The sequence below is a fragment of the Populus alba genome, chromosome 7 (assembly GCF_005239225.2).
Source record: "Populus alba chromosome 7, ASM523922v2, whole genome shotgun sequence".
NCBI lineage: Eukaryota > Viridiplantae > Streptophyta > Magnoliopsida > Malpighiales > Salicaceae > Populus > Populus alba.
This window is the reverse complement of record NC_133290.1, coordinates 2,220,944-2,344,635: the sequence shown is the minus strand read 5'-3', so window position 1 is coordinate 2,344,635 and position 123,692 is coordinate 2,220,944. Positions and strand designations below refer to the sequence as shown.

General features: G+C 35.5%; 14 protein-coding genes, 1 long non-coding RNA gene, 1 other non-coding gene and 1 pseudogene across 25 annotated transcripts; 9 read left to right on the top strand and 8 right to left on the bottom strand.

Moving 5' to 3' along the window:
• Positions 1-7,725: 7,725 nt before the first annotated feature.
• Positions 7,726-10,472, bottom strand: LOC118050522 (coniferyl alcohol acyltransferase). Its single transcript, XM_035060896.2, has 2 exons — positions 9,764-10,472; positions 7,726-8,820 (listed from the first exon to the last, which is right to left on the bottom strand). The coding sequence occupies exons 1-2, from the start codon at positions 10,238-10,240 to the stop codon at positions 7,810-7,812; spliced, it is 1,488 nt and encodes a 495-aa protein (XP_034916787.1). The 5' UTR covers positions 10,241-10,472; the 3' UTR covers positions 7,726-7,809.
• Positions 10,473-19,904: 9,432 nt separating this feature from the next.
• On the bottom strand, positions 19,905-21,389 carry LOC118050526 (uncharacterized). Its single transcript, XM_035060902.2, has 3 exons — positions 20,490-21,389; positions 20,356-20,400; positions 19,905-20,191 (listed from the first exon to the last, which is right to left on the bottom strand). Exons 1-3 carry the CDS (start codon positions 20,930-20,932, stop codon positions 20,134-20,136), a joined length of 546 nt encoding a protein of 181 aa, XP_034916793.1. The 5' UTR covers positions 20,933-21,389; the 3' UTR covers positions 19,905-20,133.
• Positions 21,390-21,540: 151 nt separating this feature from the next.
• LOC118050525 (protein HIGH CHLOROPHYLL FLUORESCENCE PHENOTYPE 173, chloroplastic) lies at positions 21,541-26,281 on the bottom strand. Of its 2 annotated transcripts, XM_035060901.2 has the most exons (13): positions 25,305-26,281; positions 24,992-25,204; positions 24,706-24,910; positions 24,531-24,606; positions 24,265-24,400; positions 24,056-24,160; positions 23,099-23,179; positions 22,892-22,981; positions 22,751-22,816; positions 22,334-22,390; positions 22,045-22,122; positions 21,930-21,977; positions 21,541-21,805 (listed from the first exon to the last, which is right to left on the bottom strand). In XM_035060901.2, the coding sequence occupies exons 1-13, from the start codon at positions 25,794-25,796 to the stop codon at positions 21,734-21,736; spliced, it is 1,719 nt and encodes a 572-aa protein (XP_034916792.1). In that variant the 5' UTR covers positions 25,797-26,281; the 3' UTR covers positions 21,541-21,733. The 2 variants fall into 2 exon arrangements, with proteins under 2 accessions (XP_034916792.1, XP_073266549.1); XM_073410448.1 differs by lacking the exons at positions 21,541-21,805; positions 21,930-21,977; positions 22,045-22,122 and adding an exon at positions 22,129-22,203.
• A 145-nt stretch (positions 26,282-26,426) lies between these two features.
• Positions 26,427-36,655, bottom strand: LOC118050523 (histone acetyltransferase HAC1). 2 transcript variants are annotated; one of them, XM_035060898.2, is made up of 17 exons: positions 36,189-36,655; positions 35,592-35,866; positions 35,078-35,192; positions 34,482-34,779; positions 33,900-34,391; positions 31,941-33,760; positions 31,089-31,385; positions 30,719-30,997; positions 30,161-30,289; positions 29,857-30,057; positions 29,599-29,741; positions 29,190-29,502; positions 28,874-29,013; positions 28,387-28,465; positions 27,864-28,256; positions 27,097-27,314; positions 26,427-27,008 (listed from the first exon to the last, which is right to left on the bottom strand). In XM_035060898.2, exons 2-17 carry the CDS (start codon positions 35,792-35,794, stop codon positions 26,894-26,896), a joined length of 5,235 nt encoding a protein of 1,744 aa, XP_034916789.1. In that variant the 5' UTR covers positions 35,795-35,866; positions 36,189-36,655; the 3' UTR covers positions 26,427-26,893. The 2 variants fall into 2 exon arrangements, with proteins under 2 accessions (XP_034916789.1, XP_034916790.1); XM_035060899.2 differs by having other exon boundaries at positions 35,592-35,821.
• A 2,218-nt stretch (positions 36,656-38,873) lies between these two features.
• Positions 38,874-42,660, bottom strand: LOC118050527 (uncharacterized). Of its 2 annotated transcripts, none has more exons than XM_035060903.2 (3): positions 41,668-42,660; positions 39,541-41,416; positions 38,874-39,421 (listed from the first exon to the last, which is right to left on the bottom strand). In XM_035060903.2, the coding sequence occupies exons 2-3, from the start codon at positions 41,261-41,263 to the stop codon at positions 39,027-39,029; spliced, it is 2,118 nt and encodes a 705-aa protein (XP_034916794.1). In that variant the 5' UTR covers positions 41,264-41,416; positions 41,668-42,660; the 3' UTR covers positions 38,874-39,026. The 2 variants fall into 2 exon arrangements, with proteins under 2 accessions (XP_034916794.1, XP_034916796.1); XM_035060905.2 differs by having other exon boundaries at positions 39,541-41,362.
• Positions 42,661-43,575: 915 nt separating this feature from the next.
• Positions 43,576-49,083, bottom strand: LOC118050528 (myb family transcription factor PHL6). Of its 2 annotated transcripts, none has more exons than XM_035060906.2 (8): positions 48,852-49,083; positions 46,304-47,323; positions 45,626-45,803; positions 45,372-45,448; positions 45,210-45,249; positions 44,891-44,963; positions 44,720-44,789; positions 43,576-44,087 (listed from the first exon to the last, which is right to left on the bottom strand). In XM_035060906.2, exons 2-8 carry the CDS (start codon positions 46,955-46,957, stop codon positions 43,761-43,763), a joined length of 1,419 nt encoding a protein of 472 aa, XP_034916797.1. In that variant the 5' UTR covers positions 46,958-47,323; positions 48,852-49,083; the 3' UTR covers positions 43,576-43,760. The 2 variants fall into 2 exon arrangements, with proteins under 2 accessions (XP_034916797.1, XP_034916798.1); XM_035060907.2 differs by having other exon boundaries at positions 46,304-47,288.
• A 7,079-nt stretch (positions 49,084-56,162) lies between these two features.
• On the top strand, positions 56,163-61,290 carry LOC118050529 (organic cation/carnitine transporter 7). The gene is made up of 7 exons (XM_035060909.2): positions 56,163-56,575; positions 56,686-56,742; positions 57,378-57,646; positions 58,264-58,501; positions 59,013-59,556; positions 59,663-59,865; positions 60,823-61,290. Exons 1-7 carry the CDS (start codon positions 56,564-56,566, stop codon positions 61,087-61,089), a joined length of 1,590 nt encoding a protein of 529 aa, XP_034916800.1. The 5' UTR covers positions 56,163-56,563; the 3' UTR covers positions 61,090-61,290.
• A 743-nt stretch (positions 61,291-62,033) lies between these two features.
• LOC118050530 (organic cation/carnitine transporter 7-like) lies at positions 62,034-72,415 on the top strand (annotated as a pseudogene).
• LOC118050562 (uncharacterized) lies at positions 71,150-71,961 on the bottom strand. The gene is made up of 3 exons (XM_035060952.1): positions 71,902-71,961; positions 71,563-71,768; positions 71,150-71,450 (listed from the first exon to the last, which is right to left on the bottom strand). Exons 1-3 carry the CDS (start codon positions 71,959-71,961, stop codon positions 71,150-71,152), a joined length of 567 nt encoding a protein of 188 aa, XP_034916843.1.
• A 1,743-nt stretch (positions 72,416-74,158) lies between the features above and the next one.
• Positions 74,159-79,396, top strand: LOC118050531 (YTH domain-containing protein ECT4). 4 transcript variants are annotated; one of them, XM_035060913.2, is made up of 8 exons: positions 74,159-74,395; positions 75,236-75,312; positions 75,460-75,586; positions 75,785-75,861; positions 75,939-76,445; positions 77,071-77,610; positions 78,053-78,265; positions 78,592-79,396. In XM_035060913.2, the coding sequence occupies exons 1-8, from the start codon at positions 74,344-74,346 to the stop codon at positions 78,949-78,951; spliced, it is 1,953 nt and encodes a 650-aa protein (XP_034916804.1). In that variant the 5' UTR covers positions 74,159-74,343; the 3' UTR covers positions 78,952-79,396. The 4 variants fall into 4 exon arrangements, with proteins under 4 accessions (XP_034916804.1, XP_034916806.1, XP_034916802.1 ...); XM_035060915.2 differs by having other exon boundaries at positions 74,160-74,395; positions 75,275-75,312; XM_035060911.2 differs by having other exon boundaries at positions 74,160-74,395; positions 75,412-75,586.
• A 1,730-nt stretch (positions 79,397-81,126) lies between these two features.
• On the top strand, positions 81,127-84,873 carry LOC118050534 (uncharacterized). Of its 2 annotated transcripts, XM_073410615.1 has the most exons (7): positions 81,127-81,591; positions 81,833-81,983; positions 82,238-82,498; positions 82,900-82,981; positions 83,647-83,843; positions 84,175-84,448; positions 84,706-84,873. In XM_073410615.1, the coding sequence occupies exons 1-6, from the start codon at positions 81,323-81,325 to the stop codon at positions 84,445-84,447; spliced, it is 1,233 nt and encodes a 410-aa protein (XP_073266716.1). In that variant the 5' UTR covers positions 81,127-81,322; the 3' UTR covers position 84,448; positions 84,706-84,873. The 2 variants fall into 2 exon arrangements, with proteins under 2 accessions (XP_073266716.1, XP_073266715.1); XM_073410614.1 differs by lacking the exon at positions 84,706-84,873 and having other exon boundaries at positions 81,128-81,591; positions 84,175-84,682.
• Positions 84,874-85,216: 343 nt separating this feature from the next.
• LOC118050533 (protein STRUBBELIG-RECEPTOR FAMILY 5) lies at positions 85,217-90,421 on the top strand. 2 transcript variants are annotated; one of them, XM_035060916.2, is made up of 16 exons: positions 85,217-85,858; positions 86,504-86,636; positions 86,734-86,805; positions 86,912-86,977; positions 87,130-87,201; positions 87,281-87,352; positions 87,446-87,517; positions 87,591-87,656; positions 87,845-87,910; positions 88,011-88,300; positions 88,477-88,751; positions 88,939-89,207; positions 89,362-89,482; positions 89,611-89,747; positions 89,866-90,022; positions 90,139-90,421. In XM_035060916.2, the coding sequence occupies exons 1-16, from the start codon at positions 85,756-85,758 to the stop codon at positions 90,202-90,204; spliced, it is 2,037 nt and encodes a 678-aa protein (XP_034916807.2). In that variant the 5' UTR covers positions 85,217-85,755; the 3' UTR covers positions 90,205-90,421. The 2 variants fall into 2 exon arrangements, with proteins under 2 accessions (XP_034916807.2, XP_073266714.1); XM_073410613.1 differs by having other exon boundaries at positions 86,907-86,977.
• A 2,346-nt stretch (positions 90,422-92,767) lies between these two features.
• Positions 92,768-93,581, top strand: LOC118050535 (uncharacterized). Its single transcript, XR_004687892.2, has 2 exons — positions 92,768-93,059; positions 93,313-93,581. It is a non-coding gene; the product is annotated as an uncharacterized lncRNA (long non-coding RNA).
• Positions 93,582-96,688: 3,107 nt separating this feature from the next.
• On the top strand, positions 96,689-102,320 carry LOC118050536 (beta-amyrin synthase-like). The gene is made up of 17 exons (XM_035060919.2): positions 96,689-96,868; positions 96,991-97,213; positions 98,374-98,559; positions 98,667-98,756; positions 98,841-99,038; positions 99,142-99,226; positions 99,339-99,505; positions 99,605-99,796; positions 99,883-99,996; positions 100,088-100,207; positions 100,347-100,469; positions 100,578-100,676; positions 100,796-100,852; positions 100,948-101,138; positions 101,231-101,489; positions 101,647-101,730; positions 101,937-102,320. Exons 2-17 carry the CDS (start codon positions 97,013-97,015, stop codon positions 102,051-102,053), a joined length of 2,283 nt encoding a protein of 760 aa, XP_034916810.1. The 5' UTR covers positions 96,689-96,868; positions 96,991-97,012; the 3' UTR covers positions 102,054-102,320.
• A 663-nt stretch (positions 102,321-102,983) lies between these two features.
• On the top strand, positions 102,984-107,484 carry LOC118050537 (beta-amyrin 28-monooxygenase-like). Its single transcript, XM_035060921.2, has 4 exons — positions 102,984-104,207; positions 104,288-104,475; positions 104,582-106,837; positions 106,919-107,484. The coding sequence occupies exons 1-3, from the start codon at positions 103,253-103,255 to the stop codon at positions 104,900-104,902; spliced, it is 1,464 nt and encodes a 487-aa protein (XP_034916812.1). The 5' UTR covers positions 102,984-103,252; the 3' UTR covers positions 104,903-106,837; positions 106,919-107,484.
• Positions 107,287-107,482, top strand: LOC118050564 (U2 spliceosomal RNA). Its single transcript, XR_004687893.1, has one exon. It is a non-coding gene; the product is annotated as a U2 spliceosomal RNA (small nuclear RNA).
• An 812-nt stretch (positions 107,485-108,296) lies between the features above and the next one.
• Positions 108,297-115,464, bottom strand: LOC118050538 (cycloartenol synthase-like). Its single transcript, XM_035060922.2, has 18 exons — positions 115,152-115,464; positions 114,882-115,064; positions 114,518-114,607; positions 114,050-114,244; positions 113,873-113,957; positions 112,670-112,836; positions 112,364-112,552; positions 112,067-112,180; positions 111,746-111,868; positions 111,543-111,665; positions 111,366-111,464; positions 110,791-110,847; positions 110,177-110,223; positions 109,935-110,078; positions 109,675-109,852; positions 109,397-109,477; positions 109,050-109,133; positions 108,297-108,646 (listed from the first exon to the last, which is right to left on the bottom strand). The coding sequence occupies exons 1-18, from the start codon at positions 115,368-115,370 to the stop codon at positions 108,533-108,535; spliced, it is 2,292 nt and encodes a 763-aa protein (XP_034916813.1). The 5' UTR covers positions 115,371-115,464; the 3' UTR covers positions 108,297-108,532.
• Positions 115,465-123,692: the final 8,228 nt, after the last annotated feature.

Below are 123,692 nucleotides of genomic sequence, written 5' to 3'. Positions count from 1 at the left end.
GAGATATTTATTATTCACTTATACATTCAACAAATAATATATGTAAGAGAAAAGGAATGAATTTGCACACACACACACCCCTGGCGACAACAGAGACACAAATTCAAGACAGGTTGACTTTTAGTGGCTGCTAGTGTATGATGTGTTGCATTCAATACCATGGCATTGCATTGGGTACTTGTCTGCATCGAAGTTTTGGTTTCAAACTGAAAAGATGTTGTTAACAGAATTGTAGTTGACAAATCATGGAATCCTGGCCTTACATGATAATTCTAGGAAATGTCAACTCCCCATCCGGGGAATAGCAAGCTATTGCCAGCCCTTCCTTGGTTCTAATACTAATGGATTCTACAAGGATTTGGTTTATTTTTCTTAGTTATTTTACTCTTTTTTTTTTAATCTAATTTAGAATCCTATGATTAATGGATTCTATTAATTATGTAACTTTTAATAAAAAAAAATGATTGTTTTATATAAGGATTTAGATTTGCTACTAGTATAAATACAGTTATCTAGTTTAATTTTTAGAAAAATAAAACAAATTAATTATTTGAAATTTATCTAGAATTTTTCAATTAAAAGTTTTCTTTACGATTTAGTTGTACATAAGGTTTGAGATATTCTAGTTCTTTCTTTTGCTATATGCTATGTCAATTGATACTTAGAACAGATAAAGATAACGACAATATCTTCCCACCTCATGTTGAAGGAGCGGAGACTATAAAGAGCATTTTGAGGGCTTAAAAGGTAACATGGAGAATCCTATCATATGAATTTGATTGGTTTGATCTACTTTCAAGAAAAAATCACAAACAATGATCATGATAAGATGAGAGACTTCACAGAAAACTTGTCTCGAAGTGAAACCAAACCTTGAATCCATTCATGCAAACCCTTATGGGCATTGATGTTTACAATAGCGAAACACTGGAGACTTAACTCAGTCATCTTTTTCATAAACATTCTAATTTTTATGAAATAACTTTCTTTGATGAGAATTTTTCAAAGAAAATAATCATCAGATGGTTGGTAGAGTTGGAAGTTTACTTTCAATCAAATAAAATTTCTAGTTATAATAATATAAAATTTCTAGGAAACATACTTATATCGATGAAAATTGATGGTATGATATTTTAGATGATAGAAATTCATGATGTCATGCTTTACTTCCATCATGATAGACTATGAAAAAATTATTAATTTTAGAGTTTATACAAAATGATTCCATGTAGATTTTATATTGGACATATAAGTAATTAGATTATTATAGAATTTTGCCAAAGTATTATACATGTCCAAGTCTATAGTAGGTTGGCTAGTTATAACTAACTAAGGTTGTTTTATGTCCAAATTATGCTTGGAAGCTGATGTTTGGGATTTGCCTTATCTTAGCTAGTTACTAGATTGATGGTTTGCGCCACACCACAGGCTGTATCAAATTTTTTCTAACATAAAAAATATTTAAGCGATAGTAGCTATAATGTTTTGAGTTAAAGGGATAGGAAAAGGCTAGAAAGCCCTTGAAGGCTTAGATGTAGGAATAAATTAAATGAGGGGTATAGTAGTAATTGTATAAATAGTTGATAAATATAAATAGAAAAAAGAAAAAGAAAGAGGGATCTGAAAATTTAAAGAACAAACCGTGAGAGAGAAGGGAGGAAGAAGAAGAGAAGAAGAAGAAGGGAAAAAGGAAGAGATTGGGAGGAAATAAGTTTAAAGGTAAGATTTAGGTTGTTAAATGTATAAATATGTGATATTGAAGTTTAAATTTCGGTTTTGATGAATGTTAGGGTTTTGAAAATTTGTGTTTTGGGTTTAATTGATGAATTAAATTGAATGTTATAGGTTGATTGTTGTGGTTAATTGATTATTTTGTTGATTATGGAAGATTGTGATGATTTTGAGTTATAGTTTTGTTTGAATGGTGAATTTTGAGTTAGAAATCAGGGGAGAACAGTAGGTTTCTGTTGAAATTCTGGTTTGGAGGTTGAAGATGACAAAAATTCAATTTAGCACCTCAATTTGCGAAAATTACAGTTTAGTCCCCAAGCTTTGGAAAATTACAAATTGGTCCCTGGAGCATATTCCGAGATTCTGAACAGAATAACATATGAATTATGGGCAGAATTACTGTATAGATAAAAAAATTTAACACTTTCAATTTGGTCCTCCAATTTGACAAAAATTACAATTTGACCCTAAAAATTTGGTAAAATTCCAGAATGGTCCCTGGAGCATAATGAGATATTCTGGACAGAATTGAGGATTAATTATGGTCATAATTTCAGTATATTCATGGATTTATGACAAATTTTAGTTTGGTCCTCCATTTGAAAAAAATTACAATTTGGCCCTAAAAATATGATAAATTCCAGATTAGTCCCTAGTTGTAATATTAGCTTTTGCAGATTAGTTTGATGAATAATTAAGGGTTATTTAGTGAATTATTACCAATTTTATTAGTTGTTTTATTATGGATTAGATTTTGAAAAAACCGTTAAATTTTGGGTTTTTAAGAAAATTAACTAGTTAGTTCAAAAACAGCACTCAAAAGCTGATATTCTACCGGCGGGAAGTTAGTAGGATTTCCTTCGGTACCAGCTTTTGAGTGCTGTTTGCTTTTGAGTCAGGTGAGTGGTTAATTTTTCATATCCATGAGAAATATTATAAATATTTGATTTGTTAATATGAATTGAATCATGCTTCTTGATAATATATATGTTGATTATTATCCTTGTTATGATAAAGCATGATCAATTATTGAATCTGAATCCTTGATATGAACCAGTATATATTTTGTATTGACTTTTGAATTGATAGCTTCTCATTTGATTGATGTCATGAGTTGAGCTTTGAGATATAAATATGTCTGTTTGATTATAATTATGAACCTATGGTATGTCAGTTAGAATATATACCCATGCTAACAGGGTAGAGTTAGTCTTTGTGCACATCATATCTGAACCCTAGTTGGTCAGGGGAGTCACCAACCTGTGTGAACTGATCATCCCACAGTACGGAGCCTCATGCTCATTGCATTTTGATTTTTTGACGAGCTTTACCATATAATCTTCTTGTTATGGCCTATTTGAGAAACCTTCCTATAAGAACCTAGAGCTATAATTGTATATATACTTACATTGTTGTATTACCTCGTGTGTGTATATTGCACGTTTATCTACTCATTGAGTTGTTGAACTCACCCTCTTATTATTATTCTTTTCAGGCTTATAGCTTGATAGCAGGTTACTTTTGTTGAACCTTTCGAACCTGCTTTTTGGTTGTAATTTGTACCTTTCTTTTATGTCAAGTTAGTACTTCAAAACTATGAATTATATTAACTCTTGTATTAAGACAATTAAATTATATTATGAAGTTAGTTTTGTTATTAGTGATGCGTTGAACTCTGATTGACTTATTTGAAGAATAAGTTTGTATGTAAGTTTGGGTTCACATAGGTATGGAACCTTGGAGGGGAACTTTGTCTATGTGCAGGTCATGGATCCGGGATTCGAGTCGTGACAGTAGCGTTTTTAAAGAATCAAGAAAAACTTAAGACTTGGGTCCTTCACTTAATTGAATCTATTAAGACTAGTTAATTTAATAATATGATAAAAAAGACAATGACAATAGATAAATCAAACAAAAAAAAATCAGAAAAAATTAACTATAAAAAATGAAAAAATTAGAAATATTTGAACAAATTGAAGAGTTGCTTTGAAAATTTACAGTGTCAAGCATGAAAATAATAAAAAATTAAAAAAAGATTTTCAACACCAAATTAGAGGTCAATAAACGACACATGTTATCTAGAAATGAGAGTTTACTGAGATGATTCCAACCACCTCAGTGATGTCCATCTTTAACTGCTATAATCTACAACATGCATCACTTATAGAGGGTTGAGTGATATAAATTCATGCACCAACTAATTTTGTTTTTTAAAATATATTTTATATTTATTAAAACATCAAATTTTCCCTCCAACAATTTGATTATAACTAGGTTAGATAATTTACTTAACATGCATCACTTATAAAGGGTTGATTGATTATTCAGTAATTTATTTACTGCATCGCTAGGTCAGATATATATATATATATATATATATATATATATATACTTGATGAATTATTTTAACCTTTTATATGCTACCAAATTAATAACTAACGCCTCATGCTCCATGTCAACCTTAAAAACTTTTTACAAGCACTTAAAAATAAAAAAAACAGGTGGAGCTGCACTTCCAAACACACAAGAATCAAAAGCACAAGTAGTCATGACCACCTCACCTGCTAGTAATTAAATATTAATGTCGTCTCAAGTTTTCCATGCACTCTCATCCCTGTCAATACAAATACTTGACGAACACTTTAAAGATTGAATTGCATTAACAAATGAAAGCATGGATGCATGGTTAGATATGCTGTCACTGTAGGTTGATTTAATTTCTTCAATGCCATCTCATGGGACACTACTCTTTTGTATTTTTAATGCAGTGACACGTGGCTCTCATTTACATAAGTTGTGCTTGTTAAAAAATAATAATATAAATTATATCGTACGACTTTACATAACAGGTTAAACTATTAAATTGAAATTATTTTTTAATATAAATCATATTAAAACCTTGATAATAAAATAATCACAAGTTTAAATTTTACCGTAAGTAGTCTTTTATACGAGTGCATTTAGTGCAAACCACCCTCTCCTTCCACAAGTAATGTGTATATAGTGCAACCACTTCCACAAGTGATGAATTTAGTGCAACCACCCTCTCCTTGTTTTCATGTTTGTATATAATCCATAAATTTAATCGCGAATGTTTGTCAAACATCAAGCTGGGACAGTGCCGACTTTAAGAAAACGTGTGAATTACTGCAACAAAGATTAAATATTCATGTAGGTTTCGGCAGGGCATCCAATTAAGAAGCATGCTACTTCTTCCACAGTGTGTGTGTGTCTATATATATATATATATATTCTTACACAATTTTCTTTTATTTTTCGATAATAAAAACAAATATTTTTAGATCAATTTGTATGTTAATTAAGATTTTAAGATTTGAATCTATTTTTTTTTAAATAGCAAGCTTAACTATCCCTTGACGTTTTTATCCTGATTAGTGTGTGTGTGTGGCCAAGGATTTCTTTGCTCACTGTATATGTATGGGAATATAATATTTGATTAAATTATAAATAGTAGTTTGATTTGTTTGTTTGTTTTGGAGACAAGTTATGCTCATCATCATCTTCCATCCAAACTGATGAATTGATCTGTAAGAGGTCACGATCGAGGTGGATATGGTGGACTAGCAGTCGTCATTATATATTTTGTTTCAAGGTCCTGGCAGTGCCTTATTCGTGCGTGTAACGTTTTAACCTATGGTTTGGTGAATCCAACCCAGAAAAGAAGATTATTATTGATTGAATATAGGGTCCAATTATTTTATTATCCATGTATTAATTTCAACGGATTGTTGACGAGATCTGACTCTAGCTAGTACTTATGTTCACCTAATTAATTATATATAATATTAATTCCTGTTTTTTCTTATCTAACTTCTTGCGAGCTTATCAATCAACCATTGCATTAACTATTGTCATGTAATTATTTTGCAAATGGGATGTTGATCTTGAAGGAAAGATCAAAGAGAATTAATTAATTTATTATCAAAGATTCTCACTTTTATATATATATATATATATATATATATATATAGAGAGAGAGAGAGAGAGAGAGAGAGAGAGAGAGAGAGAGAGAGGCAGCTCGAGCATTGTTATTCAGTACAATTCTTTAACTAGTTGGTCTCATCGATTACTGATTACATTGAAAAGATGAAGTAAAAAAGAAAACTAATATTGGCTGCGACAACAACAGCTCAGCTAGATGGCAGAGTACTATCATCTAGCAAGTTACTCTAGTACTTAATTAAAACAATAATAAAAAAACAATAAATTTCACAAACCTCACAACTTAATATATTAATATAGATAGAGATCCCTATCTCTTTCTTTCCCCTCAAAAGAAAAGCTATGCATTTACAAAATATTATATCAATCATGTTCATATCATATTATAGTATAAACCCTAACCAATAGCTATAAATTAGATACACATGTCAATGATACGCCGGCGTTTCTTCAGGTTGATGATGATTAATTTGGAGTTTGAGGGATCTGAGGAGTCCTCAAATAATTAAATATATTTATGCTCTTCTTTTTCTTCTAAAGAGATCTAAACTACTCGAGCCAGCCTGCTTTGATTTGTTATAGTACCAAATTGAAGATAAATTAAGGTTACGTAGAGCTAGGTAGCTTTGATCACACGCGTGCATGCATGTATACACACACACTCACGCATCGATCGGGCCAACCCAAATTGTTGGCTTTAAAAAATTTATCGATCAAAAATTAGATGTTAATTTTTTTAAGCTAGTTTTTATATTAGTTGGAATTAGTTTTTTTCTTGAATACTTTTAAAAATACATTATTCACATCAATCAAGATATATTTATTGAGATTTCTTAATTAGATATAAGTAATTCCAAGGTTCGTGTCTAATAAAGTAAAGAATGGAGAACGCTTTTTAATTACTTGACCATCCCTTAGAATTAGCTGAAAAATGAGGCAAATATATTAATTAGCTATATATAAATTTAGTCACAAAGAAAGCCCTCGTAAACTGAATACCTATATTAATATAAAATAATAATAATAATAATAATCAATTACAACATCGTAGCCAGATCGATAGTTTGATGATGCAGTTAGGCAACGTGGATAATTGCAAGTCACGGGCCTAAGGAAATTGGAAGCTGTGTACGATGAACTCCAGCTGCCCTCTCAGCAGGGGCATGCATGAACACCATCCAATCACCATTACCTGCTGGATTTGGCATGTGCATCACGTACCCAGCAGTTCCTCCCCACGGAAAATGATACGACCCGAAAAGAGGCACACCCCAGCCGATATCCACCTTCGAGACCGGGAATCTTTGCCCGGAGGAGACGACGAAAGCCGGCCCGTCGTCCTCACCACCACCACAATATATCTTGGAGATTGTAAACTTCACATGATAGTTTGGCGAGACAATCAACATTTCAACACAACATCACTTTCAATTTCCTCGACCAGTCGATCAAATACACGCTTAATTATAATCAAATCGAACACGGGACCCTGTTTTAGATACCTTATGGTCCACTCAACAAACGAAGACCAGAGGCTCAAATACCCTATCCCTCACACATGTTTCACAAAATTGACTATGAGGCATTTTCAATGATCGAGAAAGCGAACTTTAGCCCTAAAGTCCAATTTTCTGTACGTGGCGTCACAAAATTTACTCACAGAAAACTCATTTAAGAAATACCCACCCACCTTCCACTCTCTTCCAATCATGAACCCCGTTCTTACTGTAGTGGTTTACCATACGCTTAGAAAAAATTATCGATGATAAATTAGGTGTTCTTTGAAGCTAGTTCTTAATTATATTAGTTGGAGTTAGTTTTTTCTCGAATTAATACTTTTAAAAATACATTATATATTTACATCAATTTGATACATTCATCAAGATTTAACGAGATTTCTTAATGAAAGAATGGATAAAGCTTTTTAATTACCTGACCATCCCTTAGAATTAGACGAAATATAAGGCAAATATATATATATATATATATATATATATATATTAATTAGCTATATATAAATTCAGTCACAAAGAAAGCCAACGGGTGAAGCATGGTAATTAATAATAATAATTAATTACAACATTGTAGCCAGATCGATAGCTGCCTGCTATCTAGCTAGTTTGAGGATGCAGGTAGGCAACGTAGATAATTGCAAGTCAAGGGCCTAAGGAAATTGGAAGCTTCTGTCTCGATGAACTCCAACTGCCCTCTCAGCAGGTGCATGTACACCATCCAATCACCATTACCTGCTGGATTTGGCATGGGCATCACGTACCCAGCAGTCCCACCCCATGGAAAATGATACGACCCGAAAAGAGGCACACCCCAGCCGAAATCCACCTTCGAGACCGGGAATCTTTGCCCGGAGGAGACCACGAAAGCCGGCCCGTCGTCCTCACCACCACCACAATATATCTTGGCCACAGCTGGCTCTGGCCTCCGAGCCTCCACCCAATCAATCAGCCCTAAGAAATGCTCCTTGGTCACTGCATTTTCCAAGAAATCATGGACCTCATTTGCAACCCAACTCAATGGATTTTCAATTAGTTCACGGACTGTCTTGCCACCATAGGGGATGGATAGCACATTTCCAAAGTATGCTTCCATTACATCCCCTCTTTCAAGATCACTACTTAACCTAGTCCTTCCATCCACAACGATGCCCATTTTTGATATCTTCTTGCAGGCATTGTTAATGTTGTTGTTATCATCATCATCATCATCTTTTATAGCACAATACTTGGCAACCAATTGCCACAAGAATCCACTAAATGATTCCATTTTTGTCCTCTTGTTCCCTTTGGAGCTAGCAAGGGATTGTAGTTGATTTAGGTCATCTGCTTTCACATAGTATATGCGACTTACGAGTTGATCAGCATCAGGTGCGGGCTCTTTGGGAGGTGACAGTGTGGAGACGGGCACGTACATGTTGTCCAAAGAAGCGTCCACGCAACTAGGACGTCTTGGGTTTAGCAAGGATCTTCTGAACGATGGAAGCAGTGATATTGGTTTAGATTGAGCTGTCTCTGCCCATGACACCAAAAACATGTTGGCCGAGTAGGCATCTGCAACGCGATGATCAAACGTGCACGCCACCACTAAACCGCCACATTTCAGTTGTGTTGCCTGAAAATAGTTTGTGATGTAATTAGTTCGTGAGGTTAAAGCGCATAAATTTCTAGAGCCCTGTTTGTCAATGTCTGCGTGCGCCTTTGCGCGCAGCAAGCTCAAATGAAATATACAAATTCCCCCCTTCTTTACCGTCAGAATTTTGCTTTTCATGAATAGTCTGCGTAATTTAATACATAAAAATAAAAACAACTTGACTCCTTAATATTTTATTTCTGTCAAAATTAAATCATTGATTTCAAAATTAATAATGAAATTTGAAACATGATGAACGATTGTGTTTTCTTAAGAACATAAAAGGATCGAAATTATGTTTTTATGGTAGGAAACAACTTACTCACGGTTGATGTTATACGCATCAACAAAGAGCAGTTTGTCCGTTTGGGGCTGAGGTCGAACCTGCTTTTGGACAAATTTTGAAATTTTTTTTTTTTTTTTTTGTTAAAATTAAGTACGGTTTGTACTTTTTGGATCGTTTTAATGTACTGATATCAAAAATGATTTTTAAAAAATGAAAAAACATTATTGGCATGCTTTTTGGCACGAAAAGCTATTTGAAAAGCAACAGCTACCACACTTCCAAACACCCTCTTAGTAATTTATGTATAGTTTCCTGCAGGATTATTTATTGAAGTACTGAGGTTCTTTCCTTATGAATTATTTCTTCAAAAAAAGTACAAGTCAATTATAAAAAGAATCCAACATATCCGACATATATATGCACGATGTTTCCAGAAATCCATGTGGAGGGTGTCCGGTAAAGTATCTTTGTGTTTCAGTGCCAGTTTAACATGTTGTATTAAAATTTATATTTTTTTGAATTAATTAGTGTTTTTGAATTGTGCGTGGATAAGAAAAATATAAATATTACCTGGATAAAGGAGAAAGAAAAAAACAAGGAAAAGGAAAAAGTAGTGGCGTGTGTACGTATGGAGCATACCTGGACAGCAAGGACCCCATTCTTCTTTCTGGGCACGAGCTTCCCCTCAATGCTATCATCAGGGTTATAAAAATTGAGGTCCATAAGCTCAATATCTGCAACTGCTTCAGAAAAGTCCACGCCTCGGTTGTTGCACAGCAGCTCAGGCTCACCCACAGAGTTAGACACAACCTCTCCGGCAAAGGCGTAGTAAGACACCAGGACTTGGGCCATGGCCTTTTTCAGAACACCAACCATGGACCGAAAATTGTAAGAATTAGTAGCTGGTGAGGACGAGCTGATCGTCAAGGTCGACGACGTTGGTCTCTCGTAACAAAAGAAAACAGCCACATCAAGTGGAGGAAGAAGCAAGTCAAGGTTGGAGAGTGGTAGCCAATGTTCGTGCATTGGTAGCACTGCTGCCACCACCTCCTTCTCGGTCACGGTCACTGAGAACATGCCGGCCGCCTGATGATCATCTCCTCCAGTAGCACCCATATGTTTCTATGTATATTTGTTTCCTTAGCTTGCTTGCTAGCTATAAGAAATAATATATATAATAATATATACAGAGCAAGAAAGAAAGGTGAATGATAGCTAGCTTGTGGGTTTTCCAGTTCTAGGAGTGTTTGAGAGGTGGTTTAGGGGGTTGAGATCGGCGTAATATTTATAGGCAAATATTGGAGTAGTTGCTAAGAAGGTACCCTGTTAGAAAACAAATTTGGTTTTGCTTTTGGTTTTCATGTGCTGTGGTTAATTTTTAAATGTCTAGTAATACTTTAAAATTAATTCACCAGCTTTTTCATGTGTTTTTTTTTTAAGCTATAATTTATAACTTTTTAAAACCCAAAAAGATATTTAGTTTAGGTTAATGAATAAATGAATCAGAGAATATATATATATATATATATATATATATATATATATATATATATATATATATTATTAAATAAAATAAAGAAATAAAGTGAGTTCTTACAAAAATTAATTAAGGCATGTCTAGCATTTAACTCGGTCTTGTATTCCCTCTCTATGTATATGGGAGTACTGCCACTTATTAACATAATTCTAAAAAGTATGGGTTTTTCACTGTACATGCATATATTATGAACCAAGACACTTTCACGCGGGTACTGTAACATGTGAGTGTTTTCATTGTGCACTGTACTGTTTGAGTTTTCTCTTTGCTAAAAGCATTGTGAGTTAGAGAGACGTAACGACAGGGCTTCCCTTGTTATAAAGAGTTGCAAAGATTGCAGGGGTGAGGTTGTCATTTTGGGTGAGGAGAAAATGGTCAGTTGGGATTTTTGTGGGGCTGCACGGCCCTGGAAGCAGACACCTGGCGCCTAGCGACAAGCCAGGACGCTAGTACTAGCCAATTGCACGCAGGGGGTAGGGGGTGGGTGGGTGTTGCTCTGCTGTGTTTTGAGTTAACAATTGTGGCTAAAGGCATTGCATTCTTTGCTAATAGCTATTAGGTTTAGCTTGACAATGGACACAACGTTGTTGGGTCTCGTTGTCAAGCCAGACCTAATACATTTCCAGGGGGCGTTGCTTTACTGTGTTTTGACTTAAAAATTACAGTTGGGGGCATTGCATTCTTCGCTAAGAGCTATTAGGTTTAGCTTGACAATGGACCTAACGTTGTTGGGTCTCGTTGCCAAGCCAGACCCAATACATTTCCAAAGGGAGCCTGCAAAGAGCTAATTGCACGAATGGGGGGGGATGCTTTGTTGTGTCTTGAGCCAACAATTACGGCTAGCAGCATTACATCCTCTTCCAGGAGCTATTAGGTCTAGCTTGGCAGCTGGACCCAGTGTTGTTGGGTAGACCCCAGCGCACATGTGAAACTTGGGATGTTTGGCTGTGTGTTGGCATACCAAGCGCATACGTGGCACTTAGGCTCCTGCCTCAATGCTTGGCACACCACTAAGCACACGTGGCGCTAGGGTTCATTGCTTGGGGGATGTGATTAGTACTTAAAAGTGCATTTTTATTAAGGTTTTATATCATTATATTGCACTTAAAGTATCATTAAATTCCCTAACTTAAGCATGTTTTATAATACCAAGTCTGATAATATAAAATAACTTTAATTTATGGTAAATGCTCATTTTAAATGCATACATATCTCACAATTCAAAGGATTGATTGATGTGATTAACTATTGAAAGTGAAAGGACAATGAAAAAGCTAAGCTTAGAAAAGAGATGTTGCTTCAATTCAAATTGGAACACCATTCAGTCATTGGGTCATATCTGGAGCTGGAGATTTTGGATTTCATCTGGTTTATATGGATAGAAAGCTAAAACATAGGCCTAAAACATTCATGAAGAATTCAAGACTCTACCGTTTTGGAGTCCAAATTTTAGCATCAAAAGAGAAGTTTGAATTTGTTTTGCAACCCAAACACTGTTTAATGTTCAGTTCATATCTCGAGTTCTAGAAGTTTAACTGAACTTATTCTTCTTTTGGTGAAAAGCTGAGACATATTCCTACAACTTTATGAAGACCACTTTGCCAAATTCTAATTGGAACAATGCCATTTCATCCAGAAAACAAACCCATACCTAAACCACCAAGTCCACTAAGTCAATAGTTGGTCACTAATTCAATAGTTAATTACAAAATAAACAATTCTTTTTAGCCTATAAAAGGAGATATTTTCTATACATTTAGGCATCTTAGTTTTCAGATCAAGATTATTTTCTTATTTTCTCTCTTTGTAATGTTTAAGTTTTATTTCATGTATTATTTTTATTAATCTCTTGTCTATGCTTTTCATTTCCTTTACTACTTTTAGTTAACTTATATCATAATTATGTTCTTATCTTGTTTACTTATGTTCTTCTTCATTATGTCTAGCTAAGTTTATTATGTGAAGGTGAAAAGGTTTCACTAATGGTGTTATAATATGTATAATATAAACTCAATATGGACTTCAATGTTTATATCCAAGAAAGTTTGTTATTAATATATCTTATCTTTTTATCTTACTAATTCTTAATACTTTGCTTGTTAAATGATTAATCTAGATTTGTGTTGTATAACACTTGGTACAATAAATGGTTGATACTTCATAGTCTTCGGCTGACATCGTTGTTATGAGAGGAACTTGATTTGTTGTTAACATAAGTTACATCATGAATTCCTGACAATATTTAAAAGTATAGTGTTACTAAAATAAGATAATTAATATAATCATGTTAAAAATTTATAATGAACTATTAAGGATAAATCATCCGATTGGAACCTCCTTTATGTGTGGTTTTCAATTGAGTAATAAAAAGAGTTTATAATATACTTATTTCTAATACCATTAAGGATCCTCTAACCTTGACATTTGTTTTTATTATTGTTTAATCCTCACATTAATGTCACATCTCAAAGATCTCTTTAACTCTTTGTTAAATTATGTATATTATTTATAATTTATATAGTTGACCTCTTTGTGAATTAATCCTGGTCTTACCGGGTTATTTATTACTTTGACACTCTTACACTTGGGATAAGACATCCACTCTTTAATCGTGTCAGGCTGGGCAACCCCAGCGCACACATGGTGCTTGGGCTGCGCATGGGAACACTTAGGGAAGGAGTTTTGCGTTGGACCCAAGCTCCCTAGGTCCCAGGATTCTAAATATTATTAATAAAATAATTAATAAATTTGAAAGAAAATATTATTATTAATATTAAAAACATATTATTATTTTGGCAGAATCTCCTCTATATCAGAAGGTCTCAAGTTATCAACAACTCATCCTGTACATATTTCATGTTCATTCCATCATCAACGCATATCCATATCGCATTGCGACCACAATTATTATTAATCATAATATTTTGCAAATCTAGGGATTCATTTCGAATATATAATTTACAACACAAACTAATAGTAATTAACTTGATTAATAACATTAATATTACAAGCATAAATTCTAAAGGTCTCTATGATTAAGAAACATGAACACTAACATTGTTCCTGTCATATAATTATCTAAATAAAATACCACAACGTCCATTTCATCCCAGATTCACACAAAAGAAATAAGGATGCTAACCCTAAGCCATACAAAAGGATTAGACATGCTAATTCCTTAATTCATACAAAAGAACTAGACACCTAGGACACTACTCCTGACAGGAATGACAAAGACCTGCAACATCAAAATAAGGGAATAATTATATTAAATAAATAAAATACAACCAGATAATGGAGGGTCACCACTACGTGTAACTACACATATGTGTACTAACTTGATAGGGCATAATCATAATTGATCCACAAAAGAAGATCATTTACTACATCTAACGCCTATCCTTCCACAACCTACTTATGGTTTCCTTTTCGATTATCATACATATATTTTTGTCTGATTTACCCTTTTTCTTATCCGCCTCAAATTCTGAGGCAATCGCTGCCGACACTAATAACTCCTATTAGTGTCATTAGTCACCCTTACCCGGATAGACTAATCAATTCCTTAGCAATGCCGGCACCAACTTAATTGATCGATGCTATTGAGCTATTTCCAACCCAAAATAGTCAATCAATTGCTCTCCATAACTTGGAGATGTTTCCGGAAATGCCGATGCCAAGTTCTCTTGACATCATTAACTTCCTTCTCAGGAAGTTAATCAAGTTATAATGGGTATATTATTCACACTTATTGATTGTTACAAAGTTGTTGTTGGGTGAAACTTTTAAATGGGTTTCATGTCAGGTTTTATAAAAGAAAACTTCATCCTTTAAAACTCGTTTCCATTCTTGTTAATATTATAAATTTTAATACAAAATTTATAATGTTCATTATGACTTCCACCATACTTTTAAATTTATTTATGGAGCTTATTCTCTCTCTTACCCGTTGTATTTATTATTATTTCTACTATTTATTCATTTATTTTCATATTAAGTCTTCATTATTCATTGGGGTCATTCTTTCGCTCTTTTTTTTTTTCTACGATTCTATGTTCATGCAAGGGTTTACAATCTCCCTTCCTTATAAAATTTTGGCTGGCTCTTGTTTAAGCTTAACTCCAAATTTAACTCATTATATACTTATCTCATCCTCACTATTTCCTTTCAACCATGTTTCTTCTGTGTGCGTAGATCTGGGCACCTATAAGTATCTACTTGCTCTGATCTTGGTGTACGGGTTTTTTTTTTTTTTGGTCAACCATTATGATCTCACCATTACACCGTAAAAAACTAAATTAAACTGTACTATTATGTGTTGTTTATAGCAGTAATCCTTATGTAGAATCCCACCAATAAAGCTATTATCTTCTTCATACGATTATATTAGTAGGCTTCAACCACCATTCTTACACTAACAAGACATCATTATAGCCTTTAATCGCACATCATCATGCTATTTAGCATAATCTCTGTTTGTCCGTAGCTTATTTATCAGACAACTGCCTCAAAATAATGATTTTTTCTTCCTCACCCCACACACACTCTTTTAAACATCAAAAGGGGAAGGTCATGTAAGGGAGTTCTGATGGAGAAAACACAAGAAGAGGGGTGCTCTTGGGAGCTGTCTGGTTGGCCCTGTTTGGGAGAGGAAGAGTCAATTTCTTTTGACTCGGTATTTATATACATCTCCCCTTAAATAACCCGAGGCCTTGTTTCATCTTGATGCACGTCACTCCAGTTATTAAACCCTTCTCATACTAGTAATATTACTATATACGATCATCGTCGGCTTAGTTTTATGTAGTATAACGAATCTTATCCTTTTTTTAATGTTTTAAATACTCTTATCCGACAGTCGCTGGTTACATCCCGTGTCATAAATTTTCATTTTCTTTTCTCTAGTCTATTTTAAACAAATTCAACAGCAGGTTTCCTCGTAATTTCAACATATTGGTCCCTTCTATAACTTATTTTCCCACCAATTATGTTTTCCCACGGAACAATTAAACACCTACTGACATCATTCCACCCTAATCAATATGGCTTAAACCTTTTTCAATACCTCTACAGTCGAAACCCAAATCAAGAACCATGGGTTTCTCCTCTTCTTTCTTTAGCCTTTCCAAACCCAATACATGTTCATTGCACTATATAATGGTATAGTACTTTTATTTATTCATTGATCATGCAGCACTCATTCTATAAATTTCCCTTCGAAGATGATGCCTCCTTGGAATTTATGTTTTGACACTCATTACAACATGTAATTCTATGTTCCTTCTAGTTCGCATCATCCAATAACATGTATATATTATATACGTGTTGTTAGGTTAACTAAGCAAATAATCATGAACGTGGTTTTTTTTTTTTTTTCCAGAATGTAAGTATGTATTAAGATCAAAAGTAACCATACCAGATAATTAGCAAGTTCATATACATATACAAAATATAATGAAAACTAAAAGGGAACAAACTCCCAATTAGAACAGAACCGAATACAGCCAGGTCATACATGCATTTGCCACCTATCCGGGAAGCAGTGAATGAGAAGCAAATATATGGTATTCAATAAAAACAAAGAGGGAACATGCTCCCAGCAAAAGGCTAGACACGCAAGGCCAAACATCCCATGGTGAGCAGCAAAAGGTTAAGGAAGAAACCAAACAAGGATTGCAGGTGTTAAAATTAACCCAATCAGCATCAGTAGACAAAAGTGAGGCATTATCCACAGCAAGCAGCAACAACCATAGAAGCTAGAGCATGGATTAAGTAATGAACAACGCTGAGCACAAGGAAGCCCGACTACAAAAGAAGCAGCTAGAACACACGCAGAAATGGATGAAGCGGCCATATAAATCAAACCAGCAGCAGAGTTCTCAAAGCCGAATGATGAGAAGGCAGCAGCAATCATCACCTGCAACAGTTACCCCAACAGACCAGCAGAACGGCTGGAAGATGAAGGGATACCTATGAATGCTCCAGATGGAGCGCCTCTAGAACAAAACAGAGACAGCAGAAATATTTGCAAAAGGCAGCAATAATAGCATGATGCAGGCCCAGTGACCTGCACCAGCAGCAGAAGAAAATGGCACCAGTAGGAGACAGCAGCATCCAGGCTATAAAAGCCAAAGCTGACTAGGACATCAGCATCCCTACCAAAACAGAAATGCTCCAGAGACCACGCAACATGTGGCAAAAACAGACACACAGGACTATTAGCTGTCCAGTATATGAGCAGGCTCTCATATGCCAATGGCGAAGGAAGAGTCAACCAGAACTACATCATTGAAATAAAAGCAAGCCATGCAGCTGCAGCAGAGGCCAGAGCATAACCACAACAGCCCGACAAGAGTCAGTAGTAAGACTCTGCATCAGCTAACATTGATAAGAAATGATTCTGTTCATGAAAGTGTAAGACCATATAGAATAAAACTTGAAATTTGCGAAAGACATCAGCATCTGAATGGCAAGTGCATTCAACCACCATTCTTTATTTATTTATTTTTTTCCTGGTTCTGAGGTTAGATACTTCAAAAGGTAAGTTCATCGTTTATTCCAGTCAAATGTTAACCTTTGCCCCATATCAATAATACCCGTATGAAACTTTTACCATCCATTATGTCCTGTACCTATTTTAGAATTCATTATATTCCTAGTTACAACCCCTTTTTATACTACTCTTTGAGCAAGACTTGGCACAATTATTGCTTAAGTATGAAATACCAGAAACAGGTCCACTTCCCATGCACATTTTGAGACACACCTTGATTCAACTTATTAGTCACAATAACATTTATTTGTGCCTAGACAATTAAGTATTCACTGTAATCTTCATACATTTTCATTTCTCCCCAATCCCTTTCATTAGGACATCTAACATCGTATTGTATCACTATTTCATTGATATTCTGGTTTTGTTCCATTTCAGGAATTCCTACTATCATCTGTCACATTATCAAGCAAGTTTCCAACATTTAACATTTGTTACTGATACCACAGTCACACATTGATAATTCATTTCTTTATTTACCAGCTTCACCACAATCAAGCATCACTTTTTTTTTTATATAGTATTATAAGCATATATATAACCCAAAGATCATTCGTGCTATCACGAGATATATAGTTAGTCACAACCTTCATGTTATTTAGTCTACTGAATCATAACCACGCTCTGATACCAATTATAATGCCCGACGATTTTGTAAGCATTTAAAATTAATTTCCTACAATTTGGTATCACCCTCGCCACCGCCAATGGCTCTCCTTTAGGAGTCGCTGCAATTTGTTCTCCTGATGGGAGGCATCTTGCAATGATGCCTCATCCTGAGCGTTGCTTCTTGATGTGGCAATTCCCTTGGTACCCCACACAGTGGAATGTGGACAAGAAAGGCCCTAGCCCATGGTTAACGATGTTCCAGAATGCCAGAGAATGGTGCTCTTGAGACAGGTTCTTGTCTTTCACAAACGTTCTTGTCATGGTTTTGCTTTAATTGCATGCTGATACTCTATTTTTCTTTTTCAGACCTCTAGTGAGGATGGGTTCATAGCTAATTAAGGCTCGTAGAACATTTTGAAGTCAGGTTTTGGATTTGCTTCTGATCAAATCTAAGTATCTCCAAGGTTTCAAACTTTTTCTTCAATTTTATCTGCCGACTTTGTTCAAATCTAAGTATCTCCGAGGTTTCAAACTTTTTCTTCAGTTTTATCTGCCAAAACTACACAGAAGTTTGAGTGGATGTGGGGTTCACAAGTTTTTTGAGTTTCATATTGTTCCCTTAACTATGTTCTGACTTCCATCCCTTTGTATTGTTGTCACAGTGCTAAATGAGAAATGCATGAAGAATTTTTACTATTAATGGAATTTTTTTTTTTTGGCCATCCTTTGTGATGGATGAGTGGCATAAAGAACCGAGGCATCACCTGCAAGTGCCACCATTGGCGGTGGCACGGGAGACCCACACATCATCATTGTTCTGACCATCCTAGAATCTTTCAATGTGCTTCTCATGTTTCCAGCAATATCTCCAATTTTTTTCCAACCCTTGGGAGGATCATTTTGCTAATTTTTGAATTTTTAGTGTGTTTTTAAATTATTGTTAGGATTTGAATTCTTGGTGGTTTGTAAACATGTGTAATTTTTGGATGTGTGATTAATTAGTGAAAAAAGTGTGCACATTTGCATTTTATTTTATTTTGTGTTGAATAATTGTTAAAAAAGGAAAAAATAAAAAATTAGTTAATCGAATGTTTTAATTGCATATAACCAAAAATAATAATTTATGCTTATTGCATGCAGTCCAATCCTTACAAAAATTGCATTTTATTATAAATAAAAAAAGAGAAAAAAAATTTTTTAGTATTGTTTTAAAAAGTTTTTATATTTTTTTGTAATTTTTGTGGAATTTACAACATATTTGTAAAATTCCTTAAGGACTTGGCCAATATTTCAATAACTTTAAAAAAATTAATGATCAACATTCTAGTATAAATATTAGACATACAAGTAGGATGATATTTAAACATCAGAAATTAACTAGAAAATTTTTAGAATTATTTTGAGTATTCATCAATCTTAATTAGGAATATTTTTTTTACCATGATATATGAGTTGTGAAAAACATTTTTGTGTTTTAAGATGGATAAACTCTATCAGGGCACTTACATAGATTTTTTTTAATAAGAATTTATTTGGACATACAAGCCCATAATAAATTTAAAATGTCACGTGGGAATAAATTCTTATTCTTAGCCATAGACGAGCCATTGATTAGGAACCTATCAACACCTTGACACCACATTTAGACCAACAATGCAGCCTATTTCAGATATGACATGTTATGAATGCTAATACATTTCATAATCACAATTAATCTTTTATCCTAAATTTTCATATAAGATTAATTCACCCAGGTCTTCTAATAATCATGAATCAAATAATTAGATGGCAACTCCTCAATCTCAATTTTCCATCACGCCGCACACCTAAGTGAGGTAAAAACCAAAAAGATTGACAAATTTTTTAGAAATTTGAAGTCTTTAATAAGGAATCTGTGATAGAATCAATGTCTTCTACCTCTTATATACAGGGTGTGGTGAGGCTATGAGCAACTTGGTTGACCTGCATGCCAAACTCTTCTTCCCTTAACTCAGCCGGATTGAAAATGAAAAGGAGATTCCACGTCCAATTTTCATATTGATTTTCGCTAGTTCCTAAATTATCATGTCATTTGCAATATCTTCAAGAAAAACTTTTATTATGTCATTCAAACTCAAGAAATCTTCCTAAATAGCAAGGAAGATGATACATCTAGATTAACCTAAACATCTTTTGTTGAAATTGAGATAGAGCGATTGAACGAACATAAATATGAAACATGAACATAAGCTTCTAGCTCTACCTCTGTATATTGAAAGAAAAAGAAGAAGACTTGAGTGTATTTCAAATTGAAAGAAAGGAATTTACAAATTAAGGTCCATCATCTGCATCTCCGATCAAATTACAGATATCTGAGCACTCCACCAAACTGCACAACAGGGAAGACACATAAAATGCTACTACTTGAAAGAATGCAAAATCAAAAGTTAATTTTAATCAATTCAATAAAACCCTACTAAATGTGTATTTTATTACTTGTTAGAGGTTAAACAAGAACAAATTAAAATATTCATTGTTATGCTCAGCATTTACCAGTAATTACGACTTCGGAATCCTTGCTTGAAAACCACTATAGGCCTGCAAAAGATTGAAATTATATTAACCTAAAATGTCAAGCAGTAGGCAAGTAAATGCTTTACAGTAATCGAAAACTAAGTAGAACAAACCTTCTAACATTGAAAGGGCCTTCTCCAGGGGAGCCTTCACCGCCCCGGATACAAGTGGTGACACACTTGATAGTGCATGACTCTGCTTTCCTTGACTTGGGCCGTTGGATCCTAGCCTTCTTGCAATCCTTAGGAGATACTGATGCACACTCCCCACCTGACAGTGTTTGTGGTATGTTTGATAGAGTCTCTGTCTCTGCTTGTTGTTGTTGTTGTTGTTGTTGTTGTTGGGGTGCCTCAATACTTGCTCCTGCAGCTGCTGAGGCTAAAACTGCGCCAGCAGCAAACAAGCTCGTGATGGTGATGCTGAACCTGCTGCTGCCTCTGGTGAGATAGCCCGTGCTCTTGTTGATGTTGCTACTGCTTTTGACAGCTCCGGCAAGAATATAGGATGATGTGGTTGTTGTATTAAAAACCACTGGACTTGGGGCATAAATTAGCATTATGCTAACTAGCTACCCTTCTGATCTTGATGCACAGACACATACAGTCAATTTTGATGAGACCATCCACTTCTAAGCCAAGCCGTCTCAAATTTTCCTTATCTACAACTTACAATTACAATATAAGATAGTGGTGGCTATGTGGGGTGCTTTCTCAACCCTAATTCTGTGTCCCCGTCGGATCCACCTGTCAAAATTTCTGTGGCCTGGAAATGGCACAGATCCTCCTGCCATTAATTCCACTTTGTCTATTGTGTCTTGTAAGTTAAAAGTCATGCAAAGCAAGACTGACTTGAGTTAACCCCATTTCATAACATGGCTGCAGAACATATAACATGTTCCTGTTCCATTTCACTAGGGTTTACCGGCTTGTTTCAGTTTTGTAGTGCACAGAAACAAGCCAGGCTTACCTGTCCAGTTAACTGACCCTTCCCCTCCCTGGTCAGCAAACTATTACTTAAACAAGTTTGCTTTCACAAAATCTGAGTAGTCGATGATTCTGTCAGAAATCGGTATATTTGTTTTGTGCATTATCTACCCTACCCATCAAATGAACCATCAATGTTTTTGCATTGCTTTATCAATCAAGATCATCAGCTTGCACGTCATTTAGCCCTGAAATATACATTTTACTATATCTGCCGGGTCTATACATGAATATACAGTAAGAAAACTGTTATGGCAGTCAGCCACGAATCATAGCAAAGGAAACAGAAATGGATATGTTTTTATTACAAGTAAACAGATGGTGGACAAGAAAAAAAATCCTCAAGACTGGGAGCAAGTATGGAACTGGTTCGATCAAGTGTTCTTCTCCAAGACAGACAGTGCTGGTGTCAAATAGTTGTTTGCTTTGTCAGGTAAATGTGCCACCTGCACAAGAAATACACATGTTATCGTTAAATTCTCTCCCAGGAAAAAAAGTACGTGTGTGTGTGTGATAGTTTTATTTTCTGGCATTAAAAGCTATTATGATTTATAGTTATATGTTCCTTACAAGTTCATAGAGCTCCCTCCCTTGTTCAGAGACGTATTCATAACAGACCTGCACAATCAGAATTCAGTATCCCATCTCTTTAGCAAATATCAAACCTAAACTGAATGTTACCCACATCAAAGCTCTTGTTTCTTGCGGTCGATTCATGCAATGCCTTCACGCAGATATCAGCCACGTCAACACAGCTAATTCCCTGATCCAGGGAAACTTATTAGGGTCTTGAATTAAGTGTGTTTTTGTCTATGTGCCCAGCCGCGCTTCAAACTGCCATTGGCTGCAAAAAAACATCATTTTTTGTGCTTTTTGAGGCCAGCCGAAGATTGAAACGTGGTTGGCTGCGTACACAAATGGGCCTTTAAGTTCAATAATGTACTCTTTTATGCAGAAGGGTAATTAATTCTCACTTGAGAAATCCTGTTTCCTTGATCAAATATGAGTGCACGTTGACCACCTGGCTCCTCCTGCGAAAAGTAACCTTTCATTATGTTTGTCAATGTTGAGGCTGGGCTAGGACGGTTCAAACATCTAATTTGCTAAAGATAAAGCAACTTGAATAACTATTCATTATAAATTTTACTTCGATAACTACCAGTAATTGTCCACTGAGATTTCTTTAGGAAAACTTTAGGCACGATGTCAAAGTACCACTAGGTATTTTGATATTGAGTTACGAGGTTGTACGATATCAACATTAAGCTACCAAGAAAAAGTATATCAGCAATGCCGGTACTATTGCTTCAAAAGCAATCAATCATCCACTGCTGTCTTTTTATTTTTCTTCCTCTTTCCCTCACGCAGTGAAATATGAATGTTAGATTTACCTTTAGGGGACCAGGGCGAATGATTGTGTATCCAAGTCCTGATCTCCTCAGTGAGTCTTCCCCGGCCTGGAAATGTTTGATCACAAACGTGACTAGGCAAGAAAAGAAACAGAAAGAACAAGATCAGAAAATAGTGCTAACCCTCTTGGCCTTCAGAACTTGCTCCCTTCTTGTGGGTTCTACACCTAATCCTGTACATGAAACTAAGATGAAGTCTGTTTCTTGCCCAGTCTGCACAACGTTTATAATAGTATTAATAAATAGGGAAAAACTTCACTCCCCATGTATATCTCTTAGAACAGAAAAGATTATCTAAATGTTTTTCGAGCAGCAGACAGCAGCACTTACAGGCAATGCTTTTATATATTCCAATATAAGCTTAAAGCTTCTCAGGTCTTGCTTCACTCCTGCAGGTCCTTCAACAGGTCTCTGCGAATTGAATAGAATCAGCATAGCTGGACAAAAAAAAAATGCAACTCCACAAGGTGCTCACTTGTAAACCACACCATAAAAAATCCTTTAGAAAGCATCTTTTCTGGAAAACCCAATTGTTCAATCCATGCAAGAAATAGAAAATCTAATAGCAATGTTCCAATTCTTGCAAAAAAAAAAAAAAAACTAGAACATTCACTATAAAAAAATTATTGTAATGATAAAACCAAATCATAATGATAACAATGATCAGAGTCATACTAATAAACAATTCCGTGAAGGAAATATAACAATGTCATAGGACTTGAAAAGGAAGCCATAACTAGCAAAGATGACATTGTTAACACATACTAGTCGTGCACGAAGTATGTAAGTGTATCTGTTGGCCTATGGCTTAAGCTTTTAGACTGAATTCTCAAGCAACTTCTTAACCAATTATGTAGCGAAAAAAAAAATGTAAATTCTCGAACCTGTCAAGTATTTCAGCATGTTTCCAGAGGAATTTTAAAAATGAAGAATTCTCCTCAATGGAAAAGGGATTTCTGTGTAATAGTTACTCATAACTGTTATAGCTAGTTCATCATGATGTTCCACGAAATCTTGTTTCATGGTTGCTTTAACAAATTTTTTAGCTGGTTTTGGGCAATCTTAATAATTATGAATGGCATCTCACCCAGCTCAGTCAATCAAAATCCAAACTGGGATCAAGAGATCAAGGCCCAAGGCAAATAAATAAAATAACCATCATCTCACAACCACAACCAATTAAAGCAAATGGAAGAAGAAATCTCATGCTACTAATTTAACTTTGCATTCTAAAATGAAAGAGCATGATATTTCTTTAGTAGTTTCACAATCTACTGATAGACAAACCTGTCGTCGGGGCTCAAAGCGAAGGGTCATTGTGTGTACAAGAAATGGATCCAATGGTGGATAATCTGGTTTTACTGGGCGGAAAGAAGAAAATGGCACTCTTACCTGTCATTTACACAACAGAACTGCTAAAAGGAGAAAATGGAAACTGGGTCTGTATAGCACTAAAAAACCTATTGCTTCTAGAGTAAGGTACGAGAGATGCTTACCCTACCAAATCCTACTTTGGTGCTGATTCTTGCAAAATACAAATTGCATTGAGTTGCATCAGCTGAAGGACCAGCTTCGAGTATTAAAACATAAGATCTTCCATTTCCACCAACACAGAGCACTAGACCTTCATACCTAACATCAAGGAAAATTTTATCTTAGGAGCGGGATAAGCATTCAAGGTGGATGCAAAAGAATAAGCCAACAGGAAATCTAGCAAGCTTCTAGTGATAAATGGGGCTATTAATATTTATGTATCATGTACCTGTCAAGAGTGTAACCCAGAGGAAGTGATAGCTTTTTTGAAATTTCAACATAGCCTCCCCTAGTGAAAACATACCCTATAGGCAACATGAATAACAGATTAAAGAAAGTACACAACACTTCACTACATGTAAAGGGAAAATGCAGTCTCTCAACTAGGTCAAAACATATTTCACCTGAAAAAACTGCTTCTCCAGCCTCGGTGAACTCAAATTTAGCATCCATTCCTGCATCATACTTTGAAGCAACTGCATCCTGGAAGTAAGTTCCTTGACGGACTTCCCAGCCATTCAATGAATGTGCAGATTTGAACTTTGCGAGCAAGAGCTTGCTTTTGCTGCTTTTTCCAGCTCGTAGTTGTGCTAGTTTGTTGTTATAGTCCTGCAATTTTGTTTTGTGTAATTGATAATAGACATGACAAGGGAATTTCAATTCAGTTGAAAAATGAATTTCAGTCATTACCTGAAGGGCTTTGGTGAGGTTAGAAACCCCTTGGTGATCAACTCTGAAAAGATCTCCAGTGATGGAAGAACGAGCAGTAGCACAATATATAATTTTGTTGCAGCCTTCCACTGCTTCCTTGAGGGTTGAGGGATCACCCACATCCCCTATCATTATCTCCACTGACCTTGGAAGCTTGTACGACACTTCCTCGTCTGCCTTCCTCACCAGAGCCTGCATTAATAATTCATACACCAAGAATCAAGGAATCAGGAATATTAAACCCACAAGTAATGATAATTAAAGAATTAAAGGAAGAAAGGAGAAAAAAGACCTTGACAGTGTAACCCCTGAGCATAAGTTTCCTAACAACAATGAGGCCAATGCGACTGGTGGCACCAACAACAAGAACAGTGGTGTTCTGGGCACCAGGGATAGCAAACTCGCACATGGGACCTTCTCTGATGAGCAATGCATCAAGAGCTTCCTTGTCATCTGCACGTGTTGTTCTTGATATCTGCCCCAACCCTGAGAACTTCCTCCACACTTCATCAAATATCTGCCTGGACTTCCTTCCGAGTCCAACTGGGTTCACATCCTCCAAACTCAGAGGTTGCTGCTGCTTTGCTGTGTTTTCCTTGTTATATTCATTCACACCCTCTTTCCTGTCCTTGATGGCTCTCACCACGACTAATGTGCTCTTCTTCTTGTTGTTGCTGTTGTTGTTCTTCACGGTTGAGAGAGGGAGAGGTGTGAAATTGAAGTGATTGGTGTTCCTTAAACTGGCACTTGCATTTGTTGTTGGACTCGCACTTGCTGCTCTCATCTTTTCTTCTTCTTAATTCTTAATATGAGTGGATAATTGTGACGAGAATAATGATAAATTAGGAAGAGAGGAAGTCAGAAAAGATAGACGGTTGCTTGCCGTTCCATATTTGAGGCAAATCACAAGGACAAATGACAAGGAGAAAGTAAGGATAAAGGCCACGGGATATTATTCGAGGTTTTCCAGCAGCTGCACTTAGAGCTACCAAATCTGCCACGTTCACATCCCAATTCCCTCCCATTCCTTCAGGCACTTCGTATCCAACTGCTAGCATTTCCTTTCATTATTTAATTGAATTGCTTTTCTCAAGTGACTTTCTTTTTCAACGAATGGCCTTGGCTTGCAGAGAGTGAAACGTCAGCTGTTAACGGGCCAATAAATGCATGCGAGCCCTTGTCAGTGCTGCAGCTAAATCAGAATGGAAATAACCAAAAAGGAAAGTAAATAAAGAACTGGTGAAAATTTGGAGAATTCTACTTCTTTCTTCCAACATGACATGAGATTCTACCAGAAAGAAATGGGAGGTCAAGTATCTGAACTATCAAGTGGAAAACAAGGGATAAGCATGTAAATGGTGAACAGAAGAGGAGACTAGTGGTTTTGAAGCTAATCTCCGCCCCCCCCAAGTACTTTGTAAGAAAAGCATTTTAAATAGATTAGAACAATTACATAGTACAGTACACTCGCCAACAAGAATGGCATAAACAAAATACATCGATTATAAAATGAAAGAATCACCAAATTGGGCCACTGACTAACACGCATCAGTACTCCTATATATTCTGACGCAGGGAAATAGTTAGCTGTTGCTGCTGCTGAACTGGGAAAACTTTCAAGTCCAGTGAATTTCACTTGCTTTCTCCACAGGGAAAGGAAAGTAAGAGTCATCCAAGCATGAATAAAAGAATCATTCCCTAACAGCTGTGATGATAAACCAATATGTTGTACTATTGTATATTTTTCCCCTTATGAACCACCACCTATATCGGAAAATTTTCGGTCACTGCCTCGTTTCAAGCAGGGTGCACCCTCAAAGCAGCACTTCATCTATTGCCCTCTTTTCTCCAAAAACAACCATATTATTATATACAAAAAGGTTACCCAGTATTGCCAGCAACCTCAGCGGCTCTCTGCCTCATCATCTCCATCACAGCAGCCCTTCGTCGCGAATCAGACTGCTGCTGAAGTCTCCTCAAATGTTCTTTCAAGTCCCTGGAAAAACACATGCATATATTAGAATTTATAATATAATATCAACCCAATGAAGTTAAAGATTTTAAGATAAGGTTGATGCATAAACCTGCAGCGTGGAACATGGCATTCTGATTCTTTGCATGCCCGAGCATGAAGTTGAAGGAGATACCACATCTTTTTACACAGAACACAGCCTCCAGATGCACGAGTTTTGCACTGTATCCCATGCCGGAAAAGACCTTTCACCTTGCGACAATTAGGATATTGGCAATGTGGAGAACGGCATTGTGATGCATGTACCAGAAGATCAAGCATTTTCCTTAGCTGCAATGTCAAATAAACAATTACATTAGATCCTATTGGCTTGGTACAAATGCTGATGAAAAAATGTAGTGTTAAATCATCAAGTTTCAAAATAGTCATCCTGGCATTGATTCTTGAACATTGAGGAATTATCAATTCCATAACTTCTCATATATTTCCACAGAACAATTTGTTAAAGAAAATGCTCATAACACATAGATGAGGTCAGGAACTTTCTTGGTTTAGATTCTTTAGGTTGTGAACCAACCAAGAGTAGCAGTAACTTTGTGAAATAATACATAGACCATTTGATGGCGTAGGGAAGTCTACTTAATTTATTAAGAGTAGAAAAATTGCAATCACTTGTAAATAGGTACGTGAAAATGCACAAAAACTTCACAGCATTTTCCATTACTCTTTTCATATAATTAAGTAAAGCAACAAGTTCACAGGTCTTTATATATAACAAATTAACAAATGATGAAGCAAGAAGATTTACCAAGAACATGCAATTATATTTTCAAGATAAGAGTCAAAGGCATAAAAAAGAACAGAGAAAATGTATTGTACCTGCAGAACCCTCAGTTGCCTAGCTTCCTTGTTCTGTGCATCACGCTCTGCCAGGGATGGATGATTCGTCAACTTATGAGGATGATCCTTACCCCCATCCTTCTGATAACAAGAATTGCATACATCATAATCAGGGCAAACCTCACAACGCCAACCTTGACCCGTTTCGATGTCAAGATGACATTTATTGCATATTGTCACAAATGCAGGAGCAGTTGGATTATGGAGATGGTAAAGGACCATCATTGAGGAATGTTTAGCCCGGCGTAAAGTGTCATATTGATAATGGTTTCCTTGACAAAGACTCAAAAATGCTTGTCTCGTGTCAAAAAATTCACTCTCGAGAATTTCATCTTTATCCTTTGTGTCAGCAGGTACATCAGTGATTTCAGCCTGCAGAATTTAACAGTGTTTCATAGTTAAAGAAAAGGAAAATGCTTCTACTCAGCACCAAAACTGAGCTTCAAATAAGGACCTTTTAATATACATTGAATAAAAGTCTTTCCAGGACCAAGCAGCTTACATGATAGAGTGCATGTTTTTCCCTTTGGTTGATGGGATGTCGCTCTCTTTCTTCACGTTTCTGTTCTACTTCATAGCACCTTAGGAAACACAAGCACGGAAATCAATATTTTAAAATCACTAAAAGAACATATAAGTAGGAAATGTAAAGCACTTTTTTAAGAGCCATCTGAAAACAGAGAAGACCCCTAGCTCTTCAATTGAAAACCCTAGACCCCTAACTTCCTTCATGTTAAGTTGTAACCCACACATAAGTAGAATTCCAAATCACTTGTACCAATGCCTTTCAAAGAAAGGTTGTTTACTAAGCCCTTAGCTTGTATACATATATAGAGAGAGCTTATGAGGACTTATGCTACTCTAATTCTGCATTTATTCATTTAAGTAGTTACAGTAGATTCTTGTTTACTGTTACACAAAAAAAAGGCAATAATTTTACATAAATTTTTCACCAGACAGTAATGCAGGTGAAGATTGAAGATTCTTACTTGTCACAAATCTGAAAGTTTTTGCACTGGTTGCAAACCCAATGGGTGCCCGATACCATAAGAATACAACAATGAGAACAGCAAGGCTGCAAGTGAACCATGATGAAGTCTTCCTTCATAGGGCAAATTGTCTCACCAAGCTGGAGATAGTTTTGTAAGAAGAAAATCAATTATAATTGCTTAATATAAGGACATCATAACAAACTCCAAGGGTCTGGTAGCAGGAATTGTAGAGTAACACATACAATAACATATGATAAACAGCAGTTGATTGGAAAATGATATTAAGCTGTAAGATATAGAGGATAGGAATTACTTTATGCATCAGTAGCAGATCCTTCGATGCATTACCAGAAAGATCTGCCTGACCAGATGCTTTTAGAGCCCTTTTTGTAATGGTCTTTTTGGTACTTCCCTTCTTATTTTGTTTTCTCCCATCTTCATCTTGATTAAGCTGATAGATTAAATCCTCTGCAGCACCAGGCCAATAATCCCCATCAAAGTAGGGTAGCCTAGCCGCTGTGACCTTTGCCTTACATTCACCGGTAGATATGAAGAAATGGTCATACAAATTAGTGAGGTCAACAACAACATTTTCCTTGGCTGCTTTTCGTAACATCACTAAATACCTGGAAAGAAATAGACATTCAGTGAAGCACACTAAAAAGTCAGGAAAAATAGTATAACAACCTATGGAATCTCTAGTTAGAAGTTATTTTGCTCACCATTCCCGTAGCTTGTCAGATTTTGGTGTTTTCTGGATTTCTGGATGGCAATACAATATATAATCCTCACCCTTTAACGGAGGGCAAGCCCATATGTAGCAGCTTGTAAAACCCCTTTTCTTGCAGTATTCAAGGTATCCAATCTGCGGAATAAAACAGGTATAATAGCCAACAACTCCAATTACAATTCCTAACTAAATGAACTGTTCATATCCTCAGATTATTTGAAAATAAGATAAATAACTAATTAAAACTAACCAAAATTTCATGGTAAACATATGTACGGAGAGCCTCTCCAGTCACAGTTTTAATCTCAGGTCTGAAGTACTTCACAGAATCCAGATATGAAAGATAGACACGACGCTGATTTGGAAAGTGAGCTTCTGATCCGAATTCTTGAACATACATGCCAAATAGGCATACCTCAACACCTTCAATCTTCTGAAACAGCAAAACTACCTGAAAGAAAATTTTTAAGTGAATAATTTCTGCAATACTAACACCCAATGCTTTTCTGAAGCTTATGCTTGTACATTTAACTCAAACATGGTATCCTGCAAACCTTAGACTTATACGGGAATTCAGTTGGATAATTCTCCTCCCGAAATATCTCAAGAAATCGCTGCTTCACTTCCAACTTTTTGTCGACTGATGAAACAACCCGGACTACAAGTGATTCTGCTCCAGGAACCTAAGATACAGATTGGTAAAAGAAATTAGATTGCACCAACTGCTATGCATTAATGGTCTTTAAGAATATAGGACTCCATGGTCATTTTTTAAGAGTATAGGAATTCATATAAAAAATAATTGGAGCATGGGAACTCAAATAGAAATCTGATGAAGTACTTTCACCAAAATCAAGATTCTCTTACTCTTGGCGTAACAATCTTCTTGCATACTCTTTTTTTTTTTTTTTTATCAGAAACAAAGTATAAACCATGACAATTTCATAAGCATATACTTATTTAAGTTAAACTTCTTTCAAAATAACATGCACTGCAATCATAATTTCATTATTACTAGTCCATATGTTAGCAGTATAAAAATAAACTCTGTTGATTTTAAAAATCAGCTACTAGAAGAAACATCACAGGACACAGCATGATGTGTAACTCACATCATCAAAACTTTTCCCCTGTGCCCTGGCCCTATCCTGTCTTTCCTGCTTCAGTCTCCTAAATAACCTCTGCTCTATATGATCACTGAGTATTGTTCTAGGTAGATCTTTAGCCCCCAGAACCGCACTTTGTGGTAAAGGCTTGCGCTCTCCTCTTTCAACCTCTGTTATGTAGCAATTAGGGCAAGTATATTCAGCTTGCCCACCATCATTCCTTCTACCATTAAATAATGCACAAATTTGGTGTTGCCAAGCTTCACATTTGTCACATTGAACCCACTGCACAAGAATGAAATAGTAAATTGTAAAAGCAATTGTTTGAGACTGTCATGTAGCAGGAGGACAGATACAAGACAAAAGATAAACGCACCCATTCTTCAGTCTCCTCATCATTTTTCTTCTTCTCGAGTCTTGCCTTTGGAATAGAATTCCCATCAGCAACAATAGTGTCCCCGCGAGCCTCATTATAGCATGGAATACAGAAATAGTGTCGTGTATCACCAGCTCCCATAGTATAAAACATTGCATTCCGCTTAATGCGAGCACCACAGGGTGTACAGTATATTGGTGGTGGTTCAAAAGTTAGCTTTTCAACTGCACACAATTGACAAGAGTTCTCACTCATTGAATGCTCCATTGCTTGGTTCTTTTCTGCCTTTGACTTACTCTGTACAAATCAAAGTGAAAAACAAAAACTGTTATCATCCAACCAATATATTTACTCGGCACAGATGGTAATTTTAAAGCCCTTGTACATGCAAAAGAGAACCATATTACTAACAGTAAAAGATCCCGTAGGTTAGATCAAAAATTTGGTCATGAAAAGTTTGTGGGCAAAACAGAAGGTTTGTAGCACATGAAGCAGAAAACAAGAAATTTCAAAAAGCTCGCACATTGAGTAAATACAAAGAGCTTAGACTCATTCACTATGAACATAGACATGAACATAACTAAGTTCTCGACAGCATTCAGGACCAAATATTCCTGAACAGTACAGTTCCCATTGACAAAATGGGAAGACAGATTAAAGATTTGAATATTAAAATACACCATAAAATATAGCTGGAAGGTAATTATAGCTTTGTAATGTAGCTTCTAGCTTCATGCTTAAACAAAAATATCACACCTTGTCTGGGAAAACGCTATTTACTGTAGAGATCATCCCAATGATGAAATTTGAAAGAATGGAATGAGAAGAATAAAAACAGATGCATAAGCTTACCTGGCCAACCCACTGCCTGAGGCCTATAATATGCTCCCTCACTTGTTCAGGCGTGAACAGTTCAGTCAATGATACCCCCTTTATTTTTGGCTTCCCAGACTTGGTTCCAGCTGCATTTTCAGCAGGGTGCATAGCATTTTCTTGCTTGAGTAGATGAGCTTCTTTCTCAACTTTAACGTTGTCCTGCTTAGCTAAACTGGCAGGCTCATCATGTACCATGGATTCATCTGCAGGCATTTGGCTGCTGACATCATCCATGTTATCCCTTTTCATCTCACTATCACTAGGACTTCCTTGTCTAGAAATTGCAGGTACTTCCAACTTCACTTGCGTGTACTCAGACTTAACCAGCGGACAATTATCACCATGCTTGTGATCTTGGTGCTGGACATCCTGGGTTATATGAGCATCACTGACTGCAGATGCTGATATGACAGAAACTTCAATCCCAGGTTTAAGAGTTTGGGAAGATTGCTCAATCTTCATGCGTTTTAGAGAAGGTTGTAGATTTTCAGAGCTTTCAACAATTGATGGAGTTCTTGAAATCAATCGGGCTGCATTGTCTCCAGTATCACTGCCTTTGCTTGGCAAACCAGAATCTGAGGCTGGAAGAGTGCGGGCCTTCATTTGTATCTTTATTTGTGCCTCTAGATAATTTCTAACAGGAATGCAAACAGGGCAACCTGAATCTCTGCAGTGCTTAAAGTGATGAATCAATATCCTGGTATGCTGGCATCGGGGATATGAGCATGGAGTGGAGTTGCATCTGTCCATGTGCCTCAACAGCTTTTGGACAGTAGTGCAGTTGGGGTCAGGACATTGACCTTCTGGGGCAGGACATCGCCGGGCATGCCTCAAGAACAAAAGCCACTTCTGTTGATTTCTAAATTGCCGGTCACGGTTAGCGTTTCCAGATCTATAAGTGACACCATTTGAATTTTGGGGCTCTGATGTGCTTCTAGGAGGTACTGTTTGGCTGACAATGGATCCTTCTGAAGCTAAATTATTACACTGAGCTTCACCTTGCCCGGATATTCTCTGGAGGAAATCCTCTTGGACATGCTGCTCATGTGACATGCTCCCTGGCATGCGAGTCCGGTCCTGAGATTGTGGATTCCATTGACCTGGCAATGCTGAATCTGATTGTGTCCCAACAGAAAGGCCATTAAAATTATTTTGAGACTCTGAAACCAACTGATGTGGATGCAACATCTGTTGCATTTGCTGTGAATTTTGTGTCAATGATGAGCTCATGTCATGCTGTCGGTCTGGATGAGGGGGATTCTGCGCATTCCTAGAATGATCTCCAAGCACATTTTGCTGGAATTGGTTTTGCAATTCAGATACTTGGAAGTGGTCTGAGGTTTGTGAGTGCATAACATCATTATGGTACTCCATTCCAGGTTCACGCTTTACTTGACTGCTAGGATCAGATATGAGCAGAGACTGACCAAAAGCATCATTGTTCAGCAGATGCTGATGCTGCTGACTTTGCTGCTTCTGTAAACGTTGCTGTTGAACAAGTTGCTGCTGTTGAAATTGATGAGGATGCTGCTGAAGTTGTTGCTGTTGGTGAGGATGTTGTTGAAGTTGCTGCTGTTGAAGTGGAGACTGGAAATTCATCTTTTCAGACTGATCAAGTGATTGAAGCTTTATATGTCCAGCTTGATGCGGGGCATGCAAATTAGACTGATTATTTACAAGAGAAGAGTTAGTTTTGGACATAGACTGGGCATTCATCATTGATCCAACAGATGTTACAGCACCATATATGTTTCCAGATCCAAGGGAATCAGCATTACTCATCCCATATCCATCACCTGGTAAGAGATTCATCTGCCATTAGATGTTTCTTTTTTCCATAAAAAAAAGATTAAAAACATAAATAAATAACAATTTCTGAAGTTACTATGACATGATAAAACTTCAAAATGAGGCTGGAGTGGAGAGGAAGGTTACCTTGCATTAGTTGTCGCTGATGTTGATCAAACTGCTGTGGCAATGGTTTAGGCGAATTCACATAATGTGTGGAAGTCATATAGGCCTCAGAGATACCAGGCTCATTAGCAAGCGGTATATTATTCCCCATCATCCCCATACCACCATTTAGGGCCCCATTTGCAAATCCATAAGATTTCTGCTGCAAACCAGTCCTAATATTGCTACCCATTTGGCTGCCAAAATTCGCCAGTACGCGACTGTTCTGACCGCCAATGTACTGCTTTGGCTGCTGTGTCTGTGATACCATGGCAGAGTCAGCAGTCGAAAAACCACCACTGATATTAGAAGATTCCACATTCATGTAAGACTGATTGTTGTTGTTGTTATTGCTAAATCCAGGAGTTGGAATCATTTGGCTTTCCATTCTTTGCACACCCATAGATGACATATTTCCACCAGAACTAATGGAAAAATTGGCGGGTGACTGCTGATAGCCATTAGACAGATTTCCTGCAAGCATAGATTGTGTGACATGGTCGCAAAGTAAACAAAGCAACAATTAACAAGTAAGATTACAGGTGCCACAAGGCTTCAAATTACCATCTGGTCTACCAAAGGAACCATTGTGCATGCCACTAGATGGCAACAGGCCCCCTGTGTTGGCAGCTATAGGTGCTATGCTATCACATCCACTGGAAGAGATCATCATGGTATCTACAGAAGAAGTCATCATATTCGAATTCCCACTATTTGACATACCAGGAGTTGGTATCATGGTACCAATGGATGAGGAAGAATTAACAAGCTGTGGATGCCGTTGGTTTTGACTATTCGCAGGGGGGCGCTTGAGCAGACTACTCAGGCGACTCTCTAGGGTATTCATGTTCAAATAATCATCCTACAACAAAGATTTGATTGCAGTGTAAATTGAAAGAAAGAAAAAAAAAAATGAAGAACAATCAAGGAATGAAATCCAGCAAATTTGTATAAAAATCGTATAGCGGTTTACATTTAAGGCAATTCCTAGGATACAAAAATTCAGTCTTTTTGAGTAGAACACTATTTCAGTGATCAATTTATCCTCTTTCTTACCAGAAGTAGCATGAAGTTATATCTCTGGACTCGACAATGGGGACACAAAAATAACAGTCTAAATACACGCATAAATAAAGGGTCAGATAGGGAATGAGAAAAACCTTTGTCTGAGCAGCTTTAAATAGACCCTCCTCTAATCGTTTGGTGAGTTCCTTAAACTTTTGTTTCTGTTGATCGCCAACTGGCTGAGACTGCTTCTGCAATATAATTGAAAATCTAGAAAGACAGCAAAAAATAAAGGAAAAATGTCAGTAACAGAAGGCATGGATATTCCCATCTCGGAGATAAAATAATAATAATAATAATAAAAGGGTATAGATGTAAAGTTGGGTACTAGAATAAAAAACTAGAATTGACATTTCCTATATCTCAATAGCCATATGTAGTGTGTGTTTGGTGAAGCAGTGCAGGTGCTTTCGCTTTTGAGAAACATAATGCTTTTTCCTAGCAAAACACATTACCAAACAGAGCTTACTAGTGTGTTAAACCGTGCTTCTATAACTAGCAAATACAACGGGCATGAACATATACATCAATAGCAATCAAATTCATATACTACTGAAATAGCTCAAGCTGAACTAATGTGGGAAGTAAAAGTGAAACTAACAGTCTTACATATTCTGTTGCATAAACCAGCGATATCTATGAAGCTCAGGTTCAGCATTGTACACATTAACAGAATGAGCACCGGCAGCAGCAGCACCTCCAGTGGTAGGAGCTGATAAATTCTGCATCTGTTGATTCCCATTTTGCTGGGGCTGTAACTGATTCTGAACCTGCCCGGAGATTTGCCCGGACAGATGTGCTTGCACATTCATCTCCTTCTCCTTTTTTTACACCAATAACTGACTATTACTTTTACAACTACTTGTACTTATCATGCTCTCCAACTGCAACAGCCAAACAAACAAAACAACAAATCATGAAGGAAACGACTTTAAAACATTAAAAAAGAAAGAAAAAAATCACTACTTTGAATCGCCCACTACTCACTACATTGATTGATCACATAAAAATGATGAAATTGAAATTAGGGTAATTTGATGGAATTGATTTTTAAAAATAATAATAATAAGCAAAGTGAATTGAATTGAAGATAGAAAATTGAATGAATAGAAAGTAAATTGAAATGGTAAGCAAGAAAAACCCTAAAACAATTAAACAATTGGGTAATTGAATCGAATCGATCAAATTTTAGAAACCCTAGCAAACCTGAAATTGACGGAGAGAGGGAGAGAGATCGCAAGCAAAGCGAAGCTTTAACCTTCGAGTTGGAACTCTATAACTGATCGTCCAATCGCGCGACAAATTCGAATTTTTTTTTAGTTTTAATTTTAGTTTTTTTTAAGAGCGGAGGACGAAGATGGAAATCAATCAATCGGAGAATTAAGATTATTGATTTAATTCAAAAATAATAATAATAAGACAAGACAAGACACCAAGACATGGACATGGACATGGACATGGACAGAGATTCAGTTTGGTTTTTCGTTCGTTTGGACGAGGAAGGAAGAAAGGCAGGCTGAGTTGAATTTTCTTTCTTTTCTTTTTCCTTTTCCTTTTTCTTTTTCTTTTTGTTTTTTTTTTTTTTTTAAGAAGCGATGAAGAGAGACAGACGACACCCGGCACAAAGGGTTTGTTTTTCTTCTGTTTTTAAGGGTTGCGAAAATAGAAGAAAGAAATAAAAATGGGAGTTTGTTTAATTAAAGGAGAGAGGAACTCATGTGGTCTAGAGGATAAACCATGATGGTGGGAAGTGACGTCAGTGCCCCTCCATTTATCTTTAATTTTCACTCCACTTCTTTTTCATTTGTTCAGTAATGTTTGGATCTGTTATCTTTTATTTAAAATATATTAAAGTAATATTTTTTTATTTTTTTAAAATTATTTTTAATATAGTTATAATTTAAAAATAAATAAAAATTAATTTTAAATAAAAAAAATTAAATTAAAAAAAAAATGTTTCAACAATTTTTCAATTATTTATTTTTTATTGTTTGGAGTGTGATTATGATTACTGTATAAAAACATATTTCATATCGAAATAAATTAAAATAATATTTTTTTATATTTTAAAAATTATTTTTAATATCAAGATATAAAAATAATTTAAAATATATAAAAGAATTTAATTTTTAATAAAATAAAATTTTAAAAAATCTTTGGTATCATTTTTCTGCTGTGTGTCAGCTATTTTGAGGGTCTTGGTCCGTTGCCTTTGCTTATTTTCCATGGGAGGGAAACGACGCATGATTTATGAGATTATAAATGGGTGACGTGAGGACTATATCGATTGAGTACTTGACATTGCAAGAAATATAATCAGTAAATATGAAATCATATGATTAGGTTGATGCGTTCATTCTTTTACATTATTGTATTTATAATTCCTTTAAATTAGAAGAATTTTTAAGAAAATATAAACCGAGCATAGTAATTATTAATAAAAATATATTTATTACTTGTTTTTTATATTATTTAGAGTATGTTTGAGATTGTAATATAAAGTGTTTTTTCAAAATATTTTTTATGTTTTATATTTTTTATATTAATAAATTAAAAATATTAACATGGAAGCACAATAAATATATTTAGATAATGTTTATCTAAAATAGGCATTTTTTCGATTTTGGAAAAGACTTGAAAATAGGCATCTAAATTTCGATTTTGGAAAAGACTTGAAAAACAACAGCTAGTATTTAGCTTTACACACGAGGAGAAGAAGAAGAGTTAATACAACCACTACTATTTATTAGTCTTATAATGAAAAGGAATAGAAAAGATATTAAATTTATATTTTAGTCATTAATTAATAAAAACTAAAAATAATTTAATCAAATCCAATATTTCTGAAACATAGTTGTGGGTTTTTGTGTAGCCTAGCAACATGGGCACAAACAAGTTGAGGTTGACATGGTTTTGGTGGATGTTGCCAGAGGTTCTTCGACCTCTTTGATTAAAGGGCCTTAATCCATGGAATCTACAAGGCGGCGGCGACGTATCATCCTTCAATGAAGAATCTACAGGTGGTACGATGCCCGCAGCTGCCAACTTTAGTACTGGAACCAGAGGCTCCGTGAACAACAGCACTGGAATCTGTCGCAGGTGGATTTCGAAACGCAGCAGGTCTGCTACGCGGACGACTGTTTGCATGGCCATCTGAATCAACAAACTCATGGCCACTTGAAGCAAACTTGGAGGAGATGGGTGGAGAACTCAGGAACAGCCAGGTTGTCTTCTAGGAGCTTAGTTTCAAGCTGCACCGAGGAAGTAAGGGATTACAAACAAAACACAGAACAATTACATGGCACAAAAGATGATCCAAATAAACAACTGGGTATGTTGGGAAAAAGATGATCCAAGAAAAAAGAAGGGAAAAATGGAATCCAAGAACCAACCATGAGTCACCATTTACTTCTACAAGGCTAAATCATGCGTGGTATAATAAACTGTCATTTAGTAATGCTTGAAAGATTATAGATCCTCATTAGAGAAGTTGCGAAGGGAGAAACTAAGTGAACGGTTTTGGAAGAAAGCATTTCAAATATGCAATACAGGAGCATGGCATTTGCAAACACAAACCAAAATCTCAAGCCTTAACTGTCATTTTGTGAAGGGCATCTAGAAATTTTTTGAATAACAGTTGGGCCATTGTTGAATTAGCAATTGAAAAGAGATGTGATGATAATCAAATAATAAATAGCTTGAGCTTTTATATTTGCATGGTGGGGAAAATTGCCTTCTGGTGGACAATTCATAGCGGTTAAGAACTCAATATTCTCTTATTTTAATACAATATTTCAATCAGTTCTAATTTCATTGGTTTTGGAACAATTAAGACAGCATTTCTCTGATATAATGTATTCCATGCCATCAAAATTAATTAGTGCGACAAAACGGAGGAGAAGAAAAAAATATAAACAGCCTACATTATATTTAGATACAAAGACTTCAGAAACAGAAGGCTAATCACAAAAGGATACGATGGTTATATCCCGTGCAAGAGCAAAAAAAACAAAAAACGAGAGAGCTACCACTACATTTTTGAGGTCATGCATCTTCAATGGGCTCCTCCTTTGCTTGAATTCCACAATGTCCTTCAGCTTCACTGCACTCTGAGTCCATCAATCCACGGTCACCATTTTCAGGCTCAACGTCCTGTGGTGCTTCGTCCACAACCCAGTCATCCATTGGATCAATCTCTTCACTAATAACATCGCTTCTGAAACCAGATCGTTTGTTTTGCACCTGCAAGTTGTAATGAACGAACGTTAAGTCCCTCAGTCTTTGTTGCTCGATAGGGTTCCTTCTATCCGTGAGGAGTTTCTCAGCCATACTCCTCTTCAGGCCATACCTAGATGCGCCATCACAGGTTTGGCTCAGAATTCTGACTGCAAATCTTTGCAGCTCAGGACATTGTTTCCCATAGGTACACCACCATTGAGCTGCATTCAAATTTACGGGGGCGTCGAAGTTAAGAACTTAGTTCATGGCCAACTCAATGAAGCAATCAAGATTAGAGGGAAGGGGGTAAAAGGAAACGAAACGAAGGAATAGCCTTTACCTGGAGAAATATTGATTCTTTCGACAATTGCTTTTCCCTCTTGAAAAGCACCTCTAGCATGTCTATACTCGTCAAGCTGAAATGTTATTTTTAGTTGAGTGCGCTGGTCTGCCACCATACGAACAACGCAACATAACAGCCCAAATGTAACCTCTGGGTCACTGTAGAAATCAGATGAATAGAACAGACATGGGTTCAAATAATAACCAGCTGCATGTAGAGGGCTATGGAGATGCGTATCCCAGATGTCATCTATTGCTGTCCACAAAGGTGTATAATCTGATTTCTTGTTTTTAAATTCCTTTTTAATTGTCTCTTTTACTTGATCCATGGTTTCATATATGAATCCCACTAGCGGTTTATCTCCCTCATTAACCAAGCGAAGAACACGCAGCAGCGGCACGGTTGCTTTTGAGGCCATCTCAGCTCCACTCCAGAAAGAGTGGTCCCCAACCAGATGAGCCACTCGCATTCCCTCCACGGTGGAAGACCAGACCGAGGTCTTCCACTCAATTGAATCAAACATTTCCTCCAAGTTCTTCTTTTCTGATAGAATATTCTCCAGGGTGAAGAAAGGCATAGCCAACTTCATCTTGGAGGGCTTTATCAAATCGTAGTCATCTATATGATTTCTCACAAGTTTCAAAACTTGTTTATGTCCATAGATGAACCTCGTGATGATCTTTGCCTTTTCCAGTGTTCTTCTGATGGAATCCATTGCCCCGATTTTTTCCAGCATGAGCTCAATGCAATGAGATGCACTCACACACCAGAACACACACCAATATCTTTGCATAAACTGCTCGCCTACAGCCCCCACCCAGCCTACTGTAGAAAAAGCTACAATTTGAACTACGCTGTCAATCCCAACCTCCTCAATAACTCCTTCCAGCAACAACTGTAAGGCATTCGCATCATCAATGATAGCTGAAACATCAGCTGAGCGGAGATAAGTTGGACCCCCAGGGCATTCCACAACAAAACTAACCAGGTTGCGACCCTTCTCATCAACCCATCCATCCAGCAAAACACTGCACCCAGTGCTTGCCCATGAACGACTAATCTCGTTCACATATGTTTTCATCTCCTCTACTTCATCATGGAGGATCCACCCTTTCAAATCTTGTAAAGAAGGAGCCTTATACTCTGAATGACCATCATCAAGACTGGCATTTATCATTCTCTGGAAGCTAGGCAAAGTGGAAGCACTGAAATCAAAACCCGTTTCGTAAAAGAATCTGCCAATGCATCTTTGAGCTTGCCTTGACATTACATTTTCCTTTGCTCCACTACTCATGGCTCTTCTTCTATTATTAACTGAAACATGTTCAGTCATATCATCTTCTACCACAGAGTGCATCTCTGCATGCATTCCACTCCCACAACCTCTGATTTGATTGGCATCCCGCTTCTTACGCTTAGCAGCGTTCAAGTCAGGGGAGCAATATCTCTTCCAAGGGAGATCTGGGTGATACAGATTCTGAACTTTATTGTCACGACTCGCTCTTTTAGTTTCTAACAACATGCTTCTGAATGATTCCCTCACATTTTCAGCGACCTTTTCACATGGCACTACATCCCCTCGTATACCTCCTACGTGGTACTTAAGACGGGAGAAGCCACTCAGTACTTTACCACAGTAATTGCATTGTACTCTTTTCTTTTTCTCATCAAGAGCAGCACCATGATCATGAATATTAATGGACACTTCACCAGCAGTCATCACGCTAAATTTAAGAGAAGAAGGAAATTCTTAAAATTACACAATCTGAATTTAGCAGAGAGCCCTCAATATGTGCAAAGTGTTCTCAGCAAGCTTCCGCTGCAAATCCACACAAAACAACTCAAGGGAATACAATTGTAGAAATCAATAGACCTGTCAAGTAAAGCCCATTTGGTACAAGCATATAAGAAATTAGACCAAAGAAGAAAATTTTCATCTTTAGACATAAAGGCCTAAACTTTACACATCAGAGAGTGAAAGTAGAAGAAAAAAGCCTTTTGGGGCAAACAATAACTAAGATTAAAGCTTACCCGCCAGAAAATATGTACAAATGAGAAGAAACGGCATGGTTTTACACATTCAAGAGACCAAAACAACGGAGAGAGTGGGAAAAAAAAAGTTACCTTTTAGAGTCCAGACTTCGAAAGCTAAGAGATGGGAAATACTCACAAAGAAGGAAGACTGAGAATTTATCTCCAAGAATCTATCACTCACCCACTCGGCTTTTCTTTCATTTGCAGCTTCTCTCTCTCTCTCTCTCTCTCTCATTTCTGCGTGTTCTCTAGTCTGTAACTGTAAAATGGTTTCGACTGAGAATCCCGAGGGCATTGAGGACACGTGCTTGAATCTATGTTGAATTATGTTCTGTCATTAAATCCTAACCCAACTCCACTCGAATAAGATTAACGCGCCTCCATACCAGTTGATGGTGGTGCTGATGAGGTGTTTAAGTGCCACTTGGAGGCGCTGCGGTTTGATCATGGCAATTGGCAGGTGCCGTGTGTAACAAACAGCACAAGCGACACTATTTTTTGAAAGAAATGCTAAAATAAGGCCCTTTACTATGCAATATACATAAATAAAACATAGGTAGAATTAACAGGGTGGTTGAATAATCATGTTTATACAGTTACAGACCTGATATATCTTTTGTTTTGGTACATATTTTTTCTTACCAGTTCATCTCATTATAAGCTAGTTCTCCACTCCTACCTTGTTGGTGAGGCTGGCTTTGTATTCCAATGGCCTCAGAAATCAGAAACGATATTCTTAGACAATGAAACTGAATCATGAAAAGGAACAAATCTGCTAGGAGGAACTCAAGATAGTTAAACCCAAAAGATAACGTTTCTGCAGGCAACGTACTATTTGGAACCAGTAGTCTTCACAAGAGTAATTAAATAACTAAAGCAATACTAACATCCATTGAGAAATGACCCCTCAAGAATCCTATCCCTTCCCTTGGTTGCCTGCCTGCACTATTTATGTCCGTGGAGAATTAAAAATTAGTGATGATGTTGAAAGATCTTCATTTGATTCCCTTTTGATACGATGTTGCCACCCGCATCCCCTAGCAGTCCCTGTTTCCAAGATGGAACTAGCATTATATAGGTGCAGGATTGACAAGGATCAGCCACAGCTAACAAAATTAGATGCAATGGTTCTATTGCTTTCTTTCTTTTTTCTTTTCAGTTGCATGGGATGAGCACCGAACTAAAAAGTTTGGTCCGAATGACTTGTATGAAGCTCGGTATGCAAGGAAATAGTTCACTTCAAAATGGTGGTAAACTTGCCAGAAAGAAAGTAATGCCTGTGAGAAAGCCTGCAATGATAATAGAGACACATCAAGCCTTCCAGCAGCATCAAGCCCATATCGTACATAAATCGGTGGCCCGAGGCGTCGGCCCGCATGACACCACTAGCTATATTAGATTTTTCCTCAAAATATATCTAAATATTATTAAAATATATGAATAATTTTATTTGGTAACAAAATAAAAATTAAATGAGAATAAAATAATCTTAAAAAAAAATAAAAAAACAATTAAAACTCAATTACAAGCAAATCAAGCACTGAAAAATAAACCAACAAAAAAATAAATTTTAAAAAAGAAATAAAAAAAATCAATTAGAGTTAGCATGCTAAATTTATGACCTCATCATGAAACTTGAATAGCTCCATATAAAAAAAATTGAACAAAACAATAAATGTCAGCTCTTCAGTACACTAAATAAAAGTGAAAATAGAAAAAAAATCAATTAAAAAATTAAAAAAAAAAAAAAAAACTTAAGTTGACCCAGGAAAACTCAATTAACCCATGATCCAAGATATGAGATCAGGATGAAATTGAAATGAAATAGATAAAATTAGAAAAAAAAAAAAAAAAAAAGAAAGAAAGAAAGAAGAAGAAGAAAAGCAACAGATAGTGTTTATGCAAGAAACATAATAATAATCACAACCCATAATAGTGAAGCAGTTAGCGCTCAAAGTTACCATGGCAGCAACTAGGGATATCTAACAGGCTCCGACAATTCGAAATGCTAGTTTTTCGTTTGATTCAAACAGCTAAAATGTCAAGAGATACAAATCAAGCAACTCTCAATTCAATTATACTATTTTACAAGGGATTGAAGGCCTACAAGACTTGTATTATCTTGGAGACTTCCAAACAATTGAGACCACCAAGTACTGGTAGCCGCAGCAAGGCCAGTGTTGTTATACAGGAGGATCTTCAACCACAGCATCTTCTGATGCTGATTCTGACTTTTCTTCAACACGGATCCTTTTCTCGGATGTTTGTTTTTCAAAATCATCACTGTCAGCTGCTTTATGCTTTGATGAAGGCAGGGGTGATGACAAGTCAGTTTTAGCCTCAGCAACAGCTGCCGGGGAAGGAGGTGGAAGCTCAGAATCTTTAGGTGGATTGGTTGATGATGACAAGCTTTTGGGAGAAAGTAAGGCACTGCCAGCATTCTGCTGCTCTATTATCTTTTGCAAATACCTAGCATGTTCCTCTATCCGTAACTGCAGAGTTCTCTGTACCTGCGTAAAGAATACAGGAACAAAGAACAAGTTATCCCAAAGGGGAAGATCAAAGATCTGCATTCAATGCATGTCTATGGAAATTATGAGAACAAATCCATACACCGCAAAGAACACTGATCTGCTTGTATGAATAAAGGTAAAAGCAAACTTATCCCAAGCCCTAGGTCAAAATCTTGTTCGAGAAATTGCCTTAAAGCTGCTGCATTTATATTGTCCTGTATATTCTAGTTTGAGATCCGATTCTTCATTAAAACAAAACAAACAAGCTATTTTCGCCATCAAAGTAAGTTTAAAATGAAAACTATGACATGACACTAGAAGAATTAGTTTACAACAGGGAATATTGATCTGCTCGTATGAGGGAAGGGAGGACAAAAGCAAACAAGGAAGAGGTTCGGGAAGGGAAGGACGAACAACTACAAAAAGGTAATGGCCTCAACCCAAAGCTTTCCCCAAAAGTAATCGAGCGATTATTTCAGTGTTGTCCTAACAACGAGGAAACAAGAATGGCTAGTCCCAGGACCACGGAGAATAAAGTATAGTAGCAGGTGCAACCAATTTATAGGAGCAACTAAGAGAGAAAGCAGGTAGAAACCAAACGGTAGTCACAAGTGAGGTGCATAACATACCTCAAGTTGTTCATGTAGCTGCTTCTGGACTTCCATTTGCATGCGAAGAGCTTCAGTGATTTGAATTGTCCTAGACATGAAAAGAGGGTAAAATTTCTACACATTGTTTGACAGAACAAAATGCCAAGATGTCCACGTGAAATTGAAAAGGCAAAATAGACCAGTACTAACCCTTTTTTCTTCACATCACCGTCAATGTTGATTGAAGCCACTTTCTTTTCTTCAGAGCAAGAAGCTTTCTTCTCTGTACAGAAAGGGGGGAAATCTCAACAATTCAGAAAAAAAATTGGAAAAAATAATAATTATCCTTGCATGCATGTATAAAAGCAAAAACAGATCAAAGAACCCACAAAAATTGCCATTTAACTATAGCACATAATCAACAATGGCACAGAGTCATGCACATTTTGAGTTATTCCTTAAGAGGATTTTGGTAATGATGATGATGACAATGATAAGCATGACTTCTTTAAGATTATGGATTCATCACCTTCCTTCTTCTCCGGCAAATACTTGGCAAGTCGGTATTTCTGAAAAGGAAAAAAAAATAAAGGGAAGGTAAAAAACTTTACAATTAAAGCATGCACAACTAAGTTCACAATGACTAATTCAGATTGGATGGATAAGTCTAAATATAACATAGATTGAATACCTGTAAGTGGCTTTTCACATGATAGATGGTCAGACCTTCGACGTTCATAAGCTTTAACACACCCTTTGGAGTAGCCTCTACATTTTAAAGCAACATTGAAACCTTATATATAAAAATTATTCCAAGGAGCCCGTTGAGGTGCTGTCATGGTTCAAATAATTCAGTGGTTCAAGCCTACTATCACAATAGAGACCTTTGAATGAAAAGAACAAAGCCTAAATCTTTCGGTAGAATAGACAACACGGGTTACTCACTTTCAGCCCCATCAAGCTTATTGACAGCCTCTACAAAGCGTTCGTGAAGCTCAGGCGTCCATCTCATCCTTGGCTTGTGTGCAGTGGATGAACCAGGGGAGGGGTGGCTTGAAAGTGCGTCAACAGAAGGAAATCCTGTGGCTGGTTTTGATGAAGTTTCAGGAGTTGCATATATTTCCTAGAAAACAGATCCAAAGAGAGGCATAAATTAGTTGAAGATGATGCAGCAGTCCATCATAGGCGTGTCTACATGTAAAAAAAAAAAAAGTTAAAAAAGGACCCTGTTTGCTGCATTCAATTGGGAGAACTTGCATAAAAAAGAGAAAATCTATTTATTTATTTTTTAAAACTGCAGAAAATCTCATCTTAAGTCATCCATTTTTCTTTAATTAGCAGAAAAGCATGTAGTCAACCAACAGAACCCAATATTGATTTAAGATATTGATAGGGGGTATACTCAATCCATTCAATTCTAACCATAATGAGTATAAACACCTCGACAATTTCTTTTTTGGTCCTATCTTATCAACTTTAAGGTGTGTGAAGTTTGGAAAGAAAAAAGACCCTTAAAATATAGATGATTCCTCTGGTTGACGATACAATTACAGTACAATAAAAGTACTTTCAGTGCATTCAACATAACCAGAATCTGATTGATGATTGCTATAATCCACTTACATCAAGCCCGGGGTTTTCTCCATGGTCTGTGATAGCTATTTCAAGTTCGTCAGACAAAAACTGCAGCTCCAATTGCTCTGTTAGTTCTAAATTGTCACCTGTATAGTTCATACCATGAAAGCTTCCCTCAGAAGCATTTCCAGACAAATTAAGAAAGTCTTTCATAAAAGCAGCTGAATGCTCCTGGTCGTACTGATTGCTTAAATCCTCACTGAAAAGCAGAGGAGATTTTGTTGAATCAGTGGCGGAAACGGAGTGGCTGTATGTTGGAGGATGTGGGAGAAACGGCAAATTTCCGAGCTGTCGATTAGTTTCAGAGATCGATGAAGATGACAGGTATAAACTTGTACAGAAGACAGAAGAGCGTTGAAATGTGCTCTTAGAACTTTGGACAAGGGAAGTAGGGGAAAGAGGGCTGTCTGGTCCAAATTTCAGACAATACATTTGATGTTGGGCTGTAGACAGTTGCATTTTACTTGGAGAACCGAGAGATTCTGTCCGTATCAACGGGGACGGGCGGGGAGAAGAAGATTCACCTGTCAATGAAGCTTGACAATCTGGTTTGCTGCTAAGAGAATTCTGGATTGGAAATAAGGTTGTGCAAAATGGTTGTGTGACTCCTTTACTGGTCTCACCGACAGCATGATGATTCATGATGATAGCCCAAACTTCATCTACCTTTCAGACAATCATACACCAGACCCCAAAATCCGGTAGAAAAGCTTCAAGGATGGAAACGATAGAGCTAGAGATGCAGGGTTGGAATTTTAGCAATATTTGTGTCCGGAACACTTTTCTCTCTTCGATCAGCACTGGGGTGTTACATTTCTGTAGCAAAAATTAGCTTCAGCAATCGTATGTTTATGATTGTAAGCTCGTTCCAGTAACAAGATCTGCCAATCAGTTATCTGCTAAATTTTACAGGCAGTTAAGCCACACGATCCACACAGATCTTGAAGTGGAAGCATCTCCATGGAGTCTCAAGCTAAATCAACAGCAAACAATTTTCTGATGAGAAACCTGTAAACCAGATAAGCAGTGCATAATTATAGAACAGTGATTTAAACACGGACAAAATAGCCACATCAGTGATTAGCAAGTACAGCACGCCCAAGCTGCCGACAAGTTACAGGGCAGAGTACAGTTCCATCACGAAATAACATCTAGAATCACTTGAACAACAGACTCCTTACAGGAGCCCGCCATAAGACTTCTAAGCATCAGAAATTATTTGTCATTGCCAACTCCTACCCGAACCCTAAACTCAAACAACAAAGTATATTGGTACTACATTAGACAAGGAATTAAGACTGAATAGGAAGAAAAAAACTAAGCAGCAGAGCAATCTCGGCTTTTCTGCTGTCCTGAATTCTATGATTACACATCCACAACTAAGGAATCTCAAGTATTGTGTCCTTTTCAGACATCCTCCCTCCATAAGGATTCTTGTCACACTAATGTATGCATCTCCAGCACCAGCATGGTCCATAAACTGGTTGCAGAAAAAACCTAGAAGAGGGTTCTCCAAAGGGTTTTGTATGGACACATTCCAAATCATTTGAGAAGGTATATATTAAAACCAATTTGTGATAATAGTTAAGGACAACATATTCGAAGTCCTTGCTTTAATTTGCTTGAAAAATGGAGATGCTAATGAGTCCTCGCTGTGAGAAACGTGAGTCTGTTACCTGGACATTTGTAACAGCACACGACTGACAGATGAATAAGACAGACACCGGTCACTGTAGCACTGGCTACAGTGACCGGCGTTGCTCGGCTACTACCACTGCCAGCCTATAAAGTGAAGAGCATTAGCCCCACCCCCAACCAACTCAGCCACCACCAGCAGACTTCCCAGCTCAAAGACAGTCGCTAGTTTTACTTTGCCTCTTCACCAGCATAAAACACTATTTTTTGTCAAATTTCATTTCAGATTGTAGCAAACACAGCAACTACAACCTGTATCATTGTCGGTATCTGTTAAAGCTTAAATCCCATGACAACTGCCACTAAACAAGCACGCAGGAACCAACTCACCTAGCTCGAACACACTTTTTAACTGCGACTCTGAGCAAAACCGCCACCTTCTTCTCCACCATGTCAGCATATACCACAAGCTTTAAAATTATTTCATATTTCTTATTTAGTTAAGATAAAAGGACAGACCTAAATAATAACCTGATAGACATGTGTCAATAAAACAGACCCCAAACTTTCTCACACCACTTAGGATAAGAAAAGATTTCTTCTTCTAAAACAATAACTCAAGAACCAAAATAAAAAAAAAAAAGCATAAACACTCAAAATGAGAGAAACCCAAATAGGATTAAACTCATATAACAGAAAAAGAATTCAAGAGGGCGCCAATTAATAAGCAAGAAAAAAAAAACTCACAAAGACAGAGTTGAAAGACAAAATGTCATGATAATGAGTCATCCCCGTAGAAGAAATCAGACAAAGAATCCTCAAAACTCAAAAGCAGGTGGTAAGATTCCATGCATCTATCCATGTCACAAGCAAGAAAAAGAAACGTTCATCAAAAACTCACCTGAGAGTATGGGATCTTTTTTTCTCTCCTGTTTTCGTTATGCTTGCTGAAGGAAGAAATTAAGACGGACAGACAGATATACAAACAACAATGTTAAGGCGCTTTGAATCTAACGTTGTATGCTGTCCTAGGGAGAGAAAAAAAAGGATACAAAACACAGGCTAAACTAGAATCCTAAAGAAACTGAAGGCAGGGGTGAAGTCTTTGAGAGAGATTTGGCTGCGGGGAAAGAGTTTTTAAGTGGAGAAAGAAGCATCAAGTTGAGATGATGATTGATTGCCTTGTGGAGATTACAGAGGTTCACAGGCCGTGGGAGTGAGTGAGATACACGGACCAATGGCAGGTGAATCTTGGTGGTCTGTCTTTTCTGAAGTGGGGCTTACTTGTTGTGCCTGTGGGTGGGATCTTGATTCCATCATCTAAAATTAGAAACTTTTTGTGAGTCTTTTAGCTGAGCTCATCACCATCCTCTTGATTTAACTGCGTTGTTGTGTTTTGTACTTCGGGTGTTGCTCTATCTTTTACCGCTTCCCCCTTTGTTGGACTAACCTATCTCATCCTCGTCTACTTCCCATTGACATCTGTCTCTGCCATTTTCACTTCTTACCACTCTGTTGCAATCCTTCCATGAGTGCAAAAAAATCTACATGATTTTTGCAGATTTATTTAAGCTACGTGGTGAATTACTACATGCATTTGTTCTTGACTTATTCTTATCATAAATCATTCAAGAAAAAATAATCTTTAAATTAAGAAATTGTAGTTTAAAAACTACGACAGAAGAATTATAAAAATCTTATAGTTTAGACAAATAAGATTGGAGTGATTAGGAAGTTGTATGTAACTTGTGTTGTATCTAAGATGTTTTAATTTAAGTATATGTTTTCTTGAGGAAAAATTATTCTGCTCATCTTATAATTTAGTTGTTTTTTATGCATGACTATTTGGTCATTAAAGTTCTGATACTATATCAAAAAATCATCTTAATCCAGTAGCTTAAATTGTTAAATAAAGTCACAATATATGATTTATATTATTCTCTAAGACACTTACTCAAGTAAAAGTTGTTTAATCTTGAAACTTGCAAAGACTTGTATTATATTGTTCTTAATTTCTATTACATAAATGAAGATGGTAAGGTTTAAACTCGTAATCGCTTGGTCATTAAAGCTTTGATGTTATGTTAAGGAACCATCTTAACCCAATAACTTAAATTCTTAAATGAGATTTTAGGATATAATTTATATTATTTTTTAATATAAAATATAAATTTTAATTCTTAAGAACACTGTAAAATAAACTAAGGTATTTTTTTTTTCCTTTCGTGAATAAAACTATTTTTGTAAACCCTACGGCATGCACTACTGTGATGTATGATTTACAGCAGACAAAATAAAGTATTGCTCCTTGACCGAGTGCGCAAGGCAAGCAAATCACTACATGGCCTCTCCGATCTTCCATGGATTCATTATACTAAATAAAACACACAATCGATCGATAAATATAAAAAATTAAAAGAATCAAAACAGCATTTTTTTTATAAAAGAATTCAATAAAAACAAATAATAGGTTGATAGCTGGGTTTTAATCGTCTTAGTGAATCAACTTGAATTTTAAAACAGGTCAATAAATTTTTTATTTTCTTATCTAAACTGGTTTAAATAATCAACCCATTAAGGTATTATGGGTTCAACAATCATGATTGCATGAAATCATGTAAATTCTATTTGTTTTTGTATTTTAAAAAAAAATATTTTTTTTATTTATTTTAAATTAATATTTTTTAGTGTTTTTAGATTATTTTGATATATTCATATCAAAAATAATTTTAATAAAATAAAAAATATATTTTTAAATAAAAAATATTTTTTTAAAAAATTATATCGTTACCATACATGCCATGACATGGTCAGTCTCAGTAAATCAAAAAAGGCTAGATAGATCCAAGGTCTTCTTCACGTGAAAACATCACAGTTTCTTACACCATTGGACTGTCCTGGATTAGGATATTTTTTAGAGTGTGTGTTTTTTAATATGTATTAAAATAATATTTTTAAATTTATTTTTAATATTAATATATCAAAATAATTTAAAAACATCAAGAATAATACTAATTTAAAATAAATAAAAAATAAAAATAAAATAAATCTTTTTTAAAAATACTATTAAAATATAAATGCAAAACAGTACGCGTATTAATGATGAAAAGCGAGACGCAGTTCGGAAAATGATTAAAAAAAAAGGATGTGGGCCCCGTAACATTTGTTTTCTAACCGAAGATTAAGAAACGTCGACATGCAATTGCCACTTGTCAATGAGATGTATTATTGATTGTGTCGACATGCCAGTGCTTGTTTCTAATTGGTGTCACCTCCAACATACCAGCTCCCACTCCCTCTTATTTTATTTGTTCTTGTCTTTTAAAAACATTTAAAAAAATATATAAATTTCTTTATTTATTACAAATTAATTTTTAGTATTCTTAATTTTAAAAGTATCAAAATATTATTTTAATATATTTTTAAATAAAAACTATTTTTAAAAAATAAGGTGTAAATACTGTGTACGGGGTTTGGCATAATAGACCCCACACACGAAAGTATATAAAATATGCGTTGTTGGATCGAATTATTAAAAAAAAAAAGAGGAGAGGAATCCTTGTGCGAGATTCAATCCGGCTAGATGGAGGGAAGAGAGGATATAAATATTGGCATGTTCATGGCCATGGTGCCATGTCCGTAACAATCACTAAAAGAGTTTTTTTTATAAAAAAAAAAAACTGTATCATGATTACAGTTTACCATTTCCATGTCATCAAGGGTTGAAATAATGATTTTTTAAAAAATATCAATTTGAATTTTAAATTTTTATTTTGTATAATTTAGTTTTTTAATTAAAATTAGAACTTAATTGTGATTCTTTTTATTTTAGTGATTTTTTTTTACTAACTGGTCCCTTTAATTTTTTAAAAATTCAATTTCAATACTAAATATTTTTTTACCAGTTTTTGTTTTTTGGAGGAGAGAGAGGCTCGCCAGATTTCGACATAAAAAGAAAAGGTTGTCGTTGACGACGATTCCAACCACTAAAACAATTGTTTTTTTCGTGTCAAATGATTTTATATGATAAAAAAAGTTTGAACCAGGTGTTTCTATTTTACTTAAAATTGCCAAAAAAATAGATTTCAGCTCATTTTTTTTTTTTCTGGTTTTGAGGTAGTTTTTTTTAGCAACCACATTAGCTGAAATTTAGAAATTCAGACAATGTATCATCTATTTTAAAAATATTATGTCGTTCGCCTTGTTAACTTAAAAAATAAAAGTCCCGAGTGCGGCCCATTTCATAACATGTTAAACATTTGGTCTGGCTTACCAGGCTTGGTAATGCCTAACCTCATTCTTTTTTTATTATTAATATCTTTTTATGTGTGTTTTTTTACATAATTTTTAGCTTTGTGTTTTAATCAATAGCCCTCTCAATGATTTTTTTTTCCTATTTAACACTTTAAAAATGAAGTTAATTTTTAAATTGTAATGGGTGTATTTAATTTTTGAGGAGGTTAGCATGGTTTATTTGTACTTTTTTATATTTTATATAAATTAATTTAATTTTTTAAAATGAAAATGTTTTGCATTTTAGAATAATTTAAATACGAGCATCATTGCATAATATTTTATTTCCTTTTATGCAATTTAATAACTTTTTATGTGTGTTGGTTTTTATTGAAGATTTATCAAATTTAACAGGGTAAATGATTCGTGTTATAATATTAGATATCTTTATTTATACTTGTCTCTCATTTTTTCCAACTTTGATTCTATTTATTCTTAATTTCATTTTATATTGAATTATCTCGATCTCGCAATCTTGAATGCATGATAGACAAGTAATCTAGACATATCTCATGTCCAGGTCACAAGTTTCATGTGCTGGCCCAGTTTTGCTCGGAATGATGTTTTTTGTTTGTTTGTTTTTAACTCATTTTTATTGTATCATTAAATTAACCAAGATTTAATCTTGTTATCAAATTTATTTTACTTCTTTAAAAACATAATGGTCTCCTAAATCTTTTTTTTTTTGTTCCGTCTTGCTGCATTGTGCAAACCATCAATCCATTAGTATAAACTAAAAAAGGTGGTTTTTTTATTGTACACCACGTCACAAAATACTATTCATTTTAATAGTATTTTTTAATCTATATTTTATTTTATAATTTTATACTTTAATATTTAGTTTACTGGAGATCATGCTTCATAATTTATTGTGATTTGTTTTATACGTGATTAGCTTGACCTAGTAACTTGTGTCGCGGGTTTTAATAGTGGAATCAAGCTTTTTTTTTTCTTCTAAGATCTGGATTGCATATATATACATGGATGCATGTCCACGAAACAAAAGAAAGGTTAAATATTGTGGTAGCTTTTGTAATTGTAGTTTTAAAAAAATTGTTTTATAAAAAAATACTTTGTCACAAAATACTATTCATTTTAATAATATTTTTTAATTTATATTTTATTTTATAATTTTATACTTTAATATTTAGTTTATTGGAGATCATGCTTCATATTTTATTGTGGTTTGTTTTATACTTGATTAGCTCAACCTAGTAACCTGTGTCGCTAGTTTTTATAGTGGAATCAATATTTTTTTTTTTTAAGATTTGGATTATATATATATATATATATGTATGTATGTATGTATGTATGTAAACAAGTATTTATATATTATTAAATATGTATTTTTTATGATTTACTTAGAAACAATCACGAAACAAACACATTAAGAAAGACAAGGAGGGGTGTGGAAAATGGGAAGACACATATAGCTCATGGAGGGTGGGAATGGGCATGGAAGGGGCGGGGGGTAAACCAACGTGTCACTTTCACCATTCTTTTTGTGGTATCAAATTGAGGAAAGGTGGGGTCCCTGTGCATTTCTCCTTTTCAGGCAGGCAGTGGGTCCCAGAATTGGGGGACCAATCATCTTCATTTTTTCTTTCATTGCATGTTTCATATCAGAACAAACTTCCAACGTCGATGACGAGGTTTGGTACCAACACTAATATCTTTCTTTTTTTTTCCAATAAAAATAAAAATAAATAAATATACAGAGCATAATAATTTGATCAATGATACAGATTAAACACTATAATAATATAAAAACATATAAAATATAATCACCCAAAAAAAACCAGTATTGAATGTTGTCATCCCTAATTTTAGACACTACTGAGAGATATCTATTCAAATTACAAATTTTTTACTATTTTTTATGTATTTATTTACAGGTTGATTCTTTATACACATACAGATAACAAAGAAAAAAACAATAAATCACATTTTTTGAATCAGTTTTAAAATAATTCTTCATCGATAAAAAATTAGTATAAGCTAAAAAATAATAAATTATCAATCACTAAATCCTTGTTATTTATATAAATTCTTCCTATATATGTTAATCTATATTTAGTGATGATTTTTTTTTAAAAAATAGGCGTCACATCACTTCCTTTTGTGTCGTCGATATAAATTTCTTTTGTAAACTGTGCATATTATATCGATTAATTATTAATTATCATGCCCGGCACGGTCAAACGAAGAATCATTATCTTTGACAATAATGATTATTTCTGATAATAATTTTTTTATAAACAAAGGAAAAAAAAAGAGGAAATAAAGATAAAAGGAAAAGGCATGTAAAAAAGAAAGGCAGGCCAAAATACGCGCCAGCCTGCGAGCATGGGCCTCTATTTTGAAGGCTTGCGGATGGAAGAGCATGGGCTTGTATCCATAATTTCCTTGTTATTTAACCAGCGTGTCATTTACCTCATCTATAACCTTCGCTATGCCATTGATGTTCTTTAAGCCTGTTGGTATGGGCCTGAGTTGGTTGGGTTAAGCCTGGTGTATGCTAGCCAGTCCGGCCCAGACCAAGATTTGATCCAAAAAATACTTGTCTGGTTTCTGGCTGGATAAATGACTGGGAGAAGAGGGATAGGAGAACTTTTACTATTTTTTTTTTTAAATTAGTGATAGAAGACAGCCCATTAAAAATATAGTCTAAACTCAAGTTCATGCATAAGACTATAGAATATTTCAAAAATAAAATAAAATAAAATAAAATTTATACATCATATTAAAAAAAATAAAATTATTATGAAAAAAAGGGATGAGGTGGATCTCTCGCCTCCTCAAGTAAAACCCTTCTATTTTTAATTTAACGAGTCTAAAAAAAAGAAGAAAAAAATGAAGCCCACGAGGATTGACGAGAGGAAACCAAAAAACAACAAAGATCATGTTTGTTTTTTAGGAAAGTAGTTTTTGAGAAATTATTTTCTAAACTTTCCTGTGTTTGTTTGTCATTAGAAAAAGTTGGTTAACGAAAAAACATTTTTCAGTCAAAGCAAAATTTGGCTTGGTTTTCAAGAAAATGTTTTCTCTTTAGCTGTGTTTGTTTTCCGAAAAGTGGTTTCCGGGAAATCATTTTCTAAACTTTCTTGTGTTTGTTTGCCATTAGAAAAGTTGGTCAATGGAAAAACACTTTCCAGTAAAAGAAAAATTTAGCTTGGTTTTCAGGAAAATGTTTTTCTGAAAAATTTGGGCTGAAAACACTTTTCAGAAAGTTGTGAAAAATTTAGAAATGTTATTATTTACTAATTATATCAAATTTGGTCCTCAAATTTTTAATTGTTATATATATATATATATATATATTTTGTTTTGAATATTTATTTTTTAATTTCATCTCTTAAAATTTTATTTTTATATTAACTTTGGTCCTTATTTTTATAATTGCTATTTGCTTTTTTCTTATCATTTTTTATTGAAATTTTTTATCTATCAAATTTAGTCCTTATTCTTTTGATTGTTACTTATTTTATTTGAAATAATTTATGAAATGTTGATTATTATTATTTTTAATTTATTTATCTTTTATTTTTTTAATTTTTTTTAGATTTCATCTCTATTATTTTGATTATTATTTATTTTATTTAAGATAATTTATGAAATTATATATTTTTTTCAATTGCATTCTCATTCAACTTTTTAATTTGTAAGATTTGTTCCTCATTATTTTAATAAATTTGAGAAAAATAAAATATTAATAAATTATTTTTCAGCTTATTTTCCATTACATAATCAAACACTAAAAAAATATTTTCTAACTTATTTTTTATTATACTATCAAACATTAAAAAATATTTTTTTAAAATTTATTTTTTATGAAATTTACTTTTCAACAAAAATTACTTCCAACAAAAATGGAAAAGTATTTAAGAACGAAACATGAGAAATGGCCGAAGAAAAAAGAGAGAGACCCCAAACCAAACATTAGCAACTCATCCTCCTCCCAGTTCCTGTTCCTCCTGGTTTAAGGGAAGGAGGGAAGAAAGACAGTAACATTGCAAAAACAACAACATCAGCAACAAGGTTACGTGGGATGCATCCCACATACGTATGGTATAATTACATCGACAGGACAACCAGCTCAAGACGACGTCAACTCGAGCCTTTAGAAAACAGGAGGGGGAATTCAGAATAGTCAAATCAAACCCCACCAAGCCTGGAAATCTTGCATAACAAAACAAGGAACACCCCTATCCTTCCCTGCCCACCTCGAAAGATTAAACTTTTCTTTTATCTTTTATTTGTTTGGCTGTGAATCACAAGATAAATTTCGTTTTTTTTTGATTGATTGATTAGTTTGTTAAGATGAGCAAGCAGGTACGCAAGACATTAAAAGTGCTCTCATCGAGGGCCATCTCTATCATTCCTCCTTCCACACGGCGTCTTCTTTGACTCCTATCACTTATGCTTGGCATTGCTTGTTTCAGCCTCACAAGAACAATCTCCATTTAGAAGAACAAGACGATAGGTCTGCATTTATCAAGGTCTGTTCTTCCTTCTCCCCATTTATACATCTGGGTGTAAGTTCTTGTTTCATTTTCTTGAAGAACAGACTTTGCATTGCTTGACTTTGATGCAACAGATCTGTGGTATCTACCTCATCGAGAAGAAACCTGTGATTTAGCTATTAGTCATTTATATTTCTTGTTAATATGCAGCCAATGAATCCTATATTTATTGTTTTGTAATTTATTGGTTTGAAGAAACCTGTGATTAAAAATGGTTGCCTCTTTGTTTTTTTTGAAATGTTTTATGATAAGTTTGCCTATAATAAAACATTATGTGTCGTATACATGCATGTGCTTTTCATGATTTGCTTAGGATGCACCCAGAAACTGGATGAGACATGGGAAGTTTCTACTTTCTTTTTTCTTATTTCAATTTTCTCATGCCTTGAATAGACTGGAGGCCATAATCTGCTGAATTTGATTGCAAAGTTTCGAAGGAACACACAAGATTTTCAAAGCTTGATAGTATTTAGATTAGTGTCTTCAAATCATTTTCAACATCTTGATCTATGTGGTCTTAAGGTGTTTTCAATCATAATATACAACTATCAATTTAGCTGCAAAAGCTCCTAATGTTTGTATTAATTAGCTTAGTTTCTTAATATTCTTAGATGACAGATGGAGGTCCAAGGTATACTGTTGATGACGCTATTCTGGCCATGGGGTTCGGAAAATTTCAATACTTTGTGCTTCTCTATGCTGGCATGGGCTGGGTTTCAGAAGCCATGGAGATGATGATTCTGTCATTTATAGGGCCAGCAGTTAAGTCTGATTGGAATCTTACTTCTCAGCAAGAGAGTCTAATAACCAGCGTGGTTTTTGCTGGCATGCTGGTTGGAGCATATTCATGGGGTGTAGTTTCAGACAGATATGGAAGAAGGTGGGCTGCATTTCTATGTTCCGCCCTTTCTTTACCCAAAGCTCATAATAATTATTCACATAACTTGAAGATGATTCTGCTGTCATTATATTGATTACTATGCCAGAATCCCTACGCATTTTGATTGAGAGTCACACATGGATAGCCTTGATGAATTAATTGAATGAACTTTTGAAGAATAGGATAAAAGGAGCCTTGTAGTTTCATCGATTCCTGCAGCTCTATCCAGTGCATGGCCATATCCCACGGAGTGATATTAAGTAGCATCGCTAGGAATCACTTCAAAAAAGAAAATAAATAAATAAATAAAAGCAGCTTTACTAGAACATGATGATGCTCAAAAAATTCAAGGTTTCAATATCCATTTAGCTTTTACATAGAAAAGGGTTGAATCTTGATGTATTTCAAAAATCCAAGTTTCTAAACACTTGGTATGAAGCTGAAGAATAGAAGCTTTTAACAGATCTATTGTCACCTGCAACTGTGGTTTTTGTGACTATTCTTCTTTTGACAAATTATGTTTGCTGTGCCTCTTTTGTGAACTACTGCTGCAATCTTGTTTTGTGTTTTCTAGTTTCTCAAACATGCTCTATTGTTTTTTTTATCGTATTCTTCAGGAAAGGTTTCTTGGTTACAGCAATAATTACTTCTGGAGCTGGTTTTCTAAGTGCTTTTGCCCCAAATTATATTGCATTGCTTGTGTTTCGTTGCCTGGTTGGTCTTGGTCTCGGGGGTGGTCCTGTACTCTTTGCTTGGTTTTTAGAGTTTGTACCAGCACCAAACAGAGGAATGTGGATGGTGATTATCTCAGCATTCTGGACATTTGGAGCAATCTTTGAGGCTTCACTGGCCTGGGTATGCTTATGATTTCTCTATCATTGTTGGTTTCTTGTTCCAAATTTCTTTGTTGGTTTAAAATAGTCAACAACCTTCAATCTCAGGTTACGTGTGGTTGGTGAAAACGATTTTATATTGGTGTGATGTGTTTCACATACCAACATATGATAATTAGTATTAGACTTCCAATGTGCATGCCTTTGTTTTTATTTATTAGTTTCTGTTGCATGTGCCAAAATATGAGTTGATTGGGATTTGGGATTTCAAGAATTCTGAGTTTGTGAAACTTTCTTGCTTTACTCTAATGGCCATCATGAAGTCACTTGATGCTATCATTTGCATATCTGTACCTCTTATTCTGGAATTATCCCAGAACATACTTGTGTTTTATTTCTTATTGTGTTGTTGTTGCCTTTTATGTTTTCCAGTGAAGTCCATAAAATAGTTCTGGTTTTATCTTTTTCCTACACCATGTAATCTGTGCTACATTACTGGAAAATGGTTTCATCCTTATTCTGTCCCTTTGCAGATTATCATGCCTAGATTAAATTGGAGGTGGCTACTGGCGGTATCTGCTTTGCCTTCATTCCTTCTCCTTGTATTTTATTGCACGACACCAGAATCACCTAGGTATTTCTGTTTGAAAGGTCAAAAAGGTGACGCCCTTAGAGTTTTGGAGAAAATAGCCAAACAAAATAGGAAAGAATTGCCTCTTGGTGCTCTTGCTACTGATAATGAGATTGAGCTACAGGGAAAGAATATTCCTATAGAAGGCATGGTTTCACTGCCAGCAAGTAGAGATGGAGATGTTGCTCCTCTTCATCCTCCTCCTAAGTGGAAGGATTCTGACATGGGGGTCCTAAAATCTCTGTTATTGCTTATTTCACCTAAATTAGCTAGGTCAACCGTGCTTTTATGGGTGGTATTCTTTGGGAATGCATTTTCATACTATGGCCTTGTGTTGCTGACAACTGAGTTGAACAATAAGAACAACACGTGCAATCACACTAAAGTGCAGTCAAATAAGTCTTCTGATGTTGATTACAAAGAAGTCTTCATCACTAGTTTTGCAGGTGAGTTTTCACAGCCATCACAGCAGTGTTTTTATTTTTACGATACATCTGATTTCGCAATCTCTCCAAGGAAGCTTAATAACATCTAGCTTTTATTTGGCTCAAGAGTTTCCGGGGCTCATTGTGTCAGCTCTCATAGTTGATAGGATTGGTCGTAAACTTTCGATGGCGGCTTTGTTCTTTGTGGCCTGCATCTTCCTTCTACCATTGGTAGTCCATCAGTCACCAAGGATAACAACAATTCTTCTCTTCGGTGCTCGAATATGCATCACAGGAACGTTCACTATTGTCTTCATATACGCTCCAGAGGTGAGTCATGATAATTAAATTTTCACTCCAGAGCCTATTGATTGTTGAATTTTTCTCTTTAATATTTCATAATCAAGAACGTTCAGTGAAAAAAAAAACAGACTTCAGCTCACGCCAATTCATTTGGGACAGATTGTTCTTTAGTTGGGTTGACGAGAAACTATAGAGAAAAAAATGCAGGATTATTTGTTTGCATTAGAAGTTCTTTTGATGACACTGAATTGAATTGTTTGTTATACATGAGTTTATTCTTTCAGAAAAACAAAAAGCTATGCGTTGATGATACCCTATACAGATCTGAAATTGAACATCACTGGCTTTTAAGAGCTTTGTTTTAGAAGACTAGGCGATAGGGCCTGTGCAATGTCTGTATGTGCATGCTTGGTATGGATTTAACAGTGAATTGTAAGGGTGTGAGAAGTGAAGGGATTGGATGTTCACTTTGTTTGTCAAGGACGGGACCTGATCCTTCCAGTACTTTTTCACGTGTAATTTTTAATCCTCCTAATTTGAGGGGTTCGATTCTCATCCTTTCCCTCCTTTGTAATTTTCAATGCTCTCAATTTGGATGGATTGACTCCCATTATTTCCCTCCCTTGTTAGCCAAAAACCAGATGGATGGTAACCTATCCATCCTTTCCCTTCCTCATCCTGCCACCACTTTACCCCATCCATCCCTCCTAACAAACACGGCCTAAGGTACTCAACTCAACTTAGCACTACTTAAAGTTAGAAGAGTGCTTGTGGCCCGTGTAAATCACTGCAGTTCTTGTGTTAAGTGTAACATCTCACCCTTTGATGTCTGCATTTTTCTTACTTCATCCCAGTCATGGCAGCAATCTGCAAGCAATTTTACATTCAGCACACATGGCTACAGGAATTGAATCTTGAAAGCACCCTCATTTCGCCAAATTTAAGTTGCTGGTCCGCAATAACATGCTTTTTTTTTCCTTCCAGATTTACCCAACATCAGTGAGATCAACAGGTATGGGAGTTGCAAGCGCAATGGGAAGAATCGGGGGAATGATTTGCCCGCTTGTGGCAGTAAGTTTGGTGCAAGGATGCCATCAGACAGCAGCACTAGTTCTTTTTGTGTGCGTAATGTTTGTAGCAGGATGCTGTGTAATGTTGTTTCCACATGAAACCAAGGGTCTTGAGTTGACCGAGAGTGTATCCAGTACAAAAAATGAAAAACCAAATGCTGTGAAGCAACAAGAGCCTTGATCTCCTAGTCATCATGTCACGTGTTAGGTTGAAACTGTCCATAATATTAAAAAGGGCCAGACCATTGCTGTATAATCGCTTGTATTTTCAGGTAGACACTTACTATATGTAAAATGTTTGAAGTGTGATAGTACGTACAATCACTGGAATTTTACTAAATGTAAAATGTTTAGCATATACTACTTTACTTTTTATTATGTAGCTTATTATGTTGGATCTTCGTTACCGTTACTTGAAGGGTATTTTTTGGTTGGTCTATTTTCTGTTTATCAAGTGGTAATTATGACGAGGAGGTTTGAAACCTCTAATGAGGCCAGAGTCTGTTGTCTAAACTAGTACAGTTAATATATATATATATATATATATATATATATATAATATATATATATATATATATATATATATATTCACAATAACACAGTTGACAAAACAAATTTCTCAAACAAGCAATTTTTTTCACAGTGGAAGATTTTTTCTTCCAAACTAGCATTACTTGAGCAGACCAGTTAAGCTCTTGATGCCTGTAATACGGAAAAGAAAATCCAGAGACAAACAAGTGTCAGTGTGAGTAAACACCATGCATTCATAGAGACAGACAAGTATTTTTCCCATTTTGTTGTTGTGATTGTATTGGAAGGCTGACAGTTTTTCTTGGAATCTGTTCGCATGAAATTGCACCATTCAATGTTATAACGCATGAGCAAAATAAGAAAACAAAATACACTGAAACCCTACTTATCTATCAATAATCACATGTCATTTCAGTCTGAAAACCCTACAAAGAAGAGGGAACCTTTTTCTTGGATCATCTGCATGTATAATCTCTGATATGGTCTGTTTTCTCCTTCTCCATGAACACCCCATTTTGTGCTTTGTTTTTTTGGTTCTCAGCCCACCTGATGTTTTGGATTATTTCTTGTTTATCCTTTGGTGCTTTTCAAATTTCAGAATGTTGGTGCTTTCATGATGGGTTTTGTTTGGTTTCTTGTTTAATGAATCCATTCATATTGATGTTCAGTTCCCTTTGATCAACTCTTGCTTTGATTGTGTTTGAAACAACAAATAAATTAATCTCTGGTGGATCCAATCAAGAAACTCATTATTTTTGGCACAATAACTTATCATCAGCAGCTAATCCTAACCTGTAAGTGAAGGAGAGAGTGGATTCATAAGACCTGCATCTCTGTCAAATCCTAACATTCTTCGGCAGATAAGGTGAGATGGAACAAAAACATATACCACTATATATTGAAATTACAGTAACCTGTAAGTCATAGGATTCATACTCGAATCGAGTCAACAAATCATGCTAGGCTTGACACTAGTCGGAATTGTGATCACAATGGAAAACATGTACAATTTCACTGCTTAATGCCTCAGTACTTCACCCTTGCACTGTCTCAGAGTCTTCTTTACTCTTGGAGAGGGAACTTGAATGAAAATAAAGCTTATAGAAGTAAGCTGCTCAGGTAGCAAGTTATGGAGAGCAAGAGTCAAGCAGAGAGATAGCTAAATTAGACAAAAGTTCTCTAGCCTATGCTTGAGACTAATAAATTTAGAGGTAAAACTTTAAAACTTTGGCCCCTTAAACCAAAGAATGAAAAAATATTCTGCATGTATGGCCCCTGATTATCTCTGCCTAACCATTCCACTATGAGTGGTCTTTCAACACAGAAGGTACTTTGTCTTGAAATGACAACTGATACACTCAATAGTGGAGTTCATAATGATTTTTTTTTTTTTTAAATTTTCATCAAACATTGTTTTTGAATGTGAACGGAGCCGCCATGGCTTTGATTCTGCTGGGGAGTATATTGGCCATCCATGTAGGTATCCAGGTTTCAAGCCTTACTGGCTCCAATTTTGGTGCTTGGGACTATTTGACGCCTCTGGGCCCTCCCATAGACCAATAAAAACGGAAGTTTTCAGGGGACTAACAGCATCTGTTCGCCTATGATTATCGACTCCTTCACCGTGTTACGCTTTTTGCGGTGTTTGAAACAGTTCATGATATTGCAGGATCATTCATTTGGCTAAAGATCAAAGTCGCTCTTGATCTATTTAGTTCTAAGCTGTTTCCACTCATACAAGCAGCAAAATTAACTTGTACTTGTTTTGGGTAGCTTATTTGCTTTACATTTTTAGATGGCAGATGGAGGTCCGAGGTATTCAGTTGATGAAGCTCTTGTCACCGTGGGTTTTGGGAAATTCCAATTCCTTGTGCTACTCTATGCTGGAATGGGTTGGGTTTTAGAGGCGATGGAGGTTATGATTCTCTCGTTTGTTGGACCGGCAGTTCATTCGAAATGGGGTCTTACTTCTCACGAGGAAAGCCTCATAACCACTGTGGTTTTTGCTGGCATGCTGGTTGGAGCATATACACGGGGCGTAATCTCAGACAAATATGGAAGGAGATGCCTTCCTCTTCTTCTTTTCTGTACGCAACCCCCCCCCCCCCCCTTTTTTTTTTCACTTAATCGACAAAACAATATGAAAATAATTATATAACCATCTTGAAGATGATTCTGCAATGCATCTGTAGAGAGGGTCTCATGATGTGTGTGTTTTACTCCCTTGTCTGTCGGAGAAAGGTGATATCTTAAGCCAAAATACTCATGATTGGAAGTTGGAAGTAGATATTTGAGTTGTTTCCTCGAAAGTTGTTGAGTGACCTTTCATAACAAAGGAATAGAGGGAACCCTAGAAGATCAGGATGGAAAAGAAGGTTATATATTACAATTTCCAGCCACCATGATCTAGCAACCGTGGTTTTTGTGACTCTTATTTCTTGTTAAACACGTATACGTGCTAACTGCTGTTATTTTGGGAATTTTTTTAATGTACATATATATATTTTAATCTCTGAAATGTGTTTTTTGTTTTTTGCTATTTTTTATTCCTTCAGGAAAGAATTTTTTGTTACAGCAATACTGACATCAGTCGCTGGTTTTATTAGTGCCTTTGCCCCGAACTACATCGCGTTGCTTATTTCCCGTTGTTTGGTTGGCTTTGGGATTGGAGGCGGTCCCGTGCTCTTCTAGAGTTTGTACCTACACCAAACAGAGGCACTTGGATGGTGGTTTTCTTAGCATTCTGGACCTTCGGAACAATTTTTGAGGGTGGTCTGGCCTGGGTATGCTAATGATTTCTTGATTGTTTTGTGGTCTTACATCTTGGTGTAAAATTAGTGAACAGTGGTCATCCTTCAACGATCCATGCCATGCTTTCTTTCTTTCTTTCTTTCTTTTTAGTGTCTGATTGTGATAAAATATTAAGTGGATGACCATATAGGGCTCTAAAAATATGGGAACTCTCATGCTTTTTAGCATCTCCTCCTAGAATTGATATTGATTCTTGAATATCCTCATTTTCAATGTTTATTTTGTCTCCATCATGGTTTGTTTCTTTTTTCCCCCCTCCAATAAAGTCCACATGGTAGTTGTTCTGGTTCAAGTGCTGCATTTGTTGATGATAATCTTATGATTGGTGTTTTTTCTCATATATTTGCAGATTATCATGCCAAGATTAGGTTGGAGGTGGCTACTTGTCAATGTATATGGCAAGAATATCAACAATATATGGCAACCAAATTGTAACCGAATATATTGTATTTATTGTATTTATTATAGACTACAAATCAGGGATTATAGACTACAAATTAGGGATTATTTACATGTATTTATAGGACTGAATTCTTCCTTTCAGAATCAATGAAAATACAGAGAACTTTACATTGAAATCTGATAATTGTGACATGGTATCAGAGCCGGTTATTCTCTAATCTAGATCTTTTGTTCTTTTCTTAAGTCTATAGACTGAATTCATCAGTATTTGGTGATATTTTTCTTGAGATTCCTAGGATGTCTGGAGAGGCTTTTCTTACTCGATTCAATGGCAAAAACTATGCCAGTTGGGAGTTTTAGTTTCGTATGTTTGTTAAAGGGAAGGAATTATGGGGGCATCTTGATGGATCTTCACCAGCACCAACCGAACCACAGGAGCTGGGTATATGGACTGCCAAGGATGCGAAAATTGTCTCCTGGATACTGGGGTCTGTTGAACCCTATATGATCAACAATCTTCGATTGTTTGGCACAGGGAAGGAGATTTGGGACTATTTCAGACGCATTTATTCCCAGAACAATTCGGCTCAAAAATTTCAGGTCGAAATGGGTATTGCCAATTACAAACAAGGTAATCTTTCAATTGAACAATTCTATGCTGGATTTCTAAACCTATGGAGTGAATATACTGGCATAATTTACTCTAAAATACCGAAGGATAGTTTAGAAGCACTATACCTTGTTTATGCCGAGAGCCAGAGGGACCAGTTCTTGATGAAGCTCCGGCCAGAATTTGAGGCTGTGAGAGCTAGCTTGATCAACCGAAGTCCAGTACCTACCTTGGATGAATGTTTGGGGGAACTGTTACGGGAAGAACAACGACTCGCCACTCAACACGAGTTGACCCAGGACACTGTCACCGAGATAAATGTGGCTTACATGGCTCAAGGAAGGGGACGACAGAGGGGTGGGAGCGTGCAGTGTTTCAATTGCAAGGAGTTAGGGCACATTGCCAGAAATTGCAGTAAGAAATTCTGCAATTATTGTAAGAAGGAGGGGCATGTAATCAGGGAGTGTCGTCTGCGACCACAAAATCGCCAAGGGTTTACTGTGCAGTCAAAATTGGGGGCTACTTCTATGGCTGCCGCAGCCGTGTCCTCACCGTTGGCACCAGAATCTTCATCGTCGGTGAGCTCTTCGTCGGGCACGATCACTCTCGAGATGGTGCAGCAGATGATCATCTCTGCCTTCTCTGCACTTGGAATTTCTGGTAATAAACTTAACATTTCTTTGGATTCGGCATATAATAAACCGTGGTTAATGGATTCGGCAGCGTCGAATCATATGACCAACAGTAAAAATGGTTTGTGTAATGTGCGAAAATACATGGGTAATCAACATATACAGGTTGCAAATGGTGATAATCTGCCGATTTTATCAATTGGTAATTTGGGGTCTTATTTCAACAATATTTTTGTGTCACCGAAATTATCAACAAGTTTACTCTCTGTTGGTCAAATGGTAGAAAATAACTGTGAAATTCTCTTTAATCGTCATGGTTGTTGTGTGCAGGATCAAGTGTCGGGGAAGGTGATCGCGAAGGGGCCTAAAGTGGGACGTTTATTTCCAATACAATTTTCTATTCCTAGTATTAATTCTTGTGCTTATTCTACTGTCATTAATAATCCTCATTTTTGGCATAAGAAATTGGGACATCCCAATTCTAATGTATTGACTCATCTTATGAAACATGGATATTTGGGGAATAAAAATTCTTTTTCCACAGAATTTTTGGACTGTAGTTCTTGCAAATTGGGTAAAAGCAAAGCATTATCATTTCCTTCACATGGTAGTCGTGCTTCTAAATGTTTTGAAATTATTCATACTGATGTATGGGGTATAAGTCCTGTTATCTCTCATGCTCAGTATAAATATTTTGTCACGTTTATTGATGATTTCAGTCGTTTCACTTGGATATATTTTCTCCGATCTAAAGCTGATGTATTCTCAACATTTCAGACTTTCGTAGTATTTGTTGAAAATCAATTTTCTGCTCATATTAAAATACTTCGTTCTGACTCCGGGGGGGAATATGTGTCCAAAGAATTTCAAGAATATCTCAAAAACAAAGGGATTCTCTCTCAAAGATCTTGTCCTTACACTCCTCAACAAAATGGACTTGCTGAGCGTAAGAATCGTCATCTTTTAGATGTTGTTCGCACTTTATTAATTGATTCTTCAGTACCTACTCGATTTTGGGTAGAAGCTCTATCCACAGCCGTTCATCTAATCAATCGTTTGCCTTCTCAAGTTCTAAACTTTGCATCTCCATACTCTATTTTATTTGGTGTTCTTCCTGAGTATGATTCTCTCCATGTTTTTGGGTGTGTTTGTTTTGTTCACTTACCATTTACTGAACGTAATAAACTCTCAGCCCAAGCTGCTCGTTGTGCTTTTCTAGGATATAGTAATTCTCATAAAGGGTTTGTATGTTATGATGCAAATGCTCATAAAATTCGTATCTCTCGAAATGTGATTTTCTTTGAAAATCAGAATTTTTTCTCGTCTTGTCCTTCTACAGAATCCACTCCTATCCAGCTTCCTACATTTGATGATGATAGTCCATCTTATATCTTTGAACGTTTTAAGCCAGGAATTGTATATCAAAGACGTCATCCACCATCCACTTTGCCCCTTCCGGACACGGAACCGACATCTGATCATTCCACTCAACTAAGACGATCAACTAGAGTTTCACGTGCCCCAAACAGGTATGGATACTCAGCAACCACTATTGATAGTACTTTTGTGCCTAAGACTTATGCGCAGGCTTGTACCCAAGAATGTTGGCAACAGGCCATGAAAGAGGAACTTCAGGCTCTTCAGGATAATCACACATGGGATATTGTTTCTTGTCCTACTAATATTAAACCTATTGGCTGCAAATGGGTATACATTATTAAATTCCAACCTGATGGATCTGTGGAACGATATAAAGCACGGTTGGTGGCTCTTGGAAATTGTCAGGCATATGGTATTAATTATGAGGAGACTTTTGCACCTGTGGCTAAAATGACTACCATACACACCATTATGGCAATTGCTGCTTCCAAGAGATGGCCACTTCGTCAAATGGATGTGAAAAATGCATTTTTACATGGAGATCTGAAAGAGAATATTTATATGACTCCTCCTCCTGGTATGTTTACTCACCCATCTGATAAAGTTTGCTGGTTGAAACGGTCCCTGTATGGTCTAAAACAGGCACCCCGGGCATGGTTTGAAAAATTTCGCACTACTCTTCTAAAACTTAAATTTATTCAGAGCCAATATGATTCCTCTCTGTTTCTTCAGCAAACTACTACTGGTATTGTTGCTCTTCTGGTATATGTGGATGATATTATCATTACAGGATCTGACATTCCACTCATTGAGGATTTACAGCGTTCTCTTAACAGTGAGTTTCATATAAAGGATCTGGGACATCTTCACTATTTCCTTGGTCTCCAGGTGCACTCTATGTCTAATGGGATTTCTCTACATCAGCACAAATACACCCAAGAGATTCTTCTCTTGGGCGGTCTTGAATCAGGGAATAGCGTTCTTACACCTCTTGAGCTTAATTTAAAGCTTTGTCAGAATGATGGTGACCTGTTACCTGATCCCTCTATATATAGGAAATTAGTGGGCAGTTTGAATTATCTAACCATTACTCGGCCAGATATTTCTTTTGCAGTACAACAAGTCAGTCAGTTTCTACAGGCTCCTTGTCAACCTCATTTAGCTGCTGTTCGAAGAATTCTTCGCTATCTTAAAGGCACATCTGGGCGAGGATTATTTTTTCCTGCTGATAATTCATTACAATTAACAGGTTATAGTGATGCAGATTGGGCAGGGTGCATGGATACACGTCGGTCTGTTACTGGGTGGTGTATGTTTCTTGGAAATGCTTTAATTTCATGGAAAAGCAAAAAAGCAAGACCGAATCTCAAAATCTTCCACAGAATCTGAGTATCGAGCTATGTCCTCCGCATGTTCTGAAATTGTGTGGCTCCAGGGTTTGCTACGTGAACTTGGTTTTCCTCAGCACACTCCTACACCTCTTCATGCTGATAACACAAGTGCTATTCAGATTGCTACTAATCCTGTGTTTCATGAACGCACCAAACATATTGAAGTCGATTGTCACTATATTCGTGAAGCTCTTGATCATAATATTCTTACACTACCTCATATTTCCACCGAGCATCAGACCGCTGATGTCTTTACGAAGGCCTTGTCTCGGCCTCGACATCAACTCATGATTGACAAATTGATGCTTCTTGATCGACCAACATCAATTTGAGGGGGGATGTCAATGTATATGGCAAGAATATCAACAATATATGGCAACCAAATTGTAACCGAATATATTGTATTTATTGTATTTATTATAGACTACAAATCAGGGATTATAGACTACAAATTAGGGATTATTTACATGTATTTATAGGACTGAATTCTTCCTTTCAGAATCAATGAAAATACAGAGAACTTTACATTGAAATCTGATAATTGTGACACTACTTGCTCTGTCTGCTCTGCCCCATTCCTCCTCCTTGTATTTTATACCTTGACACCCGAGTCACCAAGGTATTTATGCTTGAAAGGTCGAAAAAATGAAGCACTTAATATTTTGAAGAAAATTGCCAAACTAAATGGAAAAGAATTGCCTCCTGGTGTTGTTGTTGCTGGTAACGAAATTGAGCTGCAAGGAAATAATCATCTACCAGAGAGTAAAGATAAAGATGTGTGCGCCGCACCTCCTCCTCCTCCTCCTCCTCCTCCCAAGCAGAAGGATTCTCACATGGGGGTCTTCAAATCGGTGCTAATGCTTTTCTCGCCAAGATTAGTTAGGCCAACCTTGCTTTTATGGGTGGTAATCTTTGCAAATGCGTTTTCATATTATGGCCTCGTGTTGCTGACCACGGAGTTGAACGATAGGATAATACATGCCATCAAACTAAAAAGCAGTCACAAAAGCCTGCTAATATTAATTACAAACAGGTTTTTATCACAAGTTTTGCAGGTACGATTTCATATTTATCAGAAAAATGTTTTTACTTGTATGGTAAAGTTGATTCTTGTGCTCTCTTCAAAGAAGCTTAGTGACGTTGTAACTTTTATTTGGTTCAAGAGTTTCCGGGGCTCATCCTGTCCGCACTCGTAATTGATAGACTTGGTCGTAAACTTTCAATGGCGGCTATGTTCCTTGTTTGTTGCATCTTCCTGCTGCCATTGGTAGTCCATCAGTCTACAGGTGTAACAACAGCACTTCTGTTTGGAGCTTGAACGTGCATCACTGGAACATTCACGATCGTTTATATATATGCAGCAGCCTTTTGTTGTGGAATTTTCATTTTGATTGCCTCATAAACAAGAAACACTAGAGAGGAAAGAAGACACTTTTTTAAAGCATATTATGTATTTGTGCCAGATTCATGTTGAAAATAGATAAACCATATTGATTATCACTAGAAATCTTTCAGATATAATTGTTATTTGTTTTGTTTTGTTTTTTTTTTTCCTGTGACAACCCAAATCCGTCAAACTGAACACAATGGTTAGATTCTTCATTTTGTTTATCTGTGAAATTTCAGTTACTGATAGGTGATTATAGATGATAACATATGGTTATTTTTCTTAATCATGCTGCTTTACCCGACCTTTATGCGAACAACCGGTGTCGGGGTTGCAAGCTCAGTGTCAAGAATCGGAGGAATGGTTTGCCCTCTTGTGGCAGTCAGTTTGGTACAAGGATGTCATCAAACTACAGCAGTTGTTTTCTTTGCGAGTATAGTTTTTGTAGCAGGGATCTGTGTAATGCTCTTTCCATTTGAAACTAAAGGCCTTGATTTGGCTGATAGTTTATCCAGTACAAAACACGAAAAACACCAAGACTCTGAGACAGGAAGAGCTTTGATCTGAGTAATTCTACTATATTAGGTTGAAGTGTCCATATTGAAATGGGTCACACCATTGCTTGGTATATTAAGGGTTCTTTTTTCCGTTTCTTCTTCAGGGTTTGCGATCTGCACTTTCTTTGTATACTATACGATCTGTTCACAAATAAATAACCATTGGAGAAAGTATTTTGTTTCACTCCACAGCAATCTCTCCCTATCAATGGAAGAGAGAAAATACTGACTTTTTGAGAACCCTTTACCATTTTGATTACAAAGTTTGATTCTTGATCTATGCAACGAAGCAGCAGAGCAAAAGTATAGCAGTTCATTCATCTAGTTTCAAAGCTCTCTCTGAATGATGCTTGCTTGGTTGCTATATTATAATGAGCATATCAATTCAACAGAGAAAATAACAACAGGAATGAACAGAGAGAGAAGAACACATCCACACCAGAGTCTTTCATGTTCATATTGTAAATAACATCCAGCAGGAAAATATTTTCTTATTTTGTTCAATAAGGTTTGATCCTCTCACCGAGTCCACTTGATATTTCAAGCTTTGCCTCCTCCTGTGGTCTCATAGTCTGTAATTAGAACTTGACCATATTCACCTTTCTGTTCCTCTCGTGCCTCGTCAAAGTAGTCCTCTCTAGCGTTGTTTGTGAGCATTAGGCAAACCAGCCAGAAGAGGGAAGCATCTAAAGCCATGAAGGCAGCACCACCAAAGAGACCAGTCTTGGCTGTGGGACAATTAGTACTGTCCACGTTATGACGGTGCACATTTTTTGTCAAGTGAATGAGCTCAGTGGTTGTTGCCCGCAGCAGCATCCCTCCAGCCACCATGAACACCGACCTGTTTCCACACCAGCAAAAGAATTAATTTATTAGGCATGAATAACTTGACAATATCACAGCAGAAAATAAATCTTGGAAATGATGGAGAACTCGTTTGCTTGTACACTCACAGGGCAATTTGGAAGAACAAAACCATGCGAGTGCTGTGAAACAAACCCTTGTAAGGAACAGATTTGCCCTTGCAAGGATAAAATATAGAACAGATCCCAACTAACGTGCAAGCAATGAGTGCTGCGATCGAAAAGAAGCCAAAAAAGACTGATGGATATTTGCAGGTAACAACTCCATGTGACATGCTAGCCTCTCCAGAAGCAGGCTGCGTGCAGGGAATAAGTAGCAGAAAACAACAGGACATGTTCAGAGAAGGAGATTAGCAAATCACCTTGTCAATTTTGTATTGAATACGTAGAGTAATTACCTTTTTTTATTTCAGCCAGAATTCCAAATACAAAGGCTTTGACACCAAGTGCCGCCACTATAATAGCTATGCTTTTGATACTCACAGCCATAGTTAACTAGCTCAAGTCCTCAAGCTAACTATTTCAATGGTAATTAAGACACAGAAACAAGCAGTTTGATACCTGAACATTGATAAAGAAAAAGCATCAGCATTACATGCAGTCCTGGTTGCCCTAGGTGTAGTTAGATTACAACCTGTCAACTCATCAATCATTGGTATCATCTCCATTTTTGTTAGTTTCCTTGTTTCCCTCATTCTATGGAAAATGACGTTCTTGTCGATCGCCCCCCACCTGAAATAAAAATGGAAACAAGGACAAGCTGTCTACATCGAATACAGGTGCCTGCAATGGCACGACACACAGAGGAGAGAGGATAAAAACCATGAGCAAACATCATAATTTGTTTGTTGTTCAGGGCCTTAAGGTCTACAATGCAAACATGTAGGAGGAGGTGGTGGTTGCTTGGAACTAGTCAAAGTGATCACTGACGACATAAATAGCAATGCTGCCAAGTGCTATATAAATTCTTAAACATTAGCAAATCTCAAGCACCGATATTATGAATCAAAGTCAAAGTCAAAGTCATAAATTTAGCATTGATTAATGCTTTATAAAATATATATAGCTTGTGTTCTATATTGTATGGCGATCATTTTTACGAGTTATATGATTTAAAAAAAAAAACTATGAATTGTAATTTTTTTTAATGGAATTCATGTAAAATTATGGTATGTATTATTATTATTATTATTTTTTAAAAAATAAAGTTTAAAGGAAGACTAAGGTAAGAGAGATGAGAAGGACAAATGTATGATTTTATGAATCAAACTCAGGCTCCGTTTGTTTGCAGGAAAGTGAATTCCTTTTGGAAAGTGAATTCCGGGGAAAGTGAATTCCTGGAAAGTGAATTCCGGGAAAGTATTTTCCGATGTTTGGTAGTGTTATGGAAAATGAACTGGAAAACACTTTCCAGTGTTTGGTTATGTCATGGAAAATGAGCTGGAAAATAACTTATTAATATTTTATTTTTCTCAAGTTTATTAAAATAATGAGGAACAAATCTTACAAATTAAAAAGTTGAATGAGAATGAAATTGAAAAAAAATATATAATTTCATAAATTATCTCAAATAAAACAAATAATAATCAAAATAATAGGGATCAAATCTAAAAAATTAAAAAAAAAAATGAAAAATGAAAAATGAAAATAATAATAATCAACATTTCATAAATTTTTTCAAATAAAATAAGTAACAATCAAAAGAATGAGGATCAAATTTGATAAATAAAAAATTTCAATAAAAAAATGATAAGAAAAAAGCAAATAACAATTATAAAAATAAGGACCAAAGTTAATATAAAAATAAAATTTTAAGAGATGAAATTGAAAAATAAATATTCAAAACAAAATATATATAACAATCAAAAGTTTGAGGATCAAATTTGATATAATCAGCAAATAATGACATTTCTAAATTTTTCACAGCTTCTGGAAAATGTTTTCCCCTCAAATTTTTCAGGAAAACACTTTCCTGAAAACCAAGCCAAATTTTTCTTTTACTGGAAAGTGTTTTTCATTGACCAACTTTCCTACTGGCAAACAAACACAAGAAAGTTTGGAAAGTGCTTTCCCGGAAACCACTTTCCGGAAAACAAACACAGCTAAAAGGAAAACACTTTCCTGAAAACCAAATCAATTTTTTTTTTTGACTAAAATTGACTGGAAAGTGTTTTCCGTTGACCGGAAAGTGTTTTCCGTTGACCGGAAAGTGTTTTCCGTTGACCAACTTTTCTAATGACAAACAAACACAGAAAAGTTTGGAAAATGGTTTCCCGGAAACTACTTTCCGGAAAACAAATAAGGCCTGAATCATAAATTTATGATCTGGGCCAAGCCCTGAACATATAAAAAAGCCCATAAACTAGATAGGCCTAGAATTGTTGGTGTTTGAATTGGACAGTTTTTAAGACTAAACTCTCGAGGCTATGTTTGTTTTTTTAAAAATTAAAATGTTTTTTGTTTTTAATTATTTTTTAAATATTTTTAAATAATGGTATGGATAGAAAAAATAAATTTTTAAAAATAAAAAAAATAATATTTTCTATAGTAAACATTATCAAATTCGATCCCACTTCTCCAACCACCACGTACCCAAATATAACCCAATCTATGTACTTACCTTAACAGGCAACATTTCTTTTCAACTGTCCAATAAAAAAGCAAGACTGAATGAAGGAGAATTGCCAAAAAAGAAGACCTAATGTTAAATGTCTACTGTACACTACTAATATAGATATAGGAGAGCGTTATTTTTTATTTTCTCTCTCTCACTCTATATATCCATGTGAAGAAAAAGATACATACTTCTTTGGTGACTTGAGCTTAGATTCTGGTGCCCGTTCTGAAGAGATCATCCTCTGATCCATTCATATGGCGGCAACCCAATCACCATCACAACCTGCTCCAGATCGTGTCCCTGCTGGTACTTTTCTCCCTACCCCACTTCTTATCTTTATCATAATTATATAAAGTTTTGATCTTTATGTTAATTAAAACTCTCCTTTTCGTTGGTTTGAGGGGTCTAAGTCATTTGGAGGATGAATTGGCTTGTGGGTTGTTCTTGTCTTGTTCGTTTGAACATGAAAAAATCAATCTTTCTTTTGGCTTTATGCTGTTTTTTTTGCCTTGTTTTTTGAGGACTCTTGTCTTTTTTATATGCGGAGAGATTGAAACTTGCATATGGTGATAAATCTGGGCTGTGCTTGGTGTTTTATCTTGAGATCTGAGATCTAGGTTGTGTGAGGTGACCTTAATTATTGCGAATTCTCAGTTTTGCTTGTCATGTTTAGATAATATTCAGTAGAGTATTTTGGAGTGGAGGTTCAAGAAACTTAATTGACTTGTTGATATGGTTGCTTTCTGGAATCATGAACCGGTGGTTTCTTGAATTTATGAAAAGAAAAAAATGTTTGATATGCTTGAGATTTCAAGACGATGTCCTGTTCTTATGAGCTTATTTATTATTGTCAAGCTGATGAGATCTTTGACTGATCAAAGCATACTTGTTGTGTATAGAACCTGGTTATTAAATGAGTGGTTGCTCATTGTTTTGTATCATGTACGAAGGTTGCCTGTTTCATTATAGTATCGACTAGATCTCAATGGTTTTCCATTTTGAAAGTATTTTCATGTTCTTATATTTATCATGTGTGCATAGGTGTGAATGTGTGGATTTGTGCGCACATATTCATAGCTTCGAGTTTTCATATCCCCAATTTTAGCTTTGGTTGGTCAATAAATTTGTACTGCCTGTGTTTCTAAGACTCTACTAAGTCACTGAGCTTACTGATCATGGATGCAGAAGAGAAACCTGCCGAATCAGATAACATGAAGGAGCAGGTAGTTATTCTTAAACTTCAATCATCTTTTTTTCTATACTCAAAGCTTAATGAAAGTATTTTTTTTAGCAAGAAACCTTATTTGTTAACTTATTTTCAGCCTCTATCAGCAAAAAATGAGACGTCAGTTTCTCCTAATTCCTCACAGGATACTGCCCCTTCAGGTCATCCTAGGGACACCACAGGTCAATTGGGAGCGTTTGGTTCTCCTGGAGATCATGCTGTCTATCCACCTAATATTTATGCTCCTCAGGCACAGGCGTTATACTACAGAGGTTAGTCTTACAGTCCATTTGAAGGCCCTGAACTTGACAGTCACTGATCATACCTATTGTTGATGTCACACAGATGACACTAAATATTAATTTTTAGAAATCAAATGCATGTAACTGCAACATTCTTGTATTAGTTTCTGATACTTGATACCCTACATGAATTAATCAAGGGACCATTTTATTGACGTTGTCAACCAGGTTATGACAATGCCACTGGTGAATGGGATGAATATCCTCCATATATAAATGCTGAAGGTTTAGAAATTGGGTCTCCTGTAAGCAACCCTCCATCACATCATTTTATTATATAGACTGCCTTTGCTATTGTTCCCTGACATTTTGTCTTAACTAGGGTGTCTACAATGACAATCCTTCTCTTGTTTTCCATGCTGGATATGGATATAGTCCACAAATGCCTTATGGGCCATATTCTCCAGTCACCACTCCTTTACCTTCTGTTGGCGGAGATGCACAATTATACTCCCCTCAGCAATTTCCATTTTCTGGGCCACCTTATTACCAGCATCTAGGTCCTAACATGTCATATATCACTTCACCAACACCAGTTTCACAACCGGAGTTCAACGCACTGGCAAACATCGACCAACAAGGAGATAACATGCTTTTTGGACCAAGGCCTAGTTATCCTCCTCCAGTAGGATCGATTGGTAGGGGCAGCTTTCCAGGAAACCATGGTTTTCATGATCAGCAGCAGGGGTTCGACGGATTGAGATCTGGAGGACTTTGGTCAGATTGGTCAAAGCCCTCAGATAGAAATAGGCCTTTGACTCCCTTTTCACCTTCAGTTTCCCCACAGCCTATTGGCAATTTTGTGTCATTTGGGCAGAATGTTGGAATGGTTTGTATTCTTACACCTCTATTTTTTTTTATTAAGAATCTGTTGAGCCACATGACGCTGCTTGCCTTTTCTCATTATGAGATGTTACAGTATGCAAGGAATCCATATAGCTAGTTAAGAAAAGGGGTTGTACATTATGGTGTAGATTGTTTTATCCTAGATCTATTTTATAAGCCTTGGTAATTGGAAATTTTATCAGGACTTTCAGTTGTGATATATGCAAGATGTGTGTAGCCTAAGCAACACCAGTCATGTAAAGGTCCTTATTTCTTATTTGCCAATATATGGCTAAATGATTGTTTGAAGGCTCTTGCTTGTTTCCTAATAAATCTAGTAGGTCAACCGAATATGTTCTTTAGAATTTGTTACTTGGTATTTTACTAACCTTATCCTTCCTTTCTACCCAAACCTGAAAGATGGCATGAGAGGCCTGATAACAGCCCTAGGTTACTTTGCCTTGCCATGCATTTTTGGTCATGACTGCAAACAATTTTCATGTTTGATTTGCATGCTTTGCTATTATTGATTACTTAGTCGGAAGTGATGAGCACCAGGTATCATCATTACAATTGATGAAGCAGATTATGGCTTTTAGTGTTAATGCTAACTGACAAAGTTTTTGCAGGCATCTCAGCAACAAAGATCATTTTATGGCCTTGGGTCTGGTTCAAACTCCTACAATAGAGCCTATCTGCAGAATGGTTACAATCAGGGATCTAGTTTTGGAAGTGCATCCATTTCTAGTTTGGGGACTAACAATCGGGGTTGGCTTTCTCTTGAAAACAACAGACGGCGAGGAAGGAGCAGTGTTTCCTTATGTGGCTGCAATGGTAGTCTTGATATCCTTAGTGAGCAAAACAGAGGACCAAGGGCCTTAAAGCCTAAGGCCCAAAATACAGGTGAACATGGTCCTTCTGTTGAGAATAATAAACATAGCAAACCATCTGCGAAGATCCATGACGAGTCATACAACCAACCAGATTTTGTAATTGAATACAAGGATGCTAAGTTCTTCATCATCAAGTCATACAGTGAAGATAACGTTCACAAGAGCATCAAATATGGTGTTTGGGCCAGCACTCCAAATGGGAATAGAAAATTGGACACTACCTATCGTGAAGCTAAGGAGAAGCAAGATCCTTGTCCTGTGTTTCTCTTATTTTCGGTAAATACCTGATTCTTAAGTGCTCAAAAAACAGTAACTTGGAAGTTGGAAGGCAGACCAATGCCTTGGGAAAAAAATAAAAGAAAAAACTTGAAATATATCGTTAATCTAGAGAATCATATCTTTGAAATGCATCGATACATTACTTTTGTTATCACTTGTGTCGAATATTGAAGGAAAACTGAAGCTTCTGCAATGTCTTTGTTTGGTGAAACCTCTTTCGACAAAAGATCGGAAGGTGGCGATCCTGAACTAATAACCTAAGGGTCTCCTTCCTTTTTCGCGCCTGCTCTAATTCTTTGTGGTTGCTGTTTTTCCGTTATATTCATCTAAAAACAATTATTTTTTCCTCTTAGAGCAGGTGAATGTTATATCTTCGTTATTTCCTCTGAACTTCTAATTTCTTGTTTCTTCTGTAAGTATTTGTTACTCTTGTATGCAGGTGAATGCTAGTGCCCAGTTTTGTGGAGTGGCTGAAATGACTGGACCTGTTGACTTTGACAAGAGTGTGGATTACTGGCAGCAGGACAAGTGGAGCGGCCAGTTCCCTGTCAAATGGCACGTTATTAAAGATGTCCCAAACAGTCAGTTTCGTCACATTGTATTGGAAAATAATGACAACAAGCCTGTTACTAACAGTCGAGACACACAGGAGGTAGGGATTCCTTTGGAACTTTGCAAGTTATGGGAATTTCTTAGTGCTCTAGGTATTTTTGGTCCACTACACAAAATCAGAAGTGTTCTTTCAGTCCTTGAAAATCCAATTGGAGGAGAAGCTAGGTGGTTAGTTTATATTGACTCTCTTGTGGTTGTTTGTGTGATGTCACAGGCTATGTGTAAGCTTAAATTTTAATGATTATGTGGCTGTTTCGTTTGTAGGAAATTATTTGGTTTTCATTGACATTTCTATAAAAATAGAAACTCCTAAACACCTATTTTTTCAGCTCTCTTGTGCCTAATATCAAGTTTGAATTCTTGCAGGTGAAATTGGAGCAGGGCATTGAGATGTTGAACATCTTTAAGAATTACGAAACTGATATGTCAATCATAGATGATTTTGACTTTTATGAGGACCGACAGAAAGCCATGCAAGAAAGGAAGGCTAGACAGCAAGCCAGCCTGATGGCTGCAGGTGTAGTTGGAGAAAGTGAGCACAGAAATGCAGTTACCTTACCAACTGATATTATCAAGCAGATGACGAAGAGTTTTGCTCAAGTTGTCTGCCTGGATGAGTCTAGCAAAGAAGGCACTGTTACTGATAGGGTTAGTTCTGGCTCTGATGGTTCTGCGGGTGCTAGAGTTAAATTGGAAGATGGTATCACAACCGTCTCCCCCTCGTAGACCAGTTAGGAAGAAACAAATACTCCAAGATTTGGGCAGGCTCCTGGTAGTGTAAGTGACATGAACTTTGATTCCATCTTCTAGTCCCCCATTGTCTTGTGTGAAGGTGGATAGTCATATCGCAGAATTGATTGGAGTGCATCAATAGCTGGATGACGGGTCTTCTAAGTTTTGCAGGGACAATTCGCTACATGTATAATACATGGTTTTTTGAGTGTTGCGTTGTACTTGTAGTCAATGTTCCTTTTGTTTTCTTGGTCCTTTACATTGCATTTTGAGCGAGAATAGTTATGCGGAGATAGTGGTTGACATCTTGCATTTGCAAGAGTAACTCAACTTTGCAGGCAGCTTAATAAGGGAAATATAGCAGAAGATGTCGAAGGAAGAACCTCGTAGTGTCAATGCTTTCTACATAATGAGCTACTAATTTCTTTCTTTCATGTTATTCATCAATTTGTGAAATAATCAATGGCAGTGATCCCACACAGCAAAGTTGTTGGTGGTTGCAGTCGGCGCTTGGCATCAAGTAACCCAAGTGGAACAAATGATTTTACATCTCGGTGAAAGGAAGACGAAGACAATGAATAACAAAAAGGAAAGTTGAGAGAAAAGATGATAACAATGAACTAGCTGTTTACTTTGTTTTTAATCAAAGCATAATCACTTTCTTTCAGTGTGTAATCTCTTCCCTGACTAGCAAGATAATGACACTTTATTCAATTTCCAAGGTGGACTGATCATCTTGAAGACAGTATATTAAATCTGAAAATTTGATGAACTTCGAGTATGATCCAAACCTAAACCTTTTCTTAACAATGGTGCCAAAAATCCACAATGGGGTTGCCCCAGCACTGCCTGCCTGAAGTTGTTGGAGCATCCCTGTCACCAGTAAATAGCTACTTGCCTATTGCCATTGCTAGACAATTGGAGAGGATGGAAATTGTTGGTAATGCTGGAGGCTGGCAGCTTCTGCATGCCCTCATCTGCATGAACAGGAGAAAAGACATCTTTCTAAATATAATTTGATCTGATATGATTTGGAGAAAGAAGTGGATTGGCAAAATACTCAAGCGATCCTGACAGGACACTTCAAGATTCTCCACTAAAATTAAACCCAATAAACTCCGTTCATTTGTCTCAAAAGTGACCACATATTTGCATCAGCTAGTTATCAGAACAGACTTTGGTGGATCATCTAAAATTAGACAAAATCTCAACATAGTAGCTCGCAACGTCAGAAATCAATTAATACATTAACAAAATAATAATAATAATGATAATAAACATACACCTAAACTGTCCTACTCATGATCTTCGAGATTCTCCTTGGCAATGTTTATAAGCATGGTATTTTGATATTATTTATTTTTTAAAATATTATTTATTTAAAAATATATTAAAATAATTTTATTTTTATTTTTTAAGATTCATTTTTGAAATTAGCAAATAAAAATAATTTAAAAAATATACAAAAATTGATTTTAAATATTTTTTTTAATTTTTATAAAACACTATTTTAAACTAAGTTCCAATCGGAGACTTGATTTTCTAAAATCCTTCTCATAGTTTTTTTAGCTCTTTGAATCTTTTTAATCTTCTGTATGAAAAGGTTGGTGAGAGTTACCACCAACTAGGAAGATTGTGTTTAATATTGCAGGAAATATTATTTTTTTAAATATTTTTTTTTTGGAATATTAAAATAATATTTTTTTAAAATTTATTTTTAATATTAACATACTTTAATAATTTAAAATTTTAAAAATTAATTAAAAAAAAATTAATTTTTTTTCAAAAATTCAGTGCCATTACAAAAACAAAAACTAAGAAGGGATGAGAAAAAGGGATAAATTATTTTATTTAGTCCTAAGGTTTTAAATGTTATTATAAATTAGTCCTTCATGTTTAAAAACCTTTAACATAGTGGCTTGACTCTTGTTGATCATTGTCTTGCTTGTACATTATCTGGTTTCTCCTTCATCCAAAATGTACCGTTTGATGATTTTAATTCTTAGCAAAAAACCATTCAAAGGTTTTCAAAGATAACGATCAACAAAAGTCAAGGGACTCTGTTATAGGTTTTTAATTAAAAAGGACTCAGTTATAATTCCTTTCAAGAATCAGATACTAAAGAATAATTTACTAAGAGAGAGAAGTATAAATATGCTGCAGGAACAGAACGTGAGGGAAAATCAAAGCAAAGCCAAGCTGTGAAGTTCATTAATGGCCGAAACAACGGCGGAAATCCCAATTCATTAATGGCCGAAACAAAGGTGGGAGCCCCAATCAACCCGATACCCATACCTTCTCTTCTTGTATAAGCCAAACAAATAAAAAATAATTGGTCGGTTTGATTTAGATTTGCGAAGGAAAGATGAGTTTCTTTGGTTTTAGTGGATCATCACTACATTCTTCTTCAAATGCTTCTTCTTCTTCAATGGATTTTTGGTTTCAAAACGAAAGAATGAATTTTGGTTATGGATGGGCTACTCCCTTTGCGCTGCTCGTCATTCTCATTTTCCACTTCTCCAAACGACTCTTCTCTTCTTCTTCTTCTTCTTCTCCTCCTCCTCCTCCTAAACGAAACCTCGTTTCTTCTTCTCCAGCTTCCATTGCTACTGATAGTGGTTCCTCTAATTACAGGTACTTGCTTTTCTTATTTAGTTTGATTCCTCTTTTTTTAAGATCAAAATGAAATCTTTTTTGCTTTTGCTCTTTTTTTTTTCCTTACACGGGAATGCTTTGTTTTTGTTCTTTTTCATTTTTGTCAATAATTTAATGTTTGTGTTGGATTGTGGGTTGGTTTAATTGAATCAAAGTCCCAATCTTGGGAGGATTTTGATTAATGAAATGCAACTTCTGTTATTTGCTACTGTTTATGCAGAGTTTCAGAGATTGTTTCAGAAGCTGATTTGAAGTTTTTGATTGAAGTTTTGGATGAGAAGCTAACTGAGAAGGAGAGTGAGAAATGGGAAAATGTTACAAATAAGAGAAACGATCTCCTAGCTTATACCGCCAAATGTTTCAAACCGAAGGTTGTTGCCTTCCACCCCTAATGTTGTACTGTTTTCAATTTCCTGAAGTTTTCTCCTTTTGGTTTGTGGAATATGTCAATAAAGTTCATTTCGAAGTTTAGTTTGTTTTGTGTTTATGAGTTCATTACTTGCGGTAGAAAGGCTGGCTAACCAATTGATATCTCTTTTAAATTTGGATTGAGTTTTATTGGTGGAGTATGGTTTTAGAGAGAATTGATGTAATATGATGGTGTTTTCTGGTTGTGTATTTGCAGGATGCTCCGATAAAGTACTTGAGTGTGATGGTTTTTGAAAACTGCACCACAGAGGTGCTTAGGGACTTCTACATGGACAATGACTACAGAAATCAATGGGATAAGACCATAGTTGAGCATGAGCAACTGCAGGTGGATAGAACTAATGGAACTGAAATTGGTCACACAATAAAGAAATTTCCACTTTTGACCCCAAGAGAATACGTTTTAGCATGGAGATTGTGGGAAGGAAAAGATAAGACATTCTACTGCTTTATTAAGGTAATCATCTACAGCAACTGGTTTGACAGCATAAGTTAGTTGCTTCTTCCTATTGATATGATTGTGCAATATATATGTATTTATCAAGAAATGAAATATCGTTAGCTGGTGGGAAAATAACGGACTAGCAATAACCAATTTTTTTTTTGGAAAAGATAACAATTATAAAGTAGATTTTCAATGGTGAATGGTGACTGTTTACTGGCTAGAGCAAATGGGATACGAAGCTCTTAAATTTTTTTAATGCAAGAATGTCCTTTTGATTTTGTTTAATTTATTCTGCCATAATGTCTGGGAAAATCATTTTATATATGCAATTGGCGATTTAGTTCTCTTCACTCTATTTTTAACTTGATTGTCTAATCCTTAATTTTTAATTTGATGTTGATGACTATAATTAGGATTGTGAACATCCTTTAGCTGCAAGACAGAAGAAGTTTGTACGAGTGAAGTTCTTTAGATCTGGTTGGAAAATCAGTAAAGGCAATTTCCTGACCTCCCTTTTTGCAGTATTTTTTGTAGTTGCAAGATTGATAAACAAGCAAAAAAAAGAAAAGAAAAGAAAAGAAGAGAGCATAAATTGTCTTATATTGAGCTTTTCTAATATTATTTTCCGGCCTTCATTTGTATATATATTATTTATTATTTCTTTTAAATAAACCGTATCTTTCTGACATTGCAGTATTGACAGCAAAAAAGAAAAAAAAAAGCATGAAATGTCTCATATTGAGCTTTTCTGACAATAATTCTTGGGCCTTTGTTTTCTTAGTTGTTTGGAATTCAGTATTTTATAAAAATTGCATGTTTTCTTCCAGCATGAAGTGTATAGCGTAGACTGTTACATTTTCTGCTGGAGCTTGTATTATTCTCTATATAGTGAGAAATGGAAGATCATTATATGCTGCTGAAGCTTTACTTATGGAACATTCTCCTTTTATTTTCTTATTTGGTACAGAAAAGATGCATCATCTGGTCTGTGTTTTAGGAGGTTATAAGCATGATTTTCAATTTGCCTGGTCTTTAGTTCTTCCTAAATGAAAACAATTGCTTTAGGATTGTCTATTTACTTGATGTTTTAATTCTTCCTAGATCGAAATAGTTTACTCTTGTACTGATTATTTTGTAATTCCTATCGCTTTAACTTACAGTCCCTGGTAGAAATGCCTGTGAGATCAAAATGTTTCACCAAGAAGATGCTGGTTTGAATGTGGAGATGGCAAAGTTAGCTTTCTCAAGGGGCATATGGAGCTATGTATGCAAGATGAATAATGCACTGCGCAAATACTCTGTGATTAGTCATCCTCAGACAGGTCCAGCTGTCACTGCAGTATCTTTAACCCAGAAGGTGAGGACCGGCATCTTTAAATACTGATGCTTTTAAAGAACATATTCGTGACTTAGCACAGCCTATCAATAGAATGATTGGTGAAGTCAGGTTTCCTTTTTAACATCACACGTAATATATGAAATATGTAGTTTAACAGAAGTTTCCAAAACCATAGCGAGGAGATAAAATTAATGGCTTTATTATATTGAGATCATGAAATGTGTGTTAAACTGACTGAGTTTCCAAAACCTTTGGTTGGTGATTAAACTGCTACACATTAGCGAGGAGATGATAATACTGGCTTTATTATATTGAGATCATCAAGTACGTGTTTCCTCTTTTGGCACAGGTTCCACCTGAACTAGAAACAATGAACAGTCTTATGGATACTCAGGCAACTCTGACATTGACTGCCCCACGGGGATTAGTTACTGGTGAAGCCAAAGAGAAGAAATTCCCAAGGCCATCTAGGAAAATTATAGGAAATGGTCTGCTTCTTCTAGGGGGTATCATCTGCCTGTCTCGTGGGCGCTCTAGCCTATGTGCTAAAGTTGCCATGGCATTTATCCTGACAAAGCTGAGAAAACGTGATGAGTCGTCAAGCCAAGGAAGGGAAAGATGAGGTATATGATGGCGTTGTATGACCAATACTAATGCTGCCGGACTCAATAAAGCTTATCGCACATTTTTATTAACTTGAGCATGGAATCTGACCTGTATACCTTTTAAAGAGATCGCATATTAAGCCCCTTTGTCTACGAGGAAGCTGGATTTCTTTCTAATCAAGATTTTTGTTCCATGAATGCCTTTGTACTGAAAAGTTGCAACTTTATTACTCTTATTACCATTTCCACTAATGTAATTATGAAACCATCTTCAGGAAATCAGGAGCCAACACCAAAGTTTGAAGATTGAGCCAAAACTAGAAAGCCTAAATTGAAGAGAGCTCTAACTCTTCTATCCTCTTGAAGACTTGAGTTTTGTAGTATCCAGTTTAGCCATGACCAAATTGTCGGGCTATATAATGACCATTTTCCTTCCTTTTTTTTTTTTTTTTTTATTTGCCTTAGTTTGACTCAACATTCAATTCAAGGCTGCCGTCACTCTTTTCTAAAGGTCAGCCTCGTAGTGATCAAGGATACTGAGTTAGCTTGAGAAGTGTGGGAATGATATAAGAATATCATAATGAAGCTTGATATGGTAATATTACCAAATTGGGGAATAATTATTGACAGGAGGCGTTTTCTCCTTGTGATTCTCCAACCCCCAAATATCATTCCTATATATTCAGTAATTACACCAGCATAATTATTGCCATGTTCAGTTTAGAAAACACTTCAGTTATGGGATCATGTTTATATAATGCATTGATGTGTATAAAAAAGAAAACGATGCCTTTACCAAACTGTCTTTGATCTACAAAAGCTATTCTTAGTATACCGATGATGTTTATGTATAGTATTGGTTGACACTTACGTTGGTTCGATATATATATATATATATGAAAGGAGAAAACAAGTATGGATTATGAAGGAAGAGCGGTTAGTATAAGAAGGCGGGAAGATAGTAACAGAAGGCTTTGTTAGTAATAACTCCTAAAGCCGGAAAACATTGACAAACTCTCATTTCTCCTAATCATTCGCAGTTTTTTCTTCTCTGAAAAAATGCCACTTATTGTTAGCTGTCTTTTCTTCAAATATAGCCTCTCTCTTAAAAAAAAAAAAAAATAATTCAAAAACAACAAAAAAAGGAAAAGACTCCCCTTTTCTTCCTTCTTGTACCTAGAAGGAAGGCTAGAATCCTGTTGTTCATGTCTGACTTCTGAAACGTCATTCATAACCATTCTCTTGAATCTAGATAGCTTCAAGCATAACATAGAAACAAAACCCACATTACTCTCTTTTTTTTTAGCCTGCTTCATTATTGTTTTATGTTTTGGTGTAGGAGAATGTACCATAGTCTTTTTGGGTTCTTGATTGTCTCTCTTGTAATCCTCACCACCTTGGTCCATTCGAAGACTGATTCTGAAGATGGTATGCACACTCCGTTTACACATGCACGGAAAAGTTTATTGATTTTGCTTTACATTTTGTTTTGATTCCTGAATGAGGTAATGGTGTTTAGGAACACGTAATTATCTGTAACGTTTCAAGGTTCCACACACACACAGGTTGGTTATCAAGGTGAAATTTCTGTACATGTTTAATCTCAGGAGAGCATGAAATTTGATTTATACAAGGGAGATCTATGATCTTTATTGCCTTTACTAATACTATATTCGTTTGTTGTTTAATCTATGGGTAATAAAAGCCAGTCTTTTTAAATGCAATTAACTTTTGATGGGGTGTTCTTGGTTTTCATGGATTGGATCCATCAAGGGATGTTTTCAACTATTTGTTCATGTATATGTAGATAAACTCATTCAAGAAGAAAATAACTATGGTGAAAAGTTCAGTGCATTTACAACGGGGTTACTGAAAAGTGCTTGTTTTAACTACAAATTTGCAACAAAAAATGGATACTAATAGGCTTAACAACTGCAAATATTCAAAGACAGTATTGAAACTCAGAACCCTTCTTTTATGATCTTCAGTTACATAATCATAATTTTCTTAAGAATCTATTAAATTTGCATTTCAGTATTCTGATGTTTCCCGTATTGTGATTGCTCATTTCAGTTTCGGCTTTGAATGTGATGTTTACGAGCTTAAACTCTCCTTCAAAACTGAGTGGATGGCAATCAAGTGGTGGGGACCCTTGTGGAGACTCTTGGGAAGGAATCCAGTGCTCAGGCTCATCTGTGACTGAAATGTAGTTAGATTTGCCTGTCAAAATATTTCTGGTGAAGAGATTTTACATTTCACATAATTAGCAGGAATAACCCTGAATTTTCTGAATGCTCTTGCAGAAAATTATCTGGACTTGGACTTACTGGATCACTGGGTTATCAGCTATCAAACTTGAAATCTGTCACCTATTTGTAATGCCCAGATTCTAAATCATAGCACTTTTGTTTTACCACTAGCTTTTTTTCTGATGAAGGAACAAAACCTCAAGACTTTTGGTATTTCTTTGTCATAGTACAGTGATGTGAGCAAGAACAACCTCAAGAATGATATACCATACCAGCTTCCTCCTAATGCAGCTACCTTGTAAGCCTACTGACATTTTCTTCATCTGGAACACAACTAAACAAGTTGTTATATGTTCTGATTGTTCTTTACCCAAGCTCACTTTTTTTTTACTGGACTGATTTTATGAATCTAAGTGTGTTTGATACTAATCTTGCAAGCTTAACGTGCAGAGATCTTTCTAATAATGGCTTCACTGGCAGTGTGCCCTACTCAATTTCACAAATGACTAAACTTCAAAACCTGTAAGCATACTTGGTTCTTTTGTTACAAAACCTTCCATTTGTTCTTAATACTCATTCTTAATTTTGATGCTTCCTCCAGAAATCTTAATCAAAATAAATTAAATGGACAGTTGAGTGATATGTTTCAGAAACTCTCTAAACTTAAAACAATGTAAGTATTACTAACTGGAATGATCAAAAGGTTCTTAAAGTCATCTGTTTGTTACAATAAAAGTTATGGTTCACTCATGGAGATGACTTACAGGGATCTATCCCGCAACTCGATCTCAGGGAATCTGCCTCAGAGTTTTTCTGCACTTTCAAGCCTCAGCACATTGTAAGAAGTGATAATAAAATTTTTATTTAGGTCCTCTTAGTTTATTCCAGTGATTGTTTATGTCTTTGTACAGGCATTTGCAAGACAATGAATTCACCGGTACCATAGATGTCCTTGCCAGACTTCCCCTTAAAGATTTGTAAGTAACATTCTGAGTACTTCAATTGAACAGCTATTGTTTTTCAGTTTAGGTCAGAAATATTGATGTCTAAAATTCTAAAGCCCGATGATTCATTGATAAGAATGATGGTTTCAAACTTCAATACAGTAGTTGATGTTAGTGAAAAGTAAAGAACTCACAACATGAATCCACTATTCCACTGGCAGGAATATTAAAGACAATGAGTTCACTGGTTGGGTCCCTGATTCACTGAATGGCATTGATAATCTGGAGTAAGAATACCCTAAATTTGCCTCTCCCTTTTTTTTTTTTTTTTGAGGATGTAGGTTGTAAGATATTGCTTCTCTGACTTCGTGATTTTATTTTCTGAAGAACGGGCGGGAATGCGTGGTCATCTGGTCCTGCTCCTCGTGGTAAATCTAGTTCAGCCCATGGCAAGGGAAGTGGGAAAGGTGGCATGAATGGACTTGCTATAGCGTTAATAGTTTTGGCTTCACTGGTTGTAGTTGGACTCCTCATTATACTACTTTCAAAGAGAAGGTCTTCTCCATCTTCAAATTTTCTTGAGGAAGATAATGGTAGCTGGCATAGAGCATTTACTCCCCTTTCATCACATGAACTATCCAATGACACCCGTGCTGCCATAAAGAAAGAGTTTAAAGGTAGTTGATTGACTTCAGCATAATTTTACGTAGAGAACTTTGCTAAATCTCTGTTATAAATATTTTACTTTGTGTTCACACCTTTATGTCGCTTTTTAATGCTGTCCTGTTTCAATACTGTGCATGCTGACTGACATTGTTGGTGTGGACTTAACAATATGATTTACTGGTGACAGAAATTGAACCAATCAATTTGTCTGGTTCGATTGATATAAAGAATCTGCAAAAAGCTCCTTCCGTGGGTTACAAGCCTCCACCTTCTGATTTTTCTGAGTCTATAAGTGACAACGAGTTTGCCATCCGTCTAAATGCTGGAAGAAACACCTCTGTTCGTTCCATAGCTTTTTCCTTGACAGATTTGCAGACTGCTACTGGCAATTTTGCATCGGGCCGACTTATTGGTGAGGGATCCCTCGGTCCTGTTTACAGGGCCAAATATCCTGATGGGAAGGTATGATTAGTCATTTCATATTTTCCTTTCCATTTATTTTCTGGCACTACCTAATACTTGATCCCTAGTTCGTTGTTGAATTTGGCGCCTCATATATTTTATGTGCTTGATTGTAACTGAAAACACAATTTGCAATGAATAGTTGGATTTTGCGTTCCTGCAACATAATTTATTTTTTGCTTATCAGGTTTTAGCTGTCAAAAAGATTGATTCATCACTTTTTCAAGGCGCAAAGCAAGAGTTTTCAGAAATTGCTACAAGCATCTCAAAAGTTCACCATCAGAACATTGCTGAGCTTGTTGGTTATTGTTCAGAACAAGGGCACAGCATGTTGATATACGAGTATTTCAGGAATGGCTCACTTCATGAATTCCTGCATGTGTCAGATGACTACAGCAAACCACTAACTTGGAATACCAGAGTTAGAATAGCTTTGGGCACGGCACGTGCTGTCGAGTAAGTCAATATAAGCACATGCTCATGCAAATCTATTAGCCTAGTGGCTAAATGCTTAAGTTGTAGAGCAAGAATGCAGATGAACGCCCTCCTGCAGAATGATTCGCCGTAGCTGTTTCCTTTTTCTCTAATAAAATATCAATTCTTTGGGCAGGTACCTCCATGAAGTTTGTTCTCCATCCTTCATCCACAAGAACATCAAGTCATCTAACATTTTGCTTGACCTTGAGCTCAATCCATGTCTTTGCGACTACGGGCTGGCAAACTTCCATCATGTTAGTATTTCTTGGGACATCCAAGATCTCCTTACTGCTAGCATAGTCTGGAAATGCGATGCCTGTTGTTTTGACAGCTTTTAGTATTAACATGTGAATTTCAATTATGGTTTTTCTCTTTTTCTCAGCGGACAAGCCAAAACCTTGGTGCAGGATACAATGCTCCAGAGTGCACCAAGCCTTCAGCTTATACAATGAAGAGTGATGTTTACAGTTTTGGAGTGGTGATGCTGGAGTTATTGACTGGTAGGCAGCCTCTTGACAGGTATGGTTTCACTGCTGCTGCAATCTTTTTATTCACCGTTTGCCAGTGCATGGTGATAGCCAATGTAATCTCCATATCATAACTAATTAAGTTGCCATATTCCCTTGCTTCTTTGCAGTTCAAAACCGAAATCAGAACAATGTCTGGTTCGATGGGCCACCCCTCAACTACATGACATTGATGCGTTGGACAAAATGGTAGACCCTGCATTGCGCGGGCTATACCCTCCAAAGTCTGTTTCTCGATTTGCTGATATCATTTCCCTCTGTGCACAGGTAAGAACCATCGGGAAATTGTTGGTGCAGGGTAGTGTTTGTGCTTTACTGTCTTCAAGCTTGGTGATCTCTTCAAACAGAAGTAATATCTTGCATTGCATTCTTTGTATTCTTAGGTGGAGCCTGAATTCCGGCCGCCTATGTCAGAGATAGTGCAAGCATTGGTGCGATTATTTCAGTGATCGAGTATGAACATAAGAGACGATATTGCAGTTTCTAATCAGATGGAGGATTCTGATTACTAGTGCTAGCTATATTCTTTCAAGTTTGATATAGAACAAAGTCATTTCTTTTTGTTTGGTTGTCCCTCTTGTACATGTCTGCTAGTAGCCTTGGTTACATAGGACTCTTGGAGATTTTCTTTGCTTTTTTAACAACTTCAAAGGGTTTGCTTTCTTTCTCTCTTCTTCTTCTTCTTCTGCATGAAAGATTTTATGGAGAAATTCAACTTCCTGAGTGAGGTAGTCCGCGAATCGCTTGTCATTCTCACACGACCAAATTTCTACTCTCGTCCGGACTGGCCCGAAAGAAATCTCCAAGCCCTTAGACAAGACAAGTTGTAACCTCAAACATGGCTCAGGGCTTCTTCTTTTTTTGTTTTTTGTCTTTTGACATTGCTCAAACCAAAGAATGATGGATCAAACCCTTCTTCCACGTCGAGATGGTGAGTTCAGATAAATTATTCTGAAAACTTGAAACTTTAAATTTTAACTGGCAATATAAAAACCCTAAGAGCAGCTGTCATTATTGCTTCCTTTGATTAATAAACTATACAGAGCATGGTGTTACAGTAACGTTGATTGGCTTAAAGCATACAACGAAGTCCTGATTTCTTAATTGCGTAGTTGTTTAAAGCTTGCAAGTCTGAACAATCCCTTGAGTATTTAGTGAGATGAAGCGCCCAACAACCAACAACCCTTGATCTCTTCCTAGCTACCGATCTTAATCAGTCGATCTGTATCGTGAAGTATGAACGTAAATGAAGTTGTTAAGTCAGAGTCTACCACGAAATTGAGAGAGAGGGGGAGTGGCCTGTCTCTGTCTTTCTTTTCTTTCGGGGTTTGCTTTCGCAATTTTCATGTACCAAAAGTTAGCTTAGAGCCAACTAAAACACGTTACCGACAAATACCATAAGCCCATCTGAACTCAGACTTGGTAAGATTGAGGACTCCTAAAGTGGGAATTTTGTGTCAACTTCAACTATTATATGTGTGAATCACGAGGCATCACCACTTACTAAAAGTCTAAAACACTAGTCAACCGCCGTGTCAGATCGGTTTTCGTTTAAAATGTGAAATATATTAAAGAGCTTAAAGAGGTTTTTTTTTTATTATTATTTTTTATCATTTAAAATGACCACAACGTTCATGAAAGTTTACCCGATTTAAATGAATTAATTTTATAAATTTAAAAGTAATATAAATAACTAATAAAATCATGCCTTGATTTTTAGAAAAACTTTAAAATGATAATTTTTTTTAAAAAATATCGAGACAACAATAGAATGGATCAATGTCAATTTCCCCGCGGCTCGGATCATGGACTCTATTGAGTTTAATAACCTGTTTTATATATTTTTTATTTAATTATATAATAAAAATAGATGCTATTAAAATTGAACATCAACCCTAAAATATATATTTATTTGAGACTGTGATAATCATATAGAAAACAAATAAAAATAAATCATGCAATGTATTTCCTAACCAATCTAATATTGAAGGACAAAATAAAAAAATAATAATTTAAAAAACTAAAGGACCAAAAACAAAAAAAAAAAAGGTTATCTGGTTGGTGGGTAAACCCGTCAAACCTGTGAATTGGGTAACCTGAGCTAATACGCCAAACCTGTAAACCAGGTTATGAACTTTATTAGGATTATAATTTTTTTTGAAACTATTTTTTATTTAACTATATGATAAAAAAATAGACGATTGCAAAATCGAACACCAACCCAATATTGTCCTGACATATTTTGTCGAGGCCCGTGTAATTTGACTATTTATTTATTTATTTTTTGCAACTGGGGCGGATGACATGTCGTGCGCCCCAATTTGTTTTTGAATAAAAACAACCAGATAACGCGTTGTCTGCTGAGGCAAACAAAGAATCGTCTGATTTGCTCAGATTCCAATCATTGTGGTGGCCAGAAAATCAAAGCTCAAGTTTTTTTTACCGAAAAACTCATTTTTCAACCCAAAAATTTATAGGAATTGTAATAAATCTATCTATGACCTCAAAAAACCATCCAAAAAATCAAAATCAACGTGAACTTAAATATGTTTTTTCATGAATTTTAAAGAAAAAAAACCTAATATGAACTTTCCACATCAAATTGAACCGTTTGACACAAATTTCATCTGTTTTGGTAGTCTAAATTAGTGTTAACGACACTTTTATATCTTTATCGCCGGAATTTGGCGACTATTCTCTCCCCTCTCTCAACAATGGACTAAAAAATAATAAAAATAAATTTTTGTATCAAAATTGAATTGAAAAATATTAAGATACTAAAATTGTATAATTTACATGATTTTTAAAGTTAAAAAATCAAAGTGAATATTTTTATAAAATTTATGGCATGCCACCGATTTGATATATCATGACTTGTAAGTGAAAAAGATATTGCTGATAAAATTGTGGAGTAGGCAAATTTCATCATGTTATGAATATTCAATGGTGTTTGGTTACTGTTAGGGCAAAAGACGACAAGCGAAATGAAGATAGGATATCAGAGGTAGGATTTCGATAAAGTATTTATCGTGGATTATATCGATGAAAGATTATAAATCAGAACTAACCTGCCTCCGTACGTTGGCAAAGGGCCACTAAGTTACACTGCACCACCTACCTAGCTTCAAATCACGAGTTTGACTAGTTTGATCTTCATTTTAATCATTTTTTTTGTTTTTGTTTTGAGGTTTAGGGTTTGGCAGTTTGCCATGGATACAAGAAGGTTGGCATGACGGGATTCTGAAAACAAATCGATGTCCATCTCAAGAAGTGCCCACCCAACCCAATACGGCGGCGGCGGCAGGTATGATCCTCCATATATATTCTTTGCCGCAAAATGAGTGCAGATGTAATCATGTTTCATCAAGACTATATATATGGCGATGTTCCTCTTAATTAGTGGCTTTCCCTGTGGACACAGTACTGATCATATATATATATAGCCCACTGATCCCTTCATGCATGGAACGTGGATCATATATCTCTGCTCACATTTTAAATATTTAGTACTGTAAATCTCAATAACCACCACCGAGTTTGAATGTATATCCTTACAGATGATGATGTGGTTTTAAAGATGAGTTTGACTACAAGGCTACAAGCTAGCTTGCCGGTGGCGTGCGAGATGATGCTGAAGCTGACAATGATATCTCAGTCCATTAATGTTTCTTTTTCTATTTCTAATCTATCACGTCCACCCATGTTCTTATGTATATGAACATTGAATTCAGTGCGTACAAGTTCTTACATAAATTGTGAGGCTCTGCCAAATTTCACCCAATAATTTAATTCATTTTATAAAATGATGGTTGTGGTGGTTGTGGTTGATGGTGTTTTAAAATTGAATATGTCCATGATAAATGAGGATTTTGATTATTTAAATAGTGCATAATCATACATTTGATATCAATGTTCTCTTCTTGTGAGCTCAAGGAATAGATAATTTTTTTTGATCTAGTTTAGATAGTCCCCGATAATTAAGTCTATTTCAGCTCAACGCGTAATTGAACCCTAATATATTAAGTTTGACAGCTCACTATGTCCAAATATATTTGGACTCAACACTTAACTGAACCCAAAGATAATAAACATATAAGGAAGTTAGACTTATGTTATTTTGATATAATATTTTATTCAATCTAAAATTATAGAATTACCAATTTACCACCTTATTTTTGACCTCTTTAGATATAAACTTAAATTAAAAATTAAAATTTTAAAATATATTGCTCCACAAGTGGTGATGATGTTGATTTTACGAAGAAGACCACAAATTTTAAGATGGAATATATACAATCAGTTTTACAATTTTATTCGGTGATGGTGATGTTGATTATATATATGAACATTTCCCGTAGACAATTTTGTTTTTTCCCCCTTCAATTTTCTAGGTGCAATAATTAATTTATTAATAAAGAGTTATTAATTTATGTTCATCTTTCTTTAGCTATCAATTTTTTTATGCTGTCTGCTGGCCCTCCCTCCTTCCCTTTTGCCAGGAGAAGTCCCTCCATTTCTTGCTTAGAGGAATTGAGAAAATTAAATATTGAAGTCATGCATTTTTTATGACCAGGAATTTGGGTCATCAACTTTTTAAGTATAGATAAGATAAATCCTTGACATACTATGGAATTATTTGCAGAAATTAATTGATCTGCGACCTCTGGTTAGTGTCTCAAAACCAGGTTCTTATCTTATTTTTCAAGTCATGTATTATAAACAGATTAATATATTTTTTAATTAATTGCGTAGCTGAGTGATTAACATGCGTAGGGCGAGTTCAAGAATTGTATTTTATTTTCTCAACTACCAAAAACACGAGTTTAATATATTATTTTAAAAGTTTTAGGATAAAATGGTGTCTTAGCTCAATTGGTTGAAGTACACGAAACATCTACAAGGTTACATGTGGGTTATGATAATTGTGTTATTTAATTTAAATTGAAAAATATGACCTTCTGTTTATGTTTTTTTTTCAAAAAGAGGGGATGACCTAAAGATGTGTGGATTTGTTTATTTTGGGTTTGATATTTTTTTTATTCAAAAATATTTTTGTTATTTAAAGGTTTGTTGAAAATAATTTCTTATTTATCTTTAATTAGTTTTTAAAATATATTAATATTTCATGTTAAAATACTTATATTGGATCATAAAATCCAACATTTTACAACTCAAAAACTAATGGTATGTTTCTATACACAAACACAAATGTGTTTAAAGCCAAATATATATATATATATATATATATATATATATATATATATATATATATATATATATATATATATATTACCTCTAGAATCCTATAGTTTAGTTGAAATTGCACTTACCTATTGAGTTTTGAAAAATTACACTCCATAACATAAAATTTTATTGTGTGCATAACAATCTAGATCCTATATCTAGCATGTAAAAAAAATTAAAAAAATTATCTGATTATTTACAAATTTATCATTATTTTTCATGGCTAAAAACTTCTTGTATTAAATATTACAAATTTATAATTAGAAAAAAGAAATCATGGTCATTTTTTTCCCCAAAACACCAAACTTAGTCGCCACCTTTTTTTCCCTTTCACCCCTCACCTGCTAAACAAGTCCTTACAGGATCTTAGGTACTGTTTGGAGGTGTTTGAGAGTGTGATAGTAGTTGCTTTTGAAAGTGTTTTTTTTCTCTGAAATATATTAAAATAATATTTTTTTATTCTTTAAAAATTATTTTTGGCACCAGCATGTCAAAATAATTTGAAAATACCAAAAAATATTAATTTGAAGCAAAAAAAATTAAAAAAAATTTCAAAAATATTTTTAAAACGCAAAAAAAAAAAAAAAAATGTTCAAATCATCCCCTAAATCCATCACCCATTAACCACTACTGTCAACAGCAACAAGTCTTCCATTGTCAACAGCCACATCCCTTAGCAGTTCCCATTACTAATCCACAAATCCCAGCAAGCCGAAGATCACCAACAGCCACTAGTTCTGCTGGAAAAACCATATGATCGCCACCACCAAACAGCCTTATCCATGGCAGCACCTCCAATACCATAAGACACCGGACAACAGATCATGACCGTATCAAACCAAAAAGAACTAGCAACCACTCTTCTCCTCAATCGATAGGTTTTGGGTAGGATCTCTCCACCAATTAAGTACAATAAATAATTTTATTACTTGTTAGACTCGCAGCCAACATAACAAGCAACAAATTCTTAGAAGGAGAAGGGAAGAAGACATTTCACTGTGTTTTTTTTCCAGGATTTTTGAAGACAGATAAATTATTAGTAATTTTTCCTATAAAATATAAAAAATAATGGTGATCGGTGAAATTTGTTTCCTGCAGCTCCTTCTTGCCGACTACATTTAAAGTGCAAGTCAACTTCTTTAGGGCGTGGCATCCAGATTTTTAGCATCCTAAAAAATTGACAGTCTAAGCAGATGGTGGGGAGGGACTAGTATTTGTGATTTAAAAAAAAAAAAAAAAAAACTTTTACCATGTTTATCTGTTACTTAAAAACTGTGGAAGCCATCATTGTTAGCTGTCAATGGTAGTGTTTGGTACGCCGGATGGACATGATACGATGATATTTATTTGTTTAGGTTGTTCGGTGTATTTCTGGATAGTTCAAAGATTAATTTAAGTTCTATTAAAAGTTGTTCTAGAAGAGAAACTTTTGTTAATTTAATCAAGTCCTATCCGTTCCAATCTAATCAAACCTGTCCAAGATACTTAATACTACCTAACCAACTTTCACATTGAATGAATGATGCCAAGTTTTTTGATGTTATATTGTTGAGTTTTTTTCAAAATAAATTTTCTTTAGATTTTTTTTTAATTTTTAATAGTTACACATAGAAGACAGTTTAAAAGCAATTTAAAATAAATACACTGTCAAAGACATTAGTTAAAATAATTAAATAGAGCCACAAAACAATCTTCAAAACTGTGTCTATGTAAGGACTTGTTCTTGTCAATTGTCACCAGCAGTAGCAACCGCGTGTTCTGCCCTGCCGAACCAAAGATCACTCAACTGTATCTTTCTCTCTGCTTCAATGGTAGTGTTTGTTTTTGCCTATATATCTCCCCCCCAAGACCCAAGACTATAAGTAATATGTATACCTCCCTCTCCCTCTCCCTCTCCTATTTTCTTCCATGCTAGCTAGCTAGCTAGCGAGCTCTTTAATCGATTTTGTCAGGGTTTCTTGTTAATAATTTGTTTCTTGCGTGCTACATAGAATATCAATACAGAGATATATTATGTGGAGGCTAAAGATTGCGGAAGGTGTGAGCAGCAATGAGTTGTATAGCACAAATAAGTTTGTAGGGAGGCAGACATGGGAGTATGATCCTCACGGTGGAAGTCCTGAGGAGAGAGCTGAGGTTGAAGAAGCTCGTCTCAGTTTCTACAACAACCGTTATCATGTCAAGCCCAGCGGCGACCTCCTCTGGCGGATGCAGGTATTGATTCACTCTTATATGTACATGTATATGGTATGATCAACCACAAATAATTGCTAATTAATTCTATATAATTAGTTGATTAAACCTCTGTACTGTGGTATATTCTTCATTACTCCTATAATCCATTTCTATTATAGTTATAACTTCATAAAAACAATCTTTAATTTATGCTGTTTAATTTTATGCACCTCGATCTTTTTTGTTCTTGCTTTTGTCCTCCAGTGATGAAGCTGTTTGTTGCGTTTCCATCACCATCATTCAGCAAACTTGATTAAATTAAACGCTCCGAAGAATTAGGGTGTGTGTGTGTACGTATATATAACATTAATTTTTCGTACTTAATTTTCACCAATTTAAGGACTATAAATTAAGTTAAACTAGATGGACAGATCAACAAAGAGATCATGAGACAGTCTCTCTTTTTTTTAAAAAAAAAAGTTTAAGGTCTGTATCAATAATGTTGTTGCATGCCCCCACACGTAGATCCAAGAGAGCTTTATTTTCGAGCTTTATGAAGATGGATTTATGCAGCTGCAGCCATTGTGGCTTTCCCTTTTATTTTTCTTTTCAAATCTCCTCCTTCCATAAAAGTTAGTTGAGCAATCAATTCTTGGAAAGGTTAAACGCATTCATTAATAGTAAGATAGCATTATAGGTGAAGCTGGAGTGTATTTGTCAGTGTGACAGCTGTTGTTTTTCAAATAACTTTTCATGTCAAAATACAGGTCAATGATATTTTTTTATTTTTAAAAAATTATTTTTAATATCAATATATAAAAAAGATTCAAAACATATAAACTATATTAAATTTTTGCAAAAAAAAAAAATTGAATTTTTAAAAAACACGGTTTCAACTGCGTTCCCAAATGGTCTATGAATCCCATTGATTGCATGGATGGATGAAGTTCTTTGATCTCTTGTTCAATGGAATATATATATAAATATAAACAAATCCATGCCATTATAGGCATCGCATTTCTTTTGAAATTATTATGGGTCCGATGAGTTGAAAAATATTTGTAACTATCATTATCAACGGAATATAGAATTTGTTTTCTATTTGGTGGAAGAATTTATATGGTTTGTTGTCTCTAGCTCTAATATTATATTATGATCCTTGATTATTCTTCGACCAAAACGATGTATGGATATTGCAGTTTCTCAAGGAGAAAAACTTTAAGCAAAAAATACCTCAAGTGATAATTGAAGATGGCGAGGAGATCACATATGAAAAGGCAACAAATGCATTGAAGAGGGCTGTCCACTTCTTTTCAGCTCTACAGGCTAGTGATGGCCACTGGCCTGCTGAAAATGCTGGCCCCTTGTTCTTCCTCCCTCCCTTGGTGAGCATCATTTGTTGCCTTCCCAAAAATTTAGATGACTACTTGTAATTATCAGTCAAAATTTATGCTCTTTTTTAATTTATTTTTTTGGTTCGCTTGAAACGCAGGTAATGTGTCTGTACATTACAGGACATCTAGATTCTGTATTCTCTGTTGAGCATCGTAGGGAAATCCTCCGTTACATCTATTATCATCAGGTACATTCATGCTAATTTTCTGTTCTTCATGGTTCTAATTTTTTGGTAGGTAATATGCTAATTATATCCGTGGGAATATTGCAGAATGAAGATGGTGGGTGGGGACTACACATTGAGGGTCACAGCACCATGTTCTGCACAGTTCTCAGCTACATTTGTATGAGAATTCTCGGGGAAGGACCCGGTGGTGGTCAAGACAATGCTTGTGCCAGAGCCCGGAAATGGATTCATGATCATGGTACTGCAACACACATACCCTCTTGGGGAAAGACTTGGCTCTCGGTAATGATCCATCATGTATTCCTTGATTATCTATATATTACAGAACCGATAAAATTATGTTTGCTAGAACTGAAATCAATGCAAATTGTTCTTTCTGTTGCAGATACTTGGTGTATTTGATTGGTCTGGAAGTAATCCGATGCCCCCAGAGTTTTGGCTCCTTCCCTCTTTTCTTCCTATGCATCCAGGTTCTAAAATTTCCTCGTGTCTTCGACGGGATTGCATTTTCTGCCTAACAACATCTGTTCATCTTCCCTCTGTTGCCTTTGTTTTTACACTCCTTTTGGCTTCAATATGCAGCGAAAATGTGGTGCTATTGTCGGATGGTTTACATGCCAATGTCGTATCTATATGGGAAAAGGTTCGTTGGTCCTGTTACACCTCTCGTTCTACAGCTGAGAGAAGAACTCTTTGCTGAACCTTATGATCAAGTCAATTGGAGGAAAACGCGTCATCTGTGTGCTGCGGTGAGTTCACCTTAAACTCGATAGTTAGCACCATTCTGCAGATTTATTGTGATGTTGCTATATATTGGCTGTAATTGATACTGAATACTGTTGGTGCAGGAGGATCTCTACTATCCCCATCCTTTGATTCAAGATCTGGTATGGGATAGTCTCTATGTATTCACCGAACCTTTTCTTACTCGTTGGCCCTTCCACAAGTTAGTAAGAAAGAAGGCTCTTGAAGTAACAATGAAGCACATTCACTATGAGGATGAAAACAGTCGTTACATTACAATCGGATGTGTGGAAAAGGTGACTTACTGCTGCATAGAAAGGGGCCCTATATCTTCTACCTCTTATCTGATAATTTCTAATACTTTTATGAACTTGGTTTTCAGGTGTTATGCATGCTTGCTTGCTGGGTTGAAGATCCCGATGGCGATTATTTCAAGAAACATCTCGCTAGGATCCCCGATTATTTATGGGTGGCTGAAGATGGAATGAAAATGCAGGTTAGGAGGCTTGCATTCTTTAACTAATCTGTAGAGCAGAGACCTCAAAGAGGGTATCATGTGCTTAATAAAATATGGAATATGTGTGCAGAGTTTTGGAAGTCAGCAATGGGATACTGGTTTTGCAATTCAGGCCTTGCTTGCTAGTAATTTTACGGATGAAATCAGAGACGTACTCAAGAGAGGACATGACTTCATAAAGAAATCTCAGGTTTGTTAATTTTACTGTTATTTATCCCTCTTAGAAAACATTTTGCCTTTTCCCTTAACCATCAAATAATGTTCGTCTTCTCTTTAATTTTCATTCCGGTTATAGTTTAATCTCACCAAAACTCGAAATTAATTAAAAGGTCAAGGACAATCCTTCCGGTGACTTCAAGAGCATGTACCGGCATATTTCTAAGGGATCCTGGACTTTCTCTGACCAAGATCATGGATGGCAAGTTTCTGATTGCACTGCAGAAGGATTGAAGGTTATAAGCTTTGTTCAAGCACTTGAAAGTCCCTTATCTTCTATACCATTTTGTTCGAATTGCAATATGCCTCTCACCAAAATAAACTAACTTGCATCTACCATGCAGTGCTGCCTACTTTTCTCAATGATGCCACCAGAAATTGTTGGCGAGCAACTGGAGCCTGAGCGGCTTTTCGATGCTGTCAATGTTCTTCTTTCTCTACAAGTAAGAATTAAAGTAAACTAGGAGGCTTAACTATCTATAAACACTATATCTAGCAATTTGTTTCCTTCAATAAAGAATTTTCCAAGGTCACAAGATAAACTTTGTTGCTGAACATCCAGAGTGAAAATGGAGGTTTAGCGGCGTGGGAGCCAGCTGGAGCTCAGAAGTGGTTGGAAGTAAATCCTTGAACATTTCCGGCATTTTTATCTGTTCTTTCATTTTCACTTCATTTTAATCGTGAACAAATGGTGTTTGTTTCCGTCTGTTTCAGCTACTGAATCCCACAGAGTTTTTCGCTGACATTGTCGTTGAGCATGAATATGTTGAGTGCACTGCATCAGCAATCCAAGCGTTATTATTGTTCAAGAATTTGTACCCTGGTCACCGGAAGAAGGAGATCGATAATTTTGTAACAAATGGTGTACGATACCTGGAAAGCATACAAACTCCAGAGGGTGGATGGTATGCCCTCCTGATTAATTTTAACTTCTGTTTATTTTGGTTCTCCAAGATTTTCAGAACCTGTAATTTAACAAGGAGTAATATTTCCACAGGTATGGAAACTGGGGAGTTTGCTTCACTTATGGTACATGGTTTGCACTTGGAGGCCTAGCAGCTGCTGGCAAGACTTACAGCACCTGCGCAGCTATGCGTCAAGGTGTTGATTTTCTTCTCAACATACAAAAAGATGATGGAGGTTGGGGAGAGAGCTATCTTTCATGCCCTAAGAAGAAATATGTACCTCTCGAAGGAAATCGATCGAATTTGGTACATACTGCATGGGCAATGATGGGTCTGATTCAAGCTGGGCAGGTTAGCATGCTGTTTATCAGTAGTTTTAGCCTACATTGTTGTTTCATTTTCCGTAATTTATACCCTTTTCACAGCCCTGCCTCCACAAAAGCCTCAATAAGAAATGGCCTCAGAATTTCTTATAATAATAAAATCTGTTTCCTATCTATGGTTATAGATGGATAGAGACTCTGCACCTCTTCACCGAGCAGCGAAGCTTATAATCAATTCGCAGTTGGAAGATGGTGATTTCCCCCAACAGGTAACTTTCTAACTATTAACCTATAGTCAGAAAACCACTTCAATTGATTTTTTTTAAAAAAGGGCCAGACTCCAAAAAGTCTGCCTGCCATTTGTGGGTGGGTGCTATATACTATGATGGACAGGAAAAAATTGCTGATGCTGCATCTTCACTTCAACTTTTTATATCAAAAGATCCTTATCCTATGATCTTCTTATTGATGGCAGGAAATCACTGGTGTGTTCATGAAAAACTGCATGCTACATTATGCAGCATACAGAAATATCTATCCATTGTGGGCTCTTGCAGAATACCAGCGGCGTGTTCTTCTGCCTTCGAAATAATTCAAGTCCAATAGCAAAGTGTCCAACTCATCATTGCAAACACAAACGAAATAATGAATAGCTATACCATTTTGTTTTAGTGCTTGTTCTTTTGGAATTTCCCTAATATGTATAGAGAATAAGGTTCTTGCATAATAATAATAATAATATATTTTTGTACACAGATTGAATGTCTCTAGCAGAAAATTGTATCCTGAACCGTCTCAGGCTCACAGTTTATAGAATCAAAAGTGCACAGATGTATCTGTGTTGGCTTGTTTTACTGGATTCAGCTGTCTCCGTCATGGCATGTTTTCCTCTCTTTCAAAACTTTCACCAAATCTAGAAAGCACCATCTCATATCCAGCTCACTGATCTTTCTACAAATTTTACACAAATTGTTTTTTAATAGAAGAATATCTTGAAGTCTACATGAAACTTGAGCCTCGGTTGACAAATTGCAATAACCAAACTAAGAAGTAAACTAAGCTTGACCAATTCCTTTTCAAATATAACAAATCATTTCTCATGCAAAACTGGATTCAGCTATCTCCGTCACTGCATGTTTTCCTCTCCTTCAAAACTTTCACCAAATCTAGAAAGCACCATCGCATATCCAGCTCACTGATCTTTCTACAAATTTTACACAAATTGTTTTTTAATAGAAGAATATCTTAAAGTCTACATGAAACTTGAGCCTCGGTTGACAAATTGCAATAACCAAACTAAGAAGTAAACTAAGCTTGACCAATTCCTTTTCAAATATGTCATTTCTCATGCAAAGAACTTTTGGTTTGATAATACGTGGGGTTAACCCCCATTTTAGTTGATTTTGAGAGGGTGGGAGAGGAGGAAGTTGAGGGAACTGTCCTGATATTGGCCCCATTATCTGGAAAAGAGTTGTCTTAGTTTTCGTTTCTTCTATATAAAGGTTTGTTTAGCCAATGCAACCTTCATGAACTAAAAACTAGTTCTATAAAACACTAAATTCTTCAACAAACATTGGAGCTCTTTCTGTGTAGCCTAATCCTTTTCATTGTCTTCATTTTAGTTGATTTTGAGGGAGTGGGAGAGGAGGAAGTTGAGGGAAGTGTCCTGATCCCCGTTATCTGGCGAAGAGGTGTCTTAGTTTTCGCTCTTCTATATAAATGTTTGTTTAGCCAAAGCAATCTTCATGGACTAAAAACAAGCTCTGTAAAACACTAAATTCTTCCACAAACATGGAGTCCTTCTTTCTATGCAGCCTAATCCTTCTCGTTGTCTTCATTTCTATTCCTCTTTTATTATTAATCTGCCTCCACAAATCCAATGTTTCTCATCCTAATCTCCCACCGGGTAAGATGGGCTTCCCGATCATCGGAGAGAGCCTTGAATTCCTGTCTGCAGGAAGGAAAGGTTACCCTGAAAAGTTCATTTATGATAGAATAGCCAAGTACTCATCCCAAGTTTTCAAGACTTGTATTCTAGGGCAGCCCACTACAGTTGTTTGTGGGGCGGCAGGCAACAAGTTCTTGTTCTCTAATGAAAACAAGCTGGTTGCCTCATGGTGGCCAGATTCAGTAAACAAGATCTTCCCTTCCTCTACACAAACCTCTTCAAAAGAGGAATCCAAGAAGATGAGGAAGTTGCTACCTAACTTTTTCAAACCTGAATCCTTGCAAAGATATGTAGGAATGATGGACACTATTGCACAAAGACACTTGGAGGATAGCTGGGAAGGCAAACAACGAGTGACTGTGCTTCCACTAGCTAAGATGTACACCTTTGGGATAGCATGCAAAGTATTCTTGAGCATTGATGATCCAAAACATGCTGCCAAGTTAGCCCATCCTTTCAATGATCTGGCTTCTGGGATAATTTCTATTCCCATAGATTTGCCAGGAACATCTTTCAATCGCGGTATCAAGGCCTCAAAGTGGATAAGAAAGGAGTTGGTATCTATCATAAAGCAAAGGAAGGTTGATCTAGCCGAGAATAGAGCCTTGCGTACACAAGATATGCTGTCTCACATGCTGTTAACAACTGATGAGGATGGGCAATACATGAAGGAGACAGACATAGCTGACAAAATTCTGGGTTTGTTGATTGGTGGTCATGACACTGCTAGTGCTGTAATCACTTTTATTGTCAAGTATCTTGCTGAGCTTCCTCACATCTACCAGGAGGTTTTAAAGGGTAAGTTTCCCCTCTGATTAATTACGTTTCTGTCCTTTTCCATTTCATAAACATGATGGGTTTTCATTTTTCACTGACAGAACAAATGGAGATTGCAAAGTGGAAAAGGCCAAAGGAGCTGCTCAACTGGAATGATATTCAGAAAATGAAGTATTCGTGGAATGTTGCGTGTGAAGTACTGAGACTAGCTCCTCCACTTCAGGGTGCTTTTAGGGAGGCCATAAATGACTTCAACTTCGCAGGTTTCCACATACCTAAGGGTTGGAAGGTAGGGCAGTCCATGCTAAACACACACACACACACTTATAGTACTTTAATGTATTGAGAGATGGCCTAAAATCTTTTGTTTTTCATTTGGGGGATTGATTTTACAGTTATATTGGAGTGCCAGTTCAACACACAGGAATCCTGAATGCTTCCAGGATCCTGAAAAATTTGACCCGGCAAGATTCGAAGGGACAGGACCGGCACCTTATACTTTTGTGCCATTTGGAGGGGGGCCTAGGATGTGTCCTGGGAAAGAATATGCACGGTTGGAGATACTCGTGTTCATGCATAACTTGGTAAGAAGGTTCAGGTGGGAGAAGCTGATTCCTGATGAGAAGATAATTGTGGATCCCATTCTAATTCCTGCTAAACAACTCCCCATCCGCCTTTTTCATCATCAGAAAAATATTAACACTAGAATAAATTAGCAATTCATGCTTGCCCTGTACAATATTTTACATTACAAGAAGAAATTAGCACTTACTGTTTAATCTAAAACATTACTCGAAGCGTTGAGCCTGTTTCTTCCTTCTTACATTGGCTATGCAATATTGTATTCGTACCACTGTCTCTGCTTTAAAAGGCCAGGTTCCGACAGGACACTATTTCCTCTTTATAACTTCTTGTGAAGTGTGTTTTAAGATGAAATCCAGAGTCATTTGATTAGCAAAATGCCATGTCAATCCAATCCCCAGTATCAAGTAAACTGATTCAGCAACGCAAGTTATTTGTTTTTCTTTCTCGCGTAAGCTGGAATGCATACCATTATATTTAAACAATCTGATGGTACAAACTTGACTTCTCAAAACAACGACAAATTATATATATATATATATATATATATAGTGACGAGGGATGGAATTTAGCAAAAAGAACATCCGATCAGCCCCCTCACAAAAGCAAGCTGAAAACGCAAACGAAGAAGAAAAAGGAGAAGGGCTGAGACGCCACGCCAACCATGCAAGCTCAGACAGAAGCCATCCCTGCGACACGAAAAGAGACGCCTTCGTTCAGCAGCTCCTGCCCATTCCAAGCCAAAAGAATCTAGAAGCACACATAAGCCCCGGCCCAGATGAGAACGGAGTTGAGCCATAAGAATACAACCATGTCCCTACCAAGCCCACACACAGCAGCTGAACAGAAGAAAATGAAAATAAGGCCGCCGAGAGCCGTTCCCAAGAAGAGTAATGTGCATCTTGGTATACAGTGGAATCACCAAATCTTTTCGTTTTTTCTGTAATGTAATTGTGAAATGAACACAAGTTAAAGTTTCAGACTTTACAAAACCAGAAAGTAGAAACATAGATAGGACCACACATCTCCTGTTGGAATTATCATTCTATAACCTATAGTAAACTTACCATCCGTAGCCTTTTTCAACGACTAACATCTTAACTGGAACGCCCTGCATGAAAGACGTAATGGTTCAGTGATATAATAATTCAGTCTCTAATTTTAGATACCATAACTTAGCCCCATAATTGTCTTTCACTGTTAATTCATTAAAAGCTTTGTCAATTTCGTAGAAAATGATCAGGTTATCCCTGTGGGGTGGTGTTGGAATCTGATGAGAACCAGGCTGGAAGAAGCGAAGGCAGAAGCAGAGGTTTCCAGAAAAGTCAGGGAAGCAGAAACAGCAGCAGGCACGGCAGAATTTCCAGCAGAGTCGGTGCAGGAGTCCTGGCGGGATTGGGTTTTCCAGCACCTATAAGTCGGCAACCAGGGAAGTTTTGTAGCGGGAATTGGACTGGAAGAAAGAGGAACAACCCTATAAGGAAGAAGAGATAACAAGTACATAAATAAGAGGCATTCTATGTGGCAGAATCACTCCTAAAGTCAGCAACTCAGCAAGCCAGACTTGGGTTCCTGAAATATGTCAACTAGCTTAGAGTAGGATTAGGATTGGCTGGAATTACAGCTATATGAATAGCCAGGGTGTATTTAGCAATGATTCAAGCAATAAAAAAATTATCAAACACTTTTCAGAATTTTCTGAACCTATCTATCCTAACGGTAGGTAGGAAATGAGAGAGTTTGCCAGGGAATAGGAGGGTTTTCTATGAACCTCAAACTCTAGTAACCATCAAAATCCTCAACACCGAAATGTACTCTTCTTCAAGATCTGCCCAATCATTGGGTGTCTGAATTTGCAAGCTCTTGAATATAAAAGGAGGGACTGTTTTTCAATCTAACATTTCATGTTTTGGTAATGAGGTAGGGGTGGGGCTTAGCTCATTGTTTCGAGCTTCGAACATGTCCTCGTAGCTGCATCAAAATGGAGTGAACGGCTTTCCTTGGAATCCAGCTACCACCAATATGTGGTGTGGTCAGCAGAACCTGAAGCTTGGCAAGCATCAACAGAGGTAGTAATTATTGGAAATTTTGTAGTTTCTTAGTAAGATTTTCACACAAAATATATCAATAATTTTATACTTTTTCTGCAGGAAATCCCTCAAGCTGTCGAATGGATGAACCAGCCAATCCCAAATTATGAAAAATTGGAAGATAAAAGCTACTGAGGAGCATTCCAAAATGCAGACTTGATGAAATCCAAGCACAAAATTTAGGTTTATTTAGTACCCTTTTAGTCGATTAATTTACTATTGGTAGTGATGGTATGCTTTGTTGAGGAAATGCTTTCTCATAATTTTCAAGCATCCAAGTTTCTACCCTACCCGTGTATTAAAGCTTCTGGTCTGGAAAGGAGCAGTGGGAGAAAAGAAAGGAGAGTGCTTATATCCCACATCGATGAAGCAGAGTATAATGTTGAGAGCTGCACCTATAAAAAGAAATTGAATATGTAGTTAAAAGCATACCTTTCTCGGCCTTTTGGCTAAGATCAAGTGTAGTATCTGTTCTTATCAGTTTAATATCTGATACGTGGGCCATAGGTCCACACGATATTAAATTAATTTTTTAAAGGGGAGGGTCCATAACAGTAGCTTGCTACTGGGATCCTCAAGCGTCGCCCATGCGTTGCACTACTGCAAGGGCCTGGCGCACCCTCCAATTCGTAGTCAAGATATCTTTTCGGGTTCTGACTGTTGTGCTAGCCGTTCATTTTCACGAAGTCTTAGACGTAATCGAAATGAAATTTGGTCGTCAATCGGAGAATATAACCTGTCGTAACTTCTACGTATATTTAGACGAAAACCTGTGGAATCTTCGCCTGACGGTGTCATTGAGCATGCATTTGTCAAGCGCTAAAGGGTGGATACTGTGCCTGAGATTATGCCTCAATGAATTTTGATTTCTGTTTATTTTTTTTTTTTTTTTCAAGCACTAAATTAGAGAAACGTTTCCACCGCAAGTATGGAAAACAGGCGGGTTTGCTTCATTTACGGAAGACGGTTTGCCCTACGAGGCTTCGCAGCTGCTGGCAGGAGTTCCAGTAATTGTGCTGCTATGCATATTATCTCGAGTCTATACGAGTTCTAGCTTGCCAAGACAATGGCCTCAAAATTTCTGAACATTAATCTTTTTCCTGTACCGCTTCACAGAGCTGCGAAGCTGATAATTAATTCACAATTGGAAGATGGTGATTTCCCCCAACAGATAACTTTCTGAAACTAATTTAGTCATGTAATCACTTGAATCAAAATTTGAAAAGAAGAACAGTCTGAGGACGAATCCTATCAGTTTATTACGGGTAAACTTTTATGGTCTTAACCTATGATCTTATTCATGACAGGACATCACTGGTGCGTTCGTGAAAAATACCATGTTACATTCTGCAGTGTATAGAAAAATCTTTCCAATGTGAGCTCTTGCAGAATACCAGAGGTACGTTCCATTGCCTTCAAATGAATCTAAACTCAAAAATGAACAACCCAACTCATCATTGCAAACAAGAATAAGTACGTGAGTCCAGTAGCAGATTTTTATGATAGAAATAAAGGTTTTTGTATAATAATGCTCTTCTATAACATAATGCTGTTGCAGAAAGGTGCATCCTCAACTGTCACAGATGGTGCATGCTCTCTTCTAGAGTTGCGATTACAGGTGCTGCTTCTTAATATAAGCAGGACTAGTTCAAATACGGTAATGCCAAACAAACCTCAAAGAGCCTGCAGTACCTGGCAACGATATTCTCCAAGGGCCCATATAGGGAAAATGTTCCGGTATGCTGAATAGCTGATCATACAATTCTTGTTGAAGACTCCCATGATCTCCTGTGATCAAATAGACAAGTTAGTGGACATGCCAAGAATTAGTAGCTCCTTCCTGTTTTGGTCATTAAATGAACATATCAAATTGTTCCAATAATGCCGCAATTCCAACCTTTTACTTTTGAAGTTGATATGTTTTTATACCTTCTTTTTTTTTTCCTGGTAATGTTACATGTATGAACTTTAGGTCAAGCAAATTGAACTTTTCTCCCAAAATTTCACCATAGTATTCAAGTTGTTATAGCAGATGACATTGAAAGACCCTCATATTACCTAGTCAGTCTGTATTATGTTCTACATGTATACAAAAAATCACTAATTCATTTCTCCTGAAGACAAAATTCAGTTGATTATGCATAGTTGCGTTCACGAGCTACAACCAATTTACAGAAACAGGGATGTTTACCTCTTGAGGAAAATCTCCATTCTCCATTTGAGAGTTTATTATCACCCTTGCGGCGCGGTGCAATGGTATTGGATCTCTCTCAGCCTATTACATGTTAGAAAAAGAAACAATTATCATGCACCATAACAAATCTCAAACTCATCACTTTCCTCCCTCTCATCATGCACCTCAAAAACTAGCTTTAATCTTGCTAATTGAAATGTTGTTCGTCTTTTTAGTAAAAACCAAGGGTGCTACAGGTAGAGAGGCTTAAGCAACTTTCTCTAAAATGCAATTGAAAACCAAAAAAAAAAAAACTAATTTGGTAATCACAAGTTACGAGAAACAAAAAAGATTCCCAAATGTACCTGCCCAGCTTCAATGAGTGCTAACATAGCCCATCCAGTGTTGACTATATGTGGTCTGTCATCTTTCAGATTCGTATACACCTGTTTAAGAAGAGATAATGAATAAGAAAATCATATTTGTCAAGTGATTTTAGAAAAGCTGACACAGGATATGTAGTATGGAAACTATAAGCAGAATTAGCAGATTGGGAAGGCAAAAACTCTCACAAAGGGTGTGATACAGGGCATGCCTAAATTTGATAATCACAGAAAATATGAAATAGGATTTTTAGTCCAACCTTGTTTTGACATGATAGATAACTCTCTCCCCAACCACCTCCAGCAAGTTCTTTGGACAACATATAATCACAAGCTTTACGGATGCTGCTGGAGCTATTATATGTCATGCCAGCTGCCACCAAGCCCTTTATCCCAAACCACCCAGCATAAGTGAAGCAGACTCCCCAGGATCCATACCTGTTAAGAACATCCAGAGAACTTGCCATTGAATGAAGCAACTGATGTAAAGCAAATATACAAAATATGGGCACAAACCAACCAGGAACCATCTGTCGCTTGAATCTTTTCAATGAAGTTTGCAGCTTCTGCAATACAATTATCTATTTCTTCCCTCCTATGACCAGGATACAATTTCTTGAATGATGCTAGTGCTTGGATTGCCGCTGATGTGCATTCTACATATCTATGTGGCCATTTCAGTCAACATCACAAATTAGAAATCAACAAGATTAATGAAATTCTAATGCCTGAACATGAAATTGAAGTGTGCTGGAACCTTACGGGTAATCAATGACAATGTCACCAAAAGTTTCTGCAGGATTGATTAACTGAAACAGAACAAAAATATTAAATAAATGCAGTAGTAAACACAGCATCATCAATATAAACTGCAATTTGACTTGTAAGTCATTGAGCTTAGATTTAAATGGAACCTCGCTTGTAGTCAGGGTAATGTTATAAACAAGGATTAAGAAAAAGCACATGGCTCAGGATATGCATTAATTCACACTCAACTTTATGCTAAATAAGTTGTAAGAATAGTTAAAATAATCTGTGAAGAGACAGTTTTAACGAGGAAAAGAAATCATCATGCATAATCTACAAAATACTCAACAATTAAGGCTCATTTAAGGTGGTTGGATTCTCTCCCAGCATTGACCTTCCTATGAAGTTAGCTCAACCACCGAAATACTAAATATATAGGTTTTCACTCGCAGGACTAGGTATTCCTTAAAAGACCTCCTTCAGCAAGGAGAACAGCCATTGACCGCTGTTCTGCAAATCTTAAGTCCTTAATATTAAAATTTGCCATGGGAAGATTTGCATTTTCTCAGGAGGAATTCATAATCTCATAGTGAATTCAAATGAAAGGCTTGATCACTTAAGGAAGTTACCTCCAACCACTGGTACGATCTTGTCAATTCATATGTTGCAAAACCACCATCAGCATTCTGCAGCAGTGTCCAAAATTATCAACATTTCCTATCAGTACTCCTGAGTACATAATAAGGGAACCCCTATTCTGAACTAACTTTCAGATGCAAGATCAGATTGAAAAATATTGAATGATTTCACTGTGGAGGAATCTAAACTTAGAGCTCCTGTAACAGAGATTCTCATTAACTTCAACTTTGTATCATGAGCTTGCTTGTGGTTCATATATTTTGTCATGAGCAAACAGTTCTAACCCAGGCATTTATGAAGCAATCTATTATGATAACCCTACTATTCTACTATAATTTAAGGTCATGCTTTCACTAAATCAAATGTTATGGTATGCCTTTGGTACCATATCAACCTGCATCATTTCCTATTTTTCTCCTTGCATGCAGCACCATTAACCAATAGAATTGTACTAACATATTACATATAATAAATGTAATCTTGCATCCTTAAGTGATAATGCTTTAATCCCACTCTTGTGCTAGATCCAACATCTGTGTCAAAGCAGCAACCAAGACTTAAATACCTGCAAAGAAAGGATTACATTTACAGCATCATGGAGCCTCTCCACACCTATGGGATCCCCAACCATTTCGGTTGGAAGTTTTGATAGTAGTAAAACAGCCTGTAAAGGTAGATAAATATCAACAAGACACGTATGAGACAAGAATATGAACTTCTACAGTTTCATTCACCTTTTTACCTTCAATCCTTCTGCAGTGCAGTCGGAGATGGGCCACCCATGATCTGCAGTTGAAAATGGCCAAGCTCCTTTAGAGATGTGGCGATACCAAAAATTTAAATCTCCAGGACAATCTTCTAGGACCTTCAAACAAAGTATAGCTGATTGAGCAGGGAGGCCTAGCATTGGTGAATTATGGTAGAGCTATCTCTACAATTGAGAACCTGTGAATCTTTAAGGTACTTGTGTGCTTTTCTTAAGGTTGCACTATATTCTTCAGCAAGGTTGGTAGAGACAATTGCTTGAACAGCAAAAGCAGTATCCCACAACTGACTTCCATTATATCCCTGAAAATTCAGTACAATTTCACCAGCTAATACAATATATATGTATCCAACTCAATGGTCCCCTCATCAGTAAAACAAACATCAAGGATGGACCATCTTATAAGGAAAAATAGGAAGCGAAAAGAAGAAAAGGGGTCTGAAGTAGAGGGAGACTCGTATAAATAGTTAAGGAGAGGGTAATGCTTTTTTTGTTTTTACCTGCATTTTCATTCCATCTTCAGCAATCCACAAATAGTCAAATACTCTTGGCAGATGCAGTTTAAATGCCTCTGAGTGTGGATCTTCGACCCAACAACAAAGCATATTCAACACCTGATACATACAAGCAGTCATATAACTGAACACAACAAGCTAAGGCCCAAGCGCATTGGCAGAATTATGTTGGATCTTATTCTTAACAGATACTATACTGGAGAGCTAAAGGTGTACGTTTCCTCTGCATTTTCTTCTTATTTAACAGAAAAAATGAGCATTGTCAAAATCATCCATCTGTACCTTGTTGACCGGACCTATGCATATGTACCGTGTATTTTCATCTTCATAGTGAATATGCTGCATCACTTTGTGCAAAGCCTTCTCTCTCAACCTATTAAGAGGCCAACGTGTAAGTATAGGCTCATATGCATAGTGAAGAGAAGCCCACAGAATATCCTGAACCAAAGGATGAGGGTAGTATAGATCTTCCTGCCAAAATTTGAATAAATAAATAAAAGGTCCAGAATCAACATCAAAAAATATTTCATGTAAGGTATTTATAGTACAAGTTTGGCAAGGAAAAAACAAAACGGATCTCTAACCAACCTTTGCACATGTATTACGAGCTGTATTCCAATCTACTTCATGATATGGAACAATGTAGATCTCCTTTCTCAAAGATTGAATTGTGGGTGTTATAGGACCAACAAACCTCTTCCCATATAGATAAGACATTGGTAAATACACCATACGACAGTGGCACCACATCCTTCCTATGAATATAAAACTTCAAGGTTACTAACAAGAAGCAAAAGCCTATTAATATTTGACAGAACTACATCACAATAAAGTGAAAATGAAAGGTTGTATAACGTTTGAACTATATTAACAATGAGGTACATGGCAGGGAAGCCCCTAGCAAGTACATGGAGATAGAGAACATTCTGTTAACAGAAAGAAAGGAAGAGATAACATAGCTAAATAAAGAGAACCAAATTATCAAAAGATTAGCTCATTCAAAAAGCAAAACCAAGTAACACGGCTAGAATTCTATGAGAAGAAACATGTAATGCTCCAAGTGCGAAAAAGGAAGGTAACTAACAAGCTAATTGCACAAGAAATTAGTGACCATCTCTAACATAACATGCGTGTTTGGTCAGACAGAAGCAATTTTAGTTTCCTTTTCTATTATTTGTATTTTAGTTAATCAGACTATTGTCCACTTACTTGGTGTTTGGGAATGCTGTAGCTTTTGTTTATAGGTGCATTTCACATGAAAAAGTATTAAATTGATGTTTTTTAGTGCTTTTCGATGGTTTTTGATGTATAGATGTCAGAAATAAATAAAAAATTGAAAAAAAAAACATTTTAATGCATTTTCAAGCAAAAAGCACAAAAACACATTGCACCACAATACCAAACACACACTAAAATCCCATCCCAGTTTAGGTCTTTGGCAGTAAGCAAAACATATTTTGATGAGGGCTCCTATAAAACGTTTTAAAAGACTATTAGTCTTCAATGGTTCGCTGAAATGAGGGCTAAGAGAAGTGAATTAAAAAAAAATTCATCCTTCAGCATTTTTGTATAAAAAGCGGTTGCTATCAAGACTTTAGCCTGCACACTTGTGATTGCAGGGCCAAGATGTTTTATCATTACACCAAGCAATGGACCCTTGATGGATCATGTAATAGTTTCTCCTTTTATATTTTTAACTTCAATTAGTTGGTTAAACAGCATAAAAGAAAATATATTCCACTCTCCTTTGCGTGGCTGAAATGAAATAAGCATGTATAACTATTCAGCAACCTGGATGCATTGGGAGAAGATAAGGACATAGCCATACTTCTGGAGGCAGTGGATTATTCCCAGACCATTCATAGACTCCAAGTACCTATCATTATCATAGATCAACCAAATGGCACCAATATTGTCATAATCTATAGCTTTTGGAACAAACCAACAAGATAAAGACCAGATTCATACCGAAAGCCACATTTTCCCCCACGAAGTAATCTCAGTTGCACCACCATGGTCCAAGATCCACTTACATCCCTTTTCCATTTCCCCATCACCACCCTCAGCTCCTTCACCGAGTAACCTCAAGGTCACATAGTTTAGACAAGTACCAAACATGGTGCTTGGGCCTTCAATATGAAGACCCCACCCCCCATCTCTATTCTGCAGCAAAATGTGGCACATTTACAAAATAGTTCCCATAGTCTGTTCTAAAATTAAACGGCTAGCTTATGGTTTTGGTCAAGCTTATTCATTTAGCTCAGCTACAGCTTGAGAATTGAACTTTGGGGCAAAACGCTATGATTAATTAGAGAAGGCATTGATACAACTTCCAGAATTACATCCCCCCCCCCCACCCGGGATGTCCAGCAAAGTTGTTTTGATATCAAAAGATGAACAAATAGAGGTTCAGATGTTGCCAGATAGTAAACTAACCTGATGATTGTACAGATATCTGCACATCTCTCGCTGATGTTCTTTTGACAAGACAGCATTCAGAGCTCCCGTAATAGATAAAGTAATGATCTGTAGCAATTCAAAAGCAAGGCTAAAATTACATGCTAATATAATCAATTACTCTGGAGAATGCAATCCTTCCGTCTAACCATACCAATAAAATCAAAATGCAACATTCCCATTAACACAAACACTCTGGTTCTCATTCAAACAGTATGTATCAATCATTTACATGCAAAGCAAGTACCTTTTCTCTCAATCATATGAAGCCAAGCAATTGGTAGTGATCAATGAAACTGTGAACTTAAAACGTGAGACAACAAGTTAAGGTTTCAGACTTTACCAAACCAGGAAGTAGAAACATAGGACCTCCATAATCACCAGGCCAATGACCATCATGCGCCTGAATTTTCCTATAAAAACTAACAGCCCTTCTCAAGGTAGTAGTCACTGCTTCCTCAGTCACATCTTCATCGTCTTTAACTTTAATTTGAGGCAAATTCACACATAGGTTCTCCTTTTCAAACTACATTTCACAGTCAAAACAATCAAAAAGCTCCAAACTTTGACATAAAGATCCAAACTTTGAATAGAATTCACAAATGGGTCTAACCTGAAACCTCATAAGAAGGTCAGCACTGTGTTTTTTGTCAAACCTTTGAGCTTGAAATGAAAGGCGAGCATTTTGTAATTGCAAAAGCTCATCTGGGGAGCCAAGTTGTGGACAAAATTCCCAAACTTGGCGACCCAGATGATTGTTAACACTTTTAAGCCATGATGATGATTGACCATTGTCATGAACACTCTCTGCTCCTATCGTAAGCTTCCACATTTGACAATAATTCAGATGTTTTTTGTTTTTTAGTTTAGAGGGAGAGAGAGAGAAAAAGAAGGAGGACTGCAGGTAGTAGATTCATTGTAAACTGAGATTTGACTATTAACTATGAATTGTATTAAGGTGTTATAATTAACTATTAACTAGCATTGTTCATACATTCACGAAACATTAAGGATCTCCTATGTATTTTTTATAATTTATTTTAATTCAGAGATTAAATCTTGAAAACCAATTACTTTAGATTTTTTAATCAAAAATGGAATTAAAAAAAATCCTCAAACTTTTAAAATAACACAAATTATATAATTTAGATCCCTTTAAATTTTTTTTAAAAAAATAAATAATTTTGCTACAAAAATTTATTTGTATTATTTTTCAACCTCTAAATAAAGAGATAAAAGTGAGAAAGGTCATTTGATGTAAACTCAAGTTATAAATTGAAAATAATATAGATGAAAAAAGAAAAAGAAAAAAAGAGGTATAACTCAAATTATAAAAAGAAAAATGAATGGGGCTAAAAATAAAACATTTAAGTAAGTAATGCCAAAGTGTAATTAAAGAAAAGCTAAGACTATAAATACCCCATTTTTCTTCATTTTAAGGTCGGGCTGCAGTCGAGACAAGAGAGGAGAGAAATTTTTTATTTTTCCACCAGAGAGAAACACCAAAACTTATTAGGTTTATGCAAGATTTATATCAATTGGTAGGGATAACATCACTAGGCGAGGGAATTAACAAGAACCAAGTAAAGAAATTGAGAGGGGAAAAGAATAAAGGGCCAACAGGTGCGCAAAAAGAAAGGAGTTAAAAATTTTCAATCGAAGTTCAGTTATCACCAAGTAAAGAGCTCTAAACTTGATTATGCAAACCAATTTGAATTTGATTAGGGATTGGTGTATTAATTTTGAATTTAAGCTAAGGTTTTTAAGGAAAATTTGAGGAAAATGTAGAATTGTGTGAAATTAAATTAATTAAAGTATTGTAGGTTGCTTAGAATGTGAAATTATGTAGAAATATCAAAAAAAAAAAAAAAGCAATGGTTAAAGAATGAATGGTTATTTTGAGTCTTCTGATCACATCAATTTCGAAATTCTTTTATCAATCAATTAATTAATGCTTGTGTACAATTTCAAGCTTCTCCCTTTCATGGAAAGATACTCTCGGGATTTTCTCTTAAGAAAATAAAATAACTTGCACCGTGAGTAAAACATAATAAATAAAATAAAGCTTAATTTGAACCACTACACTAGCTAGCTAGCTGGATGGTAATTCGTTTAGGGTTCAGTGTTAAACATGATTAGCTTGCTAATGCATTATTTTGAGTCTTCTGATCACATCAACTTCGAAATCTACATGCTAATACTTCATTGCTATTATAGTAATGTTTGAGAAATTATGATTGTGTTTACGTGGATGGTTAGAATTGAGATCTAAAATGATTGATTGTGATTAGATAATAATTAATAGTAACATGTTGTTATTGATAAATTAGAATTTTCTAATATAGAGGAGATTCTATCAAAATTTCAATGTACTTTTATATAAATTTGGTTTTAAAAAATTACCATGTTTTTTTCTATATTATAATTGGTGTGTTGTCCCGGTAATTAGATTATTATATTTAGAGTGTTTTGAGTTGATGGATTGATTTGTGAGTGTTCTAAAAGTGTTAGTGAAATGTTTTTGAGTTGAAATAAAAATTTTTTATGGATTGATTTGTGATTTTTTGATTTTTTATATGAACTATTTAGAGATTTTTATAAAATTATTTTCTGTGTGTTTAATTTTTAAATTTTTTTTCCGATTTATTTGTATTTTTTTCTCTTTTATATAGATGAATTTTTTTTTAAAAAAAAAATATTTTCAAATAAAATTTTTAATATATGAAGTTTGACATGGTATATTTTCTCCTTTTATTTTATTCAAGCAATTTAATGAGTGTCTTACGAGATTAAATATCTTAATATATATATATATATATATTTTTTTTTCATGTTTTATTTTTAATTATCGTTAATTAATTTTTAATATACCAGCATCCATAGTTTTTGATTTATTTCATTATATGTATGTATAAACATTTTTATTTGTTCTTAAACATTTTTATTTGTTCTTAAATAACATTTTAGCTATAAAAATGTGTTGACTTACATATATAATTTTTTATAAAGGATAAAAATATCTTACCCTGTGTATAAATCTAAAACGCATGAGAATTCCACAATTTGAAATGCACCGTGTATGCCCTCATATAGCATTGTAAACAAATTGTTCACAATGTCTTTTTTATTCCTTCTTTTTTCTTTTAATTTTGCATTTATTAGATCAAATTATAGACCTATTTATTAGAAAGGGTGAGATTTTAAAAAAAATGGATCAAAGTAAAAAAGTACAAAGGGAATGGGTGGACAAAATGTTTATTGTAGTCTCTATACTTTTTAAAATTATAAATATTAGGTTTCTTCAATTTTCAAAATTTAAGAACAAAATCAAATTTGATCTTAAATTTTATTTTTCTTATTTTTTTTTATCCTTAGTTTTAAAGATGTGAGAGAAAGATGTGGAATCCAATATTAGAAAGAGAAAGTTTTTGATGCATTAATTCTAGCCATAAAAATGATCAATATTAGTGTTAAATTGTTGCATTTAATTAGAAGAGTTCACATTAAATGTTTTTTTTTACCTTAAAATTATCTAGAAAAACATATATGAATTTGGTAAGATTTTTTGTTTTGAGTTGATTTCAGGTTTTTGGATGTATATTTTTTTTTTTTTGGTTTTTCAAGGGCATGTATCTATTTATCAAGTTGTTTAGAAATTTTTCTAGATATTTTGAGTAAAAAATTAGTTGAAAATCAGTTTTTTTGTCAAAGAAACTTCTGCCTTGATTTTTTGGTAACCACAGTGTCCTGAAACTGGACAATATTAAATAACACGCCATTTGACTTGTTTTTTAATTTATTATTAATGAATTTTTATTTATTTATTAACACAAATACTTCTAAGTTTATTTTATTATATGTATACATACGTTTTTTTTATTTTAATTTTGATTTCTTATATAAAAAAAACATGTTGAAAAGGCTTGCATATTCATATTTTTTAGGAAACAAATCCCCAACCCACATGTTATCAAATATTTTTAGAATTATTAATCTCATGAAAATTTTAATAGTTTAATATTTTTAGTTTATATCTCAATTGTGTCCTTTTGTTAATTTTTGTAATAGTTTAAGCCTAATTTGCATAATCTATGTACTTAAATAGTGCCAAGATATTTTAAAAAAGTCGATGGAGAAGTTAATAATATGCAATAAAACAACATCAATTTGAAGAAGATTTGACAAAAATACCAGATTAAAATACATTTTAAAAGTTGTGAGACCTAATTGATAAAAACTCGTAGGTTTGGGATGCAATTAGGAACGAATATACAGGTTTGAGACAAGAATTGAGGTTGTACTAAAAATGAATTGCTTGCAAGTTGGTGGGCCGTGGTATGTTCACATTTCTATTTTTTTATTGGGCCTGACCAGGGTCATATCTGTAACTGGGCCGTCTCTTATATTATGGGCTTTTTCAGATTCATGTACACATATAAACCCATCCCAACCTCAAGAACGAAGAATCATTGTTGTTTTGTGTTGTGGGCCCAAATCATCTAGCTGGGCCACGTGCTGAAGTTGCTTTGTTACACCAAACACCAAACCACAGGCAGGAAGCACACTGGCTAGAGTCCCATGGACCCATACCATACGATCATGACTCCTCGAGAGAGTTACCACGTCTGTTGCTACTGTGGGGTCATGTCATGTGCTTAGCGTGCCTCTTTTCAACGAAATCGGTGCAGTTTATGTTTTCTTTTTTCTTTTATTTTTTTATGAATAATGGAATGAATTTCATTTAATAGTAATTTAATATAATAAAGAGGAAAAAACGACGGAAAACCTCTCCAAATACACTTTTATTAGACTTAATTCCGTCCCCTAGTAAAAGGGAAACTTGTATCACCAACAAGAAGATGACTCCCGTGAGAAGAAATCGTACGGGACATCATGATGAATCCATTACTCTCTCTAACTATTATTCCTTTTCAAATTAATGAACATTATTCAGTCTCCCTATTTTCCTATTTCTTTTCACAATATTCTCCGTAATAAGTTCCTGGCTCAAGATTTTTGGATGATTGATCATCATCTTGGTAAGCTATTGCCGAATTATAATAGACCAACTGATTAATTATTTATATCAATAAATTAATGAAAAAGCTCGATGTAAAAAAAATAAAATACATGTTGAATCCTTAAAACAGTTGGAATCATTTTGATAATAATCAGTCCTTTTTGTACCATAATTTCTTTTCAAATTATAGAGGCTTGATTAGAGACTCATTATTTGCATAGACTTTTGTTAAACGCAAAATAAAACCACTATCAGCCGCGAGATTTTTTTCTTTTTTAGAATGTAAAAAGAAATGTTAATAGCCCCAAGAGTTTTTTAACAATATCATTAAATCTGATGATGAAGTGGATCAATCTTAAAATTAACCTTTTATATCATCTCTTTACATAATTCAATTTTTAATTAAATAACATGAAAGTTAACCCGACTTAAATCAATCAGTTTTATAAATCTAAAAATAATTTAGATGACCAATAAAAATATAATTTAACTTTTAAAAAAACTTTAATCTAATAACAGATCGATCAATCTCGGTCTTTTCGATATCCGAAACAACTTAAATTATCCTACTAAACTTAAAAACCTCTCTAACCATATAAAAAGTCAAAATTAAAAGAAATAAATAAGAAAGTTTTTGTCATTTTGATATTAAAAAAAAAAATTAAAAATTAAAAAAAAAAAAAAGACAATGGAATAGAAGTGGGTGAATAGCCTTCAATCAAAGTTGCTGAAATGAAATCCTTTTTTGTTTTGTTAGAATAAAAAAACAACCAATCAATCGGTTGCCTGAAAATACTGTGGCTGACTTTTGGAATGCAAGTCATCTAGTCTGCCTATTCATTTCTGAGTGGTCGTGAAAGAAAATACCAAAACATATATTATATTATTGATGATAATATTTATTATTGAAGTGGATTAACTCATACATTTCAGTGAAGAGAATTGTGCTTCTCCCAATTATTATTAATTCATACATGTAATTCATGACGTGATCCCCTCGTAAGAATACTCATCCCTTTTCTTCTCTTGAAACGAGCGAGCTATATATATATATATATATATGTAGCCCCTCCTTAGACTCTTTTTTCCTTCTTTCTTTTTTAATTTTTAATTTAAAACGCGGAGTCCATCTTTTTAACTGGAAAGGGTTGAAATGATAATCAAGAATGATTCGCTCTTTTTTTTTCTTTTTCTTTTTCTTTTTCTTTTTAGTTCAAGTCTCGAGACTAGGATATATATAGAAGGATTTATCAAATCAAGAAACAATATAAATTAAGATGCGTTAAATCCAAAAGAAATTTAATACTGATTTACGTGTAAACTGACTCAAAAAACACTGATTTCTACGGTATATATATATATATATATATATATATATATATATATATATATAGTTTAATTAGCTTGGTACTTGAACCGTGATGAAACCTTCATCCCAGCTGTGTATATGACATGGAATCTTGCATGCCGATAATTGATTATTGGTGGTTCGTAAATAAACATGAACTAGTGATCATGAACAACATATATATCACATGGCAACCAACAAGTATATATGGATTTGATTACGTCTTGATCATAAACTCATTTCTACGCTATATTTACTGGTGAAATTAGTAAATATAGGATTGAATTGTGAAGATTGAGAGGGTCACTTCAGCAGATGGGATGAATTAATTATATTTCAAGACATTTAATTATATCACCTTCGGTGCCTTACCTTCAGCTCGAAAGCCATGATCGCCTCTACTTCTAGCTACCTTCCCCATTTATAAATAAATAAATAGAGAGGAAATTAAGAATTAAATGCCCAACACTTCCATCTGATCAGTTTCCCACAACTTGAGCTAGCTAGCTTGGTTAGGATCACTCGGTCAATGTTCTTGAAGATTCAACGTAACCCTCCTTTTGTTTTGAGGAGATGAGAGAAACATTAATATCATAGTTAAATTGGATGTATCAATTGACTAAATATTAATGTGCTCCTAATAACGGTACCTGGCTGGGTCAGATTGACCAAAATATTAATTTATATATATATGGAGCGAACTCTCTCAACTTTGGCAACTTAATTCGGAAATTAATTCCCGACATGCCAAACTTATTATGATCAGTCATTAAATTGCATTTTTTATTTTTACTAGTTGACCCAGCTGCTATGACTTAAATAAAGCATTAGGAAATTAATTAATTAGAAATAATTAATTATGTGTTTTCATCAATTCACTAATTAAAAGATCCTCTATGCTATTAATTATTATTTTTTGATAATTAAGCAACATGAAGCCTATGAAAAGTGTCATATACGATATTGGACGACGGCTTTATTTTTTATTTATTTAACAATTTTTTTTTATTAGGGGAAATGAAGAAGAAGGTTAAACCAGCTGCTTGTGTTTATTTTTTATTTTTTTTTTTATTGTTATTTATTTTTTAAGTATTTATTTTATTTGTATTAGTTAGTTATTTTATGTGATATTTATTGTAAATCAGATTGCACATGCATGCATTAATTAATTCAGTACTGAGGGCCTATTGGGATAAAGCAATAAAACCATAAAGCCAAAAGAGAGCAATCGGGTAGTCTTTTCCATTATTTAAGTCATCGGTTGTCAACTTTCTTTTCATTTTAATTAATTAATTAATATCATCATCCACCCTACCCTCTCCATTGAATAGTCTTTTTCTTTAAGTAATTTGCACTCAAATGCCGAAAAATATTAAAGTAAAAGATAAGGCGATTTCTTATGAGAGGGTGCAAACAATAGATTTAGCTGCAAAAAAAAAAAAAAAAAAAATAGTAAAAATAAAGCATCAATCGCCAGCCCATGGCAACCTATTAGCGTCTCTTTCAAATTAAATTAAAAAAAAAACCTATAAAGATATCTTCATTTATTGAACTTTGGTTTGGAGTCGCTTTGGAGTGCAAGGATGCATGTTCTTGGTTTGCATCCTAGCTCTTACATTTTCAACCTTTACACGTAAGGATATGATTAATCACATGTTTGATGATTTAATTATTGGGAATAACTGTTTAATTATTCGGGGGTATCATCTAAAAATATGTCAATGTTATACGAAAATATATATTCATTTATTTTTACATTTTTTAAGCGCTGTTTTATCACATGAAAAAGATATATAATTTGGTTGTTAAAAAAAAAACAAGAACAGCAGAAAGTCTAAAACGTATGCTGAGATTTGGAACATTGAACGAGATTGATTCTTGTCTGTAGGCTGCTCCACTTACCAATCAGCTTTCAGTCCTGTCCTGACAATAATTCAATCGAATATCTAATGTCCGATCACATCAAATCAATTCATATAACAGTATTCAGTATTGTTTTGGAAGTTGATTTTTTATATTTAAAATATATTTTTAAATGTTGTTATTACAAATAAATATATTTTTTTTAAAAATTATTTTTTATAAATTTTTAAATACAAAATATTTTAAAAATCATCCATCATTATAATCTCAAACACCCGTGAATCTATCCTCACCTTATTAAATTATTTAAAAAAAAAAAAAGACTCTCAAAGTCCTGACCAGGTCGTAATCGAATAAAATAATTCTTACAATATAGTTTATATATATATATATTAAAAAAGGGAGGGGGTGGAATAGATAACAGAATGTTTTGACCGCTATGTGGAGGAGTAGTGACGAGGTCTGTCTTCAAGAAAGACAGGCTAACAAATCATAATATTATTCGGTAGCGGTCAAAATCTCCTTCTTCCCAAGAAATCTCTCCCTCCACCTCTCATGCTTTGCGTATACACACCTGCATGACTTAATTCCATGCTTAATTATTAATTAATTTCTTATGCATCCACTTCTATGACAGATTATATATTACGCAACAAAAATAAAATAATATCAATCCCGTTTTTCTTATGTACTCTGAATATGCATGCATGGATGCTTACTCTAATACTTGTCGGCAAGAGCTAATTCAATCTTAATATATCAAAAGCATTACCCCTATATATATATATATATATATATATGTATGTATATGTATACCCCCACACAATTTGGAGAGAAAAATAAATAAATAAATAAATAAAAGTTGAACAAGCTAGCCGTGAGTATTGTGCGAATCCATCTCCACTTGTTCATAAGAGTTAATC

Coding starts and splice junctions, on each gene's coding strand:
- LOC118050527 (XM_035060903.2), bottom strand. CDS start 41,263: ATGACTGCTGGTGAAGTGTCCATTAATATTCATGATCATGGTGCTGCT. Junction 39,422..39,540: donor AAGAATCAATATTTCTCCAG/GTAAAGGCTATT, acceptor ATTTGAATGCAG/CTCAATGGTGGTGTACCTAT.
- LOC118050529 (XM_035060909.2), top strand. Junction 56,743..57,377: donor ATAGGTCTGCATTTATCAAG/GTCTGTTCTTCC, acceptor TAATATTCTTAG/ATGACAGATGGAGGTCCAAG. Junction 59,866..60,822: donor TCTTCATATACGCTCCAGAG/GTGAGTCATGAT, acceptor TTTTCCTTCCAG/ATTTACCCAACATCAGTGAG.
- LOC118050525 (XM_035060901.2), bottom strand. CDS start 25,796: ATGAGAGCAGCAAGTGCGAGTCCAACAACAAATGCAAGTGCCAGTTTA. Junction 25,205..25,304: donor TCAGGGGTTACACTGTCAAG/GTCTTTTTTCTC, acceptor TTATTAATGCAG/GCTCTGGTGAGGAAGGCAGA. Junction 24,401..24,530: donor CTGGGTTACACTCTTGACAG/GTACATGATACA, acceptor CCTTGATGTTAG/GTATGAAGGTCTAGTGCTCT.
- LOC118050537 (XM_035060921.2), top strand. CDS start 103,253: ATGGAGTCCTTCTTTCTATGCAGCCTAATCCTTCTCGTTGTCTTCATT. Junction 104,208..104,287: donor CTACCAGGAGGTTTTAAAGG/GTAAGTTTCCCC, acceptor TTTCACTGACAG/AACAAATGGAGATTGCAAAG. Junction 104,476..104,581: donor ACATACCTAAGGGTTGGAAG/GTAGGGCAGTCC, acceptor TTGATTTTACAG/TTATATTGGAGTGCCAGTTC.
- LOC118050531 (XM_035060911.2), top strand. CDS start 74,344: ATGGCGGCAACCCAATCACCATCACAACCTGCTCCAGATCGTGTCCCT. Junction 75,313..75,411: donor CAGATAACATGAAGGAGCAG/GTAGTTATTCTT, acceptor ACTTATTTTCAG/CCTCTATCAGCAAAAAATGA. Junction 78,266..78,591: donor ACAGTCGAGACACACAGGAG/GTAGGGATTCCT, acceptor GAATTCTTGCAG/GTGAAATTGGAGCAGGGCAT.
- LOC118050523 (XM_035060898.2), bottom strand. CDS start 35,794: ATGAATGTGCAAGCACATCTGTCCGGGCAAATCTCCGGGCAGGTTCAG. Junction 34,392..34,481: donor TTCCTTTGGTAGACCAGATG/GTAATTTGAAGC, acceptor CTATGCTTGCAG/GAAATCTGTCTAATGGCTAT. Junction 27,315..27,863: donor GGCAACTGAGGGTTCTGCAG/GTACAATACATT, acceptor TTGACATTGCAG/CTAAGGAAAATGCTTGATCT.
- LOC118050533 (XM_035060916.2), top strand. CDS start 85,756: ATGTTTTGGTGTAGGAGAATGTACCATAGTCTTTTTGGGTTCTTGATT. Junction 87,353..87,445: donor CTCTCTAAACTTAAAACAAT/GTAAGTATTACT, acceptor GATGACTTACAG/GGATCTATCCCGCAACTCGA. Junction 89,208..89,361: donor GGCACGGCACGTGCTGTCGA/GTAAGTCAATAT, acceptor TTCTTTGGGCAG/GTACCTCCATGAAGTTTGTT.
- LOC118050534 (XM_073410615.1), top strand. CDS start 81,323: ATGAGTTTCTTTGGTTTTAGTGGATCATCACTACATTCTTCTTCAAAT. Junction 81,592..81,832: donor AGTGGTTCCTCTAATTACAG/GTACTTGCTTTT, acceptor CTGTTTATGCAG/AGTTTCAGAGATTGTTTCAG. Junction 82,499..82,899: donor CATTCTACTGCTTTATTAAG/GTAATCATCTAC, acceptor GACTATAATTAG/GATTGTGAACATCCTTTAGC.
- LOC118050526 (XM_035060902.2), bottom strand. CDS start 20,932: ATGCTAATTTATGCCCCAAGTCCAGTGGTTTTTAATACAACAACCACA. Junction 20,401..20,489: donor GGCCCTTTCAATGTTAGAAG/GTTTGTTCTACT, acceptor AATCTTTTGCAG/GCCTATAGTGGTTTTCAAGC. Junction 20,192..20,355: donor TTCCGAAGTCGTAATTACTG/GTAAATGCTGAG, acceptor CCTGTTGTGCAG/TTTGGTGGAGTGCTCAGATA.
- LOC118050528 (XM_035060906.2), bottom strand. CDS start 46,957: ATGAATCATCATGCTGTCGGTGAGACCAGTAAAGGAGTCACACAACCA. Junction 45,449..45,625: donor TAAGCTTGATGGGGCTGAAA/GTGAGTAACCCG, acceptor TTTAAAATGTAG/AGGCTACTCCAAAGGGTGTG. Junction 44,088..44,719: donor AGCTACATGAACAACTTGAG/GTATGTTATGCA, acceptor TTCTTTACGCAG/GTACAGAGAACTCTGCAGTT.
- LOC118050536 (XM_035060919.2), top strand. CDS start 97,013: ATGTGGAGGCTAAAGATTGCGGAAGGTGTGAGCAGCAATGAGTTGTAT. Junction 98,757..98,840: donor GTTACATCTATTATCATCAG/GTACATTCATGC, acceptor GGAATATTGCAG/AATGAAGATGGTGGGTGGGG. Junction 99,506..99,604: donor CGCGTCATCTGTGTGCTGCG/GTGAGTTCACCT, acceptor CTGTTGGTGCAG/GAGGATCTCTACTATCCCCA.
- LOC118050538 (XM_035060922.2), bottom strand. CDS start 115,370: ATGTGGAAGCTTACGATAGGAGCAGAGAGTGTTCATGACAATGGTCAA. Junction 114,608..114,881: donor TGTTTCTACTTCCTGGTTTG/GTAAAGTCTGAA, acceptor GAATTGCTACAG/ATCATTACTTTATCTATTAC. Junction 112,181..112,363: donor GCATAGGTCCGGTCAACAAG/GTACAGATGGAT, acceptor TGTATGTATCAG/GTGTTGAATATGCTTTGTTG.
- LOC118050562 (XM_035060952.1), bottom strand. CDS start 71,961: ATGGCTGTGAGTATCAAAAGCATAGCTATTATAGTGGCGGCACTTGGT. Junction 71,769..71,901: donor CACTTGGTGTCAAAGCCTTT/GTATTTGGAATT, acceptor CCCTGCACGCAG/CCTGCTTCTGGAGAGGCTAG. Junction 71,451..71,562: donor TTGTTCTTCCAAATTGCCCT/GTGAGTGTACAA, acceptor GTGTGGAAACAG/GTCGGTGTTCATGGTGGCTG.
- LOC118050522 (XM_035060896.2), bottom strand. CDS start 10,240: ATGGGTGCTACTGGAGGAGATGATCATCAGGCGGCCGGCATGTTCTCA. Junction 8,821..9,763: donor ATGGGGTCCTTGCTGTCCAG/GTATGCTCCATA, acceptor AACTATTTTCAG/GCAACACAACTGAAATGTGG.